The sequence below is a fragment of the Barbatula barbatula genome (genome assembly GCF_947034865.1).
Source record: "Barbatula barbatula genome assembly, chromosome: 5".
Classification (NCBI taxonomy): domain Eukaryota; kingdom Metazoa; phylum Chordata; class Actinopteri; order Cypriniformes; family Nemacheilidae; genus Barbatula; species Barbatula barbatula.
In genome coordinates, this window is record NC_136769.1 from 17,399,149 (window position 1) to 17,543,327 (window position 144,179).

A 144,179-nucleotide genomic window follows, 5' to 3' on the forward strand; every position below is an offset into this window, starting at 1 on the left:
TTAAAAAAAAATTAAAATACTGCAACAACTCGGTGTCATGATTCTGCCTGCTCTTGTCTTGATTTTCTGGTCTAGGGGCAGAATCATGACAGACCCACGTGTTTTATGTGGAGAGGATCATATTATGGTCAATCAGGACATAATATGCGTTCTCTCCTGTCTCGTCATTTGGCCCTGCCCCTCTCGTTTCTAGTATTGCTCTCCTCCTGTGTCGCATTACCCACACCTGCCTATCGTTATCCCCTTTGTTAGTCTCCCTATATAATACCCTCTTGTCTATTGTCTTGTGCTCGTTCGTTGTACATGTTTCATGCTTTTTGCCATGCCATGTCTTGGAGTCTTTGTCATTGATAGTCTAGTCTAGTCTAGTCTAGTCTAGTCTAGTCTAGTCTAGTCTAGTCTAGTCTAGTCTAGTCTAGTCTAGTCTAGTCTAGTCTAGTCTAGTCTAGTCTAGTCTAGTCTAGTCTAGTCTAGTCTAGTCTAGTCAGTGTGAGTGTTTTGTTTTGTTAGTCTAGGTGTTTTTGTAGTTGTAGTTCTTGTCAAGTGTTAGTCTTCAGTTTATTGTGTTCCCTGTTTACCCCCTCGTGGGTTTTTGTTTTGTTCCTGTTTATTATTTATTAAAATCCTGTTTAAACCCTGTTTTGCTGCCTGCACTTGGGTTCTCTTTCCGCGTTCCTGACACTCGGTGCCATTGGTCAATTGTCCAGGCGAAATAAATCTGTAAAAATGCAAGCTACAAACACGATGCACTGCTGGCATAAAAAGCATGAATGTACATGTAATTAAAGCTTTTTGGTAAAGTCTCTACTTTCTCTTCAGAGCGTGCTGACATGACATGCACGCACAAGCACTGCTGAAGCTGTGCTGCTCTGATTAGTCTCACACCCATTTGCATTTAGCAGTCAACATTTCACATTACGCCTTTTGAGAAAATGACAACATGCTGTTTTAAAGTTGGATTTAGATTTAAAATGAAAGGCTTGAGGCATGCTTTTAGTGAAGAAATAGGAGGCACTGTGCCTTTTATTGTGCCGCTAAGGTTGTCATGAGCAATGGGCTTAAATGCATTACCGGACTCTGCAATTACACTGATACACCAAAGAGGTATGAGATAAAAATGACAGTGGACTCAAAATTACAGTGGAACGTGTAACCTTTTGTGTAACCTGCCACATAGCAGCATGTCCTCTCAGAAAGCTCATCCATCTATGGCACATTCCATGAATACGGTACACTTCGTTGTCTTATTGCTTTTTAAATGCATTAAAGACACAGGAACTGTGATTTTGTCATGTTTTATAGATATAAGAATAAAAATGACCGTATAAAAAGTAGCTAGTTTAATGCACTGAGGTCTGTGGATGCATACACATAAAGCACAAAATATCCCCCCCAAATTAAAATGCTTTGAAATATAAAATGCAATATCTTTCATTTCTTGAATTAGAAAAGTTCTATAAAGTACACTGTGTATTCTTAAGAGTTGAAGCTGTCCCGTCTTTAGGACCATTCTCTTTGGATATCCTTGATCATATTGTAATATACAATGTGTTGTCAATACCTGTTTAATATCTGTTTGAATTTTTCTTGTGACTGGATACATCTACTTTCAACTGGCACAATTGCAAAATACCACTTGATGCAACGGACTGTTTCTTAAATTTACAAAGCTTTAACAAATCCTACTGAAACATTTAGACGGAAGCAATCACTGGAAAATTTTGAGTTGAGGTCTGACTTTTTTTTGCAGCGAGACAAGGTTGAATACAGTATGAATGCAATCATAAAAACCATTAAAAAAACATAAAAGCCGCTTCATGACTTGCATAGCATAAAGTACATAAATAATACATGTCACGCACACCACACACGTGTTGCACAGGACTAGCGAGAGTAGCCGCTTCATTTGTCAGACAGAACAAATAAGTAAGGATCATCAACACCTGTGACCGCGTACGCGTGGAAACATAAAAATGACCCTGAAAGAGCTGAGCATCATTATCACCTGCCGGTCCTCTCACAGTCTGTTATGAAATGAGCCATTTCCAGAAACATTAGATGATACTCTGTTTAAAATGACAGGCTTAAATATAGTATAGACAACAGTTAGATTACATATTACAACCAAAGGAGCTTAATACGTGTCTTTCAATATCTCTTCTCTTGCTGAAACCGCAACAACTAAAACGGGGAAACTGTAAATATTTTTTTGTCAACATGAAATAGTTTCTTCTATTTCAACTTTATATGCAGAGATGCAAGCTATAAATAAGCCATTTATAGGCTGTTTTCCTCAAAAAACTGTAAATGCTGTGGCTCTGTGCTGTTTATCATGTGATATTATATTGTGATGCTAGCGGTACAGAAATGACACTTTAATAGCCTGAATCAGAATCTTTTTATTAAGGTAGCAACACAATAAACACTAGGCATAATGTAATGTTTTTAGGCTTAGGTATACTTTCCTGTTACGTTTCACTCCGTCTCATGCACTTGCGCTGCATGCAAGCCTTTCAAAGTACACTCATTGGACAGCAAGCACAGATGGATGTGTTTTTAATGCATGTGCATTAGAACTGTGTTGCCAAAATCAAACATGTCTGTACTTCTTAAAGGTCCAGAGTATAAGATTTAGCAGCATCTAGCGGTGAGGGTCAATATGTAAGGTCTTTGTACACCTCTGAACACAGTTATGTATATTATATTTCATTTCTGTCAATAGATCCTCCAAAAAATTACACACAGCACCTTTACGACTGGAATTCTACATGTTTTTCCTGATCATTCTGCACAAACATTCATCAACATGGCTGTCCTTTGCTGGCTTTCGTCACTTGATTTGTATTTTCCATTCTTAGAATATAATCGCCTCATAACAATTGAAATGATAGCATTTCCTCAAAATGATTTAATGGGGAATATTTTTTGCTCAGTCACATCTGTTGCCCATATGTAGTGATGCCACTGTAGAATGCCTTCATATTCATTTTAAAGTCAAGTCCAAAAAAATGTCTGTTTATTTTGTATATCTGCTTTAAATTATTGTTTTCCCCATTGGATCTGGTAATAGAGTTGTTAAATGCAGAGCACAATGAGAGACTGTCTCTCATCTCAACTCCAAGCACAGAGGAGACGACAATAAATTAACTTTGACTTGACTTTTTCTAGAAGTGTTGAATTAAGGTCTTAAATTACTTAAACTACAACTGACTCAAACTAGATCAGAGAGCGAGTGTTGTAACACATTTTGTTTCAAGGGCTGTAGCTCCATGAGTGTATCTCAGACTATGATGTAATATTTGAACTTTTCAGACTATGATGTAATATTTAAACAAAATACAAAACACGCCATTATTACCACTGGTAACCGGTTGGCATCATGTTTTCAACATATGTTGTATGTCCTATGTTTTTGATATGCATAGTCATGAACGAGAAATTAGAACAGACTGCAGTATATGACCCATATTCAGGCTAAAAACAATTGGTCGGATGAGAACCTTCCTGTTATTCACCGCAGTGTGAAGAGACAAGTTAATATGTGCGTGATTCATTCATTTTATTCCTACGGGGAGGCCTGTCACCACCTGTCAACATATCCGTCACCTCTGTTATTCCTCATCCTCCCTTAATTTATTGGCTCACTTTGACTTATGTTGAGCTCGAGTTGGTGAGAGCTTCACTATTCATATCTTTAAATGAGTCACTAAAAACAAATGTCAAGCTGATGAAGCTTTCCTTGCAGCTCTCGTTGGTCTACATTCAAAATGGATGAATTCTTGACCAACAAAAGCTTCCACCGGGATTCCTACTGTTGGCTTTAAGATAAACCTCACCAAACACTGTGGCCTCTCTTGTAGAAGAGTTTACGGGGCTCCAGCCTTTGAGAGCTTCAGCAACACAGCTGCATTTATATTTCAGCAACAATTTATGAATAATGCACAAGAAAACTATATGAAGGAATTTATTGATGCTTTTTTGGTAGGGTCTGCCTCGAAACGCCCTTTCTTCCCACCCACTTGGTCTAGTTTACCTTGTGGAACGTGCTGATGTGAACAAATATTGACGTTGTCCTACTTATATGGGGTGAGGTGGTGGTCGATGTTTAGCACCATGTTTGACATATTGATCTGTCCTAACATCTCTCATATTTGATTTCTACTCAGTAATGAAATACATGAAAACTTGGGTATATCAAACTAATATCAAAGACTATTAGACTAAAGCTCTATTTGATCTAACTATCTACATAAAAAAGACCAATACAATATACTGTAAAGGGACAAGACTCTGGAACATGCTATACGATTTAGTGATAGTTATAAAATGGTTAGTTCCTCTCTCATTTGTCAACAGCATTTTGCTTTGATTTCTTTGTTGCATAAATTCCTGTATACACATACCAAACACACTTTTGGTCACATTTTTAGATTGGAGGACTAAATTCAATATGCTGGAATAATTGAAGGCAAGTTTGGCTCAATGGCATTTTGTGCCTAACATTATAACAAGTGAATTGACATTTCCAGGCAATATACGGGACCTTATGCACTTAAAATCAATGTTTGACTATAGGGTACAGTTTTTATTAGACACAACAAAGAGTGGAAGCCGATGCACATATTGTTTTCACATATTTAGTGATTTTCATGTTGGGATGTGGACTGTGAATGTTCGTTTAGTATATTTTCTGCCCAATAACGTTTAGAATAAAGCCCAAAATCAAGAGCTTGTTTTAATGTCCAATGCACAATGTGCCGTCTTTCGGTTGTAGAGCCTTTGCATTTTCTTGATACAGCAAACTAGCACCAAACAGTGTCTTTATAGAGCCTCTTATGTAGGATTTGGAACTGAATTGAGAAGGCCAGATAATTTCCCAGAATGCTCTAATGTACTCAGTATACTGAATAGTTAATAATATGAAACTTTAATGTAGATTTTTTTCTTTTAAAAGTAATGTAAAAGCAACTTGGTAAGACATTTAATGGTGCTGTATGGAAAAATGCAAGTCTGAATTGATGTTTTTGATGGCTTTAAAAGCATTAATTTCTTAAAAATCTGATCAAGGACCTCATGACTGCGAACAAATCATAATTGGGGAGAAACACCGATTTACTGAAACAATCTGCTGTTCTGCCTAGTGATTAATGATTTAACAGTATGATTCTCTGGTAAACACAAACAATGATCGAGAGAGCAAGAGCGAGAAAGCGAGTATGCGAGAGAGAGAGAGAGAGAGAGAGAGAGATTGTTATTATTGCTTATCTTCTTTTACTATATGGTCATGAAATTTTCATGCACCCTTAAGGTTTGCTCAAGGTTTTTCGAAACTTCAGAATCCAAGTACACATTTTGATGCGGCTGTGACTCTCATTTTCTATAGAAGAAGACATTGGAGTGAATGGATTGAAGGATTTTTAGGGATTTCTTCTTCTGCATGTCAAACTCACAATCTCTGGTGATTTCCTCGGCAGACTGTTTCCATTGCAATTAAGTGATAAGAGCCGTTCCAGACCATCCACATGCTACGCTGGAATTCTCTGAATTCATGAATTTAACATAGCGGTCTTGAAACACAGCAGACAACAGTATTCTTTTGCTAGACTCACTCTTTTCAAGTGAACGCATCTCATATTCTGTTTGAGAGACATCTGTTTGTTCAAAACAAACAGACATGGGCACATCCTGACAGCCGCTGCAAACTCTCACCCTGAGGCGGACGTGACTTAGAAACATTAGAGTAATTGAGAGAATAACAGTAATGTGCTGCTCTGAAAATACATAACTTCCACAAATACTAATGCGGCTCAAATTAACAGAATCTTCCGGAGATAATGGGTCAGGTTTTCTAGCTCAAGGCCCAATGGACTGCCTCACAAAACAAAAAATAGATACTTGAAATTAAATAAAATAAAACGACACAGATTTCCCTGTGTTTGCAATTGTCATTGGGTTAAATCGCGTTTATTTATTACAATGCTTTAAATGGATGGTAGAACCCGGCAAACCCATAACAATTTTGGTGCTTCGGTTTTTCTCTTTTCAGAGCTATTTGCACCATGGCAAATTGTTGCAAACGTCACCATAAAGATTCTATAATCGACACCCAGGAACTGAAGCAGCATTAAGATGTCGTCACGTTTTCACTTCTTTGTCGAAGAAGATAGCGTATTTATGAAACGTGTTCTGTAGAGCACAGGCTACTGAAACATGGTGAATTCCATACAGGGGACCTACTGTGTATGTAGATAGAAATAACTCATTCTAAGGTCATAAAAACATAACGCTTCATTATGTAAGGTCACCATCTCTGTCAACAGATCCTCCAATAAACTACATACAGCACCTTTAAGGAGAGATTCAAACACAAATGTTGAATTGATTAAAACACGTGCAGGTATCAGCTGTCATTTTTTTATAATCCTATATAAATGCATTCTTAACAAAAACTGTAGCATCTTTTCCTTACGATAAAACCAAATGATATATGTAGCTTTCTTTGGTTATGTCTCATCTCGCCTAGAGCAACAAGTGAACCAGAACTGCCACTGGTGCCCCTTCAAAACAAACAGGTGCACGACGCCTCGGGTAACAGGGCATGTTCTTACAGCTTGAATATAAAGAGAGAAGGTTGAAAAGTTGTTAAAATAGTTATGCTGAAATAAATCTGTGTCTTGGAACAACAAACTACACTGTGTAGCTAAGGTCCATAAGCTTTTTTATCATTTCACCCATACGTTCCTGCTTCATCACAGACACAATCAATATAGCACCTCATTAAATGTCTTTACAGAGACTCAAGACTCAAGGACATTCAAGATAAGATCTATAGGATAAAAAAGCATGAAGCTCTATAATGTCCATGGGAAAAATAGTTTTTGAAAAATGGTAAAAGAAAATGTAATTAAACCGTACACAAAACTGAAAGCATGTGTGGTGAAAACACAGAACAGGTTCATTCATTAAAATAAAGGTTTCCTCTCTCAGATGAATAACAGATCTGATGTTATACAAGAGCATGTAAACCTCTATTCAACAACTAATAAATATTCCTCCTTTGAGTGCATGTACACATACCAATCAGAGGTAGCGTCTATTTGTCTTGCATCATTTATGTGATTCCAGGGCAAGATACAACAGTGATACACAGCCTATTGGCAAGGACCTTTGCCGTGTTTTGAGTATTACTATGGATTTCTTGCCTATTTAATCAGGTTGGGAAAGTTTCAGCTCCAGAGGTGGAATATATTTGCATAAAGAAACTTCCAGCGTGACCGGACACTCCTGTAGCAGACTGTTCTGATGCTGGACCGCATCACCAATGCAATATACCCTTTGTTTCCTTAGTTCACATGCATTCTTGATTTACATTTTGGTTGTTCATGGAGGCATTAATGAAGACATAAATCACAATCCAGGAGCTTATTTAAATGTAAAAACTGCTTCATTAACTTGACAAAATCTTTTAGAATAATTTGAGGGATTTTTTTGAGTGGACATATACAAATTATGAAAAATCCAATAGTTAATTTCTCTAAAATGTACACATATTTCTTAATGAAAAGAAATGAGTATTTACTTAACAGATTATATTTCTAATACACACCTAATATTTTTGGTGAATTCTAATATAAATATTTGAGTCACTCTTAATGAAGTTTTTTACTAACACTTACTTAATTTAAACAGTATATTTAACTGATTACACAGCTTTAAAATGTACTAATTTGTAAATCATTTCACCAAAATAGTTTACTGTTAGTTTTAAAGTTTAACTTTTATTTAATCACAACTTTTCACAGGTCCAAAACTAGAAATATTATATTTAATTATAAATGTATGAGCATTCTGTTTCTGTTATTGTTACGCATTGCTCCGACGCGAAAAGGAGTAGATCTAAAGGCAGCTTTATTAATCCAAAAACAGAACAGGCTGAGGTCTTGGCAAGCAGAATACAATCATAAACGAGAGATCAGTAAGTGGTCAGGGCAAACAGCATGTACACGACATGAGAAACAACCCAGAATCCAGAAACCAGAGTCCAGAAACCAGAATATCCAACAAGACATGACTACTCTGCAATGCAGCGGTAACAATACATGTAAGACTTAGCAATGACAGAATGACTGAACCAGTCTTATATAGACAGAGGTAACGAGACATGTACACATAGGTGAGAATAATCAGTAGTAAATGAGTCCGAGCAATGGTTTCGGGGTATTATAGTGTATAATGAAATGAGATGATGAGAGTGCCCTCTAGCAGAGCACGGGGGCACTGCAGCTTACATACGTTATTACATGTCACGATTCTGTTTATTCATGTGTTAATTAGTTGTCATTATTTCAGCAGTTTCACCTGTGTTCCATTAGTTCATTTGTTTCCTTTGTTTGCCGTCTGTATTTTAACCCTGCGTTATCCCTGTCTCTCACAGCACAATCTTCTGGACAGTCAACAATCTGGCTTCAAGAGAGGAAAATCTATGGAGACCGACCGTTCTCCTGTCTGTCATCGAAAACCTACGACAGGCAAGGGCTAAATCCTTCCTGATCCTTCTTGATCCTACTTGATCTCTCTGCTGAATTTGACACTGTGAACCTCCAGATCCTGCTGTCCACTCTCTCCAAACTGGGCATCTCTGGAACTACATGCAACTGGTTTGAGTCTTATCAAACAGGCAGATCCTTTGAAGGTATCCTAGAGAGGCGAGACATCCAGATCTCACCAGCTGACGACTGGAGTTCCTCATGGATCACTTCTTGATCCTCTCTTTTTACCACCTCCCTGGGTCAATTTTTTAAGGCACATGGGTTTTCAAACCCTCTTTATGGAGATGATATGCAGCTTTATTTCTCTTTTTAGCCAGAAGACCCCACCATCTCTGCCTGTGTCCCTGCCTACATACTGGACATCTCTTCTTGGAAGAAAGGGCATCACCTATAACTCAACCTCTCCAAGATAGGACTCCTGGTTATACCGGCCCACCCATCAATTGAACACAACCTAACCTTTCAACTCGGATCCTCAACTAGAACTACCACAAAGTCTGCATGGAACCTGAGGGTGATGTTCGACCACCAGCATACATTCACCTCTCACAGGTATGTGCTCTTCAAGATCAGGAAATTCAGGCAGGTCCTGTCAAAGCATGCCTCTCAGCTTCTGGTCCAAGCTCTGGTTAAATCAAGACTGGACTACTGCAATTCTCTACCAGCCGGCCTTCCAACCGATGCAGTCAAGCCCTTGCAAATGATCCAGAAAGCAGCTGCAAAAGAACCCATGTTACACCCCTCCTGATTTCACTTCACTGGCTGCCAGTTGCCGCCCGTCAAGTTTTTCCCATTTACCTTTACTCCCTGCTCCAGGTCTACATCCCCTTCCGTCATCTTCGGTCTGAAAATGAGCAAGGAAATAACTTGCCTATGTGTACTTTACGGGTTTGGCGATGATATTCATACTGAAAATGTATGCATCAGCACTCATCACTCATCTTGCTCATAAATACATTCACTTTTTTCAGAATGCATATAAAGAAACTCCGGAATAATTAAAAAATAAAAGACCTCTTCCTCTCACTTTAAGGATGTAATCTTACATGTATGAATTCACTGGTGGGTGATATTTGACTTGTGGTGTGCTGATGATGAAATTAAATTTCACTAACAGTGAAAATGACTTACCTTTGTGAAACGCCCTGCTTGAGTTTGATATACTATACAAAAATTACCAATAAAGAGGTACGTAACAGCAAAAATATATCACATGCAAAAAACATTAGATTCAGTTTGGTCTATAATACCTAAACAGATGTAGTTAGGTCTATAATACTTACTCAAAGCCATAGCAAAGTAAATGCAAAACTACAAATAGTATAATAAATGAGTAATTTCTGAAGTCTCCAAAAGCACTTTGAGGACATTACACTGTGGCTGTAAACATAAAAATCAGGAAACGTAACTGGTCAAATATTAATGTCATGCTTTAGGCGATTTAGAGTGGAAGTTAACTGCATTTAACATTTCGGATATCTGTCTTTATTTCAAGTTACACATACAACAATCGCCGTGAATGCTATTTAATAATTGAGGCTTCTAAAATCATTTAAAAGGCATTATCCATGCTCATTTAGTTTCCTTTAGAGCTCACACGGGCTGACCTGAGGAAAACTGCACTATAGCAGGTGATGTTTCTAATGCATGAGGCGATAATGGATGTCATCTTTTTTTCTTGTTTCCATATTTAAAATGGAGAATAAATGGTTTGGATAAAATGTGTAATTTTTTATCTAGTTGCTATGGTGTTATTATAAAATATATTATATTTTTCATATTATATTTATAGCATATTGCATTTAATACCCGATAACAACAAAAAAGTGCAGTCAAGTAACCAAACGCTCTTTGTGGCGACTGACATTTAAAATAACCTGCTGAAGTTAATATTGTTCATTTACTTTATTTAGATTTAACACTTTATTGACTAGAAAAGGAGGAAGGCTGACAGCAAGGGAGTGATCAGGATGCAGGTCAGATCCGATCCTGTCTTGACTGCCTGAGCACCACAATTCAATGTGTTATGAGGACATGTGCCAGCTGCTAGGCCACGGCTAGCACTTTCAGCATTAATCTTTTATATAACATATTTTGGTCACATTCAATTCCAATTTTACTGCAGAATATGCACTTCTAAATAAAGGGAGACATAACGTTCCAAGGGTATTTCTGCTCTATTTCAGCATTCTGCTGCAAAATGAGAGTTTTCAACACTAGGAACTTGCAAATCTACAAGCATTTCAGCAGCTGCAGTGTGATATCCTCCCGAGTGTCATTTGGTATTCCAGCATCAGACTCTAATGGAACACACCTCTCACAAACATAATGAATGTTTACTGGCTAAAGGTTAATATCCACTCGGCGCAAAATGAATCAACACTCTATTAATGAGACTATTACCAATAATGATGGATGAAGGAACTAGACACCTCCAGAGCCTGGATCATTTTGGAGGTATTGATTTTAGGGATGAGGCATTTTTAAGACATCAATGTCTCGGTGGCCTGGGGGTTAAACCAAAGGTATTATATATATATAGCTTCAAAGAAACATTCTGTAACAACTGTGCTACTATAACTGTAGTTTTCAATTTTTCAACCATTCTTATGCTTAGAGAGGAGCCATGCATAAAAATGTATTAGGAAAGCTGAAGGTTTGGAAATAACCAAGATCCAGCAAACAGCGATTTTTTAAAACATGCAACGTGATTGTAGAAACTATACCAGTTGTACCATATCGCTAATATCCTTCTGGAACCTCTATATTTTGTGATTTACATTTGTTTTGCCATGAATGATTATTATTAGTCACTGTTCTTAACCAAAAAAGTTTTAAAAAGTGCTTGTCAACTTTGACAACACATTTCATTAATATTAAAAGAACAGCAAGTTTGGACATCCAAGGGTACGGAAGGATAGCAACAATATTATTTTATGTTCTAAACTCCTAGGTGTCTAAAAACAAGCTGCATATGCAGGTATTAAACTCACTGAAGGCCTAAAATGTATTTGCAGACTGGATTTGAATGATGCAGATGATTTAATTTGCAATAAAATAATGTACAATATATTTGCTTGCTGTATATGGTTAGTTGACAAATACACCGAACATGTGTCCTATGATGACATATAGCAATTTTTTTTAAATGTGTCTCTTATATTATGTTGTATTATTATATAATAATATAATATTAATTAGGGTTGTTCCGATACCAATACTAGTATCGGAAATGCCACTTATACCACATTAATTTCTGATATCGGTGATAACTTGAATCCATGTACCAATCCGATACCATATTCTTAAACAGGACCTAATTATGCCCGCTAGCTTTGCTTAACGCTGCAAATGGGAAATAAATTCTTCGCTGCTCAGAATGCATACACAGGAATTTGTGCTGTATCGTCACAAGAAAACACTGCTTAGAGCAATGAAGAAGAAATGAAAACATACTAGCAGTATGTCTGCTGTTTGGCAGTATTCCAGGGTGAACCAACCAGACAGTAAAACTGCGAATTAAGAAAATAAACCATATTTCTGTTAAACGTCTGTAAGATAATACAAATATTCTAGTTTACTGTATGTTTTTGTTCATGTTTTATTAGGGGATAAGTCTGAAGTTCACCATAAAATAACTTTATCAATTAATGCAGGGCTAGTACAGCTATTATATATTAATAATATGAATAAATACTAACAGTTTGTTTTCAATTTTTTTCTGGCACACCATATATCAGATTCTGTTTCTGCAAGTAAATGTAAATAAAGAGAGAATTGTTGTAACGAAACAAAAATGATAATTTTACCCATTTCATACTAATAAACAGTAAATTATCTTAATATTTGTACAGTAACTGTTTATAGTGTAATTTGTGTCTTTGTTTATTGACAATTGTTTATTTTTTATACATCTCTATATACATCATTTTATTTTATTTAGTGTCCGTCTGTGCTCTGTTATTTGTGTGATTGTTTATGAATCAGGCCTGTCGCCACGAGGGGAGGGGGGGAACGGGTATTGCACCCTCAGATCTGATGTGCCCCCTCAGTTTCATTTTAGTATTTATGGCAAAGACAAAGTATATGTTTTTTATATTTAACGCAGTTCCCTGCCATCCCATACAACTGCCTCTGCTCGTTTCTGCTCGCCGGACTCCACACCGCCACACAAGTGCAGTTGTCTGGGGAAGCTCCTCGAGTGAGCTTCGCCACATTTGTGGAGTGGGTGCTCGTTTCCTGTGGCTCAGTACGTCACCAACCCTCCTCCCGACCCAGAGTCCAGCCAGCAACAATCACCGTGCTACACGGAACCTTGGTGTCACCCTGGCTCTCCATCTGTACGGTTCCTCCTCAGGGGCCATTTCCTGTTTGATCTCCGGCCCTCCATCTGGTTTTTCCTGCTCCAGGCCCCTGCTTGGCTCCTCCCACTGTCCCCACGGACTGCCTCCTCTCCCCCTTGCTTGCCCCTTGTCCACCCTCTTGTTTTCCCTCTGTGCTGCCTTTGTGCATCCCCTGTCAGCAGTGAGTCCACGATTCTTGCTCCGTTCAGTTATTTGCAATTCTTTGTCATTAAAATGTGTTGTGCATATCCTATGCAACATGTGTGTCGAATATTATAAGAAAGCATTTGTAGAGAAACAAACATGTTTTTTTTAGCACAAGGGCTGTTTAATATGCTGAATATCGTCTAACAGTACTCGCTGTGTTTTCAAGATGACTTGAAGATAAGTTTTATTTTTGCACAACGCAGAAGGTATGATAGAGCGGTTACACACGTCTACCTTGCATTTTGGAATATGAACACAGGTCTATAATTTTAGCAGTTGAGATGTTCAGATGTGTTCACGTACAGTGGCTACTCCGACTGTGACAGCATCATCATGACACAGTGTGATGTAATTCAAAACGTAGGAAGCGCTTCAAAAATATGTCTACAAAAGTCCTACATGTCTATTATTGGTTTAAAGTCATGCCCCCTTAAGACTTGACCATGCTCCCTCAGTCATTGTGTCCTGCAGCAGGGCCTGGTATGGGCAATAAAGACCTTAGACCAGATTCATTGAGAAGAGCGGATCATTTGCAAAGGAAATGGCTCAAAAGCTTGATTCATTTATGAATCAGTCAGAACTACCTTTGAACTCAATCAGCCAACGGATGTAAAAACCACACAATTAGATTCTGAAACATTGTAAAGGAAAATAAGCTACTCCGCTATTAAATCACTTGGGCAACTGCCCAACACTGTCATGTGAAGAATGTGCCACATATATAAGACTAATGTCTTACTCTAAAATTTGGTTTCAATGTATTAGTTTTTTCAGCGTGAAATTAATCTCTGATGGAAACTTATTCACATTTGCCCACTGCAGCACATCCAGTTGATGAACCTCTCATCACAAAGTATTATTTCTGCAACAATACATACTGTCCTCTAAGGGTTTCAAGTCTTGTTGGCAGACTTGAGACGGCTGAGAGGTTTTTTAAACTCTTCTAAATGATAAACTAACTCAAGTTTCAAGCAGTATATTATAAGAATGAAATGTAAATGCCATCAACTAAACTTGACGGAATGTACGTTACCATTCAACAGTAAACACATTGATTTCTGAAGCTTGGGGGTTATGGCAGGCCAACTGCAGTGGCTCTCATAGAATGGAGGTGTCTAGAAGAGATCAGCCTGTCTGAGAACCACACACCATAAACCCCCCATAGGGAGAGCCAATTGGAGGACGGCTTTGCATGTCTTTCATCCAATTGATAACTGGTAGGGTATATCCAAGGATTATTTCTTTGAAAATAGGCTTTGCCTACCTAAAGGGGTTGAGCAGAAGAAACAGTTCAACTCAAAGGCTAAAATTAAGGTTGTAACGTGGGTTTTCTTAAGCAGGTACGGAGAAATTTTTGTGGAATTGTGGTGTTTGTTCTGTTGAACACAAAAAAAGATATGTTGAAGAATGTAGGAAAGCTAACAGTTCTGGGACACTTCTGACTACCATTGTCTTATTTCCTACTATTGTATTAATGTTGGCCAAGAACTGTTTGCATTAATCCAAATATCTTTCTCCGTGTTCATCAGATCAAAGAAATGTATACAGATTTGGATCAACTCATGGGTGAGTAAATTATCACAGATTTTTTATTTTGGGGTGAAATGTCTCTTTAAGTCACAGAGTAAGCTAAGACCATTTAATATGCGTCATTTTATTATTTAAATGAAGCTTTCGTATTCATAGTTTGGTTCATACATGTGAAAAAATATTTTGTCTGAAACGTAAGCCGAATGATTCATGCTACAAGATGTTTACCTGCTATGATTCACTTACCAGCATGAAGACAGAAATACAGTCCAAGATTTGTGAAACCACAATATTTACAGTAACTTTTTCACACATGGATCTCTGACTCAAGCATGCTGAAATTCTCCCTCATATGTCTGACTCTGTCAGAGAATGATTTAAATGCAAAACCTCAGGTTAAGCTCTGGAATAACAGTGTCAAAAGGTAGGATTTGTGTTATCCCCCATTTACGTGTGATTTCAGAGGACACTAAGAAGAATGTCGGAGTGCGAGAATGAGAGACTGAAACGTAATCGAAATATAATTCCTTTCAAGTTTTGTCAGTTTTTTTCCTGGATTCTCAAAGGTTCTGGTTTCTGTTCTCACTGCAGTTCTGAGCCCTCAGAGCTCTTGTTTCTCTCTCTTTACTCTCTGAGTCAGCAAAACCAGAACACAACAGCAGCTTCAAACACACACATACACACAGGAGGCTGAGATCTCACTGGCTCTCGTTCCACTTTTATTTTGTCTGTTTGAAAAAGAATTCTAGCTGCATATGTACATTATACACTTCTGATATTTACATCATAGCAGTGCCGTTTTTTCTAGATCAGATTTTCTTATCCGTGTGCAAATACATAGAATATTCACGAAGCTGTACATTCCAAAATATCCGCAAGAACCCGCTGCAGCGTCTTGAATATTCTCATTCACAGATCTTGTTTTTTTGTCGTCACAGTGTGTTGATTGTAGTCTCGTTGGATAATTATCCTTATAAAACTAAAGCAGAGGTTTACACTGCGTCTCAACCAGACCATGCATGATGCTACGAGATTATAGCGATGATGTAAAAAATGAAAAAAAAATCATCATTTACTCACCCTCATGTAATTTCAAACCTGCGCGATATTCTTTCTTTCGCAGAACACAAAAGAAGATATTTTGAAGAATGTTGTTGGTCTGACTTGCATTCGTTTTTTGTCCCCAAAAAAATTTAAATGGTGGCCAATGATATTCGATTACCGACATTCTTCAAAATATCTTCTTTTGTGTTCTGCGTAAGAAAGAAAGTCTTTGGAATGACAAGAGGGTGAGTAACTGATGACCGAATTAATATTTTTAGGTGAACTATCACTTTAAGTATATGTGGGGCTACCCTGCCCTTGACAAAACAATGGACAAGCATGTATCAGGTCTTTCATTCACCTTGTATTGTTGCATCTTGTCTGGTTAGGACGCTGTGTTATTAAAACAATAATTTAGCGCTATTAATGTTATGCTTAGTTTGTGCAAATGGTCAAATTAAAAAAGCCACACAAGGGGAAAAAGAAATCAATCAGCAGTTCCAGTTCCCACCTGTTTCACCTCCATAGATTCATCGGCGAAAAATGATGGTGTGTCGCATAGAACAGAGAAAGTTGAAATCAGAGAGCTTTACAGCGGTGCACCGGGGGGATTGCGACACAGCTGACGCTCAAAGCAGAAAGGGTGACCTGGGACCTTGTGGTTCAGGCTCTAGTGTTCAGTCAGGGGGATATAAAAGGGCAGCATAGCGATTACTCTGATTGAACCAATTGCACTGTGTAACTATCTCTCAGGTCTGCCATTCCCTCAGGCAAAAAACACACCAGCTCAGCACTGTGTACATACAACAAGCGCCGTGTGGCCGGAGAGGTGTGCATTGGGAGGGTGGGGGGATTGGTGGGGGATACACAACAGCATCCGTGGCTGTACGGGATGTGTAAAAAGAGCGTTTATTGATTTATTGACTGCATTGATTGTCAAAGTTATTAAATAGTTCAGAGACATGGCAGAGAAGCACAACAGACTCAGTGGAGAGGTATTCAAAGCCCTCTTGTTGTTTGAAAAGCATGTGAATGTATATGCTATGTAGAAAGAATATTGAGCTGGCTTGGGTTGTGTATCGTTTAGAGCCAGCTCATTTCCAGTTTAATTCCTGAATTTGAATTGAGGTAGGAAACAGAATGATCATTCAAACGTAAGAAAGAAGAAATGAAATGTAATGCAATGCAGAGAAATTCATATAACTGCTGTATGCGTATTGTTTAATGAGTCATGTCACGTCCAGTATGAATTCATCGATAAACATGTTATTATACACACAACATGGTTATTTTTTAGAAACAATTATGTTTAAATACTCCATTATATTTTATTTCATTTATATATAACCAGTTTAATATCTCAACTTTTATTGTGTGCAATATGGTTAGAAAATCTGAATTTTTTTAGAACTTACATCTAATGCTGTGTTCGCAGCAAACGCGAAGCATCGCATTCCTCGCTCTTTATTACTTGTGGTATAAGTTCATTATATTCGCGCGTGGGACGTGAAAAACATTTGTGGGTGTCAATGAGCTCTTCATTTGAAGATGAAATCTTTCAACTTGCAGGGAGGACGCGATTGACACCCAATGCTGTCGTTTACATGAGTTTGTGTCTATCCGTGTCTTTGCGTTTACTTTTTATGTAATTTACTTTTTGCAAATAGTTCAATTTGTGTTTGGTGTGAACACAGCCTACTGAAAGTCTTTCAACTAGAGTCAAACATGAAACAGGCTTAAAATGTATTGTTTAATAAACTCTTTATCCATTTCAATTAAAATGTCAACTTTCTTATCAAATAAGATAATTCAGATAGTAATAGTAAGATAATAAATTAAGATAATTTTGTAAAGTGCACAATTTGATATTATTTATAATCTCCACATGTGTATGTGTCCATATTTATTAAAGAACATTTGTTAAAAAAGAATTATGTTTAATCAAGATTTCTTATTTTCTCTTTAGAGAATACATTTTAAAGGAAATTGCAATGAGACCCTTCTTGTCTTATTTTATGGAGGCTTTGTGAAGGTTTACTTCAAATGTCATAGCACAAACGTAATTACTGTTTCCTTAAAATGATACAACGTATTGTTGTTGTTTTTTCACGGCTTGCAGTTCATGTAATGCTCTATTCAGCTGAGACTTGGAGTTATACAGTATAGTTTAAATTAGCAGATAACATAACACAGTTAAATTAACTCTCTTAACTTCCCAAATAAACAAGCGTGCCTTGTTATCTTACGAGCAGTTTAAGGTATGAAAATGTCGTGCAGTAGTGCTTTCGATAACATTTCACTGTATACCAACACCCTCTGAGATTTATGAATGGTTGGGATTTATGAAATTGCCAGATTTACACAGTATAACATTTGGCTTTCCGAATTACGTGATATGCAACAGATGCGGCTTTTTGGTAAAGAAAAAAGATCTAGCAACAAAATCAGTAACGCAGTAATGTCAACCGACCAGTCATTTTCACAAAGCAGCTCTTGAAAGTAATGTGTCCGTCAACTAAGTTGCAGGTCGGAAAACCTCCTGTTCTTTATGATTTTCACAGGCACCTCTTTAATGTCCCATTTGTGTGCAATGACGGAGGACTTTGTTATAGCAGATGTTTGGTAACTCCCTGCTGATCATTCCACCAGTATTGCTGCTAGACTCATTATCATGTTTCTCTATCACTACTGAAGCAGCTGCATTTGAAAACAATGTGGCGACTTTAACTCAGGAATCAAACATATGTGCAGTGTTTTGGAGACGAAGGCTTGGGTGTGATAATGACAGTTTTTGTTGGTGTGATCAACTCACATAAATTATGGGATTAATCTCGAGCAGAAAAAGCTGTTGATGACAAAAACATGGTTCACAAAGTGATTAATGATTCACAATGTTCCACAGTATCAAAACGTCTAAGAATACTAAAGCCTTTGATATTAAAGAACGTGATTTCTGCTTAAATACTCTCCTACGGTATCATTTCCAGTTTTACCAAGATATAATTTGAAACAAAACATGGTACTGAATCGTTACAAGTGTTGGGAAGCTGAACTGTATCGTAACGATAGCATGATAACTACATTTGAACATAATTTATATAAATTAAATGTGTCTTTTTTTATGTTGCACAGCAAGAAATAACTGTTTAAATAGAAATGTAGCTTAAAAATCCTATGAAATGCCTTGCTAGCTTGATCCCTTCGAAAGCAAAAGTTGGGCAGGGCGCTTTCTATGTGACAGTCCTGAATATTGATGTATAATTTACTAGTCCTTATAACTTAAGGTGATGTGAAGGTACACTGTTGTTCCTAGCAAAACAAAATATACCTTTAAAAATACACAACAGGTCTTTAGGGCACGGTTATGTAAGTTTACATAGTAAAAAACTGTATGCTACACTTGTGATGTCAATGGGGCTTTAAAGGAACAGTTCGCCCAAAAATGGAAATTCTGTCATGAATTACTCAACCAAGTTCCAAATCTGTATACATTTCTTTGTTAGTTGAACACAATGAAAGATATTAAGATGAATGTTAGCAGGGCCTAACCATTGACTACTATAGTAGAATATATATTGTATAACTTTTGTTCTGTTGAACACAAAAGAAGATATTTTGAAGAATTTAGATTCTGGGGAACCTTTCACAACCATTTAGATTTTTTCCTACTATGGAAGTCAAGGGTGCCCCAGAACTCTAAGTAATTTCTTTGTGTTCAAAAGAACATAGAAATGTACGCAGGTTCGGAACAAGTTGAGGATGAGTAAATGAAGACAGATTTTTTATTTTTGCTGAATTGTCCTTTTAACGGTTACAGCCTAAATTTTAGCTTGAAACATTAGAATCAACAGTTTCTCTTTCCCAACACTGATGATATTCACACTTCATAGTACATTAAAGAATACCACGGCATTACGTGATACGATGTCCAAAAATAAATGGAACTTAAACCCGGCTGAAGAAAAAAAGCATACAGTGCATGGAATAAAATTTCCTTTAGGTCATTTAAAATATATGATTTTGTCGCCATTAACTAAAGCTGTGCACATAAACCTGGGAAAGCTGAAACAACTGTATCAATAACTACTTGATAGAAGTTGTTTAGAAACTTCAGAGATGGCCTTGGTTATCTGAATCAATTGCACAGCACTCACTGCTGGTGTGCGAAAAAAGAGAGTAAAGATAAAGAAACGAAACCCTCAGGGTGACGGTGGGTAAGGACACTTAACTCGTCGCATGCATCATCTCAGAAGACATGATTGGTATGGCAACTCTTTCCGAAACAAAAACAATAAAATCCTCTTCTCTTCACAAATATAAATATATTTTATGATATTATGTACAATAAGGTTTGCCATCATAAACACCATTGGTATCGGGGGTTGACAGAGCAGATTATTACTCTTGCTATGGGTACACACACTTTTTGCAAAGACAGCCATGACTGATTGACGTGTTGAAGCATATTCTGAAGAAATGATTTCTGCTGCGAGAAGGCTGGTGGTGCGGGGAGTCTTTTAGTCCCGAGAGCCGGGCAAGGCGCCGTCCTCCTCCAGTTCCCATTGAAAGTTTTGCCCTGTCATTTGGTAAAACATCATATTAAAGGGCTTGTAGAATTTGTGCAGTCTGCGGATGACGTCCGGGTCTATTTTGGGGTGAGTTCTGCCCTTGGATTTTCCCAGACACCGCGGGGTGCTGCTGTCCTCCGGCTTCTTCAGGCAAGGGAATCCCTTGGTTTTATTAAAATAGAAATGTTTGTCGGTAACAATGCGCTTGAGTCCCAGGAAGTCCTGCACCTTTGCCATCTCGCCGGCTGGATCAACGATAAGCCTCTCGCCGCTGACGAAGTGCATCTGCGAGAGGGGAAAATACTGCATCCAGCTCTCTAGGTGAAGTGCGTAGATCCCTATTCTCAGCGCGCTCCACGACGCATCAATCAGCCCCAGCGTTCGATTCTTGAAGGCCAGGACTTCGAAAGTGGGAATCTCAGGCCTCTTGGACAGCGTCTGAGTATAGTCTGAAATGGCTCTGGTCACCGGATTGCGTACGACTATGATTAGCTTAATGTCCCTTGCCATCGTGTGGATTCGCTTTGGAGCGCTGTTTGTCACGAAGTAGCTGGGCGTCTTCTCCATCGTGATCTGTCCTTCCAGCGTGGAGGGCATGAGCTCTCTGCAAAGCAAGCGAGAGAAGCAAATTAGCTCGATTTAGTTATCACGGCACACCTTCTTCATTAACAAAAGGAACACGATAAGTGGGAAATCAAAACAACTATTTAGAGCTAACGAATTTGAAAAAACGCACATGAAAATATCGGTTATCATCGCTAGTAATGTTGCAGTAAGGAGCGTACAGCTTATTACACCCGCGTAGCAACATATAAAAGATAAAAGAGCGAAGATGAAACGATGGTTTACAAGCATGCTCATTGCTTAATTGACTCCATCTGTATTACTCCTGGCGCTATTTCCGTATTTTAATAATGAGTTCACTGCATATCATTAATACAGCTGGGCCTGAGGTATTGTGGTGTCACACATTTATGTTCCTTCACACATCTACAGTCTCTCTGGCAGGGACACATAGCCTGACCCGCTCATTCTTCTAATTAAATGTCCTATCTGGAGACCAAGTATATTCATTATGACATATCTATCATGACGAATGTTCGTGCTTTGAGCGATTTCTCTGAAGATAACAGGCAACGTTTGTCACCACATTAACTTTTTATGCACAAGATCAAACTGGTAGAAGAAACATTGTTAGGAAAGAGTCATTCTTATTTTTTTTGAGGAATTTAACTAAATGTCTTTCACTTTGAGATTATATTTCATGTGATTCATGCCTCGGGAGGGCAAAACAAATGAATATTTAGCATGTTGTCTGCTGCTCCATGATCTATTCATTTGATCTATTCAGTATGGTCCCTCATTAAACCTCACAAGAAGAATTTGACCTAAATGCATGACTAAATAATTGATTTGCCTTTAGTTCTGTGTAATTGACACAGAATATGAATCCTTTCGGTACGTTCCCAGAATGCACAAATCCATCACAGATGTCAAATTCAATGTAACGTTCCTTCAAACTAGCCAAAATGTCCATATACTGTATTACATTTCACTGAAAAAAATGAATATTTATTATTTTACATTTTAAAGCTGTTAATGCTTGTGACCTGTAGTATTACCTTTCTCTTTTGCAGCTGGTCTCAACACACCAAATCCAAATATATACTTTTGTTTAGCAATTTGGGTTAAATGTAATATTTAACGGCTTTATGGCTCTAGGGGACAATGTTTAAAGAGCAGGCTTTTAACTTCAGCAGAACCCTGTCAAAATGTTTCCACACTCGTTTACTGTAACGTGTCATTCTCTCACATGTTTGCTTTCTCTTTTTTGACCTTTTCCACTATTAGCTGAGCACTCACACACACGACGGAAACAATCACACCACTTGCATTCAACTAGCCTCAAACTATACAACAGCACAATGAATAATGTGTATCACACTTTTTAACCACCTGCTATTCCTTATTATCACCATAAACACACTTGGTGTAAGAGCTCAGGTTCTCAAAGCTAACCTGGCTAGCATCAAATTATCTCACATATTCACATGTGAGACCCTGAGGATTCTTTCTCTGTCAGACCTTCGTGCTGATCTGGATTCACTGCAATGACATTAGTTCTGTAAAGCAGTACTGAGAATATAGTCCCACAGCAGTTTTCTGCAATAAGGAGGTTTCAGAATTCATGTAAACAAATTCAGAAGTTCATCTGCACTTTTATGTTCATCTCATCCCCGCAATAAACGGTTTATCCATATCCTATATCCTTTGTTCTTGCTGCTATATCTAATGGAAATAAAATATTTGCTCATAACATACTTTGAATATATGCTGTAGTCCACCTGAAACAACTTTGAAGCAGGCATTGTAAATCCCCAAAAAAGAACAACATATTTTTAATTCAATGTTGTGGCTTTTTATTTGATCTTCAGCACACTAGGGGATGAATTGGGAAGCCTGTTTGACAAGCAATTCCACTATTGCAACTTTTTAGCGTCAGAGACACTTCGCTTTAAAGGGATAGTTCACCCAAAAGAAGAAAATTCGGTCATCAATTACTCACCATTGAGTTTTCAAATCTTTATACATTTCTTTGTTGTGATGAACACAAATCCCAAAAAGTGCCCCAGAACTGTTTGCTTTCCTACATTCTTACGAATATATCTCTCTGTGTTCATCAGAACAAAGAAATGTATAAAGTGTTGTAACAACTCGAGGGTGAGTGAATGATGACAGAACTGTTTCTTTGATATGGATGTACTATTGGAAAGTTTGTCAGAAATCACCCAACATCCTTTGCAACTTGAATAGCAGAACTAAATGAAATTGAACTCACATGACTCATCATGCTAAATGTAAATAACTATAACGCTAAAAGTTTTGCAAAGTAAATTACTATGCAATCTTCTAAACAAGCGAAGAAACTGCTGACTATTGAGACTTCGTCTGATGTGACAGCTGTCGCTGTCAAACAAAAATGGCGATGCACGAGACAATCAATCACCGCATGTTGGACACATTTTAAATGAGCACTTCCCGGGCTAGCTTCGAATTCTCCTTGTGGAACACATCAAATGGAGTACATATATCCTCCATGCCCCTCAGCACACACGTGCACGCACTCACTCACAAGTGCCTCTGTAATTTCATTTCGGTAACAGTATTGCACTTCTGATGGGTAATTTCCCAATGGATTATGCTTTCCTCAACACGCTGTAGAGCCGTGGCCTCTTCTAGACCAGTAATGGGATATAAAACACATCTGTAGATAGCACGGTGACTAGAAAGAGTATTAGTTTTCATTACATTCCATCAATGTTCTCCACTTCCTCAGTGCGGTAATTAATGGCTAAAGATTTTCCTCTCTCAAGGTCTTCGAGAGCCGGCTATATAAAGGGTTCCGAGCGCAGGTTTGTTTGCTCACGAGTTGAATTAAATAAATAAATGAATTTGAAAAAATAAACATGCTGAGAAGGGAACCAAACCTGAAACGTCCCATAATGAATCACCTTGGATTCACCTATGTAAATCAAATCCAAAGTAGAGGCGCAGTGAGCGGTTGGGCCTAGATGTTTAATAATAACATGTCATGCTTCTCGGGCCGAAACGTTCAGTCAACACGACAGATGACTGATGCTCAAGGTAACCTTCTTCATTTAAGACAAGCACACAACCGGCCATTGTCCTCATCAAGCTCCATGCAACTCATTATATGTGTAATTGCGAAAATATGGAGATTACGGAGGCGCAATACCTTCATTTGTGATTGAGGTCGAACTCATTTCGATTGCGAGCGAATCAGTCATGGTTGGTGTACATTTAAAATGTCAGAGGGAGAAAGAGGTGCAAAGGATAGAAGAATGCTGATAAACAAGCTAATTTTCCTACGCGGCGCCGACGACTCGCCTGGCCTCGCGCTCAGCCGGAACGGCGATACACAGAAACGAATGGTTAACAATTGTTTATGCCTGCATGAGGAGTACATCATGACATGGGTCATTCAGGTAGGCTGGTAAATACAGCGTGCGGGGCTAAAAAGGCATCCTTCACCATCTGCTGTTTACCTGCTCGCGCAAATCGCATAATATACCAGAGCTATTTGTCTATGGACCTTGTCGTGCTTGCATAACGCTTGGAGAAACATGGTAAGTAAGAGTCGGCCTAAACAAGATACATTTCCCAGGATCCCCATGGACCATGGATACTTTTTGTTCTATGTTAATACGCACAGATTAAAAAACATAAAAGGAACCAGAAGGCTACGTTGCGCAACTTGACAAGGTTTTTACATTCAACTGACATGCTGAGAACTGGCAGGTGGGCACAGTTAAGTAAAGGGAATAGCAGCCTAATGAATATCATTTTGGGGGAACGTTGCTTTCAAAGTGCAAAAATATATCGTCTCTTTGTGCTTTGAAGTTAAAAGCATTCTAATTGCCACTTACTGGGAAATAAAAGATGGGAGACGGATAATGTATGAAGAAGAGGTATTATTTGACACAAGTATTACTATGGTTTATCTCTAAATGCATCTTCTAAGCCACTCTTTGGCAGTAAGGCACTCATGAGAAATCTTGTAAACACTTGGTGAACTGTTCAGTCATTAAATGGGTCCAATGCTCTTTCAGTCCTAAACAACATCGATCACACAGATATTTCATTCTTGCGTATGGAATGTTTTTAACACTTAACACCCATACTCTACATTTTTTTACATCTTACAGTTCGTATTTAATCTTAGTCTTTTATTATATCTATTTCATTCACATTCTCTAGTGCTTGACCAAAACAGGCCTATATTATTAAACAGCAGTTCAATTCAATTCAATTCAATTTTATTTATATAGCGCTTTTCACAATGTGCATTGTTCCAAAGCAGCTTTACAGGGGAAAATAGGAAAAAAACACAAAAGAGGTAAACAAATTGCATGGTGTTAATATAACAAGTTAAATTATTCTAATAAATAATATCTAATGTCAGTAGTCTCCTGGTCGTTTATTTAGCATATTTGCAGTAGGGTTGATCTGGACCTGGTTAGAACTCTGGCAGCTGCGTTCTGAACTAACTGTAGTTTGTTTATTGATGATGCAAGACAACCACTAAGTAGTGCATTACAGTAGTCAAGTCTTGAGGTCATAAATGCATGAATAAGCTTCTCTGCGTCAGCAACACATCGAATATTTCGTAATTAGGCACAAATGTTTTTGTGACATTTGAGATGTGATTTCAAAATGACAGGTTGCTGTCTAATATAACGCCTAAATCTTTAACTGGATTTGTTGGAGTAACAGTACATCCTTCTACTTGCAGGTTATAATATATCGAAATATTGGGTTTACGTGTCTTTGATCCGATAAGTAATATTTCTGTTTTATTAGAATTTAAAAGAAGGAAATTACAGGTCATCCAATGTTTTATATCATCGATGCACTCTGCCAGTTTGGATAGTTCATGCTTCTACTGCATGTATGTAAAGAAAATCTCAAAGAAGGATTATAGACCAATATACTTTATAATATATAATGCAAATATTGTAACAATGACATCACATGCATGTTCTCTATTTAATTTGGAAAAAAGTTGGTGGTTGTTGTCTCACAGTGAGATAACACTACATTCTGTGTCACTTTCATGAATATAAATGCCTGCGCACAAGAGTATGGTATATAGAAAATAATGGTTCTTTAAACTAACTTAAAAAATACTTTCATTGGTTACATTAATTTGATAATTTTTTTCTCAAATTATGGTTTAACCATTTAATCTGTACTTAATATTAATAAAAAAATTTGTGTTTATAAATAAATAATGTTTCATTGCTAACATTTTGCTATTTAACACATTATGTGTCATTTTGTCAAGAGGGACAAAACTAGCTGTGTTCAAACAAACACAAAATATAATCTACCTAGCTAGACACATCTCATGATTTGTGTCTCATGTGTCTCATTAAGTGTTGACACAAACTTAAGTGATCCTTTAATTTCAGAATAACATAATAGGAGCCTTTTTACTATTAGATCCAAGTAGAGTTTTAGCTTTTGAACACATATCTAAATAAAGAAAACAAAAATGTTGTTACAGCCAAATGAATAACTTTATCAATCTCAAGGTTCTTTGCTTAAAAAAATCATCAAAGTTACAAACGATTTACTTCATTCAAAAACATGTTAAACAGAAGCAATAATTTTTTTCCGATCAAAGTTATTCCTAGATTGCCTGTTACATCTTGTTTATAAAAACTACTTCTGTAAGCACTCGTGTGTTATTTTGTAAACTGAATAAAAACATCCAAACAATACAGTTAATTATGTTTTATAAATCGCAGCAGTTTGTGGGCATGAAAGCTAGTGAACACCTGTTAAGTTTATTTATAGGGGAAATTACACACTTTCACCTTACAAATGAAAAAATGACACAAACACACTCCTCATCTAGACGTCTAGAAATATTTTTAGGATAAGGCAGTAGCAAACCACATCGCACAACAAATCTCCATGTACCTGAGTTGCATCAAAGGAAGAAAATGGATGTGAAAAAAATTCAAAGAAAAAAAATGAATGTGAAAAAGAGGCATGGCAGACTTTCAAGCGGCAGTCAATAAGAACAGAACAGAACAGCACAGAACTGTTCCTGAAAAACAAGCCAATGAACAACATGATGAAGTGCTTTAAACTAGAGTTAAGAATCAGCAGGGACCTGGCAGTACCACATTATATCGATATCTGGGTCACAAAACAGCAATATTGTGATTAATTACGTTTAGCGTGCAATAATTCAAGGCTGTGATGTACAGCAATTGCTCGCTGTAACAAAGGTGGAAACTGTGTGTCTCGTCTTCAGGGGTGAATAGAAAGAGTCTTGAGAGCATGAAACGCATACCACAGTTCCCAAGACAGTTTTTCCCCTGCATCCGTTTGGCTTTCACCCGCCTGACTGATGCTGCGCTAAGAGGGCTGTTGAACGGTGTGTTTACAGGCCGGAGAAAGGTGAAGAGTAATTAAAACCACAACGCATCCTCCCCGCCGCTGAACGCCTCTCGCAGAACCGCTTAGGAGAGAACTGACAGCTGGTCTTGATCAAAAACCTTTTCTCTTCTCTCCACCCGCGATCCCCAGAAGGCCGCTCTACGTCCAACAGCGAAACAGCGTAGCGCGACGCTATCTGCCCCGCCAGACTGCTGCACTTAGATCTGAAGCTATGTTTATGAGCCTCTTGGACATGCTGAGCATGATGAAATGAAGCAGAGGAGATGCTTTATGGATCCTTGGAATATCACCATAAAGCTGATAATTGCTTCATGAAACCACCCTGTATATCACCTTGTAAATTAGCTTGTTTTCCCTTGCAACATCATTTTAACGAGAAATTGCAGAGGAAGGCGCCACACCTCCGAGCGTCAGGCACTATTTATGAATTCAATCCTGAGGGGAGTGGGGGAGAAGCGAATAACGCCTTTCCGTTTTATCACTCGCACGAACTGGGTGGCTCTAGGAACCTGACATTTATCGGAAAAATATGTATGCGGCTACTTTTACCCAACCTGCATTTGTTTGGGTTGCTTTCGACGGGGCGGCAAGAGCGCTTCAGGCTAGGCGCATACAATTTTCTCACAATGGCCCTCGAAATGCCGTGATTGGTGTGGAAATTACGACAAGTAGGCGCCACATTTGGTTCCGTGCTACGGAGTGCATTTGAGTATATGATCAGTCACTCTTCGGCTTTTCAATGTCATTTAATATTTTATTGAAAATGTATGGTCGTCTGAAAAAAGCGGGGTAGAAGTGACACCTGGGTACAACAAAGGACTATAATTTCTGTCCAGAAAATCTCGCCGATATGGTTCAGTTAAGCAGAACTGATTAATATGACAGATTGGATGTGATAGATTTTATTGCCAAAGAGAAACAGCGATGAGCACTCATCCAGGTTCAGGGAGAGAGTGCGGCGCTGCCCGTGAATGATAAAACCACAGCTTCCCTGCTCTCTATGACTGACAGGAGTTACAGACATCCATTAGTGCTGAGATAACCGCAAAGACCTAGACATTAAAACCAGAGCTGCCCATATGGCTCACATCCACGCTAACAGACTGACATCAGAGAAGAAATGTACCGTGAATCCGTCATGTAGTTCATTCCACATGTTCACAATAATGCATAATGATGTATGACATACACTCTGGGATCGAAATTTAGACCTAGAAAGTTTTAGGATTTTATCATTTTTGTGTGTCTCTGGACAACTATTTTTTGAAGTGTTCCTTGAGACCAGAATCAAGAGGTTCAAGACCCCCAGCCAGTACATCATGTGTTTGCTCTAGCAAAGATTTGGAAGAAAATGGAAACATTGTCATGTATAATCGTCCCTTAGTTTCAATTGACCGTGACCATTTCTCCATTGAGATATATTTGCCCTTATAGAAGCATACAATGCTTTTTGGAATATACATTTTGAGACAAAATGCATTATTGGGTTATGCACCATGCAGTAGGGCTAATATGATGACATACTGTAAGTTTACATTCCTCTTACATCATTTCACTCCCCTCTGTTGTTTCTTGTCATGCCTCCGACGGCAGGAATAAACATAACAGAGCCATGATGCAACATCAAAACCTGCTTGCGAAAAATCTCTCAAGGTCACAGGTTTAAGTCCAACTTACATCTAACGCCCTGCTCGCTTTCCCTCTTCTCTGCACCTAATCATGTCCTGTTTCTCTATATTCTATTATTTAATAAAAGGAAAAAAGCCCATAAATAAAAAAATATAGTAGCAGTCTGCCTCAACAAACAAAAAACACCTAAGTACACTGTCTTATGTTGTTGTTTGTCTGGTTCGCTGAAGTCCTGTGAAGCACAGCAGTACTTTTAAAGTGACCAGTCAGCATCCACTCCACCGAGTCTAATATTTGCTTCAGTCCGCAGCACAGGACCCCATTTGTCCACGGCACGCACTTATAATAGCTTTGTGCAAACCAGCATTTGGGACCAGCAATAGCTCCACACATTTCATCAATGACAGTTTACCGGTCTAACATCACGTAGCCTACTACAGAACATTTCTCTCTCAGATAGTCAAACATGATGTGTTTTCTCCACTTTCTAACTCGGGCTCACTAGATTACTACCCTTGAGAGGCTTTAGGCCCAGTGGAATCAAATATTCACGACGGGTGGCCGATTCACGGTTGCAGTCATTAATGGAATAGTATCAAATATTCCCTCACGTTGGGTGTCTTCTGCTCTTTGCGTGTTATTTTGGAACAAGAAAATGAAGTCATGGCGGTATTTAAATCAAAATGTCTCCTCCACGCTTGCTTTTTTGAACCAGTTTTGCAAAATCCTGTATATGTGTCTAAGACTCAATTTATTTCTCTATCCGTGAGAAAGGCTCAGGCCGTCGCAGTCTTCAGAGTATAGCACACAGCCGCCTTCGCAAGTATCATACAGCATTTTGAGTTGCGGAAAACCTGGAACATTTTTTATTCAAGAGCAGATTCAGCGAAGAAATTGATTTTTATTCACGTGGATCTATAATCCATATCTTAAACACTGAGGCAGACTTCATTTCCGAGGTGACTTGAACTGGAATGTGCTAGAAACAGCGTGTTCCCCTGCCTGTTCGTAGATTACTCTTATGTAGAGTCAAAAAGAATTACCCACAATGCATTTCACTTCCACAAACGTATCCATCACCGGTGTGCAACCGGCACATTTTTTCCGAGAATTCATTTTTTACAAGGAAGTGCACAATAACTGTCTAAGACAAATGGTACCGTTTGAAACTGTTAAAGTTCCTACGAAGCAGCTGTGAGAGACACTTTGCGCAAGAAATATCAACATAGCACCACTTGTCCAATTAAATCCAAAGAGCGTAAATGTTGCATAACTTAATGTATCCATTATATATAAACACATTTTACATTCTCTCTCATTTCCATAATGAACTCAACAGATTCATGAACAGGTCTCAATTTGCTTTCCATGCTTTCTAAAGGTATATTTTTCATGTATCACTTCAAGTTGTTCAAGTTCAAAGTACTTGGGTTTTTAAATTCAGATTTAGAGACCCCAAAAGGCCAAAGCACGTTTTCCTATGTTCATTGCAAAATGAAGTCATAATTCACTTGAAGACAGTTGTACTCTCTATCCGGATCACAGAAGTGAAGTGGAGTGTTAGTATAATCCTTACATGAAGCGATACAAAGGAGAACAGAACTAAGATGGAAAACTGTTCTCAGACTTCACTAATCCATCAAAGCACAGTGTACGTTCCCAGGCTCTAGTGCCAGTGCATTGACCTTTGATATGCTTTAAGGGCAAAAATATGAAAGTGTTGAGAATGCTTGGAGCTAATCTGCATGCTGTTGGCATTCAACTCTTAAATGTCACTGTTTCTTTATCTCCCGTGTAACGCAACTTCAAGACATCATCTCTGCTGTGTGGTTTTACCAAGACCATTGTGAGCACAAATCACAGAAGTATTTCCTTCTATTAACTTACAGCTTTTTACAGCAAAGAGTCCACCTTCCTTCATAGAAAAAAGCTTTGCACAACAGGGGGACATAAGCAGGAATATGATGAGCCAAGCAAGAAAAATGCATTCTAGTTTAATTCCTTACACGGATGCTACATATCTGAAGCAGAGCGGGTCTAGAAGAACGTTTCCTAATTAGAGAGCACATCGCCGGTGTAAACATCTTTGTTTTAAGACCAAAATAATGTGGGTCATCAAAAGGCAGGCTTGAAAAGCATTAGCTTTCATGGAGACATGATCGCACAGCGGTGTTTATTCGTGAACATCTGGCCTCGTGGAAAGAGCCTGATGACAACGCTCTAATCACGTACTACAGGACTAAGCTGCTCCATTAAAAGCTAAGCTTCACTGTTACTGGGATATTTGATCATCTGAATTGAGCTTTTTCTGGCGCCAAAAAAGCCGTGGAAAAAAATGGCATAAAAAACAGTGAACATGAAATATTCAGGTCGGCTTTTACTTGACGATGACAATATGTTCGAGATGAAAACTCATAGTAGGCTGGTGGTGTGTATTCTTACCAAGAGCTGCAGGTGCAATAGTAATACTTTTCCGGATAATTGAAAACTTAGCTGCTGTATTGCACATGAGACACTTACATAAGTCTAAAACATACTCCACAATAGTAAGACAACACATCCGTCAATGGCCTGCAGCAGCATATGGAGGAGAACGTCTGTTTACTTCCTGTTGACCAAATGCTCATTTCTTTCCATCTGCATGGAAAAGGGTTATAGCAGTAATCGCTGCTCTGAAAGATGTACCGAAGCATCTACCAAGTATTAAACATTTTAAAAGAAATAAAAATTGTCCCACTTGTATGCATGTTTGAATATATTAAACTAAACTATAAGCTATATTATTTTTTAAACGTGTCTCTGTGTTACATTCATTTCCATTATTTTGCAATGTTTTAATACGTGAAAACCAATAAAACGTGACCCTGGACCACAAAACCAGCCCGAGTATATTTGTAGTAATAGCCAACAAAATATTGTATCGGTTAAAATGATCGTTTTTTCTTTTATCTTTTCCAAAAAATGATTCGTTTATAAAGGAAAGATCATGTTCCATAAGGACATTTTGTACATTTGTATGTATCGAGACTTTCTGAGTGGATGTAGCAAAATCGCTGCTGCCCGCTCTATGAGAATTACCCTAAGTGTGTGTCTATGGAAAGCGTAGAATTTCAGCTTTCAGGTTCTTCTACTCTCCACAACGTCAACACAGCTGAAAGCCAATAGAGAGCCTTAAAAGAAACCCGTTCCTTCTTAGCAACTGCCTGCTACAGTGTCTCTGATGGACAACTTTTAAGGTGAATTTCCCAATATTGAGATTTTTCAGATTCCAGATTTTCAAATTGTTATTGTCACCCAGATATTGTCCTTAACCATATATCATAGGAAACCTTATTTATTCTGCTTTCAAATTATGTACACGTCTCAATTTCAGAAAGATGACCTTTATGATGGGTCACAAGGACTTTTTCAGGGTAGATTATATTCTTTGAAAGTCAATTTCTGTATATTCACCACATTAATGAAAACAGACACAAGTTATTGGAAACAGCAACAAGTTTTTGAACAATTCCACTAATATTGTAAATGTTACAATAACTAAAATGTACAAATGTACAGCGTTTATGCCACGTGATAACTTGACCCAATCGTACACAGTTCAAATTTGGGTGAAAATCTACCTTTATTTTACATTTGACCATTTTTGGATATAAATTGATTTGTTTACTTTGCTTACCCAAGAGTTAGGGTAAAACTATAATGATTTTGGAAAAATCTGAATCACAAAAATTCTGCTGAATGAACACACAAAACCCTGGAAAAAAGCATGTTTGTTTCACAACTTCCTCGTATGACAAGTAGCTTCCCGTTATATCTACCTACCCAGGATGCATGAGTTTACAAATAAAAAAATACTGGCAATAATATTAAATATTAAAATGCTAAAAACACAATATAAGCGTAATATTACAATGATCCAAACCAGTTTTAACCATCAACGACCAGCTTCCTTTTCCGTACTCATTCTACACAAAGTATCATTTTATAATGCTTTGGATCAAAGCAATCAACTCAAACAATTCAAGCGTCACATGCACGTCCTGTCTGTCCAATATTGCGCTGCCGTTGTGTGCCAGTTTCCAACAGCGACTCCCTCGTCAAATTCTTGCATAATATCATCTAAGCAAGCTGTGTCAGCCCAATAAACGGGAAAACTCACTTTTTATCTTCGGAGGGAGCGACACAAGACATGCCAACTGTGAAATGACTGTCCCAAGTCATTGAACAGTTCACTGGCTTGTGATTCGAGAGATGGGTCTAGATATACTGTTTGTGTGTAATCCTGGGATGGATCTCAACACAGTTCTCAGAAAGCCTTGGGCCAAGGAACAGCTTGTTTAAGCACTTCCAATAAACCTCTGCACATGTCTGTAATCTCCTCATCAGAGGTAGTTTCCCATTATGTCAGAACGCCAGTGCAAATGTGGGATAATGTTTTACGAGATATAAAGATTAATTTGTGTAATCTGCACTGCCAAGACGAAGATTTTAACCGGGATGTGTCAATGTTTATGCATTATGTAAACCTGAATATTAAAGCCTTGTTTAAAGGGTTTCTGTTCTGGTGATAATCTCAAAAGATTATTATCTGTTATGAGTGTCTTTTTGAGCACATCTACCGTATCTCACTGTGAATCGCATGCATTGTTCTCAAGTAAATAAATAAATGTTGTTGTACTTATGAAAAATGGCTGTGAAGGTTAAGACACTGCTAAGTATAAATGTTGCTTATGTGGCGACAGAAAGTAACCCATTTTTAAATTAGGAAGAAAAGGCAACACCCGCCAGCTGGCGGCTACAGTGAAAATGAATCTTGTTTGATAAATCATTTTAAATACAAGCAATGGAAACCAGTCACATTTTAATTTCAAATTCATAAGGGCACTTTCCAATCACTGAAGTCTCAAGATTAAACAATGTGATCCGCCCCGGTGATGTGGAATGGCGGTGGGGGTAAAACCACAGCCCAGGGGGTCTGAGCGAGGCAGGGCTCCAATAGCACTGAATATCTAAGTGGAAATAAGATACTCCAGGCGTAGATCTCGAGTCTCTGATGGAAGATCCTGTCCTTCGATCCCCAGCTGCACATCCAACCTTGAAAAAGCTTAATTTAGGCAGCAGGCAGAGGAGGATGAAAAATTATACTTTCAAGCAACTCTGCCATTATCACCTCACACATGTAAACAGAGAGAGAGAGAGAGAGAGAGAGAGAGAGAGAGAGAGAGAGAGAGAGAGAGAGAGAGAGCAGAAAGCAGACAGAGATTCAACAAAGCCACCAATATCCTTGAAAACTATAACATTGTTCCAGTGTCGTAATGATATATAGAAGCTTTGGCTTATTATTTCTGAGTCTCTGCATGACAATATCTATCACTCTAAAGAGTGCTAATCTATAGCCTTTACAACACGTGTGACAACTTGCTCCGGTCAGATATGTATACAGTATAAAGCGAATACCCTTGTCCTAACAACACAGCTTGACGTTTTGGTGAAAAATTACTTTCATTATACAGTTCACAATTTTGGAAAATAGCTTGATTTATGTTTACCATGTTTAAATGCTGTGTGACAAGTAGCTTTTATGAAAAATATTTTTGTGAAAATATATATTACTCTATATGATAAATTACAATATTATAAAATGTAAGTGAAAAAAACAGAATCAAACTTTAAAGCAAAACAACAAGTGAACAGAAACATTACCGACAAAGGTTACCATGACATTTATTCTTCCAATATTACAAGAGCGCAATTTTGTAACATTTGTGTTCAGCTACCTTCAGTTTTATTCATGAAAGAGTTCTCATGTGTGCATTTGCTGTCAAATATTTGAAAGAAGAAATTAGAACAAACCGTTGCTGGAAGCCAAGCGTAATCTCACTGAGATGATCAAAATATGCCTTTGGCTTTGTTTTATTTGGGACTGAATATTCCGCTCTTTGAAAACGCATATTTCAGTGTTGAGAATTTTTAACAATGTGACTTTGGAGTTAAGTAAATCTTGTTTTTACATCCGACCCCCAAATAACTTCATCCTGCCCCAGTTAGGTTAGGTAACTTGAACCGTATCAAGTATGCTTGCTTTATTTGCGAGTTTCTAAATCTGCAAATTAACCTCAGTATATGGGAATCAATGGATGCAATTTCTATTCAACTCGAGAGACCCACATGATTATTGTGGCGAGTTGCTTGTCGAGATCTTATTTAAAAACGAATTGTTTTTCAAACTTTACTAATGGTTTCGCTGATTTCTTGGTTTTCCTCTATTCTGCTCATTTTTGCAAGGTCAACTGCAGTCCTATACTGTACAAGCCAAACATGTTGTATTCCGTGGCTGCGGGTTACAGATAAACAATGTCATCAGCCACTTTGAAGTTATGGGATTAAGGTTGGGTCAACAGTACTTCTTACACCCTATGTGAGACGTGCAAATAGTCTGTATCATCAACCCACGAGGGGTTTCTCTCCAGGCTGCTATAATCACTGCTATAAAGAGAGTTACAGGACACCCACTGCAACTTCTGAATGCATATGGACAACTCACACAAATCTCTAAACATGCCTTATTTGAGGGTAGCTTTTATGACTCTGTTGAGCACCAAACGTTACACACACTGTTTTTTATTTCATTTTTATTGCAACCCAGATACAAATACTCTGTAAGAGACCGACAAACCCGGCAGACACTCACATGCTCAGAGCTGTAAAATGTAATCCGGTGCTAGACGTGGTGAAATCTGACCTTTTAATGCACTCCTGACTGATAAAGTCCTTTATTAGTTTCAGTTTGAGATTCATTAGAATATTCATGCTGGCCCAGGCTGGTTTATCCATATTTTGAGTAAGCACAAATAGATGAATAGCATCACTGATGTCTTTCTGAAACCTTGTAGATCCATATTTTGTGATTTTTCACAAAATCATAAGTCACCCTTTATGTTTCTCAATAGGTTTTGCAAATATGTAGCCAATTAAAAGTGCTTGTCAACATCGACAACATATCCATCCATTTTCTTCCGCTTATCCGGGGCCGGGTCGCGGGGGCAGCAGTCTAAGCAGAGATGCCCAGACATCCCTCTCCCTAGACACTTCCTCCAGCTCTTCCGGGGGGACACCGAGGCGTTCCCAGGCCAGCCGGGAGACAAAGTTCCACCAGCGTGTCCTAGGTCTTCCCAGGGGTCTCCTCCCGGTCGGACAGGCCTGGAACACCTTCCGAGGAAGGCGTCCAGTAGGCATCCGTAACAGATGCCCAAGCCACCTCAGCTAACCCCTCTCAATGTGGAGGAGCAGCGGCTCTACTCCGAGCTCCTCGCGGGTGACCGAGCTTCTCACCCTATCTCTAAGGGATCGCCCAGCCACCCTGCGGAGGAAGCTCATTTCAGCCGCCTGTATCCGGGATCTTGTCCTTTCGGTCATGACCCAAAGCTCATGACCATAGGTGAGAGTAGGAACGTAGATTGACCGGTAAATTGAGAGCTTCGCCTTGCGGCTCAGCTCTTTCTTCACCACGACGGACCGGTACATCGACCGCATTACTGCAGAAGCTGCACCGATCCGTCTGTCAATCTCCCGTTCCCTCCTCCCCTCACTCGTGAACAAGACCCCGAGATACTTAAACTCCTCCACTTGAGGAAGGAACTCTCCACCAACCTGAAGTGGGCAAGCCACCCTTTTCCGACTGAGGACCATGGCCTCGGATTTGGAGGTACTGATTTTCATTCCAGCCGCTTCACACTCTGCTGTAAACCGTCCCAGTGCATGCTGAAGGTCATGAAGGGGCCAACACGACGACATCATCCGCAAATAGCAGAGACGAGATCGTGTGGTCCCCAAACCCGACACCCTCCGGCCCCCGGCTGCGCCTAGAAATTCTGTCCATAAAAATTACGAACAGAACCGGTGACAAAGGGCAGCCCTGCCGGAGTCCGACATGCACTGGGAACAGGTCCGACTTACTGCCGGCAATGCGAACCAAGCTCCTGCTTCGGTCGTACAGGGACCTGACAGCCCTTAGCAAAGTGGGTTTGACAACATATTTAATCATTAAAAAAGTTTTTTGGCTGAACCGTCCCTTTAAATGCACCACGAGTGTCTTTGGATAAAAGTGTTTGTGATTTGTATTTGTATTAGATTTTGGACTTGTAGAGATTACATTGCTTACAATTTTAAATACTATAAAATAGTTATCGTTTACTGGCTGCCATTTTGTTAACAGTCAATTAAACCTTGTGATTTGACACAAATTGCTGCAATGCAGCCTTTTCTGTCTCTCGTACTGTAAGGAATCCTAAACAGATGTTATATCAAAGGCAAGCTGAATTTGCAAACTGTAAAGACATCACACATCATTTGACGTGCAAAATCGCCTTAGATGTTGGTCGAAATGACTCATATTTTTACTCCTGTTTAGTGCAGGAGACATGCCGATCATTTATTGAACCCCAAAGTGATTGAAACAGGTAGTGTATCAATGCCAGCTTTTTTAAGAAATGGAAGCTTTTTTAATAAGAAATTCTAAGAAGCACAATACGCTTCACAATGCCTTAACACTACCTGTTCTTAAAGACCGTTTTCTTGAAGGAGAAATAAACCTTAGAATCAAGTTTAGAAGAAATCTTTTTTCCATGTAACACCGTACTACAGCTCTCTCTCGGTACATATTCTACACAAATATGTGTTTATGATGACTACCGTATGAAAACAAGTTTGAAATAAAACGGTTTTATCAAATAACCTTGGTCAATAATGCTATCCCAAGATTAATGTAATGACAAATTTCCCCTGAATGAATGAACAAATTACTTTCAATTTTGCATATGTATATATAGACACGATTTCAGAAAGTTCATTGGCTCCTTTTTTAATGTGATTCATTTTCAGTCTATTAAAATGTGTCGGAACTAAGCTGAATGTGTTTGAAATGACAAGTCTAAATCTGACAAATGGTGAAACTGCCAGGCTGATTAATAGCTATTTAAATGCAATGATACAATTGTGTACGAATCACAAATACGTTTCAATAGCACCATACGTTTCATGGTAAGCTGCGCTGGTGTTGAAGTTTTAATGGTTATTCTATAAGATAATTGTCAAAAAACCCAAAGCACACGAAAGAGCGCAGGCCATTGTCATAAATCTGTATATTAGGATTCTACATAAAAATTACACATTTTTACCAGAATAGACTCAAATGTTATGAAAGGAAAATCTCTGCGAGTTGTCAGTTATATTAAGGAAGGTTGTTACAAGTTTTATATGTTAGAAATTTGCATAATTTATTCAGTAGAAATGCTTTCCAAAACAATAGCTTGATATTTCACTATGTTCACTTTTACATTTTTTTAGATGTCGCTTTAAAATCTATAGTATGCTGTTTACTAGCAATTCCTTTTGCGACAACTTACCCCATGCGTATTTTTCAATATATCAAAAACTATCAAATCTTTTTCTCCAAATCCATTATTAAATGCTTATTTTATTATAGTTGTGGCCAAAACGTTTAAGATATGTGTCTTTACAAAAGTAAACTTTAAAAATTAAACCTACACTTGAGAAATATCCACTGGATAAAAATGCATCTCTCCCTAAAAAACCACAGCGTGGTCTGTCTTTTCTGATTCCCACGAGTTAAGCTGACAGAGAAATGTGGCATCTTTGTTTGTTTATTTACGTGCTGTTTGTTTACATGCAGAGTAAGGTGAAACATATGAGCCGTGCAGAGCCTTGGATGCTTGCTGAGCGCGCGCCGAATGTGGTGAGAGGACGCCTCTCGACTGCGAATGAAGAAAAAGGCCGGCCGATGACGTGCACATTATTAATGAATTTTCTGTTGGCATGGAGCTAATCTGCTATGATTACTGCCCCCTAAAAGCTTCATTATTTTTCGGAGCGATTGATGCAGGCACCTCGTACGATTCCCACAGCGATTCTGCTTTGCCTCGCTGTCCTCACAGCTGCGTTTAATACAAGATAAACTAAGCTCACCACGCTCATTATAAAAACCATACGTTTTACAAGCAGATGCGATGCATTTCTATCTTTAACCACGTGATTTATCACCTCAAAACCTAACTTATCTGGTCATCTAAGGTCTCAGCTGACAACAGAATGTATGGCTTTTACCGAGTGTGCCCGTCTTAAAATAACGGAGACACACAAGCCACGGTCGCTCGGGCTGTTGTTCTTGAAGGCATTATGAGGCCAGTGAGACATAGCCGCAGTGGGGGGCCCGAATGTGTCTTTCATTATTAATAAAGATGTGACTACAGTGTCTGCCTGACAGCCCTCAAGTCCCACACTGCCTTAATGTGCAGCTGGTGACAAGCTGAGAGCAGAAGCGCCCACACACACACTCGAGGCCAGGCTGTTGTCACACCATCCCACCATAACATGTAATTATTCATGCAGCCTAAGTGCTTCCAACCAGATATTGGGATCATTTGTTAGGTGAGTACAGTGTCAGAGACAGAGAGAGAGAGAGAGAGAGAGAGAGAGAGAGAGAGAGAGAGAGAGAGAGAGAGAGAGAGAGAGAGAGAAAAGAAAGTAAAAGGGTGTGTGTGTGTGAAAGGGTATAATCCAAGCTACTGCAGTGAACGTGCCCTCTCTCTCTCTTTCTCTCTCTCTTCCCTCCTCTAGTTCTTGATTGATTTGAAATTACTACTTGAGATGTGAACCAAAAGGCAAATGGACTGAAACACTAATTCAGAACATCTCATCTCGGGTCATTTTAAAAATCTTAATGTTTACTTAAGCATGCCACTCAATAGAGACTGGCAGCGGTTGAGGCTCTTGTCAGTGCCCAGGCCTCTCAGGAAGCTCAATGTTCTGCTTTTTCTTGTTCATCAGACAAATGTAGTCGCTCAGACGGGTTATAAAAACTAGCCAACTTGCAAGTCGGTTAAGACACAGACAGACGTGCGTTTTCCATAACAAATGCTTGACGGCGATGGCGTTGTAAATATTCAAGCACCACGGCGGAGGGCGATCACAGCGTGTGTTTTCGACAGGAGTGTCATGCCCATTCAAATGTGCCTCTCACTTGCACTCGCACATTTTGTAAATCATTATATGGTGTTTGCTATATACAGCGTATGTTGTTTCATGTGACAGGACCTTTTTTGCATCATTTTTCTCTATTCGTCAATGACAAGACTGGATCGCACCATGTGCAATATTTAATTTCACTTCGGAGATATCGTGGAGTGAAAATAAAGTGATTTGATATGAACAAGATACTTTATACATTTTTTCGAAAATGATGTTTATCACTTCAGTTCCAACTTCTTTCTCTTACAGCTTTACAGTAAATGCATTTTATTTGAGTCAGCAGTGACATTAGGAAAACAAGAAATTATGAACTTGAATGTGTTCAACACATTATTTGGTATCTTTGCAATACCAACTGTGTAGGCCATTCATATATTTATAGTGATAATGCTACTGGGTAGTGTAAATAAACAACATGTGTGTCTTTGGTGTGACATAGCAAAAATAATAAATATTATTAAATGTTGTTTTAAATGGTTTTTGCTGTCACACCAGAGGACACATGGTATGGTTTATTTGCCAACTACCGTACTGTACATTTACATTTATGCATTTGGCAGACGCTTTTATCTAAGCATTACAATATACATTGCATCTAAGTATGTGCAATACCCTGGAATTGAACCCATGACCTTGGCGTTGCTACCCATGCGCTAACCATTGTGCAACAGGAAAGCCTGTGTATTGTACAGTATATTACCGATACTTCAATAGGCCTACCTGTAAAATTATTGTCTTTAGGATTGTCAATGGTCTCTGAATTAAAAAAAAAGGCCAAATTAATGACAAAACACAGAATTGAAAGCATTTTAGGAAATAGGTGTGTCAGAAATATCCAAAGGGCATTTCTCTTAAAGACATATTTTGTTCACCCTGCAAAACAGATGGGGTTATTATTAAAATGTCAAAAACACACTTTTCCATGTACATGTTTATATATTAATATTGATCAATATTACATTTATTAATTAATATTAATTCCAAATAAATGTATATGAATGAATCACCCATCAAATAAAATGAAGACATTCCCACTGGACTGATATGTGGTACACCCGAAGTGTCTTTCGTTCTTGTTGTCGTTCCATATTTCTCGCCTAAGGCAGCAAATGAGTCAGATCTGCCACTGGTGCCCCCACAATGCCCTCTCAGACAAAAATGTTTTTTATTTCAGTCCAAACAAACAGGCAGGTATCATCCGCGCGCTTGGAAAAATTCCTAAACAGATCACGGTTGAATCCCCAGTGTGAAATAACAGATTTTAAGGTGGGTTCATGTGTGTGTCGGTGTGATGGTTTCTCTCTGTGAGCTGAGTCAGAGAAAATCAGCTCCTGTCAGACTGTCAGACTCACTGATGATGACAGAGAGGCAGGACTGTGGCTCGCCCTCATTTTCCCTCCACACACAAACTACTGCTGTGTGTTTTAAAGGGGAGGGAAGTGTGTGTGTGTGTGTGTGTGTGTGTGTAAGGGGGAAAGAGGCAGACATGTATCCATTTCAGCAGTCAACAGTGTGACACTTCCCTGCACATGGGATGAGCCATGTCTAAACGCCCTGAGACTTCCCCACGGCTGTGTCGAATGGATAACGCCACCGCAAAACTGTCGGACCAGGGTCCCAGAGAGCGGGCGTACGATTTAGAGCGGAGTTTAAATGAAGACACTTAAAACACACATTACAAACACATTAGGAGGCTGAAACCAAGAGTAGTGACTAAAGGAGATGATCATGAAACTAAACAGTCAGTGTTGTGATAGTTCATTGACCGAGATTAAGTGTCATTCCATTCCTTGTTAGCCGGATGATTGGTTATAGCACGACTACAGACTGATGTGAGCAATAGGGAGAGTTCACCTAAGAGTCAAAAGAACATTGACAACACTGACAAGCTGCAACTCATAACTTTTGCCTGTACACCGCCATCTCTATTTGAAACATGACGTGAAATTATATCAGACTCAACTGCTGAATATACAAAATGAATATATACTGCATTACTATATGGGTTATATTCTATTCAATTTTTTATCTACAATATTTATCAATATGTGACCCTGCATAAAAAAAATGGGTCGAAATATTGAGAAAATCGCCTCTGGAGTTGTCCAAATTAAGTCCTTAGCATAGCATATTACTCACAAAAAAAAGTTGATATAGGACATTTACAAAATATCTTTACTTAATATCCAAATGATTTTGGGCAAACAAATCCATTATATTTTAGCTATTACTAAAAATGTTCCCTTGCTACTTAAGACCAGGGGTCCAGGGTCACATATAGGTTTAGAAATATATATAGATACACGGTACAGGTTCCAGTCAAAAGTTTCGAACAATCTTAAATTACCTTTAAGATTGAATGATTTTAGACTCAATGTGTAACTTAGATGTTTAAATTACATTTTTGTAGACAATTTATTTTAAAGCAAAAAAAAAACGACTTGGACCAAATAATAAAAGAAAAGCATTAATAATAATAATTTATTATTCAAAATAATTTATTATTAATACATTTATTAATAATAGTAATTCATTATTATTGTTAACCATTTAATCAATTATTGTAAACCATATAAACAACCCAGTTTCTTGATGTACATGCTCAATATCTGATAATTGTTTATTCCCCCCCTAAAAAGTAACATTGCAGCATTAACATGTCACTAATACCCACTTTCGTTGCATTAAGCAGTGTTCTCCTAAAAAGACATAGGATTGAGAAAAGCATTGCAACAGTAATGTGGTGTAGTAAACAAGACGCCGGGTTTTGCATGCAAAAGTGGCACAGCTGATCATTGAAAGCACAGTTTCAATCCAGATAGACGGCATTAAGCACCACAGCAGACCGATATAAGCTATAATCACTCAACTATTGCCGCTTGTAACACAGCGGCACACCGACACAGAGACTACCAGTGTGTGTGGCCTGACGTCTAAAGCCATGATTGAAGGACTGCAGAGGCAGAATATATTATGAATACGGCGAGCACTACCAATTGACAGAAGGAAGAAGGGTGCAGCGACTCGGCTGACAAAATCAGCCCAATGAGAGGAGCATGGCGTAAATGAGCTTTTTCATACCAAACCATGAGAAAAAACCCCAGGGAAAGAAGGTAATTAACAACCGTGCTGACAAAAATACGGATACTTTTCAGAAGCACTTGCTGTTTTCATTATCCGACTCAAAACATGTTTCGCTGTTTGATAATTCCCCGGAATAAAGACAATAACAGGCCTCTGAGGTCCTCGAGTCACGGAACAGGCCGAATGTCATTACCAACTGTTATTCCGTCAAATGTTACGCAAAGGTCAGACGTACAGAGGGCAATTACGCCGGCCGCGGACGATCTGCGTCTATCAGCGGTAATTATGGAAGGACGTTAAACGGTCTTCTACAGCGGAAGAGAAGACGACGTGTAAAACGCACGCAATTCTTTTCTTTTGTCACACAGATTCCGCTTCATCATGACACATGACACAAGCGCAGATGCCACGGCCCAGACTGCAGATGACTTTCCACTATGAAAGGATCTTGCATTGGTTCGCTTTTATCATTCACTACCATGTTATCTTCGCCTAATGTCTGTTGAAAAGGACTGTCATTCAATCAAAATCACGAGAGTTTCAAAAGGTTGTGCAGAACTTGGGACTTGGAAGACGGCTATTTCACACATAGGCAGACGAGCTCTGATGGGCATGCTGATATGAGGAACTAGTTGAAATTTGTGCGCTAGAAAGTGAATAAAATGCCAGTCAAGACAGCAAATGTCATGTGGAAAAATGGGATAGATCAGCATTATAAATCCTTTGCAAGACCAATTAAAGATAAATACGACAGATTGATACTGGAAGTGTCCGGGTTATCGGAGCACTTTCACTTTTGGAGCAATTAGCGGACGGGCTGATGAGGCGGGTGGAGGAACCCGGCACAAGGATGTAAAAGACCCAGAGGAACAAGAAGCATGACATAATTTTGCTGAAATCAATGCATGTGACCTTTGAGGCCTGAAAAATATCAGAAGTTTCAGTGGGCGCTTGATAGAATTACAGTGAACATAAGTCAAGGGCGGAGGGGTGGACCAATGACCTTCCATGCCAGATTCTCCCCATGACCCGCTGTGCTCTCGGCCCTGTGACACGTGGCCTTTCTAGTTTTGCAGGAATAACTCAATGCCATGGGTGACCTTTCTGAACCCTCGCAGAGACGCTGGAAAAAATTGACCCGTAGACACGCTTGATCTATTTTCCATACTATCGCGTCCATGAAATTTCAGCGAGATTGCTTTGAAACGTAGCGAACATTCTGGGCGGATAAACTGTGCATCCAGAGGGAGGTGCAGTTGGCGGGTAGATGCGAAATTTGCACACATGAAAAGAATCTCACAGATTGCCCCATGAAAAATGCACTTAACATTGGAAGTGATGCCAGTTGAGCGCTGGATGAGCGAGGATGGTACTCGGGAGAACAAAAGATGAGACAAACAAACAATATCATCAAATATGGATGATTGTCTTTCTCCTCAAAACGACGTTTAATGGTACCCTTTTATCGCGATCCGTTGAGACTTGCAGAATGTGCGGTTAAAAACAATGCAATAAAGAGTCAAATATAGCCCACAAAGGCCCAAAGCCGTCGTCAAATTTAATATTAGTGTATGACGCACTGATTTGTCATACTGAAGCTAAGAATACTTTTAAAAGTACACTATTAGCCAACACTATTACCATTGAAATATAAAGTATATAGAGCTAAATAACAGTACAAATGCAATAATATACATTAGTGCTGTCAATCATATAATCATGATTAATCACATCCGGAAAAAAGTTTGTGTTTGCTTAATACATCTGTCTACTGTGCATATAAATTTTCTATTCATAATCACAAAAAACAAATATATATATATAAGGAAATATTTAGATGTATTTATTCAGATTAACCAATAATTGAAATTAGATACAAAGGTAAATAGATATACGCATGCATGTGTATGTGTTTATATATACAAAATGAATATGCACAGTACACAGACAAAATATTATGCAAACAAAGTTTTATTTGGGATATGACTAATCACGATTAATCGTTTGACAGTCCCAATATACATTTAAAACACTTGACATATGATATACATGATATTTGGTAAAGTGCCTTCCCTGGAAATCCTTAGAGCTGAGACCTGTACTCTATAAAAACATAAACTTAGAGCATATACAGCATAAAGTTATAAGATGGCAAGATCCGATCTAAATAAACACTGGTGGGCTCACCCAGAATTTCCTTCAGCCGAACACAATACATACATCTCTCACATTAGCTTGGTTATTTGAAAGCTACGGAGGCCCAAATTCAATTTTCCCGCTTTGAGCAAAAAAACGCATGAACGATTAATCATTTACAGCTGATTCACTTTGCATAATGCTGTGGCATTCTCCTCAAGCAAACAGCCCTCCCTTTGCCAAGCCTTCCATTTCAGTCCTGTAATAGAGTGTTTATAGAAAACACGATGCAGCCTAAACTTGGTCAGGACCTATTATAGCATCTAAAGATAATATCGTCTCAATTCCCAGCTCTTTTAATTCAAAAGTATCTCATGGTTAAACCTGATGACCAGAGGTCAGAAGTTTTATCTTTGTGAATTTCCAAAATGTTGTGAAATTAAGGATCTTTTATCGTGTATGAATGAGACAAAACACAGAAATTGTTTTTAAACATCCATCAATAGAATGGAAAAATCTCAAGAATCAGTCTCACATCTGCAAGATCATGATGTCATTTTAGATGTCTTACACCCTGTTTACACCAGACGCGGTGTAAATCTATTGATGAATATCACTCGCATTGACTCACACGTGTTTGAATCAAAATCCTTTCATAAAAAATCCTTCACATAAGCCTACTGGAGTGGGCGTAGCTTCAGCGCCAATAGTGGACAAGCCCCCAGCGTTTGAGAGCAGGGAGTCCTGCTTACTTTTCCAAGATTTTGACAACTTCTTTAATTTACTTGGATGTTTTTTCTCCTTTCAAAATTGGCTGGGTGGTTTATAAAACACGTATCTGTTGCGTGACAAATGCAGAACACATATTTTAATGTCACTTAACCCGGACTTTACCATCAAATGAATCTTTAGCATAATGACAAATAAAAATGAGACTATTTGAGAAATGTGATTTATCCTTTGGCTAAGATTTTCAGCTAATCTCCCAAGCAACGTGGCATATTTTCATATGACCTCACTTTCACGAAATAGTTCCCAGGGATCCAATCCTCCTCCTTTCATCTCCGGAGGAGCCACAACTGCAATCAAGGTTCAGACGCCGTCTGAAGTACACCAAGATGTGCCGCTTATTTCTCTCACCCATGATCTTGACGTCAAAACCACTTTAAAAACGTTATCATTTAATCTACCGGAAGAGGAATAAGAAGGTATGGTAAAATGAAAAATGTGCTTCATAATGACAGTGGCACGGTACGAGATGAAACACGACAAAGCACGATGACACTGTCATTGACAGGTGCAGCCAGGCATCAAAAAATATATGAGAAGCAAATATCTGAAAAGAACAATGCTGGCATGTTGTTTTTTTTTATTCCGGGTCTCATTTTGAGCAGAAAAGACGAACCTGTGCAAGGAGACATGTTTGCAGCGAACTTTCATCGCCTCGGAGTGGTTTCCACGGTAACGCTGAGGGAGGCAGATAACACAGAATCCTTGGGATTGGCAGAATTCATGGCTGGTATATTGGAGAAATGTAATAAACAGGAGTCACATATAGCCAGGAAAGCCATGTGAAAACACAATGAGGTCTTTATACAATCAATAGTTACAATTTTCGTCAAGCACACCAAGTGTCAATCCGCAGACTTAGTTTCTACATTGGTACCCACAGTAGAACTGATTACAGTCAAATTGTTCTGTTATTTAACTGCTTCAATTTGGAAGCTGTAGTAATGAAGGCCGACAAAAGCTACTCTTTACAGTCCTTTGATGCAGACTGGAAACACAGGAAGTGGATTCTCTAACCAAATCACAAAACCCAAAACAAGTAAATCAAAAAGCCCAGGACCAAAATACAATAGGGCGACATCTCTAAATAACAAACAGTGATATTGAGAGCATTCATACACTGTATACAAAAGACACATTTCAGATTTATCTAACCGTAGCTAAAGGGATAGTACCAAAAATAATAAAGACTGTCATTATTTATTCACCACCATGTCTCCTTTAGTTTTCTGAGGAACTCAAAAGAAGATGTTTTGAGCATTGTGTTAGTGGTTTTGTGTCCATGCAATGGAAGTCAATGGGTTCAATGTTGTTTGGTTACCAACTCTCTTCAAAATGTCTTCTGTTGTCTCCCGCAGGAGATAGAAAGAAAGTCATGCAGGTGCGAAATGACAAGACGACGAGATGAAGGGATTTTAAATGTTTCCCCCTTAAATCTCATCAATTTCATTCTGACATACTACGACATGAACTACGGGCACATTGTTGTTGTTCCGAATGTGGTTCCTGAGCCTTGCATATTAATGGGACTTTCTATGTGAATTTTTACTTGCTAATTGTTGCGGTCTCATAAATAGAGCATCTGGCTGTTTATGCTTTAAGGAGAGCTACAAATGTAAATGAGATTACTTATCTCCTCTTCCTCGTTTGGATGTTTTATCTGGGCTAAACAAACCAAATGACTAATGTGTCATAAAGCAAACCGCTTACAGGAATTGAGGAGCATTTTTTTGGACGAGCACTTCCCTGTTTTCACACATGGCTGATAGCGGGATTGGAGCAGAGGGCGCGTTGAAGACACTGTCCCCGTCGGCTCTGTTCCGATTGGCCACACGAGTTGGCGGCAGGGGAGTGTAATGTCTGTTTGAGCTTTGTTAATAAATAACGCAAGTCGGGGCCTAATTAGCCCAGCATGTAATATGGGTTTGCTTGGCTTATTTTGCCAAGCTGATTCTGGCTGCGAGATAACTGATTATTTGTGATTCCCTGTTTTCTCATTGTGCTGCATATACAGAAATAAAGATCAGGAAGGAGATATCAAAAGCCTTTGGACTGTTCTGTGAAGAAAAGTTTGTTTAGCGTTGAATTTAAGGTTTACCTAACTATTAGTAAATGTTATAGTAGCACTATAATAGTTATAATAACACTTTCGCACATTGTATGGTTTCATAAAAACAGGACATTTCTGTTGCACAATGGGTGCTTGGTGGCAAACTATTCTTCAGAATAAACTGGTAAAAGAGAAATCTTTTTGAGAAACGTTTGACCGAAAATGTAATTGTTTTTGTTCATATTTCGTATCATCTATAATTTGTATTTTAGACATGTATCTGTGCGGATTATGATCAAAAACTTTCACCCACTGCTACACTGCTGTGAGTCATTTATGTGACGCTAAAATGATTTGATTTCATGTTTTATTTTAGTTGAACCAGACATGTTTCTTCTTTGGCATTGCTGCAAAGTACCTTTTCATCATCTTTCTTTTTAGAATCTAGTATGTGTACATTACAAATGCACGCAGATATCAAGTTGAAATAAAACCTGGCAAGACTATAACACCTATTTATATTTTACAATTATACATTTTCTTAGATGTCAAATAATCTGTGTAATGTTTTCCACGTGAAGCACAGGAAAAAAATTTGTCATCAAATGAACATTCGTCACATAAACAGTTTTTTTATGCGCTACACACAGAGCCCAGCATCTGGTACATGAAACACAACAAACAATCAATGAAACACTCACTTTATGTACTCATGCAGACATCACAGGACAACAACTTACGAAACACAAAGTCAACAACAAGTGTAAATAAACTTGTCATATGATCAAACAATGCAATGCATACATCTTTATGCCTCAGTGAATACTGGGAAGAGAGCGAATCAAAATAAATCACAATATTTTTTTGTGCAGGTCTGTTTATTGTATAAACGCATTACTCCAACTCACTTGCTATTCTGGTTGAACTCAAACATAAAAACAAACAAACAGAAGATGCTTTAGTGAGATGCGCTATTTGTGTTCTTGAAAGCTGTATAATAGTAGAGCTTCAGAATAATAATTTCATAAATTTTGTAGCAAGTTAATCTCTGGTTACTGGAAAAAATTAAGTGCTTGATCTAGAAAAAATTGTTTTACAGTGCTCTGGGATCCTGGAATGACTTGGCCATGATCTTCCTTTCTTACGATTGTCCAAAAAAAAGAAGCGAGTAGTGAATTATAAGAAAGCAATTCTCTGGAAATAGACAAGTGCGTTTGGTTTGTATGGGTCACATGGCCCATACTTTTTTCATCTTTCATCTTTATTTCTTTCTTTCTTCGATTTTGCAAGGATTACTTAAGGGTAATCTTTTATCAGCAGTGTGCTGGAGGATTAAAGCAAGTTCAACATTCAGCAGAGCTGGTTACTGCTCTTATTTCTGCCTCCGTATCCAACAGTAAAGACTGTAATCCGCTTTTAAAAAACGTGTTTGCGAACTGTAAATCGCAGATCTATGTTCCTTTGGCAGCCATATTAAATAATAGAACGCCCTCCTGTCATGAAAATCGCAGTCTGGTCTGGATTTTTCTCAGCCGGATTTGAAAATCCCCCTCTCATTGGCTTGCTGTCAGGTCTACGCTGACTGCTGCTGTTTCACTGAATTCAGCTCCCATTCGGCGTTGTTGTGCGTCGCAACTGCTTGCGTAGCGCTTTCCATAAACATACAACACTTTGCTCTAATTGCAAAGTGAAAAAACAAAAGATCCTTCAAGGGGACTCATGTAACTTTGGCGGTTATGTCAATGAGAGAGAAACGATAGCCGTCAAATAGCATTCGCTCGCCGTGATGGATCTTCCTCACAGATAAAGGCGAAATTAAAAATAAAAACCTCCCACCAACAAAAAGGCAGTAAACATCAATCATAGCAACAGCAACATCTGGAGTTGGCAGGGCTCTGCAGAGTTCTACATGTCCCATTAATCCCTTCAAATTCCCCCAAATTCAGGGCATTTGGAAGAATAATGGAGTTTCACGAGCACTTTATATTTTGAGTGTATTTGCAGCGAGTTACAGCCAGCAGAGGATAGAATCTGTACGAAGCACGAAGCAAACAGTATTCACCTACTGTACAAACATGTGTATGTGTGTTGTCTATAATTATTTGATTCGAGCATAAAACCCTATAATTATTATTAAAAGGGATGACAAGCAAAACACAGAGTATCTAATTGAGCGTGATGAGTTTCCTCAGACTAAATGAGGTATGACTAAATGTCTCCTTGGATATATAAAAGCGGTATTTGTCGTGGCTCACAGGCGGTAAAAACCATGACATTGCGCGCTACGTTTGGGAGAATACAGATTCTGGCTGCGCCGTGCCTGTTATATAAACACAGTCATCAGCAAGAGGAGGATGTCGAAGAAAATCTATGATGCTTTGACATGCTGTGACTAAAATGGAAATCCTAGATGAGGTGAGTGTTTCACTAGCTCATCCTCTTCATCAGTCCAAATAACGGCTGATGTCTGATTTCAGCAAACCAATATTGAATCAGCTGGGATCGATCAGGAACAACCAGCAAATGACAAGCCATTCACAAGTTATTCAAAGCTCTGAGATTGAAGATACAGTGCTTGAACTTCTCACAATGGATTTTCGCCTTGTTTTGCAGTACAAAATCGACAAATTCTCAAATCGAGATATATTTATTTATATAGTTTAATTAAGTTCTTGAGTTAAAGGCGCGGTGTCCAATTTCCGAATTTCAACCAACGGCTCACTACACCCCTCCCTTTCAAAGCACTACGGTGTCTCTCACAGGACAAAGATGTCGTCACATTTTCGCTTTAGTGACAAAGGCTACATAGATGACATATTTACGAAATGCGCTCTGTGACATTGTCTGTTTAAGGCCACTGTTGAAACAACATGGTAAATTCCATGTAAGGGGACCCGCAGTGTATGTTTAATAGCTCATTCTATAATAACATAGTTTTCATAGTAAAAAGGTATTTATACCTCTGAAGACAGAGTTGTGTATATTATATTGCACTTCTGTCAATAGACCCTCCAAAAAAATGACACATGGGACCTTTAATAGAGGTAAAACTTTTCAAAAAACTAAAAATAATACTTTCTTATTGTAAGATTTTTTAACTACTATACAAAAATACAAAGAAGTCTTGAGCCCATGTGCCATTTTTTTATGCCATCAAATGAAATCAAAACATCAACTGCAACATCTGTAACCGGCAATGGGAGATTGACAGTAAGTTTAAGACTGTCAGAGCAAAAAGAGCAGAAAAAACGGAGAATGAGCGCATTCTGTACAACATGTCTCGTGTATGTACTGTAGATGCTCAGCATCACCTGGGGTCACTGACACACAAGCCACATGGGCTTCACAGCAGGTTCTATCAATGTTTAAAATCCGACTGGTTCATACGCAGCACAACAGGAGAAAGACAGACAGGTAGATGGTGATAATTTGACATTGCAGAAACGAGAGATACCAGGATTCAGACGGAGAAGGTGATCAGATGGACTCCACCCGTTTGCTCGCTGAGCTTTAAAGTAGGTCACACATTTCTCCACACTTTGTGCTTGGGAAATCATGCAACATCTTCTCTCCTGATAAAAGCGAGTATGACGTCGACTTTAAATATTAATGGAAATACGATGTTCTCTGAATGCCAATTGAATCTCTGGGGGCCTGTCCTCAGAGAGTCTCAAAACAATGATATGCGCAAAATGATTTTAGATAAAACAGATTTTCACCACATCCAAAGTCTTCAAGTGGTTGTATTAGCAACCTAAAGCTCCACTGCCAAGATGTCTGGCAAAAACCAATATTGAAAGGGTCATATCACACATTCTTTAATTTACTCTCCCCCTGAGGTCCACTTACTGTATGTTAGTAAGGTTTTTCATAATTTACTTTTATGAACCATTTATGAACCATTTTCACAGTGATTTTCTTTGCAGCGAGTAATTTACGGTCTTTCTGGATAGAGGAAGACATTTTATGTTCAGAAAATACATACAGAAAATATAGTAACTCTCAAACAACCAAGGAATTTTTAAAGTTTAAAGTGCAGTGTCTCGCCGCTTCTCATTTTGGACACAGCAGCTTTGCTTGTTTATTTTCATTCACGTTCTGACACGTCTAGTCCATACTAGTGTGACATAGGAGTTCATCGATGTGCCATCCTCACAGAGAGCTGTAATTGAGAGCCAGAGTCCTGTTGTGTTTGTCATGCCAATCACAGCCATCTGCTGAGAGCTGGCTGGGAGGGACACCCATTACTGCAGACACTTGTGCAAATCACAAAGTGCTCTGCAATCCAGCTGAGCGCCACCGGAGAATGAACGGAGCATGGCACCCGTTTAGCCTGGTAAATCAAAATCACAATACTGCACACGTTTCATCGTACATGTTCCCAGACACCTTTATTGGCAAGTTCCGAAACCGCCCCGCTCTCTCGAAAACCTTTTCTAAACTGACTGGAAAAACATTACACAAGAATAATCGTTTTAAAGGTCCAGTGTTGACATTTGGCGGCACCTAGCGGTGAGGTTGCGAACTGCAACCAATGGCTCCCCCCTCCATTTCAAAGCACTATGGTGGCTGACACAGGGCTAAGATGTTGTCAGATATGGTGTGCTCTATTGATCAGTTTGTCCGCTTAAAGCTATTGTTGTAACAGCATGGTGAATTCCATGCAAAGGCCAAACAACTGCCATTGAGATAGATCTGAACGCTAACCAATAGCACTCTCCAGGTATTAAAGCCCCCTTGGCGTGTACAGTCTGCTAGACGCTGCTATCGTTTCGGCAAAGTCTCATGAAGCCTCGTCTCATGACGCCTGGCATCATTAGTTGGTCGTTCACACCGTAACAATGAGCCTTATGTCATCTGATCGAAGACAGGCGCCTCTCTCTGTTTAATGACAAATCTGCATCACAAAACTCTCATGCCCTTTCTGCTAAACCTCGACAATGCAGGTCGGCTGAACACCCACGTCGACACTTGTCCTCCCGATCGAAGCACCACCGCTGTGCCGTAAACGAGATGTGACGAGTCCTGGTGAGAGAGGTGTCTGTACAATCTGTCTTACCATATTGTTTTGCTCACCTTGTACTGACGAAGTTTTGACGGAGCACAAACTCCCCCACACGCGCTGCCTGGAAATGCAACTCCAGCGAAACTCATCAAATTATGGACACAGGTGAAGAGTTTTAGAGGTGAGGAGTAATTCTATTTTCATCTCAGAGAAGCTGATAATGAAATCCTACAGATGTCAAGGGTTTCCTCTACATCACGCCATAATTACTTGCGAAAACTGCAAGGCACACAGTATTCTCAGGATGTTTCTTTTTTCCAGTTTTTCTCGCTTGCCTTTATTTGAACACATTAGGGGGGCTTTTCTAGGCCTCCATCATGCTCCTGCACCCCTTTTTTCTAGAAGAGGGCATTAGATTGAGGGCATTGACTATTCTTGTACATATCTATGTTATTAAATAAAAGAAAAATGACAGATTTTTACTAAATGTCAATTATTTATCTTGGACCGAGTAGTTTCATGTGTGTTTACTAGGGCTTCAGAAGAGATCAAATTGGGCTTAAGATACAAATATGGACATTTCAATAAAAACTCAGGTTTAATATCTAAGCTATGCCTTTGTTTCCATATTGATTCATAGTTTTATGCTCATAAATGTAAACAATCATAATCCGCTATTAGAAAGAGGGTTTCATTTTTTTAATAGGATAATCCCCTTGGAGAAAGTTTTTTGCTAAAAGCTCGTGACTTTAGAGGCAGCGTCGTCTTCACATTTTATTAACATCTTTCATTGGATGAAAGACCATCACCTGCAGCTGAACCCGGAAAAAGACATAACTCCTCGTGTTTCCGGCACACCCCACGGTCCAACACGATCTCACCATCCAGCTTGACAAATCCACTATCACTCCCTCCGAATCAGCCAGGAACCTCGGATTGATATTTGATGAACAGCTGATCCTTCAATGATCACATTGCAAAGACAACGCGATAATGATGATATGCCTTATTTAACATTCGCAAGGTTAGACCCTCTCACTGAGCATGCGGCACAACTCCTTGTCCAGGCCCTGGTAATCTCAAGGTTGGACTACTGCAGTGCTCTAGTTGCTGGTCTTCCTGCAAAGGCTATCAAACCACTCCAGCTGGCTCAAAACGCAGCAGCACGCCTCGTCTTCCAACAGCCCAAAAGGGCTCATGTGACACCCCTTTTCATCTCTCTCCACTGCCTACCGGTTGAAGCCCGGATCAGATTCAACTCACTGATGTTTGCATACATGACTATCACTGGATCTGCGCCGGCATACTTTCACACCCTACTACACTCCTACACCCCATCAAGAACCCTGCGTTCAGCATACAAGCAGCGCCTTGTAATGCTTTCTCATAAGGGCACTAAATCCCTTAACCGCTCATTCTCCTTCAAAACTCCTTCCTGGTGGAACATTCTTCCATCCGGTCAACCACATCTCTAACAACCTTCAAAAAACTACTTAAAACACACCTCTTCGCCGAATACTTGACAGACAAATGAAAAAAATAAAATAAAATAAAAAAACGTACAACCCTCTCTCTTCTCTCAACAGGTAGTGGTCTAGCTTTTGTTGAAACTAGTAACTTTGTATAAGCACCTATTGTACTATTGCTCTTTGTATGACAAATCGCTTATTGCTCCCCGAACTCTTTGTAAGTTTCTTTGGATAAAAGCGTCTGCTAAATGACTAAATGTAAATGTAAATGTAAACATACCCATGGGCTACAGATTTCGTTACTTCTGTTTTTCATCTGAATCACTGTAACATATCACATATTTGATGAGGTAACCTTCACTTTCTCATTGACCTTGCAAATGAGAGAAAAAATACATAACTGCCACAAAAATATTACTGCATTCTTTCATAGCATATTTAAAAGGCTTCCACTTTAAACATTCAGAGAAAACAAATAAATAAGAAATAAGACTGAACTAATACGTTCTCCTCACCATACAGACTTCTCTGTAATATGGTCAACAGCTGAATGGCACTGGGCTTGGGTTGTACAAAAGATTCCAGCTACGTCCTCGGGCAGTTACGCGGGTCTCACCCTTTTCTAAATGGATATGAATTTAAATCAAATCCATGAGGAAAAAGCAAATGTGCTGGACAAAGAGGGCCGAGATCTTAACAAGCCATTACAGCGAGGGGTTTCAGAAAACATTTCTCTCCAAGACAAGATATGAATGTCCCACTCGCTAGACCTCTCCCAGCGAGACGTACTTCCACTTATACATTTAGAGCAAAGGTAAACCATGCATGGAGCTTTTTACTTATTCATTAAGTTGTTTGAGCTGTTAAAGCACATGGGCCATTTTCACAGAGGTCACCCTAACATAACTGAACACATCTGTGAATGAACCAGACTCGAGTCTTTATGGAGACATTGTGTTCTACCATGTAAGTAATAAGCCCAGGGGGAAAAGGTGCTAAAAGCGGAGCATCCTCAATGCTGATGTCTAATTCAAGAAGAGATGCATTGGAATGGAAATATGAGGGGTTTTAGAGTGTTTGTGAAGTACCATATTTAAATGTACATTTATACTGTACATGTGTCGTTGGAGTGTTTATTGTATGCAGAAGTGAAAACATCCATTTCATTATTTCTCAGAATAAAAACATATATTTAAGATATAGAACATCAATTTCATTATTCATATCGTTTCCAATATATATACATATATATAAATACATACACACAAAACATACATTTATAAAATAAAACATTATCTTTATTTCTTTGTGTTTCTCAGTAAAAACATACACAGTATATTTACAATAAAAAACACAAATTTCCTTATATCTTAGTGTTGTTTGGAATAAAAAAACTATATTTAGATTTAGATTTACTTTTACAATATAAAACATATTTTCCAGACTGTATTCTCCAGGTATTCTCCAATCCTTTCAGCCATTTACAGCTTGTTTATGGAAACAGCATCTGTGACATATTGTTTACATTCATTTTCACTCATTCCTTCGTGTGTATAAATAAACATATTTAAAACGCGTTTACAGTAATAAATATGGAATCGAAACCTAACAACAAGCAGACAGCATCAGGAATAAACATGAAAAATGCTCCATATTTTAACTACACATAAATAACACGTCAACCTAGTGTCCCATATTAAGTTAAATGATAAAGATATGTATGCTGTTCAAAATGAAGACACATCCTGTCCGCTACCATAAAGATTTCCTTAACGTGGACTGTGTACTTAAACAAGCCGATGATGAATAGCTCATTCACAGAGTCCACATTGTCTCCTTGATCAATGTTATCTTCTGTTTTTCCAAGATGTTCATTGCGCACCCAACACTCGTCCACACTCATTGTGTCTCACTCGAGATAATGTCACCGGAAGGGCGTTAGGAGCACTTTTATCCCTTTCCGCTCTTGAGCCCCACTCGGCTTTTCATCAAGCGTGGAAGGAGACATGGAGAAGCATGTTGAAAGGTTATCGCTGGCCTTCAAAGATCAGTATCAAAGACGACACCTTAAGCACACAACTGGCCTAGAACAAAAAAAAACATGACACGGAAGACAAAAAGGCAAGGGGAGAAAAAGTCAAGCTCGTCTGCGGTGAGAAAAAGCGATAAACTTAAAGAAGGAGGGTTTGGTATCATAAGATATCAGAAGTGTTTCTGAAGACTGTTGTGAAGGCAGTAAACAATGCCCTCAAACCCCGACTAAACTGTGCGATTCCTCTGAACCTTGAAACAAATGTCTCTCATGAGATGCGCGGAAGAAAGAAAACAGTGCTCATTTGATTCAGAGCACAGTGGTGCCGAGCAGAGACATGAAAGATGCACGTTTAGCGGCATGAGGCAGGGCTTCCCCCGGCACGCTGTAAATAATCTGACGTTGACAGGAGAGCAGAGCAACAAACCTCTTTAGAGGCCAAAAGGACAATGCTGAGACACCAGAATATATGAGACAACCTGAACTTTGAAATCAGACAGTGGAATTTCATTTGTGAATGCTTGCTTCACTGAATGTGTTATCAGATTTGGCCTTATTTGATTTTCTCTTTCTTTAAAACAATGAAAACTGCATTCTCACACAAATGTTTTCAAATATCAATAGTGGAGTTAAATAAACGTGTCAAATATAGTCATGCTGAAGCTATAGTAGGCCGAGATGCAATCTGCACTCTACTTTCTGCATTTTTTGTGTGTAATGCCGTGGCAAATGCATTTGGCAGATGCTTTCATCCCAAGCCTCTTATTCAGGCTTTACATTTACAAGCATTCCATGGGAATTTAACCCATGACCTTACCGGCCGAGCCAGTTCTACCGGTTGAGCTAGAAATCCTTAATGTTAAAATGTGTTAAATGTAGACGAGTGAGATATGTTTTAATTAGCAGCTAAATGGATCAAACGAGACACAATGTTTAATGAACAAACTCGCAAGAGGTGGGAAATGTGCAGAATGTTAAATTCTGCAGAAATCAGCTTGAGCTTTCTGAAGATTCTGTGTGGGCCTGAACAAATCAAAAACACTGTAAACTAATGAATTATATCAAATGCGGAGTCTTAAGAAGGAAAATAGGCAAAGATACATAATAAAGTGCACAGTATTTCATACGTATGTCAATATTATCATTGTAAGGACTAAAATCCATAACGTTTCCCGCTATATCGCCATCTATCTAACACAAAAGTTTACTTTATGTACATGTCTGTACATGGAGTGGAAGTCAAATAACGTCAAACTGACATATCCCACTAAAAAATTTGACCTGTTTTCTGCAAATATACCGTTTTTTTGTTTTATCATTTTCAATGTAGTCACATTTCGCATTTCACAATTCGCTAATCCCTATTTGATAATGGGGTAATAATGTAGCCAGATTTCCACCCTGGTTTTATGCAAAAAAAAATTGTTTTGTATCAGAAATGAGTGATGACCACAGAAGAGCCTGACCTACAGGCTATATGAAGAGACAACCAGGCCAGTACCCGTGATTTTATAAATACCAATCTATATGTATATCTAGATACCAATCTGTATATCCCTTGATCTATATGTGCATTTTAAGATTTTGAGAGTGCAAATTAGATAATAATAGGTAACGTACAACCATCTCTGTCTTTTCATGATTATCAGCATCAGTAAAAAGGTAAACTCGTTGTCAGTATTTTTTTTATATTATATAATCTATGTGTCATGAAAGAGCATTTGGGTATGACATAAAGGTAAACGAGTGATAACAGAATACAGTTTTGAGTGAACTATCCCTTTAACTTTTTGCGTAATGACGTAGATATCAAATTGCAAAAGTTGCATAAACTTGTTTTTTTTATTTAAAACAGGTATCATTTATAGAAAATACAAACAGAATAAACCAAAGAGCATTCATTTAGAAGTTATGAATTTGAAATATTTGCAAACATTACAGCTCTTTTAACCACAACCTAAATACACCAGAGTAAGCCATGCGCTGGAAAAAAACTGGTCATGTTTTTGCCTCGTCATGCTGACATTACCTGAAACGTGTAAATGCATTCTGCGGTTTGTAGTTTAAATGACTGGATTTTACATTCGGTTTTTTACCATGTTGACGCGGGTCAAGCGTGCCCACCAAGGGCGCGCAAACTCCGGAGAGCTGTGGACAGAGGAAGAAAGCGACGCAGCCAATGTGTTTTTAGACGCCTGATATTTCTATTATAACACATTTGGCTACTTACATTGCGCTCTTTCACATTTAAACTGACCTCGAGCTGGCCTTCTGTCAAAAGCAACTCCCGCCTTCTTTCATTTGATTGGCCATCTCCATTAGATTGATGATCGCTTGTAGAGCGCCGAGGTAGATTAGATCTGAGATCAGTCATAGGCGTTTTCTACAATATTGGCAGCAGTTCTTTCAGTTTGTCCTGTTATTCAAAACTTTTATGACACACCATGGAAAATTTATCAAGGCTATACGCCTTATACCCGTGCATACCCTGCACTACACTAGTGGGTATACGCAATGCCGACTGATATAGAAGTGGGTATACACCGCATACCTGTGTATACCCTCTACTACACTTCTGCTCTATGCTCTTACAGTATACTGTATATTAAACTTGTGTACAAAACCTTCAATAAAACTCAAATAAATATTTTACTGATTGTACAAATGTGGAAATTTACAGAGCCAAATGGACAACTCATATACTGTGACTTTGACTAATGTGATGTCTGTTACGACGACCCTCTGAACATGGATCAAAGGTCAGCTGTATGACAGCATTATTATAACCATCAAAACTGTTATAATATGTCTTGACTACTGACAACATCTGTCACAGCAGCATAAAACATGACATATTTCATGACAAATGAAGGGTTTGAGTATGTGTCATGTAAAAGCCAAACCACTCACAGCTATAATTTACTGATTAATCCCTGTTTTAATTCCTTACAAGGAATTTTAAACACTCAAAATATTTAACCCCAGGTAATTCCAAACCCCAGGTAAACAGAATGATGGGTTATATGTTTCACGTTTCGCAGTGCTTATAATTGACCAGGGGTTAAGAGATAACCCTTATTATTCATAACCAGATTTTTTTACACTGTACATCACTAAACCCTGGGTTTACAATCTTATTTGCGGTGTCAAAAGACATGATTGGATAAATACTGCAGTGTCAAACTGACTGAATAAAAATACTGCTAGGTCACTTTAAATCAACGAATACCTTGTTGTTCCGCATCCGGGAAAAACTTTCTCCTCGCAAATCCTTTGGGCTTTTCACACTGCACATAACCCCGGGGTATCTTCCTTATAAACACTGCTTTTAACCAGGGGGAAACGAACGTTTCATACTTGTAATTTTAAAGCAGGGTTATCCCCGCATTTTACCCAGGGTTATGAAACCCTGCATTTTGGTGCCAAAAGAGTGCGCTGTGTTAACAATCCTTAAAGTGTTTTTATTTATTTGAGTTAGTACATATTACGAGAGGCGTAATTTTTTCCCAGATGCAGAACACGGAGGCACTATTTTTATTCAGTCAGTTTGACGCTTCAATATTTATTCGATCTTGATTGTTGACACCACAAATATAGAAATAAGAATGTTAACCCATGGTTTAGTGATGTACAGTTGGAAACATCAGGTTATGAATACCCAGGGATGTTTCTTAACCCCTGGTAAATTATAAGCAGTGTGAAACCGATAACCCAGGATTCTGTTTAGAATAACCCGGGATAGTGTGAAAAGACATTTTGGCTGTATTAAGCCTCCTAAACTTTGATTTCTCAAATAAATAAAAAACTCAAATGATTGATTACACAGCACACAGAGTTTCTGTGACTGTGTACCGCTTGTGAAATGAGGTAAGCGCTGTTCGGTTTTTGATTGGTATGTCCGTTGCCAAGCGTCTGGTCTTATCATTCTACACCCGCTTCGTTTCACACTGCACACGTTTGGCACGGCAATGCAGGGTTAACCGTGCAAAAGCAGCGCTAACCCTGCTTCTGAACGGGGTTTCATAACCTTGGTTGAAAGGTGGGGATAATCCTGCTTCAAGTGTGAAACGTTCGGTTACCCCGGGTTAAAAGCGCGGTTTAGAATCAAGATAACCCGGGGTTAATCGCAGTGTAAAAAAAGCCCTACAGATGGTTAGTGCCCGAAAATATTTTGTAATATCTGAGCTGCCTTATGTTTACTTTTAAATGCCCTAGCACATCTTCAGCTTTCTCAAAATTGATCAAGCGTTATATTAAATGTTTCCGGTGGCCCAATCCAATAGCCTACCTGTTCTTGTAAGAGCGAGAATCAATTTTACTGCCCTGACTGCAAGCTGTCATGGATAAAATAAAAGACTAAAGTCAGCTCAAGGTAACATGCCATAAATCTCTGACAGCTATAATAGAAACACAAACTGTTGTGAAAACATAGACTGTACATTGTAAGGGAGGAAAAAAGAAACCTTTGCTGCAATAAAATTAAGTTTGCCCTTCTGGTTCCTGACATGCTCAGACATGCTCCGGGTTCTCGCATTTAACGGTTTACACGCACTGTGGGTTCCAATATGTTCGCTAAAGTAAAAGGGAGGAGGATAGAGGCAGCCAAGCATTTTATAAGCTGAGCAAATGGCTTTGCTACATTTAGTGCACTGGAGGAGTTAGTAGACGCACATGAGGAGGGCAACAGTACTTAAACATACCAAAATACCTTTTTTTATTTCAGTTGAGTCACTGGGTAAATCGATTTAGCCTGACAGGTGATGTACTTGCGCCAAACCTTTTAAGAATGGTCTCCGGATACTCTGTGAATAATAGAGGTGCTGGGATTTTTGGAGTCCAGCAAATAAGACCTCAGAGTGATTCCTCTCACCTCGCACAAGCTGATTTTGAGAACTTATGGCCTGTGTGGTGAAGTTAAAGGAATAGTTCACTTTCAAAAAGAAAATACTGTCATCATTTACTCACCCTATTGTCATTTCAAACCTGTATGACTTTCTTTCTTCCGCAGAACAGTAAAGAAAATATTTTGAAGAACGTTACTTTACATGAGAGGTCCTAATGCCGGTGTAAATGCGAAAGGGAAAATGGCCTCAAGGCCAACAAACGACACCCCTCTTTACTCATTGCGGAACTTTGCTCCTGAAATTATCCGGTGGGAAAGCGACGAACTTTCTAACTGTCTGTGTCTCAAACCATGAACCATTTCATCCAACTGTACTGTAAAATAAGCCGTAACAGCATGCACTTGCTGTTCTTTGGTTTTATGGTCAGAACCAATTGACAGAAAGTGTTTTTATTAAACGGTAACATTTCTGGTTTGCGGTATTTGACTCTAAATGATCATCCAGGCATTCATTCAGTAACAAACATCTGCTCTTTGCATGTGAGGTAAACACATAAAGTGACTGAGAGAGCCAGAGAAAATATTTACACATGCAGCCTCAGTGGAAGCGCTGCGACATAATTACAGAAATTACAGAATCTCACATGAAAAGACATTTTTACAGGCTAAATGTAAAGGTACTGAGAGCGTTTCTAATTTCTGCTTCAGCCGTGATTTATGTCTCGCATTATTCAATGACTGTCACGTGCATACTATTACTGTAATTGGTAACATCTTCTGACAGGATTTCGAGTGTATTAACATTCATTATACATATTCAGTGGATGCAATTGCCAGAAAAGCAAAATTACTGTTACTTACATGTTGTGAAGTGAAACATGCATAAAACAAATAGCCAGGTGGATGAGCAAGGAAATGGCAAAAGAAAACGTCTCGGTTACGTCGTTGTGAGAGACTGACTGGGGGTTTGATCTTGAGAACCTACCTTCTCCGAGATAATTAATTATAAAACGCCAATGGGCTTGGCGAATGGCACGCGCACACCAGTCTCCGCCCCGTACATACGGGTATAAAGGAAGATTTGCGGCGGTCATTCACTCACCCTTTGTACTGAGGAACCTGAGAGGGCACTCCCGGTCACTGCAGTGATTCAGCAGCGTTGTGGCATGAAGTCAGGGAACAGAGGTTACAGACGTAACCGAGACATTCCCCTTCAGTCGGTCTCTCGACGTTGTGAGAGACTGACTGGGGATCTATCTTAAATGCCACAGCGCTTGCACCGATATCACGGCCTCTAGCGGAGCGACCCTGGCTAGGCTAGCGAGTCACAAGAGTGCTACCGCGAGATGTAATCTTCCAGTCACATAGTATTGGTCATACTGAGAAGCCTGTACTGACGGTACTACGCCTCTAGTAGCGAGGAGCTGTCCGGAGCCGAACACTGGGGAAACACTGCTCTCCTCTTAGAAGAGTGTGTTACGGAGGCCACATCCTACCCGGAGGGGAAGTACATGTGGAGACACTAACATGGTCTCACCGGCGTGGAGAACAACATGTGCAAAAAAGGTGTCAGCCCGAGTAGGGGGACAAATCCAGGTGGGATTACCACCGGCGGGGAGGTCACAGATTCACCAATCAGGATATCATGAGTGAGGAATTCAACACACGGGACGACCCAGAGGGGAGTCACTTCGTATGGGGCACTAGTCCTAGTACAGGGGTCTACCTGAGCAGGGATGACTCTACCTATACCGGACCTGGTTCCAACAGACGGCTCCGCTCTGTCTGTTATTGTTACCAAAATGCCAATGCTTAGTTGCTTAGTGATGGATGGAATGCCTATACTTCGCCACGAGATGGGAAAGCAGGGAGGCTAAAATAGCGCACTAGTCTCACCTGGTGAGGGGAGAAGGCGCTTTCGCAGGCGTACACCGGGGGCGTTAAGGACATGGGCTGCAACTGTTTCCACACGGAGATTGTAAAATCTTGGATGGGAGTGGTGGGAACCTTGGGCACGTAACCGGAACGGGGTCTCAAGACAACGTGAGAATCGCCGGGCCCGAACTCTAGGCACCCTTGGGACACGGAGAATGCCTGTAGGTCCCCCACCCTTTTGATGGAGGCGAGCGCCGTCAGGAGTGCAGCTTTCATCGACAGATGAGGAAGACTAGCAACTCCGAGGGGCTCAAACGGGGCCGTACCAAGGCACTGCAGGACCACGTTAAGGTCCCAAGAGGGTACGGAACGCGGTCGAGGTGGATTCACCCTTCTCGCGCACCTGAGGAACCTCGTGACCAGGTTGTGCTGACCGAGAGACTTACCTTCCACAAGATCGTGATGCGCGGCAATAGCAGCAACATACACTCTCAACGTGGAAGGGGAGAGATTACTCTCAAGTCTCTGTTGTAAAAAAGCCAGCACTGACCCGATCGGGCAACTCCGCGGGTTTTCCTCCCGGGGAGAACACCAGGACGAAAAAAGAGGCGCCACTTACAGGCGTACAGTCGCCTAGTGGCAGGGGCTCTAGCCTGCAGGACGGTCTCACGGACCGATACCGACAAGCCCCTTAGGGTCTCTTCGTCCAGTCCAGGGGCCAGGCATGGAGGTTCCAGAGGCCCGGGTTGGGGTGCCAAACCGTGCCCTTCCCCTGCGACAACAGGTCCTTCGTCCAGGTCCTACCAGATCCGAGAGCCAGGTCTGGTTGGGCCAGTATGGCGCCACTACCAGAACCTGATGCCCCTCTTCCCTGACCTTGCACAGGACCGAGGTGAACAGAATGCCCCCAAACTTGGGGGGGCGCCTGGCGAATTGGATCGAGTAACCGAGACGGACTGTCCTCTCTATCCAGTGTGACGGGCTGGTGCGCTGCCAAGCACCCAAGAACCACGACAGCGGGACCAGAGGGACAATCTGCTTCACTGTGCCGGGGAGGCTGGTTCGGTGGCTTACAGTGCTGTCACTGTACACAAAATGTATAATATAATGCAATGTAAGTGGCTTTGAATAGAAAAGTCTGCCAAATGCATAAATCTAAAATCTAAATCATTTAGGACACACCCACATCACTAAAGAAAAATTCAGTTTACCATGTGATTGGCCATCTGTCACCAGTTTCACTTAACACATTTTCCATCCAAACCAAGATTGAGAAAATGTGAGATCCAAACTTTTTGTCTCACATTTAACACAAATGCTGTTTTCATCTGAGCTGTTCCCTCAATAACAAGTCTGACCAATTGTTCAGATGTCATCTATTATAAGAATTATATTGCTGTCATTCAGGTCTCTCTCTCAGCTAATGGCTGGAATACCCTACAATCCGAACAGATTTATTTCATACTAGACATCATACAATTGCAGATTTTTTGAAAGATTCAGATAGAAAGCCAGTAACTGATCAAATCTGCAGACTGGCACAGACTTTCTGCAACATGTCCAGTCTGAAAATCTGGGCAAAATCTGAGCAAAAGTCTTGTAGTGTATTTATTCTTAAAACAATGGTTTTCTTTATATAAATCTGTGTTATATAATGCCAGATAATGGATAAGAAAAATGAAGTGTCATTACAAGTCGTTTTTTAGTGACCTCTGCCGCAGAAGTTACAGCTAGTGCCACGGCAGGCTCAGGATTTAAGCATGAATGCTGGCGCATTGGGCGAGTATAAGGATTTTATAAGGAAACTCCAGAAAGAAAGAGAGTCAAGTTTTGTGAATCTTGATGCTATGTGGAAACATAAGAAACGGCCGTATTGTCAGAGACTTAATTAATTGTCTTAGAACTCTGACACGTCTGGTGTCCGCACAGGAACTCAGAACAAAAGACAAAAAGATGAAAGACGGAGTCGGTTGCATCGAATACAGAATATTATGTGTGACGCCTCAGGAATTTCTAAGGAACTCCATCCAATTTAATTTTAATGGTTATTGGAGCGCTCTGAGCCCTCCATCGCTTTTGTGTGATTATCGATTGTCCGAAGAAAGGTATCGTAAACAGCGGGTAATTAGTATTCTCCGGCGCTCTAAACCGCGGTTTTATTAGACCGACTGAACGGAGAGGAATTCTTCACCTCGCCCGCTGAATAAAGAACGGTCTCGTGTCTCTGAGCAGACGGCTTTCATATTTCTCATACTCTGAATGATTACGGTAAATGGAGACGGGCACGGACGGAGATTGGATAACTCTGACCTTTCAGCGGCTCGGCAAGAAACTGACAGAATATTTTAAGCCAGTCATCTATTAGGGCAGAAAAACCGCAGTGTCGGTTAACACACCTGTAACAGAATTCTCGAAGGAGAATGGGAGAGGCTTGTGTCCCCAGCGCTGTCTGCTCCGTGTCGTCAATGAAACGGAATCGAGGTGACGGGAATGACACGCAGAGACGGCGCTATTGAGTGGAACGGGTTCGGATGAGCTCGTGTGAATAGGCTGCCATCAGCCCCCCTTGTGGCAATGGCGGCGGGCCGAGCGCAGTGGGGATCAGTACAGCTTGCTCACTGTTTACTCAAGCTAATAACTGCCTTCTACATACTCACAAACACTGATTACTGCAGTCGCAGCGGACGGCCCGCAGAGCGCGCACTTTTGTGAAGCGCCACATTAATTCGCTATTATGACACGAATGCAGCACTGGCGCATTAGTGATGTCATTCCAAGCTTTGTCTAGAGAGAGGTAATAGTAATTGGTTTGGCGGAAAGTAGAGGGTTGTGTTTGGCACAGTGGTGGCGCTTCTTTTAAATTTGGATTCTCTGGTTTCGCTGTTAGATTCTGATTGGAAAATGCGAATACACGGACATATTCTACATTATTGTGCCAGGCTGCTACACTGCTTGGCAGCATTAAACCGTTTATAGATACACTAATCAAATATGTTACTTGGAGGAAGAAATGTTTATTGTGACATAAAGGCAAAATTATCATGGTCACACATACAGTACAATAAAATAATGCCATTATGAATTAAACTACATTATAATGGAATAAAAACACTCTAATATGCATACATGTTAACAAAAATAAGAAGATAAAAAACTGTTTAAATTAAATATTTCCAATTTGAAATCAGAAGGGAGAGAAAAGTATATTTCAAAACCTTTGCATTTAATAACATAACGTTTGCATTCACTTGAGAACGTTTTGCGTTCCTCCGAGAATGTACACAAGGATGCGAGAAAATGCAAACTATTCTCAGGCAATGCAAACATTTTGCAAGAGAACACAAACAATGTTTGTGTTCACTTTGAAATATTTATAATATTTTTCTCTCCTTTCTCATACATTTTCCACTCCCATGACTCTCCGGGGTATAGTAGGAATATAAGTGTGTGTGTGTAAATATAGATTATTTAAATTTTACCAATATTTTAATGTTAAAGTATACATCACATTGAATATACTGTATATCTCCTTTATTACTTATAATAATAAGTAATAATTATTAATAAGGTGTATACTTTACAGTAAAAAAAGTGCATGTTAAGGTACGCCAACTACACGTTTTCATCATACAGTATATGATACCATTATATTGGGACTGTATTTTACATTATTTTAACAGTTAAAATGCCACTTTTACAGTGGAGCTGCGTCGACAGAGCAACTGTCATTTAGACGTATGTGTATGCTAACGGCTAGCTTTCCTCAGGTACCTCCTTGACTATAACGCACAGCTTGTCGCGGCTCATTGCTTTATTGAACATCTGCTGAGGAGCTTGTTTCAAAACAACGAATTCCCACCGAGATGATGATTCTTGTTCCACATGACAGGGGAATGAAGGCCGTAGGGTCGGGGGGATGAAAAGCGCCTCCGGTGAAAGTGTGAGGTTGTGACGGTCAGTTGCAGTAAAGGTGAAGCAGTAAGAGACCACGACTGACTCATATTAAAGTAGATCTACCGCTTGTAATAGCACTGTGCTGCTGTTAGGGAATGCTTACTACAAATGTCACCTCAGTGCATTGCCCGGCACTCTGCCCTCTGTCCGGCACCCTTACAGAGGGGCGTCTAGCTGTGTCATGCTTCACGCTGAAACCGCGCTTCCACGAATGATTTCTGGAGAAAGGCGTGACTCAGTTATCTGTACTTGCACCAGCAGTGGCCCTACATGGAGAGTCAGCGCAGGTTGACTAATACCAGGCCTCATTTTAAAGCTCACCTACTGCAAACTATCTTTTACTTCACGCTCTGCTTATCTCCCGACACATACTGAGACTATCTCCAGCTGCTTCTGGCCCAGATGAATCCTGCTTTCTTAAACTCGGCGGGTAGAAGAACAAGCTGTCGACTGAGTAACATCTCTCACGCAAACATCCACTGCGAGAAATTAATGTTCCAAGAAATCTGAACGATGTGTTGGCAGAACGGAGCGTACGCAAATAATTGTAATTGTAAAATAGGAAATGTGCTGGGTTTTAATAATCAATACAAAAGAGCTGGAGAGCTATCTGCTGGCATCTCTAGTCATAAAATGTTTTGTCCGTTCAAAGAGAGCAAATGTGAACTGAGGCTGCTATAATAAGTTATTATTTCATCTACATAAAAAAGAAAGTTGTATGGATTTGGAGCAACATTTTCTTTTAATTAATAATTGATTCGATTTACTGTGCAAAGTACATTTGCCAAACAACAGTGGACATAGCGAATCAAAAGAGCATATGCAGAAGAAAATATATATATCAAGCCAAATGAATGGTTAGAAGAGTACACAAGTACACAAAGTTCTGTCACCAAAACTCAATAAGAAAATGAGTTCAGTTTCTTATTTAGCTATATTTATGTAGTTTTGTTTCAAAGAAGCTTTACACAAAACAAATAAAAGTACAATGTTTTATGTACTTGTAGCGAAAAGCGACAGTGACACGAAGCGAAATGTTTTAATAAATAAAACAACAAAAAAAAAATGTATGTAACAAAGTAAGGTATGGAAAACACAGGTCACACGCCCTTTTTTCAGTTGGAAATACATCAATTTAACTTGGCGATCGCAACTTCCGGTTCACAGGGACTTTAATATTTGAAATACGCCAGCTATGTGTACCAAATCCTTGGTTAGACTGTAACTGTTTTACATCGGGCAGACGCTGCATTATTAAAGTGTCTGCTAATGGCACTTAGGGAGGGAGAAGAATTGAATAAACTTCAGAGGAGGAACAACTAATTAAAACAACCTTTTTATTTATGCACATCCTCTGCAGTGTGCGCCATGCGGTATGATTCAGGTGGACCCGAGGCCCACTGCGGCTCTGATGGATGGCCCGCCTCTGGGCCTCGGCTGTCTCCCACTGATGCGGGATGGTCGTATTGATTACACCTGCTGCCAGTCTTCCTGAGAGCTGCCAATACTGCTATCAGGCTTCTGACAAAGAGGGCCTTGCCAAAATAAAGGCATCAAGAGCGTATCTTGAATTAGGAAGATGCAACTCTTCCCGTTCCCACCCAAGAGATGCAGACAGATGGAATTGTTGTTGTCTGCCTGGCGGATAACAAACCCCAGTTGCCTGAAACCCATACGGCGGGCTCCTGCCGTTCGCTTAAATATGCACTTAATTTCTGCTAGAGATTAAAATCATCGGCTCTGTGGTGCTTTACGTGAGCTAAAAGATAAGAGTCGAGATTGACCGTGTGATAAAACGTTACATGTTAAACTAAGTCTTGTGCTAATTACTCGCTATTTAGTCTCCCGCTGCATTTTATGTCACCTGAGTCATCACAGTCGAGACTGAAGACACCGTACATCACAAAACAACAGTCAGAGGTCACAAGCTAAGGTCTTGCATGCAAAGGAATCATCCTTTTACATACCTCAAAGACAAACGTGACCGCATCCTTTTGTGGTGCCAAGAAGAGAAAGATATTCCAGACAGCAAAAATGTATTCTGCCATATTATTCCTACCATAGAAATTCAGACTACAGAGTGCAAACGGCGGTGTAATTACACGATAAAAGTTAGACAATTACAGCTATGCTTTCTCCCTCTACAAAACCAATGGCATAATCATATGCAAATTACCCAGGAGCCTATAATCGGGAACCTATTTGAATGGCATTGTGAAATCATCTGGGAGCAATATCTGTCGAGCGTCACTTATTCCGCCGTCAGAAATTGCAAAAGATTAGGCAGAAACTGGAAAGAGAGAGAAAAATCATTATTGCACCAAACATCATGTACGACGAATTAAATCTCTTCAACAAGCAATAAAAGTTGGAGCCTAGTCTAAGCCTAGACGGCAGTAAATCCCTTCTCGTTTCTCTGTCCTGCAGTTAGTGCTTATCGGTAGGCAAATCAGATTAGTCATTGCCCCCCTTGCTCTCCGGCTCTCATTAGACCCGACTGTGGCATTGATGGAACGGGTCTCTCCAGCATTCAAAGCCGACATGGCAAACGCACAGGTCAGCGCCGGTGGGTGGGGAGATTAGGGAAAGGCAGAGAGCTCTCACATGTTTTCAGCCCGAGGCGAGCTATGCTGGGACACCGAGTGGGGGAGAGTCACCCCCCCGGTCAATTTTCCGCTTATTTTTGTCCTCTCTATACTTGTTAGAGGCATGGTGACATAGATGGAGAAAAAGGCATCTGAAAAGCCTTGCTTGACATGTGGCTCGTTCGAGCACCCAAGGCATTATGGGTCCTGTGTGCTGAGTGCACTAAAATGACAGAGGATCAACCGCAGCTTTCAGCTGCCAGAGCTGCCAGGGAAACAGAAAGCAGTCCAGCTGCAGGAGATGACAGCGTGTTTGTGTCTTGTGTTAGCTGTCACACTAGTAATGCTGATGGACTCATTGGCATAAAAGAAAAGGCCTATTTAAAGAAGGACATAGAGCAGATCGCACCTGTCCTACACCTACTTTATGATAATAATCTATCACAGCATCTAAACTGACAAAAGGTAACCTATTTACACTTTTAAAAAACAATATTATTTTGTTATTGAATAATAAAAAAATGAACATGATACAGATCATTTTGTGTTGATTTTGTGTTAAATATATAAAAGGCACAACACAATGTTGAGTTAAAAGTACCACAAAATGTTTTGTCCTACAATTATTTAAGAACGAGATGTGTTGTTTTTAACATAACCTTTTTTTAAAGTGGACATATCTGTATTTGTATGTATTTAATTTGAAACTTCGTTATATTTACCTGAAGTTTTTCTCACTAAAAACTTAGCATTAAAGTAAAAAACTGCGATAAATAAAAACCATTGTAAAACTATATCTATATATTGTGACAAAGATCCATAAAAGGGAAGGAAGGAGGCGGGTACCGGCGAACATTAAACAAACTTTAATCAACTCAAATAAACAATAATACGGAATTGAAGGACCGGCAGCCACCTCACGGTAGACTGCCAGCCACAAAACACAAACTTAACACATGTACAGGCCCGGTCCTCTCTCGTCAACAGTCCTGCCGCTCGTCCTCTTAAGCTCCCTATGTCAAAAGTACACATTCAGCACCCATTTAAAAATGAAGTGCAACAATGCTTACAAAACCTCTATTCACCTCCCTAAATTCACATTTAGAGAGCCCAATTACAGTAAATCTTATTCACTTCAAAGTCCTAAATATCTGCGAACATGGATGTCCGTAAATAACATGTCAATCTGCTATAAATAACACGTCAAATCGAGTTTTTCTGTTGGTTGATGGTGCCCAGTTGTTGATGTACCTGGATGTCTTTAAATCCATACAATTTATAAACCTTTTAGGCAAAAGCAGTAATGAGTGACCCATTTCATCCATTATACTATGTTAATTTCCTGCATATTTCAAAATCATTCATTTGGGATTCGATCACATAATGTTTTGTACTTGCTCCTGATTGAAGGCAGATTCCGTCCCCTGTCAAGTGCTATAGTCTCTCTGCAAGCTAAGAAAGGACAACTTTTAATATGATACATTTTAATTTTAATAATATTAATCCGAGAAATGTGGCTTTCAAGATGATCACATGCTAAAACCTTTAAAGCATATTTGCAGGTTCCCCATCTGAGAAACTGACAGCAAAACCCCAAAAGTCCTCATGATCTTGACAGTATGAATAGTGCACGTAGTGCCTGTGTGCATACATTACAACAGTTACAGCAAAGTAACACAACGTGCTTTTAAAAGTTGAAAACAAAAGAACAGACCACCTGAATCTTTCACATTCATTTGCAACAAACCTTTTCCTACTCTTTCACATATTCATATTGATATTATCAGAGTCTGAGGTGTACAGTGAAACCTGCCTGTTTGGAATGGAATACACGGAGGGCATGGAATGACATCTCGTTATGTAACATAACGATTTGTCCAGATAGAGTTTTCAAAAATATCATCTGTATCGGCTTCCCCTTCACCGGTGAAGAGCAATAAGGGTGTCTGGTGTATACACACACAATAATGCACTATATATTACTGTTAAAGTATTGTGGCACTGTCTGGGTAAACCAACCAGCCATGTCTTGAGGAATATAGAATTGCCTATTTTTTGGATCACATTGATATTGCAAAATATGCCTATATCTAAGCCTTAGTTTCTTGACAACGGTTTCATTTTGCAGCTCAAAACAACTTTTGGCTCAAAACAGTTTTTTCCCCCAATGCTAAATTCAGAAGCATTCTGAATAACTCAATCCCAAACTTTAATGATTCGCAAAGTAAACAGAAACTCTTGTAAATAAAAATGTAAATGACAAAACAAATTAGCATTTTCAGAACAAACATCAGACATCGTTTCACTGAGACCCCCGATGATGCACAATCTGAGAAACATCTTCGTTTTCTCAGAGAAGCTTTATTTTTACACGTTTGGATCCTTCCATCTCAGAAGCGATCCGCAGGGAGACTAAAAATCACACAACAGATACTCACCGCCGAAACCGACACAAAAACGCTCTTCCCCCAACGCACTCAGCGCGGAGAACGTGTGTTAACCGGACTAAAAATAATCATGTGTGATGTTATCACCAAAGCCTGGCACTTTGGATTTGATCGCCTTTTGTAATGTAGCAAAGATACAGTAGAAACACAAGGAGTTTAGTAGCATGTGATAACAACGTGAATATGTGGGACGTGTGGCTAACTTCATCTCTCTATTCATGGGCGGGTGTGAACGCTGAGCCTCACCTACAGACTCAGCTGTGAGAGAAAAGGATTGAGCCGGTCTGACAGGGACTGTAGACTCCCCAGGCCTTTTCTCCTGCAAGGTGGAAGAAAATGTGAAGTTTCGCCTCCACTGTTATTATTAAACCAGCACGTCCAACAATGGAAGGGAAAAGTAGAAGGAAAAGTGACAGAATTCTGGGGTGTAATGGTGAATGGGAGGAACGCTTTCAGGGAAGGTGAATAAGAGAAAAGCTAATTCCCCTTATCTAAACCTCCAACGGGGACTTTAATTGGCCATTCAAATATTCAATTACTGGGGATTTGAATAGCACTTATTTCTAATATTTGACCTTCCATTATAATGGCAGGTGTGAAAGCCATTAACAGAAACCAATCTTGTTATTCCATACTAAGATGTACGGAGGAGCGCTGCCGAGCAACACTTCGGAAGAACTTAAAAAGCTGTGAAATCTAACAGAAAGTTTATCTGTGTGTGTGTGAGAGAGGGAGGGAGAGAGAGAGAGAGAGAGAGAGAGAGAGAGAGAGAGAGAGAGAGAGAGAGAGAGAGAGAGAGAGAGAGAGAGAGAGAGAGAGAGAGAGAAAGAGAGTGCTGAAACTGCCACCCATTGAGTCTTTTAGTATTTGCACAAGACTCATAAATAAAAGCAAACAAGGGCCAACATTTTAAAAGCTCCTATTGTTTTCTAAGAACTAAGTAAATAATGACTCCTGACAAAATCACTTTGTAATAAAGAAGTAAACAACGATTAACAATTTAAGCACAGTGTAACATTGAGTACCAAAGAAAATTGCTTGTTTGGTATCTCAGGATCTGAGGAGCAAGAGTTATGAACATAATCTATAGAAAAAGTAAGAAAGCAAAGTGCAAATCCTTAACTTATGAGTGGAATAACTGTATAAATAATAAATCATAATAAACAATAAACAATTTCACGAAGTGTGTGTCAGTGTTTTTTTTGTGCAGAATAAAAAAATGACAAACATTAACTATATATAAATGTTTTCAATTATCAAATAAATCATATACATGTGAAAATAGAAGTAGATATATAAGTATATGTTAGATAAATTCAATTCAATTTAATACACAAATAATGCCATTTACCAATACCTATATCATGCCAACAACTGTCTTAATGTCTCACAGTCTCACATTATATGCATCATTATGACATATTTTCCATTCACAAAGTGCTGATATAAGTATGAACCTTTGGAGTAAATTACGTCAATCTGGTGCCCATCAATTTCTCGTAGGGGTTTAAATAGCATTTATTTATCATCAGTTTAGTCATCATTAGACATCTACATAGAAAGTGATTATTATCTTACAACCATTTTTACAGTTACTATTACTAATGCGCATCCTATGAAAAAACGGACACTACAGCGCTTCCTTAAGCACTATTGGTGAAACGGTCCGATTTAAAACTTCAGCTATGTTTTATCGATGCACATCCCTTTGAGAAAGCCGCAAAACAATATGCGATGTGCGCGTGGCTCTTCTGGCGTCAAGTAGCATCTGGGACTGACACATGAGACAGTGTTAAACATTGAAGTCACAGATAGGACTGTCATAGTTGAGAAGAGGCCTGCACGGTTGAGGGCACGGCTGGAGATTGCGTCGTACGGAGCAGGTGCGATTCAGATGTGCGAAAAGGTCCAAGGGTGAGATCGAGGGGGACGGACTCCCTATACAATCCCACTAAAGCAGCTATTCTACCAAAGCTCCTTGTAACGGCACAAAAGACATACAGCTGCCAGCACTAAAAAAACATTAGCATTCCAACTCTGAAACCCGAATACGTACGACGACAAATACGAGAAGCAACTCTACGCTTGACAAAATAAGGCTGTTCATTTTGCCGGTGCAAAGAGGTCATGGTGAGCGAGTAGTTTTGCGAGATGAGATCTTTACATTATCATAATGGAGTAACCATATAAATGTCTACAGGCCGCGAAGCATTTCATCAGCAAACCGAACAAATTTAGCAGATGCAGAGCAGTTGGCCCCATTATCAGTCAATTTCCTTGTTAAGCGCAACATGGGGGAATATTAATTAATGATTTTGCTTTCTGTGCCTGTTCGGTCGGGTCTCCAACATCCAATTAGTCACAATCACCATGCGGGTTAGTCAGGTCAAATAAGTTTCTAAACCGCGGCACTTTATATTGTGACCTTATCTGCGCCTCAGCTCCGACTGGAGAATGCGGAGACACGCTTTGACTGAAACTGCAGACAGTGTTTGGCAAACAGGTTATCTGAATGTATTCAATTACGCTGATACACGGGCTTTGAATTAAAACTCTAGCTCAGACAAATTACTTGCCAAAGGTTCCTAATTAACAGTATATGCTTTGCACCGAAAACATGCGAAAAAACAAAAGCTCCTCTCTGTCAGAAAGTTGCTTTCTAAGAGAAAAAATGGCTAACAGAGTCACAGAATGATAAATGTACCAGCTTACCCTAAAGTGTGTTTGCAGGAAATCACACGTCTCAAATCTTTACACCTTCTAAAGCTCTCTGTGGGAAATCTATGAAGAGGATCTGCTATATTTGGTACAATACAGGTCAGCTGGCTGTGGGCAAAGGTCACACACCAGAGCGTATTCTGTGACCAATTCTGAAACAAATCAGATGGCAGTGGCCGACCCAGAGGAATAGATTTGTGTGTTTAATGTAATGTGAAAAAAGCACATGAGGGCCTGAATGAAAAACAATACGACCCAAATAGAAAGAAAAAATGTATTTCACAATTAAAGAATCATACTAGTCTTCAGTTAAAAATAAATGACGGAGAAATGGATCTCATTTATAACGTATTTGTAACTAGTCATGCTCAGTGTAATACGTTTGATTTAGATATATATTGGCACAAAACTGATGTATGGGCAGCTTTTCATATTATTTAAATGTTCAAGAAAACATCTGGAATAGGTTCACAGAATATTCAATTCAAATAATTATTTATACTTTATAAATGCAAGGTTAACACAATAAAAAGTTTTGTTAAGTTTTGTTTACAGTCAGTATTATGAGGTTAACTAAAGTTCTACTGGAAGTTAAATTTGGGCCACGGAACTTTTGTTTATTTTGTTGCCGCTGAAACGTCTATAAGGAAGCCCAGATGCACTTTAAATATTCATTAGGCAACTTAAATAAGTAGTTTATTTGACCAAAAAAGTGATTTTATATAATAGAGTTTAGAGTAAAAATTGTATAAGATAAAAGTGTAATCTTAAAATGAAGTCACGAAAGAAGCTTTCGGATTAATAACATTTGTGGGTCGGTGTGGATGGGCGAGTAGGCGGATGGATAAATAGACAGACGGACAAACACACCAGTTACAAACTACCATAGAGCATTGTGTGCTCTCATATATATGTAAATTTAAAAACACGGATGGCACAATCCAACTTCCAACTACAAAATGGCATTCACAGCAGTGAAAAGTGTTTAAGACGCAGCGAGAAGCTGGAAGAGACCGTAATGTCTTAGCGTCTGTCCTTGCTTCTCTGTTTAGAAAGCGTTTCACAGTTAGCAGGTCTGACTCAGGCTGACCGCCCTGGAGATCATGCAGGGGAGTGAAAATATGAAGAGCTTATTCACAACACCTTCTCATTAGCATGTTAAAGGTGGGAGCTGCCATATGCAACTCAACAGCTACAAGGTGCCAATGAACCATAAACTCTGTCGCCAGCGCGCTCGTGCGGCTGTTAAACAACTCATTTAATACCACACACAATCGCTCAATAAAGCTTTCCAAAATGGCCAAAAGCGATGAGTAAGCCTGCTGTTTTTAGAATCAATAACTCTGATGTTTGATACATGCCGGCTATTACGCGAGCGCAAGGGTCCTTTGGCGAGTACACAGAGCTCTCAGATGCTTTCCTCCCTTGCTGGACATGTTGCCATGACAGCCTGTCAGCTTGAGCAATGGCTCGTCATTGTCATGCCGCTGAACGGCCTCAATTGAGTCGCGCAGCTGGAGTTATGTTAAGTGTAAAGCAAAGTGACAGAAATGCTAATCAAGTATCAAAACTGACACGTATTGCCGTCGATGCACATCGGACCGTCACTGATTTATTAGTCAGAGTAAAAGCATGTGTCACCGTCCGCGGGTCTCGTGGGTAAACATGCCATTGGCTCAAGGTCCAGCACTTACAGATGCTTTTCCCCCCAATACGTGTCAAAGACATCATTCTCGAACCTGGGATGCAAAGTTAATAAGCTGGGAGATATTATCCCCACCTTCCCTTTTTGTTTTTTATGTGGAACAGGCGTATATAAGCTACAAAAATCGGCCACATTGTAACTTATATATAAAACTTTGCAATCAACAGACCTTTATGAACTTTCCTTTATTGTGTGCTTGTGCGGCGGTGGTTATGTAAACCATACACAATTCATAATCTTCAAACTAATAATTATGGGTCTAAATTACATGCGAGTGTATCCTTTCACAATCACTTACATGATATGATGTGGATGCCAGTGGATGCTTAAGTTATTTCTGTGATTTCATTAACTTCATTAATGCGGTGAACATTTCTGTTTACTTAATTGTCCAGATTTATTGCGTTAATTTATCACTTATTCACCTTCATGTCATTTCGAACCTGTATGAGTTCTTTCATCAGCAGAAACAAAAGAAGATATTTTCAATGACCGTATTCATTGTATGGATACAACCCCTGAGACATTGTTCGAAATATCTACATTTATGTTCAACAGAAAAAACACATGAATAAATTATGGCAGAATGTATTTATAATGTGATTTTGTTATATTTTATGTTTGTATATATTTATTTTATTGCAATATTTTTTTTTAACTAATAATACTAGACATATCCAAACTACCTAACAATGCCGTTATGAGTTCTCACAGCTGCACTGGTTTCCTTGCATACTTACAAGCATATATCTATGTGCTCTTAAAGGTGCTTAGATATGCTGAGTAAGCCTTTTAGCTTCTCTTGTCCCCTTGATCTTAATGTACAGCGAGAGAGAGAGAGAGAGAGAGAGAGAGAGAGAGAGAGAGAGAGAGAGAGAGAGGGGCTCCAACAGGCCCCAATTATCTCACCGTCATTCTGAATTCCTCATTCAACTCCCCTAGCGCCACCCACCACTACTTTCATTTCTGTGAGGAGATTCCAGCCTGAGCCTTGGGGATCTGGGGGTGGAGAGGTTAAACACTGCACAGCTCAACTGAATATGGCATTAGAATCGTAGCAATGAAAGTTGAAAGAAAGCTGGCTTGGTCAATCCCGCACGCTTTGCTTTTTTTCTGGGCTAAGAGGAGAAGGCTGTCTGTTTGCTCGATCTCCACTTTTGTGTTGCCAATTAAGGCAAAGCCTCTTTTAGAGCAGAATTCTGGAAAGCGTCCTAGTTTGATGCAACAACAATTTGCAACCGCATAATTTAGTCGAGGCATGGAAGATACAAAACAACAGCACAAAATGAGGCTGCAAAATCCTGTCGCATAACAAATGACGGATTTAAGCAGTTGTGCTAGTAGAGCGGTACAACTTTGCTGTCTGAGTTTATGATTTAGTATACAGAAGACAAAACATTTCCAGATATTTAGGGTGTAAAGATGGGATGACGTTGTGATAAAAAGATGTAAGATATGAAATGTAGAGATATGATTTTTGTATAAAGATATGATGTCTGTTTAATTTTAATGGTTGAGCTGTAATAGACCTGTGTCAACATATAACAGTTTTTTGTGCTTTTATTACTTTTAAGAGTTCTCACTAAGGATTAGCTTTAATGAAAAATGCAGTTTTATTTGTAGTTACAGACCTATTTAGTTTGATAAACATAAAAAGGTTGAATTAAAGCTCAAATGTTATTAAATGTTATAACACATTGCATCTTCACATTTATTTTTAATATTTATTTCAAATAAATTTATAATCTTTTGGAGATACACATGTTGTTTGCATTTATTTTGTTTAAAATATTGTAACACTTAGTATTAAATTGTGCGAGCTTAATGTAACATTGGGTATGCATATTTAAAATGACTATACTTGGTTTTGAAAAGTTGATGTCTAAAACTATATATAATTTGAATTATTTCAAACTTAATACACATGTGGCCTTTTGACATCACATTAACAAATATGCAAACAAGTTAAAAGACATGGTAACTAAAATGCACTATGAACTAACATGAACAGATAGAATTGACATTAACTAATATCAATAAAGATGAATAATAGCATAGAGACAATATTGTTCATTGTTCGTTCATGCTGTGAATATTAAACAATGTTAAATGCAACATTATTGTAAAGGGTTACCGATATAATACCATCAATGTTCTCATATCTATTAAAAATATTTATACATGCTGATAAATATTAGAACAGCTGATTCCTGCATAATTTATAATTGTTAACATCTGAGAGAATGTCTGCCTCCACCAAGCCATTTCATTGGTCTCTGAAATCAATGTAGACCCCCGCTGCAGAGCTGTGCTTCTTGCATGGTCTGTTCATTTTTAATATTGGGGGGAATAGAATTTCTGATGGTGTCGATGGTGTTATTCAGCAGGGTAGACCAACATGTAGCGTTTTTCCAAACTATAACTCTTTCGACACGAACAGATTGAGCTGAATATTTCCTGCCAATTCTAGAGCATGCAGACACAAAAGAAGCAGAGAACATGCAGCACACACACACTCTCAATCGAGTATTCTCTAAGGATCCGTCTTGAGTCCTCCATTAGCTTTGATGTTGATAGCCATTAAAAAGATTTCTTGCTTGATGTGTGTAATTAATGTTCTCTCTTTGTTCTCTCTTCAGTTTTAAAGAGGAAGCACATCCATTATTCTAAACTCCGGGCGAATATTCATACATCACAATCTGATCTTTTTCTCTTGTCGTTTTACAGAAATTAGCTAAATCATTTTAACTTTCACAACATTTTTGGAAAGCAGAATGATGGCGGCGGCGGCCAGTGGCGTAAGTGAATGTTTTTTCAGGCTGTCTAGTCTGCGGACAGCGTGATGCATTGTTTGTTGCATGAGAGCAGCCTGAGGCATTTTATGCTTTCATAGGTGAAGTGCAGGGAAGAGGCGCTGTGAGATTAATGGTGTATAAACAATATGGAGACCAGGAAGAGCAAAAGACCGGAGTCGTTTGTGTGTCGTCGACGATGCTGTAAATTTCACACGCTTTCAATGTCTGCTCGGTGGATTGAGTGGATTGAGTGGAATACGCTTCCTGTAAGATTCCTTTGATTCAGCATTATCTGTCCGCTTCCCCTAAAAGTCAGATGGTGTAATATATAGGTGTAGAGTTTATTTACGATAAAAGTCACGCCTGGGTGAATCTGAATCTAATTTGAGAGATCAGGGATAAGCTTCAGATGTGACAGCCGAGTGCCAAGTCCACCAGGGATACACGCCGCTAAATTCACCTTTACGTGTCCTGTACGTGGCGAGACAATGTGCGATGGATTCTGAATTTTCCATTTCAGAACCTGGCGAGACGCAGCGGTTAAAAACATCACACAGCAGGCGCTCCAGCGGCGAAGACCCCAAGGTGGGTCGCTGTAAACCTTGATTTTGCCGAATTCTGAGGCAGGATAATGTGCTTTATGGAGATGGAAATCCCAGCATGCATAATGCATGCGTGATGTTTGTAAAGAAAGACATATTTTTTTTATTCTATACCGAAAGGCAACGACAAAAAAAGTCAAGTTGAAACATGCAGTTCACCTAATGTGCGGGATTGTTAGGATGCTCTCTTAAAAGGCAGCTGCCTTAATAGGCAACAAGGCAGCTCACTAGGATTTGCAACAGAGCTGAGAGTCTTGAGATAAATGAGTTCATTTGTTCATTATTAGACTGACAGAAATGTTGCATCAGAAATCCACAAACATTCAGCCACATGAATAGAATCATATTCATTACAGACTATTTTCCATTAAGCAGTCTTGTAGTCATAGAAACACCTTAAGAATATAATCTCTAATGCTAGAGATCATATCTAATGAACTTCTTGTAATATATAAAGCATATGTTTATACAGTATATAATATGTAATAAATAAAGCATTGAAAATCAAAACATAAACCTATTGTTTAGCACAAGACTAAGGCAGAGAAATAGGCAAAATCTTAAAACAATTTAATCGCTTTTACTGGTAAAATATATTTTGTTATCACTGAAATCTTAGTTATTTTGTGTAATGTTTATTAAGGTTTATTCCAGAAATAATTTTAAAATTATTTAAATATACTAAAAAATTCTCTGTTGCTACTATCAGGAAGATTAAATACGTTCTGCATTAATGAGACTATTTCCTAAACAGAAAAGGGCTTTGCAAATGTCTGCAGGTATTATATGAGTTTCAGAAAAAAGTTGTAGATGAGAACAGTCGTTCCCCCAGCAGTTTTTTTAGGAGATGTCACACTACCTGCTGTCAGTCTGTGACACTGTGAGCAGGTAATGCTGAAACGCCGAAACTCTGCAGATGCTAAAATGTTCTTCACCCATCAAATTCCTTCAAATCCTAAGAGCTCATTAACACTGTCAGTAACAGGTTATCATGAGTTAAAAACAAACAAACTGTTTTAAATAGGTTTTAAACTTGCTCTATTTCTCTTCTACATTTTGCATCAACATCTTGTGTAGCCTACGCATATTTTTATATACTTATTGTGTACAACTATTAGGAGAAATTGCTTGTGATGTTCCTGATTTTTTAAGTCACTTTGGAAAATGCATCTGCTAAATCTTTGCATCTAAAGCTATGTCTTTGTCTTTAGAAATTCTTTTTTTTCTGTTTCCTGCTGTTTCTATCAAAACATGGGTAGTTGACAAATAAACACATGTCCTTTGATGTGACAAAAACTAACGCATTTCATTTTATCCATTTAAATATTAATAATATTAAATAATGCATTATTAACAATTGGTTTTCTAAATGTTTGTTGTCACATCATTGTATATATGGTACGATATATTTCGTCACATACCACAAACTGGATTTCAACACATTAGCTCAATGTATCAGGCCACACCTACATATACGATATTATTTTTCAAAGAACTCCAGAAAAAAACATTACTTATATAACTTAAAAAAAGGTTTACCAAATGTACTGTTGTCCTTGTTATCATTCAAAATGAAAGATTTATTTTATTTGAATGATTCCCACATTGATGGATGGAAAATGGCTGGTGCGCATGGGCAAAGGAAACAGAATATTATATGACTCGAGAATGACTTGCATCTGGACTCGCTCTGGGCAACAGGGAATACACTCTGCAATTGCGTCTAAAAGACACCACATAGAAATGACATGCGAGAAAGAGAGAGGGGTAGGGAGAGGGATGAAGTGATACACACACACTCCAGCCCTTTCTCTTGAGCTTTGTAAGAGTAATGTTCTCCTCTCATAATAAACATGTCCACATCTCACATCCAACTTGCTCTAATATGCCAGAGAGGAAATTTATGGCGCATCCCTGATTTGTTTGCTGTTATTAATGGGGCTGGGAGGAAAGAAGTGTTCTGTGGCTGGCAGCGCAATATCTGACCTCCGAGAGTGCATTAAATCAAGGCATTAGGGCTTGTGTTAATAAAAAGGATAGCAGAGGCGGAGCACTTCGGCCAAAACAAACACACCCCAGACACAACAAGCGAACGGCCTGGCCTTTCGCGGGCACAGGGAGGAGAATTAATATCGGCCTTTAATCTGCTATATTAGGGCAGTGACCTTCTGCAAATGACTGAGATGCGAAGATGATCTCGGCAGATGCTCGTGCTTTCGTGTGTCATGATCTTTTTTTAAAGAGCGTGTCGATCAAACTGAGACTCGGGTTAATACCCTGAGCACAGATCACAGACTTCAGCGCTTAACCGCGGCATGTCCATCACATAAAGGCATCAATTAAAACCCATACAGGTTTACAACACGACACCATTGGGGAAGCTTTTACAGTTCTCTGTTTCTTTATAAAAGGACAGCTCAGGGGGCTTTGCTTTTTCCTCTGCGAAGGAAATAGTTAACATTGACTCATTCGTCATGTGGTTGCTCACTTTTTCTTCACCGGAACACAGAAGGAGCTTTTCGTTATACAACAAATGCAAACAGTTACCGGGGACTATCAACCCTCAAAATGACAAAATAGCACCATAAATGCACAGCAAAAGCAGTCCACAAAACCCCGGCACTATAATTCTTCCAAAGCCAAATAAAAGTCTGGCCCACAAAAGTGTGAAGAACAGACCTAGGTTGTTACTTTCTGTAGCTCTCGAATGTAATCTGTACACCCGCGCATTAATTCTGTTGCATTTGATCATGTGACACGTGAGATCACAAACTTGATATGTTAGAATACATGCATGTACATAGAAATGCACAAAAATGTGAGTAAATAAGCAAACTGTTCATTTTCATTTTGGGTTGAACTATCCCAGATCATGCCGATCTCAGGAAATGTCAAGAACAATTTTAATATCTGATATCACTAACTCAAGAACCATGTACAAATATTCATCAAAAGATGAGAGACCTCAGCCGATGCCTCTATTGAAAATCCACGGAAAAATATTTTTTCCAAAGAGTAAAATTGATCCTTATTATAGTACAAATTACAGCAAATGACTTCAGCGGCGAAGCCTCACATTTAAGAAAATGTAAAACAGATGTCTGTTTTCTGAATCGCAGACATTAAGCGAGAGCCTTACGTGGGCAGAAATCATAAAAGCATGCTGTCTGTCTGAACGCTGCTGGGAATCGGAGTATAACTAAGACAGGAATCAATGTCTGAAATGAAGTGGCTTTGTCCAATACGTATACATAAGCACCGTGAGTCTAAACCGTGGTCACATTTAGTGTAACTTACAATACTTAGCTGCACATGGACTGACTGCATTTTCTGTTATTGTGCTTGTGCCACGGGAGGTTTGATTGCATTCATTATCACAACAGGACTGCTTCACTGAGTTTTCATAATTGACAGAACATGTGGTGGACTTTGTTGTGTCTTTCATGTGAGAATAATGTGAGAGGCAAAAAGGAAAGTGCACAGTGTCAAAGAGAGGATGAAATAAGAGCTAAAAAGCAATAGAGACATATAAAGCACTGTAGGGCTTCTTTTTCCGTTATGTAGGAGGCCTGTCATTTTTTCCCCATGTCAGAGCTCCGGTGTTCACCTTAATTAACATAAATGTTATGCTGTCCAAACTTCAGAGCTGACTGAAGTAAAACTTTAATAACCCTATATTTATACAGTATATAATACTAACTCATTTTAAACGTTACACACGCTTATTTTACATTTCACATATGTTACAATTTTATTCATTATGGAGTATGTAGAAACTACCTTGTCCCAATTCTGAATAAATGTCATTGAAATTTGGAAGAATGCTTAACACCAGACAGATTTTGCCCCCCCAAATTGATAGAAAAAAATACAATGGTAATGAAAAGTGCCCCAGAACTGTTTGCTCTCCTTCATTCTTCAAAATGTTTTATTATGTGTTGAAATGCAATAAAGAAAAATATTTTTCTCTGTGTTCATCAGAATAAAGAAATGTATACAGATTTGGAACAACTCGAAGGTGAGTAAATAAAGACAGATTTTTCATTTTTTGGGTGAAGTATCCCTTTAAGAAATGACATTAGGCTATAGCAGGGGTGTTCAATTAAAGTTCCAAGAGAACTACTTCTATCCCTAAATAATTTCCCACTTAGATGTCAAAACGTGAACCTGCTTGTCAAAACCCAGCAAAAGTGATTTCAACATAAAATCCCCCTACAGAATATTCTATGAAAATATAACAACAATACCTTCAATATTGACTGAATTATGCCATTTTAAAGATTGAAATGTTAGTGAAATGAATGCTTGAAATTAATCTTTGATGCTTGTTATCTTATAATTAATTAGATTGAGACTTTAGCCTGGGTTTTCACAGAGTCACAAATGTGTACATGCTGATCAATAATGCTAATGCTAAATGTAGATGAAAACGTTATGGTTCGAAAATATCACAAATCTGGTAGAAAGGTTGGAGACACATAGTAAACAGTAAACAGACCGATACAAATACTTAAATATTGCTGCATTTTGTTTACTGTTGTGTGTCCATTTACTTTATCTGCATGTCTGCACTAATTTGGTTAAAACTGAGAGATGCAGCTGGTGTGGAGCGGAAGGTGTTCAAACGAAGCGCGTTTGACGGTAGATAAAGATATTATACGATATAGAGGCAAATGTTCAAATATGAATGTTCGTAAGAGCGCTTGTGATGATGCTCAGTTGTGTAGACGTGCGGCTTAATTTAAACAAACCAAAGTGGTCAAATGTTTTAAATGGTTTATTATTCGGACATATGTTATAGCATTAGCAGCGCGAGTGCCTGCGTAGCAGAAGCAGGGATAATTCCGGTGCAGAGTCTGCACTCAATTAGAGCAGCGCATACTTTACAGACAAAATCCACATGGATTGACAGGAAAAAGTAACGCATTTACCTTTAAAGCATGTAAGTGGTGTCTAATGTGTTTTGAACAGTCGCTGTGACTTTCAAAAACACTTTTGCTATGAGTTTTTTGGCCAAAACCACAACAGCACATTTAAAGGATTTATAATACGAGTATATAGTAATCGTTATGCTTCTATTGCATATGAAGGAGTGGTAAATGATCGCATTATGCTGTCAGCATTCTGTCTGAATCCCACTGTCATCATTACCTTCTGAAAACATTTATAAAACTACATAGACATCATGGTTTATGCTTATATTGCGTATGTGTGAGAGAAAAGCGACCGGATCACAAGTCAGTCACTCTCTCCATATAGTGAGTTAACCCTTTAGTGACTTTTTATCCTTCAAAGCACGATGGCTTCGGATGCGACCCGCGGCCCGCCAATTGTGGATGACTGGGATATAGGATTCATATAATCTGAGTTCAATTTAAAAGGGGAGTTCACCCAAACATTTTAAATCTGTTATCATTTACTCAGCCTCAAGTTGTTCCAAATCTGTTTCAACTTCTTTTTTCTGATGAAAACAGAGAAAGATATTTGGTATCTTTGAAAGATATATTCAAGTATCTTCTTATGTGTTCAACAGAATAACTAAATGTATAAAGCATTTTTTCCTACCATGGCAGTCAATGCTGGCCAAGAACTGTTTTGCTAACAAACATTCTTTCAAATATGTTTATCTGTGATCATCAGAAAAAATTATTGATACAGATCTGGAACTTTTTCTTTTTGTATTTAAAAGAAAGTTTGGATTTTTCATTTCGGGTGAACTGTCCTTTTAAGATTTTCCATCCGCATTTTCACTAACACATTGGTTGCGCAATGCCGTAACAATCTCACATGCTTCCCTCACTGTCAGAGGCTGTTTTATCATCATGCAATTGAACATTTCTTCCAAAACTGCAAAAGAACCTTGAACATCCAATCCACAGTTGTGATTCAAACCTAAACGCATGTTGCCTCCATGTGACACAGTCGTATGAAACACCCCATCCTTAGCGTTCGAAGTACTCCTATGGTACTTCCTACAAAATAATCCCGTCAAACGTCACCATCCCTAGCTCAGGAGGTAGCGTGAAAACGTGTGATGATAGTCAAATCCCAGAATCCCCGCGTGCATCCACCCTGCATGATAATCTTTAGCATGACATACTCAGCCAAAGGCAAATTCTAAGAGAACTAAGCAAACAGAAATTCTCTGCCTCAATGTGCCTGAGCCCAAGGCATCTATCAGCGTTCGGAATGTTTTACAACACTTTGACACCTCAAACCAAAAAACGTTACGAAGAGAACATCAAATATGTTTGCGAGGAGGAACAGAACAGAAGGAACTGTCAGAGTGAAACAGAAAGCGCCAATGTGGCATGAAGCAATGGGACATTACAAGCGTTGCAAATTAAACTATCTGTTATTAAACACAAGGTATAACATTCCCTCCTCTGGCAACGCTCTGTTGGTTAACTAATTATCATGCCACATTCATTTTCTGTGCCCTCAAGCGTTTGTTGAATTTACCCAAGGTGTACGGCACACGTGTTTGGCCCTTTATAAAGCAGGTTTATTCCTACGCAGATCTTGCGCGTGAATAATTCCTCAGGAACCGTGCCGTTGCAAACCCGAGGGCTGCTGGGATTGCTTCATTTACATTCCACAGATTGCATCAGGAAATCTGAGACATTCGACTTTTTCTCGCCTGTTAATTGGGGACAGCGTGCGCAGAAACAGATATGCGCTGACACGTAAGCACAATAGCAGCATCGCACAGGAGTCCCTCATTAGAGCGCATTAATGACTGCAAGACATGCTTGACCATGGCCGTGATTTTCTATCAATCAGCAAACGCCGGCATTTTCCTTCCCCTGACTGCAACGGCGCACCCTCGCATTTTAGGGTTGCGGCAAACATTCCTTTCCATCCATCTGAGGACGCATGTTTACAAAGCTTTGGTTTCTGAACGATTCTCAACCCAGCGAGCACAGCCGCTGCGTGACGTTGATTAGAAGGCTTGTCAGAAATAAGCTGGAGAGCCCCGTTTCTCCACAAACCTGTATTCATTTAGTTCTGCCAAGTTATGCGGCGCTATATCTCTGCAGGAAAATCCACCATGACATGAGAGTGAATTTTGCCCTTTTAAACGGGGGGTTAATCTTTCTTTCTTTCCCACAGCAACCACAATCTCGCTCTGGCCAGCACGCCTCTTGTGATCGTGGGCCGCCGCAGTAAATTAAATTAAATAAACCCATTAGTTACAGCATTGCTACCTTCTCACCTCTGCCCAGTTGCGCTTTCATGGTTTGTTGGCCTTTTAAAGTAACTAGAGGACCGAGTGTAGGAGCTGAGATTGGAACGTGACCTTGAAACAAAAGAACCTAGGCTTATCTTCACTGTTGTTTTTTCGGGATGATCAATTAAACATTAAAACGTGATATTTTCAAACCAGCACAGTGATCCTGAGATTCAAGTTGAAATAAAAACATAGGCTACTCCAAAAATGAGTTTCTCTTGAATTCATATAGATGGACAACTAAGAAAAACAACAAAAAATTGTGTTGAGTGTAACTGAGTGTTGATCACCATTACAGCAACACGCAGACACACGGAGATGCACGTATGCATGAGAGCGTCTTATTTGATTAGTCCTTTCCCTTTAATTCCGTCTGTTGCTGTAAATCATGAAAACGTGTTTTAACCTTTTGAGATAAAAGAAGAAAGAGACTAAAGCATGAGCAGAATTTAAATGAGCATCAGGGGAAGACGTTTACAGACGAATGTAAAATACTCTGAACTAGTGAGAATTATATGCAAAACATTATTAGGCTAGTGGGTCGTAATTTACAGAACAATGTTTGTTTTTTGGCAGAATTATTGACAGAAATGAAATATATTAAACATTAACTATGTGTTCAGAGGTGTATGAAGACCTAACACAATTAAGCATTATGTATTTGTATTACCTTAGAATGAGCTATCTCTATCTACATACACCGCAGGTCCCTTTACATGGAGACTGCTCTACGGATCGCATTTAAGCTATATCATTCGCCAAACAAATGAAAAAATGATGACATCTTAGTTCTGGGTCACCCGCCGTAGTGCTTCGAAAGGGAGGGGTGTAGTGAGTCACAACCTCACTGCTACAGCAGATGTTGCTAAATTTCATAAACTGGACCTTTCAAACAAATATAAAAATTCTTATTTCTTTTTTATTTCTTTATATTTTAATTGTTTATTTTTGATAGAAAAGGTTGATGATGTTCGTGGTTGAATAGTGAGTATCAGATCATGTGAAAGCACCAAACCATTTAGCAACATTTTGATGTAAATAAAAGTCCCCCCCAAATCTCAAATGCCAATTCCAAATTACTAAAACAAAACAATCACCTTCTGATACACCAATTAGCAATTAGCATAAGCCTTTAAAGCATCTTTTTTCATTTCATCGGCTTAGTTCGGGTCTCAAAGGATGTCTGGCACACGTGGCAGCCGCTGTATAAAGCCATTGTGAGCTGTTGCGAGATGGCAGCCAGGTCTCATGCGCTGTTTGATTAATGGTGTGTGCATATAACCGATGGCAGGCAACACGAAACCTCAACAGAGTACGCTACAGGGAAAAGTTCCAAAAAAAATGTCTTCAAAGTCACCGAGGAAGTGTGTTTGTTTAAACAATACGATCACTAGAACTTCAGCCCGTTTTGTCACAGTCGGGATAACGTTTCCGATATTCCATCCCTCAGTTGTTTTGCACTGTGCTAAATGTAATCTGTCTGAATACCTCATGCTGATTCTACACAGGAAAGAGAACATGAATAAGTAAACAGAAACTTCAAAGGCAATGGAACAATCATGGCAAACGAGATCCTGGAAGCCAATGAATGTGTTTGTCTTTGTTTGTGACAGTGACTCAGGGGTGTTAACAGGGGAATTAGCTCACACCTACGGAGTGTAAGCACATCTCAAGGCCATAATTGAATTAAGCCTGTCACCGTCTTCTATCTGAGCTGCGTGTTGCAGGAACGGCTGGTGCGAGATCATGTCACAGATCATTCGCTCCCCTTCTGGTTTATTTGTACACATCTGCTGGTTGTTGAAACAGTGGGAGAACCATTGTCTCCAATCCATCATTCCACCGCTCAACAGTTACTCCACAATCCTCTATCTGTCACAGCCATATGGCGTATTACGATTCCTGCGTACCGTGTCAGAAGTCACAGGTAGATGCGGGTGAAGCCATGTGTCACTTTTCTACCGACAAGTCGAAAATATTTTATCCTCACACATGTTCTGAGAACCTGAGGTTAGGTTAAGGTTAACTTCCGTTCGGAGGGGCTACTGTCTAACATGTTGGTAGCACGTTTGCCCTCATCCAGTAACCCGGACGTGTCAAAGTTCTCATGTGAACTGCACAGGCTTGTTTTTTTGTCCTGAGAGTGTATCACTCGCGGGGAAAACGCAGGGAGAAAATTGGAATCTTGACAAGTATGATTGACACGCCTATTTTTCCCAGAATCTCGCGTTCAGAGATATTTTAAGATGGCTGTAAACTAGTGTTCCTTCTGACTGGAAAGGAAAATTCGCTAGAAAGTGAATAATCCCTGGATGAATTATTTTAGGCTCAAAATTATTTATTTTTATACTTTATTTTTGGTACAGAATAAATAATAGAACAGTTGATGCTAAGACTCTAATTTTCTAACATTGTGGGGCAAAAAAAACGTGGGGCATTTTTGCTGTGCAAAGAGGAGGTCACAAAGCCGGGCAGACACAAAGCCGGGGCAGAAGCTGTGCATTTACGACAGATTGTGTACCGATGCCAATTTTTAATGTCCGCAAATTAAATTGACAAATTAGATTCATAGCGTAAGCGAATTAAACTTGAAATTGGATGCTGATCATCACTTTATATACTTGGATGCAGGATTCAGCCCAGCAGGCAGAGAGGGCGGCTGTCAGTGAGAGAAATGAGAAAGAAAAGACCAAGTCTAGGACACGCTTGGATTTTTCTTTCTCAGCCATCAAAGATGAAATGGTGTGATTTGCCGTATAACTCTGGTGCCACAAAAAGCAATGGGCTGGAGGACCCCAGAAGGCCGACCCCTGAGTAAATTCTGCAATATGAGCTCACTTTTCACCTTGATTCTTTAGGCAACACAGAACCTTTCCCATAGTCGGCGGCACTGTGGGAACACTCACACCTTAATGCTCTTTGACTTTAAATCCCAGATGTAATTGAACTGTCAAGATTGCTGTCTAGGATTGTTTCCGGAGGGCCAGACAATATGCGCATGTGTATGCGTGCACCGAAAAGCCGAATACAGATTTCAGAAGATGTCTACATATCATCGATACGTCAAAACAAAGTAATAGCAAGAGTCTATTTGTGGTTTTCTACCATAGCGCATCAGTCAGCAGTGCACATAGGCATCATTTATGTTGGCGAGCACTTTTTACATCAGCCGAGATTGTTTCCACTACTTTATCAAATGGTTGACGGCAGGGGTGTATGTGATACAGAGGAAACATTACCACTTGTTAGAGTTTTCATTTCCTCAGTGTGTTACAGTGAGAGATCTCATTTTTAATGTTATAATGTAAATGTCACGAGTGGTGGAAAACGGCAATGTTTGCACACTGTCAGATGCACGCTCACTGTTTGTGTAGCTGCTAGTCAGGTCAGCTATTCGTTCCCATGATATCACAAAACAAAATACAAACATACCGCCCTCCTGTATGCGTGCAGTGACACGCAGCTGCCACTTTGCTTTGTTAAATATAAGCCATATCAGGATGATATTAAACATTTCCACCAAGATGTATAATTCATAATATCCATATGATGTATATTGCATTTATACACTGACTCTGAAATCCTACGCAGATAAATCAAGTTATGGAAAGTCACAATTTGAGCCGTTTATGGCAAATATCGGCATTAATACGCCGTTTAGACTTTTACCTAAATCACATACAGTACTTGTGGAAATGAACAAATGCCTCAGAATAATATGCAGTAGTTGGCTAGAGAGATTTCTATCTGTGGAAAGCTGACATCATTGCTTATTTTTCAAATATTTTATTAAAAATGAATGTACATCTACAAAAATACTTCTACAAGAGAGGATCCACGGATATAGGAAGAAGACATTTTTGTTTGTTTGCATTTTTGTGTAATAAAGTAAAACCATATTCCCTGATACACTGTGGTTTGTCTTTTTGCCAAATAATCTGGTCCGATAAAGGTTTTGTCCCTTTTGTACCATACACCTCATACTTCACTAACTTAATTTCACCTGATGGGTGAATTTGCATAAAATGCCCCCTCGGACATCAATTTATGGGCATTACTTTTGATGTTGTCTTTTATCCAAAACAGTAAAACATCTATATTTTCTTACCATATTATCTTTGATAACTAATTTCAGACGTTACTCTTCCCACCACTTTCCAAAACACAGTGAAGCACATGTTCACAGAAACAAAGCAGCTATATCCTAGCACAGGCACCACAGGATAATGGAGTCGGTGCAGAGGCAGAATGTTTGCACCCAGTCAAAAGATGACAGGCGGGATGATAAACATGTGAAGTGGCAGGGTAGACGCTGCTGTAGTCACCGGCCTCTCTTGTGTTGGTGCATTTAATTAAGTGGAAATAGAGGGAAGAGACAGACCTGACTAGAGCGGTCCACTCTCTCGACAGGCACAGGGGCATGCTGCTAATTAAAAAGTTTAATTCCACCACTGTTGCTTTGGCATTTGAGTACGCAGAGGTGCGTCCTTGCATGTCTTGGCAGAAGCTTATCAGGAGCAGGCAGATTGGGGCATCCCAGGGAGGTGAGTGGACGTGGACTGCGCTGGAAGACGGCATCCGGCTCCAGCTGGGAAGCAGCCCACCTCCCCTCTCACAGTTTCAAGCCAGTAGTCGGGAGGAGAGAGTCAGGGTTGAACTGCAGAGCGCCGTGCTGAGGCAGGGTAAACAAGGGATAAACGCTGGATTTGGGCTCTGTCCTGCTTCGCTCAGCAGTGGATCAGCGTCTGCCACTCTCTCCTCCTGTCAGGGGCTCTTGCCTCAGCTTCTGATGGAGAGAATCATCTCTGCATGCTGTTCACACTATTCACAAACCCACAGATGGGTCGCTGTTTAATGTAGCGGAAGTTTCAGGTTAAATACGGAAAAACGTTAGACGTCTCCGTTTATTTGAACGTTCACACATCCTCCATACCTGTGTGATGTTCTTGTTTCTTTAGATCACAAAGGGGAATTTCCCCATACAGTTTAATGAAAGTGAACGGGGACTCTGGGTGTCAAGCCAGAACGACTCTTATATAACTTGTACGAAGTGCATGGGCCATCTTTATGATGCCCATTATATTTTATTATGCTTTTTTGTCATCTTCGAGCTTGACAACCCTGTTCACTTTCAACTTTCATTATATGGAAGAGTGGACAGTATATTAAAATTATATTTAGCATTCAACTGAAAAAAGAACATCATACAGAAAAACATGAAGAGCAGCAAATTAACATTTTCATTTTGGTGAACTGACCCTTTAATGGAATGGTCCACCCAAAAATGTAAATTCTGTCGTCATTTACTCATCAAGTTATTCCACACCTGTATTAATGTCTTTGTTCTGCTGAACACAAAGGAATATATCTGAAAGAATGTCAGTAACCAAACAAATCTCATCTCCCATTTATTTCTATACACATAAAAAAGGTGCTTAAATGGTTCTTCACAGCGATTCCATATAAGAACCATTATCAGTTCCACAAATAACCATTCTGTCAAAGGTTCTTTAAAGAACGATCTCTTTCTTACCTTTTTATAATCAAAAGAACCCCTTTTCACCACAAATAACCTTTTGTGAAACAGAAAAGTTCTTCGGATATTAAAGGTTCTTTATGAAAGCAAAGCTTCTTCCACGGCATCTTTTGAACCTTTTGAAGCACCTTTTTTTAAGAGCGTAGTGGGGAAAATAAATACTATGGGAGTCAATGGGGCACAAGACCAGTATGGTTACTGACCTTCTTCCAAATATTTTCCTTTTGTGTTTAGCATAAAAAATAAATGTATACAGTACATGTTCGGAACAATCTGAGGGTGAGTAAATGATCATATGGTTGAAATTTTGGGGGAACCATCCCTTTAAGCTCTATTGACATCTACTCTAGCATGCTGTTGATTACCCCCCAAAAAGGTTTTTATTCTCACACTGTAAACACAAACACATTGATAGTTATGCGTCTGTAATGGAAGTCTATTGCGAAAACGCACAGATGCCACATTCAGTACATATCTCTTTAGTGAGAAACAAGGGGTCAAAGGAAATCAAAAGGTGGAATTAGAGCATTTCATTGTGTAGCCTTGTATAGGGCAAGAGCAATGCGTGGGCTTCAGCACTGTACAGCTCTCATTGAATGTATCAGAATGTATTTTATTTCCAACAAAAAAGATGAGACCTTGGTGTTGGCAATGCTGAATCTTTGCAATCTCTTGAAAGGCCACCTCTTTTACATGCTTATGACTAGACAAAAAGATTGAAAAACAGATGAAGGATCTTCAGCTTTGAATACTGTGTCTCTTCGGAAAAGCACTCAATAGAGCAAAACGTGTCAGACTACATTTTAAAACGTGCATTGTCTTATTAGACAAAATTAATTGTATTATCAATATTTAGATTTAAATGTTGACTTTTAATTATAATTTACAACAATGAAGAAATATTTCTTGACTGTGGTTTGATTGAATTGCTAATTTATAAAATAACAACGTGAATACCTTTTTACGGAATTTTTTTTTTTGGTTTTGGTTACACTCTTAAGCTGAGAGTAGACCCCATCAGGGCTATGAGACATTTAAGGATGCCAAGCTATTATTACTTGACAGAAGGGCCGAAAGGGAGGCTTCTTTTAAAAGCAGGGTCGAGTTTAAAAGAGTGTCCGGTTCTCCTGACAAGCATTTTATGTCAGGTCATTAAATGAGATGTGCCGTCATATTTCACGACTCAAAAACTGCTTGTGATAGACGTACTGTATATACGTACATTGAATGAAGCCCAAAAACCTATTTATAATGCAGATTTTAAATGTAGCCCAGGCTTGTTTGCACATCTCTGTATAGCCTATTTGTTAACCGCGCTGCCTGGGTTTAAGTGTAATTATTCACCAGCGTCTTAAATCATTAATGTGCAAATTCTTTACATTTACTACACGTGTCACGTTTAAGCTTTACAGCGGAGTATTAAATGAGCCACTGCTGCAAGTCAGTTTGGAGAATTTGCTGTGATTATAAGCTCAAACCCCCAACACAAACACGAGGGACTGCTTATGCATATGCATTTGTGAAGTGTGTTTTAGTCTACTATTACGTTTAATGTCAGAATAAAGGTATATTAGAATGCCCAGCTTCTGATATTGTTTCTATTTGTAAGCCACAGCACAACCGAGATTCAAGCTGTAAGTCACAAGCTGAATGCAAAAACAAATTCAAGGCTGCCTATGGGATTTTCCAGGCTCTTGGACACTAAAACACACAAGCACTCTTAGGTGTTATTTATGTAAGCCCTGCATCCACCTAATGAGCACCATACAACGACTGTAATGAAACGGCTCACATTAACACCCGGGCAAATGAACGGTTATGAGTTTGGGTGAATTATGGCAGATGTTGCCATGCCCAAAAGCTCTGAGTCACAGTCCAAGGCTCGCGGATCCGACTCGGTGCCAAACGTGCGGCACAGCGGAGCTTAATGCTTCTTCAGTCTCTGCCCCTCGGACGCACTCTACACGAGCGTCTCCTGACCAAAGGCAGCTGTTTGACTGAATGATGTTAAGCCTAGGTAAAATTGCACTCCGAAGAAAAATTGCATGCCTGTAATAACCTAAGCATCTGCACAGATCGCAAATAACACAATAAAATGGGGACTAGGAAGTATCTCTAGGTTTGCTCTAGCTGACGCAGGCAGCAGTTCAGGAGGGGTATGTGGGGGCACACACACCTGAGTAAGCGCCTCATGATTTAAGCACACCTGGGAGCCTGGAGCCCAGGCATGCTGAAAGTGCTCAACAGAGCATTCAGTGCACCTGGCTCTACTGAGCAGGGATTGTGAAAATGTAGCCGGCATGAAATGGAACAGACATGGACGCCGTTTTTATGTCACAGTCGCTGCAGCTTAGTCACATCTTAATCATCACATATGTATTAGTCCATTGACTAATTGACTAAAAAGTGTTTTCAAGGAAAACAAAAGCAGAAGACATCCAAGGCTATACTAAGAGTGGTCATTCTTGAACGCAATATGTACTGAATTAGACAATGGATTAAAAGGTAAACCAGATTGTTGACATGCCAAATGTATGGCCACTAAGTACATTTGATCGCAGTCAGGACCGATTAGAGGATTGTTTGGAACCTATGCCCCTCCATGATTTATGATGTTTATTTCATTTTTTGTTATATTATTATAAAATTTCTTTGTTTAAGCAGTTTAGGAAAACAATTCAACTTTACCAAATTTACCATGTTCAATGTTTTCCTACATCTAAAAAGCTACTTTATTTTTATGAATTTAAAAAGCATAAATAACATAATATCATTCAATTCACATAGCAATTACAATAGGAAACCCGTGTGACATATCTATGCCACATCTAAAAGCACTTTTCATAGCAAACAAAATGCAAATGTGTATAAAAGACAAACAAAACAGGAATGCGCGCACCTGTACCAATCCAGACCCTTCTCGTAGTTCCTATCAAAAAAGTGAGGCTCGTTCCCAACGGCTCGAACGTCGGGATGTACCCTCAAAGCTTCGAGCAGAGCCCTTGTACCCCCTTTCTTCACTCCGATTATAATGGCTTGGGGCAATTTTTTCACTCCGTAATCCGAGGTGCAGTTCAGAGCTCTCCTGAGGTCGCTGTCCGTGGTGCTGAACTCCGGGTGCTCGCGTTCACCAGCGGCAGCAGCGGCGGCGCCCGAAACGCTGCTCGCCGTGGCCGCCTGAGGTCGAACCCATCCCGCCGTCCTCTCCTCGAACCCCACGCTATTTATAACGCTAGATACGGCGATAGTTTGCTCCGTCGCCGTCCTTTCTATTAATTCCTCGTCCAAGTAGACCTGGGGAGAGGTCGAGTAAAGTTTTTCCCTCAGCGTTACAAAAGTTGTCTCTTCGGTCACCAGTCTTCCCTGGTAGACGTAGTTCTCCTGGAACTGGAAGGAGTTGTAACAGCTCATCAAGCTATAAAACAAATAGGTGACAGAAAGGGAAAGGGTGAACATGAATAAGATCTTCCGGGGCACTTTAGAAGTAAAAACCGAAGTGCTGGACCAAAATGCCATCTCTGATAGCAGCGATCCCCTCAGAGAAGTGGCCAGACATGTTTCCACCCCAAGTCTCGCATGGACACTCAACAACAATAATCTGTCACCATCAACGCTGCGAACATCTGAAACTGCGAGGAGCTAGCGCGCTCCACGCCAGCTTCACTTGAGGAAAAGAGATCGTTGAAATTCCAGAAGAACGCCACGGGTATCGATTTCTTATTGCGACGCTGACAGCCTTTGTCACAATTTATCGGATTGAATTTGCAGATTAGAAAGGCTGCGGTCGGGCGTCCTTCCAAACGAGCAGCCCGGTGTGATGCGGGCTGAGGGTGATGCTGATGATGGACCAAGTCTTGGCATCTTAGAAGAAAACGGGGAAAGACATAGCAAAGTCCGTGAAGTGACGCGCAAGGCACGTCCTCAGCCAAAACGAGATTTTGGAGTGCAGTTTTTGACACCACCGTCCTTCACACCGCTGATTTGAAGTGGCAATTGGCGCAAACGATGGATCTTAATCCAGACGAGGAGGTGATGCTCAGTCGCGGAGACATCCTCCCACTGGTGATCCACTAACTTTGAGCGCTGGAGAGTGAGCAGCCGCGGCATTAATATTCATTGACTGCTCTCAGTGGCTGAGAGTGCGGCTCGCAGTCGTAACGCCTCGTGTTGATTGGTAGACGTGATGTGTGCATCAGCCGTAGGCTCATCAAAAAACTGCAATAATACTACAGAACGATCACACTGGTACACCCACTGGTTTTTACAACTCATGGACTCGTTTTTCTTTCTTTACGACGGGAGAGAATCGTGTCATTTTACGTAGACACACCAGAGTTTAAAAATGATAGCATAGGCTACATGCATTTAAATACACATAAAATAAAAACACACATTGATAGCATTATTTTTATTTAAAAAAAGTATGACCCTAATGATAAGATATTAATTCATTCAATAATTAGATATAAACAAAAATATGTTGACAATAAATTTGTATGGACATTTTGATCCATTTTTTTCAAAGAGTACAGTCATCACATTACTCATATTCTATTATCACGTCACATTCTTTATAACTCTTATTTACTATTCATGTACAAACTGTTAATATTAATTTAGTGACAGCTTTATTCATCATTATTTTATTGTGGGGGGTTTTGTCATACAGAACACTGCATGTAACGTTGGTGGAAGCAACAGTGGAGACGGCAGTAGTAAGAGGAATAATATTATCACTGCATCTGGTTGTAATTCTCTGATTCACAATTACATTACTGTTGTGATTTTTGTCTTTTATTGAAGCACTAACTTAGAAGCTCATGTCTGCTCTCTACTGGCCTGAGAGATGCAGGACTCATTCACAGAAGTAAAGGGTGTTGCTCCTTGAGATGGACAGGTTACTTAATGCACATTACAGCACATTAATGCACAGGTTGCAGGCGTGACTGTGTACATGAGGGATGATTGAGTGGGTGGGTGAAGGTATCTCTGGAATTCAGCCTTATCATTTTGCTGTCTACACTGAATTATGCAACAATGGACATTTCTTTATCTGTTTTCCAAAGTGGAAACACACCAAATGCCTCTAAAAGAGACATTTAAACAACTCTCAAAAATGGTAACATACTATAGAACACTTCGCAAGATGTAAACATTGATCCAGAGGCACTTCCGGTTTCATTTTTATTTCTGTTATTTTAAATCTTACATGCATAACTAAATCTTAAATATATTTGTTTAACATATGGTAATAAATTATCTTTTGTTCAAACATTAACTGAAACAGGAAGTTCCTCTGTACCAGCATTGTTTTTTACATCATCTGAAGATATAATGACACTATATCAATATCTTTCATTGTAAACTAGGTTGATTCAATCATTTTAAATATTATATAACAAGATAAATATTAAATAATATAGTTGTAATATTATATGCATATTGTTTTATTACACAAAAGTATTTATCTTATCTAACAATTTCAGGTATATAGATACTGGTCTGGTCCATTTGGAAGCACATGTGATAGACCTTGTTATTTACTGAATATGTTGGATTAGACATGTATCCTTTAGGGAAATAAACAGGTGACTTCAGACTGAGCGATGCGTCCTCTACCCTCAGAACATTCCATGCATCATATCCCTGAGGATCTACACTGGGAATAGATGTTTAGCTTCCAGCTTTGAGCATCCGTTAAAATCTAACCATTTCATTTTCCTGATAAATTGGATTTCCTGCAGTAAGCATCTTGTTATATGTTGTTTGTTGGGGGTTGTGAGCGGATCCAGTGAAGACCTGCAAATATTTTAAATAGGAACTGTATGCTATCTAATAGGGTTTAAACGTAAGGCATGTTTTTTTTCTTCAAGGGTAATATGGCAGTTAAGAACCCGAACACCTGGCATCCTTGCTGTACATTGTGGAGAATGTCTGATCAAGGTTGAGCTGTAGCGTTTCAAGACTGTACTCAGAGTGTTCACACTATAAGTGACAGATGCGAACAATGGAGTTATTCAGAGATTTCCAGCTTCAGAATCATTACGCCATCTTCATTCCATTGGAAGAATATAACATGCCGCCTTTTGAAACAGCTGGTTGACTTCATTGTGTTGTATTCCCACACATAACGCATACGACTATCTAGATGCAGGAACAGCCGCATGCTCTCCTCACCCTGATGTTGGAATGACCTCCTGAAAATTCACCACCACAACCTGCGGACGTTTTTTCCCATTCTTTGATCACACGATTTGATGCTTAATTTTGAAGTAGCTTTTTTTTAGATAGAATCTGCCTGGAAGCTAAAAATAAATGTAATGCGAAGCTCACGGTAAAGAAAAAAGTAGTTTTTAAATATCCGTGGAATTTTAAGAGGCAGGCAGGCAGTAGGAGCCGGACTGAAAGCTTTTGGCATCTATTCCGAAGGGGAATCCTGTGAAATATGCCCAAAATGCTTGAAAAAGACTTATAATTGTCTGAGCTCTGTGTGGCTTATAAAGAAAATGGTTGTCTTGGTCTTCAAACATAATATTCAAGACTGGTTTGAACTGCCATCAGAGCTAACACATACAAATAACACATATGCATAACAGAAACACAAATAAAGGCAGCTTTTAGCAAAAATGAAACTTTATAATATTATTAATATACAATTTATATTAGTCATACTGCACATTCTAGCCATGTTATATATTGTGGAGATTCAAGTGGCCCTGAAAATCTAATTCTAAAGACAAATATTCCTCCTAATGCAAACAAAATGTTCTGACCTGACCCAAAAGCAAACCTTCTCAATCTTTTTGACTCTAAGGCCCCCAGGTCTACATCCCATCTGTCATCTTTGGTCTGAAAATGAACGACTGCCAAATGAATAAATGTAAATGTACATTTCAATGCTCATTCTGTCTCATTTAAAAATTTTAGTCATCTTGAGCCCCCCTTGGAATTTAGTTGGGCCCCCCGTTGAGAACCACTGCCCTAAGGCAACCCATGAATACATAACAAATAACAAGTTAACATGCTATTTGTATGAAATAAATAGCATAATTACTTGCGTATACCATTGTGGTCAGTGTGGTTTGCCTTTAACAACTTGGCAAAGTTCTTTAGCTAGTGGAGCAGATTAATAAGGCTATTGCAGTGGAGTTAACACCGACCTCCTCCAGGGCTGCCTAGGTTTACAGACATCCCTTTAGGAAAAATTCAGTCTGGTACTGTCTGTAGTCAGGAAAGGATTATAGGAGTAAATTCATTTTAATTACACTCTTCATTAAGCATAATGTAATATTTGCTCTGGTAATTTATATTTATCTTTTTAATGCCTATCACACTGAATACAGGTATGAATTCATTCTCATTAAAAGTTGATTTAAAATGTTTGATTTCAAGAGGCCATAACCTCACTCTGCATATTGATTTAAAGCTTAAAATGCTTACTGAGGCATTTATAACTTTTTAGACACCACACGTATCATATCTTATCACTAAATCTAAAACACTGAAGTCTATTTTGGCTGGATAATAAATCGAACATACAGTACGGCTAAATATAAATATGCGAACAGATTGCACTAACAATAAGACATTAGTGGACACATCCCAAAAATGAACATATGGTTAATCTATTTAAATAATTTCACAACAAGCAAAAGTTGTCTGCCTTTTCAATGCACCTATTATTCCCTACCTGCAGTTCTGTTTAGGCTGAGACATTCAAACCGCTTGGTCATACTTGAACATGTCCTTCCCCTCCGATGAAAACCAAACAAAACAGAAAAAATGACATGCTTACCAAGCTGCGAGCTCAAGGCGAAGCACAGATGCTAGCAGTGTTTGAGTGAGATAGAAAACAGTAACCTCTGACAGCCTCCAAGGCACAAACATCCACATTCCTAATATGAATATGTGCAGAGTGGGCTGCACAACCCTGAAGATCTATAAGTCTAGTGGCATAAACAGATGACCAACTGATAGTGCCTGCGTCAAATCATTTAATCTCTCATTTTATTCTGGGTCCTGAGATGACAGCAGATGTAAATTATGATAATAATACTGTATAGGGTGCCGTTTAAGGAAAAACTTATCCTGTCTAAAGTCAGCCTTGAGGCTTTGCCAAACCATCACACACTATCATTCAGATACATCCCTTTTATTTAGCAGTGTCAGTATCAGTATCAAAACGCCCTTGTATGAATATACCAGATTACAGGGTATAAAACCCTACTATTTGGTTGCTTTTGCTTGTTTAAGATGCATGGCTGTGTGTCAAGATGACAGAAAAATTATACGGCACCAGGTGTCTTACACAGGAAATTCATAGAGACGATAACAATTTTTCAAGACAATAGTGCGAGGACAACTGCTTTGCTGACACTGTACAGACATTTCAGAAATGGCCGGCCAATTGTCTGTCAATGAACAAATGATATGATAGATACCAAGCCTTTATCGAATCAATAGATCCATTCCACTCAATGTTGAACAACCTGCCACGGTGCAGACTAATTAGATGATAAAAAGTGATGGATGTGGATTAAATTCACCAGGCCCTTAAAAGTATTCCTTGGGGCTTTGTACCATTTTCTGCTGACCTTTCGGATCCTAACATTATTGTGTGTGAATGCAATTATATCAATTTGTTCTATATCTGTAATGCAACAGCGCTGAGTTTAGGAACACAGAGGGATTTGGTGACGGGAAAAAACAAGAGATTGAAATTCTAACGTTGTCAGCATCATCTGTTCATCAAGGGGAAAAAATGCTCTCAAGAACCCCAGTTGCATTCCACGAAACATAAAATACATTATGAGTGATTTCCTCAAAAGGGCATGGTAAAAAACGGGAAGAGTAAATGCCCATTGATCCTAATGTCATTAGTCAGAAAGATAATGAGATATGACAAATATGTGCCGCAATAAAAAGTCACAGAGGACAGGCTGCTGAGAAGGAGATTCTAAATGACTTGTGAAGGGGTTACAAGCTCACAGCAAGAGCACGGCAAACCGCAGAGAACAGGCAGGATAACTATCAAGGGCCATGGGGAATCTCGCATCTCACTACCAGAAGCTAGAGGTCAAACTAGTTCCCTGTGGACGTCTGATAGGCCATGGTTTGCCCTTGATACAACAGATCTCTGACGAAAGCTTTTCCTCTAATTAAGGTTCTTCTACGGATTCTGGTAGCAGAACAGAGTGGCAATGAAATGCTTGGGAGGTTTCAGTTCGTAAGTCTATTGTTCAGCTGGAGAACTTCAAGCATGAGTGTCTTAAGATAATATTTCTGGCTGCGCTTGTGATAATAAGGGTCATAGATATTCTCCAAAGAAAAATATTTTGTTTTCACTTTCAGGCTGGCAACTAAATTTGAGACTAATCTGTTCAAGCCAGGTTAAGAACCTCCAAGAACGAGTGTCTGAAGAAAATATTTCTGGCTGCACTATATCTTGTAATAAAGAGTGTAACAAGAGTGACAGAAAAACATTTATTTAACTAAATGTGAAGACAAGAATCTACGCCAGGGGAAAAGACGTCTTCACATCAGCTTCTTCTGAGAACATCAGTATATATTGTATATTTTTCCAGAACTTCAGCTGACGCACCACTTTCCTGCAGAGCAGTCAATCTTCAAACATAACTCAAAGCAACAGAGAGGAGCAATTTGATGCCTGTGGAACGACAAAAACACCCCAGAAAGCAATACTCTGCTGAAAGATCTCTCAAAGAGTTTAAAAAGTATCAGAACAGCTTCTAATAGATCTAAGGCCTCTAATGACCTCTTCTTGGGACGTCCCTCGGATTGATGTCTTGCGCAGGCTTTTGCCCAGGTGGCTCATGGGAGGAATGTGTGTAATATATCATTTTTATATCTGGCTTTTATCTCCAGGAAATGTGACGTCATCTCTCCCAGGAGTTTTCACCAGTGCAATGTTTAAAGTCACCTGTAGAGCGGCGACATATCCCTTAGTCTGCAAGACTCTCAGAGCACCTCCCAGGTGTACCACCCTCAGCATAATTAGGATGAAACCTGCTAGGACTTCCAGTCTAGGATCATTCATCACCCGGATCACCCACAAGATTAATGTGGCCCCACAGTAGCAATGAAATGGATTGCTGCCACTTGCTGAGATCATTAGCGTTGGCTTACCCTGGCTTCGCTCAGTGAAAAGTGAGATCTGCAGCATTGCATACTAAATGAATGGTCCATCATCGTCTAATTACGAGATTATTGGAGACACTTGTGTCCAGTCCCCTGGACAGTAAACCATAACTGAAGGGCAAAAGAGATAGATTAGCTCCACCTGCTTCATGGCAAACTATAATTTTGTGAAAGTCCTGATAAAAACTGGAAGGTTCCAACACACGTCCATGAGGAATGCCATTTAATATACCCTACAAAAGATTATAAACGCCCCTGAGTTTAATGTATAGGATTGCCTCAGCTAATTATTGAAATACTAACAAAGCTTTGGCTCAGCCAATCAAACTTGCAGTCATAAAGAGTGCCTATAGTTGCATCATCTCTGCTGTTGAGAAAATATTAATGCACTATCGACGTAAGAGGGTTAATTAACATGCATGAACTGACTAGGATTTCCCTAGGAAAATTAAGATTTGCTTCATTTGAACATTTATAAAAAAAACAAAAATGCCTGCAATTTAAAAACCCACAGTCATCCCACTTGTTGTGCGGGAAAACCGTGAGAGTGGGAGTAGAGAGAGTGGTTGCATTGGTTGAAAGCCTCCCTCTGTATAAGACTTGTTTTTCATCGGCTGTGTCAGGAATCAAGATAGCTAATTCCTATGAGACTTCAGATGAAAGATTCAAAAGAAATAATGAAAGGCACACTGCCTCGGGGTGCATATCGGGGTGAACATATAGTGAGCCAGGGAGAGTTGAAGCAGCAGCGCACGACAGGCATGCAGCGGAGAAGAACACAGTAATCTTTCTTACCGCATCTACAGCCTCTAGTCCAGTAAAAAATATATAATAAAGATGAAAAAGCCACAGTATTCCCGGAGACATTACCAAAAATGAGGGAACCAACCAAAATAAAAACAGCGTAACATAATCACGTTTTAATTTCTATCTGCCAACTGTAGAGATTTAACACATTTAGAATTAAATGAATGCTTCAAAATCATGATTAAGAACAATAATAATATTTTTTTAACATTTAAATAATGTTTACTGTTCAATTGCAAAATTACGGAACATTTAAAACTATGCAAATAATTTATATACTTAATAAATATGGACATTTTTTAGGGCAGGTGCTTAAAATCTGAGATGCAATGCTGAGATCTGTTAACTATGTATAGCATATGTTCTTAAAGCTCCAGTGTATGAAATTTAGCTGCATCTAGCTGTGAGGTTGTGAATTGCAACCAATGAATTGCAGATTTCGTCACTTTTTCTCTTCTTTACCGAAGTAGGTGACGTATTAACAAAAAGCTCTCTGTAGAGCAGTTTGTCCGTTTAGGGCTACTGTAGAAACAACATGGTGAATTCCATGTAAGCGGACGCTTACATGTAGATATGTAGATGTATGTAGATAGAAATGGCTCATTCTAAGGTAATACAAACGTAACGCTTCATTATGTAAGATCTTTATACACATCTAAAGACATAGTTATTACATTGCATTTCTGTCAATAGATCCTACAAAAAATTACACACAGCACCTTTAATAGATATTCACCATATTCAGCTACCATGGGCTCCGGCTCTGAATTCAGTCTTTTCCACAATTCCCTCAGCAGTATTTCATGAAAGGACTTAAAAATCCACCACGTGGTCCATAGCCTTTTTGACTTTTATCTGCTTTGAAGTCCCACACTTCATCAGGAAGAGCCGCTATGACATATCAGTTTCTCTGCTCACATTGCGAGAGGACCCTTATCCCCCCTTTGTGTTGTCAGTGGACAAGGAGATGTCCAGTATAAAGGCAGGTCCTTCAGGAAGAAATACGTCTGAGCTTTGAAGGTACAGTATGTGATGATTCATTCGGTACTAAAGGTCACAATGGACTCTTTGACTGATGAAAAATAAGACAGTCCAACTAGATTCATTTGTAATGCATTGGAAGCCTGCACTGACACTGAATGAAGGTATTTTGCTCAACAGCACAGCCTCTCTTTGCTGTAAACTCAGTTGTGAGAGAGAAATTCGCAACACAAAACAATATATTTAATCGAAGAGTTAGCTTGATGCCAAACTACCAAACTGTGTTGTGAATAGCGCTACGAGCTTAAAGATCAATCACACACTACTAGGTCTTGCTCAGGTGCTGACCAAAATGCAAAGCAAACATGTGTCTCATACTTACAACTGCAATCTTCTCTTCTACATTCTTGGACATTTCAATTCGTGCTAATATTAAAAAACTGGGTCACTGCTTGATATCGGGTGCCGTAGCAAAATCAATTGTGAACTACCAATGTGCACTGTAGGGCTAGAAATTTTTCCGGAAAAATGGATCATTCTACGTTAAATGGCTTTAGACATGCGGCGTTGGAGACAAAACGAGTAAAGCTGGCGAAAACTTCCTACTCCTAGAGCCCTGTTAAGTGCTAATCATTCTGTTTGATATAAAGTGCTGTGGCAACCCTGAGTTGCTCTGCTAAATCAACCACATTCCCCTCACTGTGTTTAACAAAGAGCACAGTGTCACAGCTCAGGGCTTTAGTCTCTCAGTTCACTGCATTTGCTCTGCACTGCAGCTCACACAATAAAAGCAGTGATTCCTCACACCTACCCAATGCATCCGTGGTCAATAGACACGATGTGAAACAACACAGGCCGGTGGGTCCCCTCTGCGATTCATCTGGTGGGATTTAGTTTTGCTGTTTATGTCAATGGTGTAAGAACGACTTAAAGGGATAATTCAGCCAAAATGAAAATTCTTTCATTATTTTCTCACCTTCTTGTCATTTCCTGTATGACTTTCTTTCTTCTGCAGAACACAAAAGAAGATATTTTGAAGTATGTTGGTAACCAAACCAACTGCTATTGTATGGACACAAAATCAATGCAAGTGAAGGGGTCCCGCCGTTCTTCGGTTACCAACATTCTTCAAAACAATGTGCACAATGTATGTGCATTGGTCTAAATGTTCCTTCCTAGAAGTAAAAACCAGTTCTGTATAAAATACAGTTATTGCTAAAGCAAAGGAGTCTCACCATCTCTTCAACATTAAATTCAACAGGCACATTCAGAGTGAGTAGGAACAAAGCCTTTCACGGCCATTCAGTGTTCACTGATCTATTGTTGAGAGCCCCTCTGAAGGGCTGAATTGATAATTGGATGCGAGTTATAATACAAATGTTTCTATGAGCTGAGAGGTTCTGCTCACACGTCATAATGCAGTGCATTTCGAATCCCTTTTAAAACTCTTAAGAGGGTGCACAGCGAATAAAATGCAACTACGCCCAAGGTCACTCTGCACATTCAGGTAACCCAAAGGGACATATTGCATTGTAGTTATTCGAGCCACGTAGTAAAACAACAGAACTGCACGCTGTATCATCCATTCATGGGTATTCCAACTGTTCAATTAGTCTTATCTCCTCTTCGCAAGAACAAAACAGTGTCATTTAAAACAAAATATGCAATAGAAAAGAGGAAATCCAAGCGTCCCGTGAGTACCACACGGAATGCGTTGCCTGTTTAATTTTCCTAATTATCTAATGATTTCAATATGGTGCCTGTGTCCTGCTTTTGAGCCATAATAGATAGCTCTTAGAGTGATAAATTGAGATTTCAATTAAAGATGGCATTTATTAATAAAAATGGTCCCCGTCGTGTCACGGTGATTCAATTCAAAACAGCTCAGAGGTGTGTCTCGAAGTCACCCCGATTGAGCTGCACAGAGGGATTAAATAACTTTTCTTTCAAATCCGCTCATGGACGAAACGATCGCTAGAATATTACTATGCAAAGCGAGTCCACCTTGAAGATCGCCTAAGAAATATTAGGGCCGAAACTCTGCCTCTGATGTAAGAGACATCCCTCTGGACAGTTTTTTAAAAGAAAGATTTCACGCACAAGGGCATATAAAAGATCATATGTTGTAGGGTAAAGACACCGATCTCTCTTGGGTGAGTGCACAGGCCTGACCGCAGAGTGTAAATAATACTGCAGTGTAAGTCTCAATGATGCTGCCTACTGACCAGGAACTATTGTTCACTTGGGAATGTAGGAATACTTTTGGGAAATTGCATATGATGGTTGTGCCACTTTCCTGTAGTCTTAAAAATTGAAAGAATAACAGAATTAATAGCAGGCTGATTTCTCTTCTATATTCGATTATATTGTGGTACTATGGTGACTAAAGTATACAATTCAATTTATGTATTGATCACATTCACACATAAAAACAAAGCTTGTAGTGAAATGTAGGTCTGGTCAGCTTTTCTTAGACTGCGCAAGTATTACATTAAAATGTAATCGAAAAGAAGTAATAACATAAAAATGAATAACATATAATAAAATATGGAGGCTACAAATTATAAATAACAATAGGAACTTTAATAAAAATTGGAATCTAGAAATATGTATAGAGATAAAAATCTTAACGAAGAGAGGAATGTCAATAAATATTGTATTTAAAAGCACCGGCATACTTTCACTCACTCCTACATCCGATTAAGAACCCTGCGTTCTTCTCCAAAGGACAGTAAACCGCTTTCCCGCTTCCTGGTGGAACATTCTTCCTAACTCAGTCCGGTCAACCACATCTCTCCCAACCTTCAAAAAACTACTTAAAACCCATCTCTTCTGTGAATACTTGACAGACAAATTAAAAAAACGTTCTTTCTCTCAACAGTTATTGGTCTGGGTTTTGTTGAAACTAGTAACTTTGTATTAGCACCTATTGTATTATTGCTCCTGTATGACATATCGCTTATTGCTCCCTGAACTCTCTGTAAGTCGCTTTGGAGAAAAATCGTCTGTTAAATGACTAAATGTAAAATAAAGTATAAAGCTGCACACTGACATGACAATAGTTCTTTATACAGCCATATAAATAATTTAGAGACCATTTCAAAATTTCAAGATGTTCAGATTCATAGATTCTAGATGTATTGTGGTTATTCCAATCCAGTGTCTGTTTAATTTCAACATAAACAAACCCCAGGAGGGACATAAAGTCACCCAACAGCAATGTGAAAGACTCGGCATGACAAAACAAATGAAAACTGTAATAAACAAATTTGTCCTAAATACATAAAAGGGTATTATTGTATCTTAGTTATTTACAGATTTTCACGTACAAGTTAAAAAATACAATTTTACAAAAGTTTATTGTAAAAATGTTAAATTACAGAAAAAGACTGCAAATTTACAAGAAAAGCATTTCATTTTACGTGAAAAATGCTGTAATTCTACAGAATTATTCTGGCTGCCGGAATTAAATTTTACATTGCTTAAAATACATAGAATATTTTTTGTTATTTTGACCTGTTTCTCCAGCTTCAATTTTCTGCAAATAAACGCAAATAATCTAGAAGTAATATTTTTTATTTGAGATTTTGGAAAAATATTATTAGCAGTTCACAGAATAAAACTAAAAATATAATTTTACCCACACACGTACCTATAAATAGTAAATTCAGAAACACTGAAAAATTTTTATTTCTTTTTTTTGACAGCGGCTATATGTTCACTATCCAACAGTGGTCTTCAATGTATTTATTTCTAATTAAATATAACATAAATTAGCAGTCAGTTCCACCTTCAGGACTGCCAACCGCTTTTCACTGCTATGTATTTGTGACCGTTTGGATCATTGAGCACATTATGTCTCTGTGTCTAAAAGCCTTAATGTCTTAACCAAATGAACTTTCAGCTAAATAATAAAATAACTGAGCAACCACAATCTTAGTAAAAATTCAGCTCCATAACAGCGCAGATTGCTGATTGCTTGTTAAGAGCCACAAACACTCCGAGCCCTCTGATGGCATTCATTATTTCATGTGTTTCCTCTAGTACTAACCATTTGATTTCAAGTACATACTTTAATAACTTTTCTATAAAAATAAATGAGATGGGGATTGTGTTAGCACTAGTCCTCGTTTCCGCAGGGCATTAGGGACAAAATGCTTGTGATTAATAATTCATATTTTCTACTTGATGCCTATCATCACAGAAATATTTTCGTCTAGATTTATCGCCCCCAGTTCCTAAAATGATGGCCCTCAAAGCCCAGAGCACCGCTGCTGTCCTGTGAATTAATAATGTTGCTCTTGCGCTCTCGCTGGGTCACGTCACATGCACGTCTCGAACGCTCACTCGGATATGCGTGAGCAGAAATAAAAAATAACGTGGAATACAAAATGTGAATTAGATATTGGTAGGTGCCTTTCCCTTCTGGCATACTTAAAGGTGCATTCTAAAGTATCTCGACACGCAGTCTATGTGAAATGAGAGGTGATGGGAGAAGGTTTCTGCCCTCTCCCTGAAGCTCTCCTGGGAGTACGTTCTCTCTCATACGCTCACGTGGAAGCCATGATCTAGAACCCCAGAGGTTAGCCGACACAGAATTTAGAATGAAAAGTGAAGTTTCATTATAAGACAAGTGTGGATCACATTACAATCTTATGCGTCTGCCTACTGCTAAATGGTGATATTTAGCAGCATCCGGTGAACCTCTGTGCGGAGATTAGGAAGGCAGCTAGCACTTCTTAAGACCACTTTCAAGGGGAGTAAATCAAAAGTAATGTTCTCTCCGACAGATTGATAAACCGACATGTTCGGTTCACATTGCCTTTGTGAATACACAACTACTAAGAATATTAAATATTCATGTAAATGTTGTGTAAACCTGGGTTATTTCTTTGCGCAATACCTTTTGAACTTTGTCACTTTAAAAAGGGAATATTTTTATGTTGGATTTGTTACAGTTTGGTATTACAGACTTTCAGAAATATGCAGGGCAGGGCATGGGCGCCGTATGGGGGGGGAAAAGTTAGGACAATTCCAAGGGCCCCTGACTGACAGGGGCCCCAACAAATAGGTGAAAACTAATTAATTTTTAATTCGGGTCGGTTGGAGCGTTGGGCTTGTGATCAGAAGGTTGCAGGTTCAAATCCCAGTGCCAGCAGGTCATGATTGAAGTGCCCTTGAGCAAGGCACCTTACCCCGATTGCTCTGCAGTAATGTGTCACTGTAAAAAACTACTTGTAAGTCGCTTTGGATAAAAGCGTCTGCCAAATGAATAAATGTAAAATGTAAATGTATTTAACGTATTTCGGCAATAAAAATTAAATATCCCCAATGGACCAAAAAGTAAACATCCATATTGACCGAGCACCCCCCTGTGTCTGCATGAAATGGCTTGTTCCTGCCTCAGCGCACTCATCATCAGTGACGTGTTTAGTTGCAGAAAGTCGTGTCGCGTCAGAAACAGAGATACTATGTTGCGTAGTAAAAAATCTGGTTTTCAAAAAAGGAACAGAAACAAAATTGAGAGTGCTAAGACAAATGAAAGGATGTCAATCTGAACCCAGTTTTTCACCAAGAAAGGTGTGTAGCATTCAGTCTGTGAGTGGTATTAACCTGTTGTCCATAGTGAAATAAGCTAGCTAGCTGCAGGCTAGTGTCAGCCTACATTTCATAAACATTTAATCAGTGCAGGGAAACGTTTAGCAAGATATTCATATGAAAGAATTGCCCCTGGCCCTTTTAGCAGACATAACAACAGATGAGTCAGCAGCACCCCAGTCTCCCCATAACTACACCCAGTGAAGAAGGTGAGCAACAGTTGTGCTAATGACTTAACCATAACAAAAAAGAAAGTGGAATATTTATTAATGACAAAAATCAAACAAAATAGTTTTTCTCACAAAATGACCATTATGACATAAAAAAGAACCTCTTGTCTGTATTAGATGCATTTAGAAACAATGAGTAGCTCACCTCAACCTGCATGTAGGTTACATACAATATTAAAATAATCCAGTTTGAAGCGTTCATTTAGAGTGAATTTTGGCCGTTGAATGACATCTATAGATACAGACCTTATTATTCCCACCATGAAGGGCAATTTATTTGAGAAGCTTGCACACACACAAATCTATCATATCTAATGTATGTAATCAAGTAATGATAATACAGAACTATAGGTAATCTGGGTCAATGTTCTGTAGTGTTAGTGTCATTTCTTGGTATATATTTCCATTGTTCTTATTTGTACCATGTTAACTTACCTTGTAATTTGATGTCACTGGTACTGTTAGTTTTGTTATGACCATATTCCAAAACCTATTGATTTAGTGATCACTTGATCTTTTTTGTAGCACTATAATAACCCTGATGTGGAAATTCCGTTTTACATGTGAACTTTATTTTGTTGTTGGCATATATGTGCAGTTAAGTAAAAAAAGCTGTTTTCCTTGTTTTGAGATGATGATGTTAATTTATTTTGATTAAAAAGTTAATATATATTTAGGTATTTTCTTTTTTTAAATCTGTCAATATTTTTACAATAAAAATACATTAAGAATGGACATTTTTATGGTGGCTTTTAATCTTGCATCAAATAGTGAACTGCATACTGTATGTAGACTTGCATTTACAGATCACCAGGAGTAAATATTTTGCTAGTACTAGTATTGAACTACAAGAAGCAAGACAGTTGCGAGCCTTTGATTGGAGTTATTTAAAGCTTTTGATTGGACAGTAAGGGCCTAGAGATGTGGTGCCAACAGCTGCACAGAGGGGGCGCAATTAGATTTTTTTTCATGGGGCCCAAAATTCCTGGCGGCGCCCCTGTGGCAGGGACGCCCAAGTGGGGGGCCCAAGATGTCAGCACATGATTTCAACTCAGTTAGTTACTTTGCATAATTTGGGTTTGCACTAAAAAGCCATTGGAGGATTCTTATTTGAAATCACGGATAAACAACAACGTCTAGTTTGCCAATCAGCCACCAAAACTTCATACCTTCTGGAAAATATGTTTTATTTAAACATAAATCAGTAAATTTACCTCAGGCAACTCATACAGTACATTGTCTTGCAGTCTTGCAATGTTAATTCGCTATTTGACTCTGTCCACCGTGACACTGTGTTTGTTAAGTGCAAAAGAATAACTAAACTAATCGGCCACATCTGGGAAAAGTCGAAAGGCTTAGGATACTAACATTGTTTGGTTTTGGAAAAAACGAATCGTTTTTTGTCTCTTCATTGCCTTAATGTAGTAGCTATGCAGTCAATTTTTTCCAGTCCAGAAAAATCACCAGCTCAGTCATAGACGATGGCATTTGATCACAAGGTTACCACTACTACAGGCACAATTGAGGCAGCTAACAGCTCCTCATAGGACCCCGGGGGCGGGGTCAGGAGTCGTGGCAGGCTAACAGCAGCACAAAGAGAGCACAAACAACGTTAACCCTGATCTGAAGCAGCGAGGCAAAATGATTCATGAGCGGCGGGCCTGTCCGCCACTACTTAGGCTAATGTACAAAGCGAGAACCCTTATTAATCCTCAGTTTAACTGATGTTTGTTTATATATTTATACATTTCTGTAGTATCATAATACCGATTTGAATGTAGATACTATACACTAGGACAATAAATCCCACCAAAATTAATTAGCCTACTAATGCTTTCTACTGGTGTTTGTGCTGTTTAAGAACCGTAAATTTCTAAAGATTTATAATATATTTTTTATTATGTGAAATGTATGTATATTTAATTTGATCATATATTCTAACATTATTTATATGTGCATTATTTCCGTGCATACCACTCAACTCACATTTCAACACACCAGCACTTTTACTTTTTTTCACCGCGTTTGCTTCATTTCACAGATTTAGAAATAATGGGTCTGGACTGACAGTGATAAATTCACAAGCAAAGACTAGCGACAATGGATGAGTTTTTCATTGTCTCAGTCCTCAAATCCATAAACTGGCCAATATGAGAGTTGGCTGGTGCTCAATAGCCATCTACTCCTTGCTTAAGTCAGATGCATTTGAGGTTTCCACAATGAGTGTTATACATGTTTCGCATGTCAATTCTCTTCTGAGGTGTGTTAGGCAAAGAGTAATCATGGGCTTCAGATATAACGTTCTTTGTTCGAGTTTTCACAGCGTTTGATGTCAAACGCTTTGAGTACTGTATTATTATACTGGATTAGAAAGCCATGTGAAATATCATACAGCTCTATTTCTCACACAAAAGTTGATAATTTTATAAGAATCATTATTAGTGAAAGAGGAAAATAGATGGTTTGCTTCTCATGTTATCAAAAGATTAAAGATTTAAAGTGGTAAAACAGACACATCGCATACATGCACAAGTCTTTACCTTCAATTAGTTGTTAGAGAGATTCTGATGAATCAAAGCATTTACGAACATTGAATAAAAATCCATAATCCAAAACCTAAACTTCTCATTTCTGCAAAATAATAGAAATAAATGATTGCATCATTAAACATCTGAATCAATAAATGCTTCATTAAAAAGTGCAGCATCATGAACCTGACACAAACACGCATAAATTGCCGCCATTAATAATCATTAATTCCAGATGAGGCTGGCAGACTTTCAAGTCAACCCAGTGCCGCACCTTATGTCAAAAATCTTCCACCGGCCCTGCGTTACTTTCTGACTTTCAGCGCTAAAGCGCCAGTGAACGAACATCTGAGCGCTAGTGTGGAGAGAAAAAGAACATGAAAAGCTTCTTTTCAGCACTGTTGGACTTTTTAAGATAAGAGTGTTACACTGTTTGATGAAGCTGGATAGATACTCTATCTCTCCAATTTCAGATGATCAAAGGTGTGAAATGTATTACATATTCCTATTAGGTATGGATTCAGATGGGAAAGGTTTTTTGTATTCCGATTGCGCGGACAGAGCAGGAAATGAAGCCCGGTGAGAAACTGGGGGGAAAGGTAATGATCTCTTCAAACAAAATACTGTATTGCGCCCGCGGTGGTGAAAATGACTTGCTCCGGCGCGTTGTTTAAATGCCAAGCACGTGGAGGGCGCGTTCAGTGTCTTGGCTAGTGAATCAGAATGAAAAATATGATGTGATACGAGGAGACTCAGTTCACCTAGGGAGATGTACGTGATAGAGACGTTTGCTGGTGGAATGGTGAGCAGAACCGGCGGCGACAACATCTACAGCTAAACAACATTCGTCTGCTTGATATAGTTGAGGGAATCATCGGTAGTGCATAAGAATATAGTAATAATATTGTGACTCTGATCAAAACATTCTCATAATAATTTATTTCATATCACACAACTTATAAAGCATAGAGGAGTTGAAGCTCTCACTCTCAAGAATATAACTGTATATTTCACGGGTCGAACACTTTAGTGGAACAACTTGGAATTATTGTCAAATTGTTTTCAGTTTACTCCAATATGAGTATGGGTCTTTTAATCTAGATAGAATACTTGAAATATGCACCAGAGCTAAAGACGTTAAAGAAACTGTTCACCTAAAAATGAAAACCCTAGCCATTTTTCTATTACAGATTTGTGCTAAACATATGCAATATTTTCCTAATGCTAATTGGGATCATTGTGAAATTATGACATTTCCGTTAAACAATGTTATGCGACTGAAATGTCACTAGAGACATTGGCTATTTCTCAATATGCATTCTTACGCGGCGTTGTGTCATTTTGTTCTCGCTCTATACATCATCAATAACCGTCAAAGTCCGGTTCCAATACTCAAGAACACAAGAACACAGATGTGTTATTGATATCAAGGATGCATTGAATGTAACCTTGCACGTACCTAACCCGCATGAAGTCCCATAAGTCATTGCGGCTCGTCCATCCGAGTTCACTTTTCCGAGGCTGCCTTGCCTTGGCTCTCACTAAATCCTTGGTGTTTTGAGTCAGATCCATGGCGTGGCTTGTTGGTTTTGATTAAATCCTTGGTGTTTCATGTCTTAAGAAACCTTTTCCCTAACCTAACTCTAACCATATAAACTACCGATGATTGTTAAACTTTGAAAAAAACACGGTTGCGTGATGATGTCAGACTCGAAACACCAGACTTTGGGTTTAAAGAGGTTTGTAAACCAACTTTGGCTGTGCATACCACCAACTATTGTGATGAAGCGTGAATAATAATCTAAAAAAGATAATAATCTTAAAAGAATGGTCATGCAACTTTTTTGTATACCACATGACCTGTTAAATCAGTAAAAATGCTAAATTTGTTTCTATTGCAAATTATTCTGTTATTGAAAACCCCCTCATGTGACTATGACTATGTGAGTATTGCTAGAATACTGTGTTTCCAATCCGTTTCAATTTCAATTTCACTTTTCTCAGTTCGACAGGCTATGGAAATACAGCTATTCTTATCATTTATACCTCAATTCTTTTTTAAGACTTTTGTGAAATGCCTTTGGCTTTCTTTGTATATACAGTAATATCCCTAAGTAAATGGGCACCATAAAAGAACTGTGTAGCATAGAGCTTCAGCCAATGGCCAAGTTTATCTGTAAAACTTCAAACAAAACTAGTCATGTCTATAGTAATTACAGACAAAAATAACCATGTTCTATCTTTCATGAAAAGTAAGTAACAGAAGTGTATAGCTGTCTGTTAAACAGTGTGCTCCTTGTTGTGTGCGGATGGCGGCTTGCGTGTCATTTCTGCAAGAAATAAATGGCTAAATGTGACTCAATAGTGAGACAACCCACACATTGTTCTTCAAAAGAGTCTATAAATAGACCCGTGAAAGAGATGATTTGGGACTTTTAGATGTTGCCGCTTTAACTAACAAGCAAGAAGGACACAGGATTCAGGCTGTTAATCTGAATGCAGTGAGCACATACTGTACTGGTATTAATGACATGAGAGATATTGAGAAATTGGGCTTTCACTCCTTCACACAGGATTAATGCGAGATTCCCCTGAGCGCGGGCGAGCTGACGGTGGATTTGCCACACAATGAGGTCGGCACTATATAATTGGCCTCCACAATGAGGAAAAACCCTGTTATAAGTGCAAAAATTAATACAGACGGATTTTTCCTCACATTCGGGAATGTTAGCCATCTGGAGGGAAAAGTGCATGAAGCAGAAAAAAAACACAGTGAAAAAGTCAAACCGGTGTATTTTTTCTGTACTGTGTATGAAGTTGGCCACAGGTGGACTCGAGCAGCGTAGATTTTTGCACAAGCCTTGAACTCCAGTGTGGGTTTCTGCAGGCAGTGGATGCAGTTAAGCAGCAGAGAGGAGCTGACATGCACCTTTATCACACAACTTAGCCGGACTGAGGCTGGATATAGACAGGGCCGGTGATGGATGGCAGGCGGACCTTGCCTCTCTTTTCCTCTTGACACGGAGCTGCTGTAATCTGTTAAAGCAGAGCCTCTATTAACTCCTTGCATATAATGCCACTGCATTACAGTCTACAGTCTCAGGCCTCCAAGCACTGGTCCACACGTCCGCTTACAAGACACGGAACACAACAGCATTCTACTCAGGGTTCAAGTGCCTACACTGGAGGATGCAAACCTTTATTCGGGCCCACAGGATCTGACATCACAGCACTAATTTACAAATTTGGTGGTTACAAATTGCAACCAATGGCTCACTCCACCCTACCTTTTTCGGAGCACTACGGTGGCTGACACAGAACTAAGATGTCGTCACGTTTTCGCTTCTTTGCCAAAGGAGATAACATATTTAAAAAAGTGCTCTGTAGAGCAGTTTGTCCGTTTAGGACTAACATGGTGAATTTTGGTATCTGCGGTGTATGTAGATAGAAATAGCCCATTCCACATAATGTACCATAACTCTTCTTGTGTAATGTCTTTATACACCACTGAAGAAACAGTTATTAGTTATGTATATTATATTACATTTCTGTCAATAGATCCTACAAAAAATTACTCAATGCACTTGGTACGGCACAACTATAAAGGTGCAATTTCTTAATTGAACACAAGTGTAAATAGATGGATTGACATAGTAATGATAGACATTGCGGTCTGTACAACTTTCATTGTGTGACTTGCACGATTCATACAGTGGTTTTGTACTACTTTATCTGTTCTATTGTTCTTTTGTTAGAACTAAACTATTCCTTTAACAGTTATCACAGCGATAGTGTTAATAGGAGCTGCCTCACACCACATTGTTTGTCTTTATTTACTCAAAATCCCTTGGCTCTCTAGAACGTATTTATCTGATCAATCCTTTTCAGCAGAGATGCGATTCTACTTCGAGACCAAGGATTGATAGCCAATCGTTTATATATGCAAACCAAGACGATTTACTTCCACCCCGGGTCAACTTAATCCCCAAAGCCTATAATTGAAGTCAATCATGGGCATTGGTGGAAACAGGCCAGGGCTGCTGGGGCCAGCACACGAATTGAGCTATAGACACAAACTAAATTAGCCCAAATATGAGAGTCGGTTCTTCGGGACGCTATTTGCTCTCTGCATTCTGTCACATGCACGGATGCGCTTGTCTCTTTGAGAAACCTCTTATTTCTTAATTTAAAGCTCAAAGCAGAGGAACACAAAGGTTATTTTCATTAAATTCCTGAAAATCTGGGATGAAGGTATTTGTGTCTTCAATCTAGCAATGACCTTTTCGTAATGTCATGTTAAGCACATCTGAATGAAAGTTTAAGCAAATATGAAAAGGTCATTTTTAGTGCCTCAACAGTGCCAGATTTTATTTTCTTAATCACTGCGTGCAATATTGTAATACGCTGCACGGGGAAACGAACTTGATTGGCATGAAGTATTTATTAATCTATGGCTGCTCGCTGATATATTTCCTGGTGATTTTCATACATCCGTTTTCTCTTGCTTGCATTTTATGTTGATAATGAGGCTGAAGTTGAGAAAGTCAATTAGACTATTGGTCGGCGCTTAAAAAACGGGCTCGCGGCTCTCGAGTGATAATGACAGTGATGCTCTATGACATTTGGGTGTCTGGCATCTATCCCAAACTGCAGTAGTTTCAGATTAGCAAAAAATGTGTGAATGATGGTGACAGATGAGCCATTTTATACTCCTGCCTACAGTATCAGCAAACCCGTGAGCCCAGGGTCAATTTTAAACACATTCATACAGTACATATACAGTATATAAACAATATCATCAGTCCATATTCATACTATAATGTTGCACATTCACAAATGGTTTTAATGGTTACAATGGTTCCATGCAAATACTGTTTTATGAAACAATTTGGATTCGTCTAGGATTGCTACATCTAACAAAATATTGACGTACCAAGTCCCTTTCCGTTATTCTTGCATTTACTTTCATTAAACTGCAAAGCATTCACACACAGACTTCACTGTAAGCACATTACTTCACAATTTTTTGTTTTGTTTTCTGTTGTGACTGACAGCCTAAGAGAGATGTTGTCAACAGTGCAAACATTCCTTTAAAATCCTAAAGGCTGAACTTTATAATATATTTCCTTTATATTTGCACAAAGGTGAGAATGCATCTGTCCTCATGGAATGTGTCGAGCACGATATGAGGACAAATGGAGGGGCGGTGAGGGGATGGATTTTGGCAGAGTGCCGAGTCCTGGTGACATGAGCTCCTCGGGGTCCCAGTGCTAAGATCAGTTTCAATGTGGGCAAGACACAGATGCAGAAGGGTAAATATCTGCTTTAGACGACATCAAAGCGAACTGAACCGATCAGTTTATTGTTGACAATCTATATGAAAATTACTTCTTATCATCCAGGTTATTGGAATGAAACGCAACGGATTTATTAGAGGATTACAGCTATGAAACCAGCACGAAGGATGATAATGTTTCGCATCATCCTCTTAAAGGGGATGTGTGTCATTTCTGCATCACTTGAAGAGCCAGAATAGCAAAAATAACAAGATGTTTACATTTTTGAGAAAATTGCAAGTGGTGCTTGCTCATGCAAAACTGGTTGTGGAGGGTGGTTGTCACGGTGTTGCTTAAGCATTTTGAATTTTTACTGCAATGCCATGGTGGTTGCTAGGGTATTTTGTGTTGTTAGGAGTTCGTGGCCATGCATTTGTCTTCTCTTGTATTATTGCTAGGGGGTTGCTTATTGGTTTACCTAAAAATACAAATTCTGTCATAATTTGCTCACCCTCAAATATGTTTGCAATTCTTTGTTCTGAGGAACACAAAATAAGCAATTTTGAAGGATGTAGGAAAGCATATGCTATGGTAGTCAATAGTGGCCAACATAAGTTTGGTTATAAGCATTCTTCCAAACAACTTTCTCTGTGTTCATCAGAAAAAAAGCAATTCGTACAGATTTTGGAACAACTTGAGTGTGAGAAAATGAAGACATAATTTTTATTTTGGGGCGAACTGTCATTTCTAAGTCTGGGAAACTGGACTAAAACAATGTATTGTAACACCGAAAAATTCCACACCTCACGTGTAGTCACATAAAAACTTCAAAATACAAGCTTCATTCTCCTTTATTATGAATAAATACGCACAGGATCTCCATAATCAACACAATATTTCACCTTATAAGTGGAACAGATTATCTGCCAGAGTGCAGCCAATGCACACAGTGGCTCCCGCTGTGTACAACTTCACAGCAAGTTTCCCACAGCTACATCCTAAAACATTCACATTTCTCAACCGAGAAGACAATTCAGGCTCTCCCCACAAAGGAAAATCCAAACGTAAACAATTTAAGAAGACAACACAGATCCACCATGAAATTAGGAAGCATTTCATATGCACGGAGAGCGAGGGTAATAACACCCTTAAAAAACACCCTTGTGCGATTGTTTTCCCATTGAAGTTTATATTTCAAGCGGTGAGAAAGCATTGGGTACGACCTCATTATGCCAAATCACTCACTGTAGTGAGACAGCAGCTTAAGCGTCTGTTTTCTTTGTAAACAGCACTGTCCTTATCTTCAGTGATCTGTGACTCAATTAGTACAGACAGCAATCGACTGTAATAAATTAGGAACCCGCTGACCCAGGTGAGTTGGATATCAATCTGTCTCCCGATAGCGGGCACGAGTCACAGTTCGCCTGTCAATGTTGTCCGGCGCTCATGCTATCGGATCGGTTATCAGTAATAACAAATCAATGGCGTCCTTATGTGGGTCGCACTTTGGGCTTCGGGTCCTAAGATGCGAGCGAATGGTTTTGTTTATCAAATAGGGTTGAAGGACAGATGAAGAATATAGTGGCAATAAATAGAGTATATTATTGACGAATACAGGGCTTAAATGGACGATAAGCAAAGCCGAATCTGTTTTGACCTTTCTTTTATATTTCAATATGAATACATCTGATAATGCATTTCACTCAGTTCGGGAAATATGAAGAAGTGTGAGGGTCGCTTTGCAGAAGACTGTGCCACAGTGCCTCCAACCGGCCAGTTTGTTACAGGTTTTTTTTACACCCAGAAAGAAGAGACAGTTTTGAAGCTTGTAATGGCAGGGATAAGGGCTTATCAGCTTGTCAGGCGATTAACAGGGTGCCTTTCTTTACATTGAAAAGATTCACTATCAGCGCTATTAGTCACACAGACATGGCCTGGAAAAAAATATATATAATATATACAGTGATAATTTGGTAAAATGATCATAACATGTCTCTTTATGAGTTATGTTTTAACAGCCACAGAAAAATTAAGAGACCATTTTATTACCAAAATTATTTCCAGTTTTTCTGAATTTACTATAAGTATGTGTTTAAATAAAATGGTAATTTTACCATTTTACTACTTACAATATTTCTCCCACATTTGAAATGAAAATAATGTTTCTATTTGCATTTATTTGCAGAAAAAGAAAACTGGAGAAACAAGTCAAACGAAAAGAATGCTCTGTATTTGTTCAGACCTCAAATACTGCAATATAACAAGTTCATATTCACTTTTAAGTAGTACAATATGTATTTAGGAAAAGTAAAACTTTTTTACGTGATAACCTTGATTTTAGTTGTCATGTTTTGTCATGCTGTCAGTCTTTTATATTGCTGTTGGATGACATTGGCACTCCTGAGGTTTTGTTAAAATTTAACAGACACTGGACAGGAATTCAAAATGGTCTCTTAATTTTTTCCACGGCTGTATATATACTTTAAAGTTCAATTGACATTATTAAGATGTCTTTTGAACGTATCCACATCTATATTATCAGCATAACAATTTGAAAGTAAAATAAACGGTTGAAATGAACACAAATGTCCTTCTGACTTCAGAAAATGTTTAGATTAGTTGTAAAATATATATCTCAGATTTTGAAATAAATAAATAAATAAATACATAAATTGATAGTTTGTCATACTGGCCTGGTTTCACAGACTGGGTATAGCTTTCTGAACAAATACTGGTGTGCATCAGAACAATTCGGCACTTGTATATTTTAAGATTATGTGTGCGAAAGTTGTTGTCTGTGAAGAAAGCTCAAACATGCATTTTAATCTGGGTTTAAAGGGACAATTCACAGGAGTGTAAAGTTCTGTCATGGATTACTCCCTCGCAAGTTGTTCCACAACCATAAGACCTTCGTTCATCTTTAGAACCCAAATGAAGGTATTTTGTTGAAGTCCAAGAGATTTCTAACCCCTGTATAGACAGCAACTACCCCCTTCAGATTTAAAGAAAGTTAGTAAAGACATCCATGAAATAGTCCATGTGACAACTGTGGTTCAACCATCATTTTAAAGAAACGACGAGAATACTTTTTGCGCGTAAAGAAACAAACATATGAATTAACAATTTTCTCTCTTCCGTGCCAGTCTCCAACCCACATCCAGGAGATGTATGATACAGCAGTAAAGGAACGTCATGAGGGGAATTATTAATGAAAAATGTTATTCTTTGACGAACTATCCATTTAGGCCTAGTCTATAAAACCTGGCCTTAACGCATGCATTTAACAAAATCCTGAAGTAGATTTCAAAGTAGTGTCACACATTTGGACCTCACTTAAGCATTAAATAATGCTTCAAATCTGTTCAGAAAAATGTACATGTGCAGACATGCATCCGTTGACCAGCGATAAAGAAATTGCAGCTACACATCCTGGGACTCTTGAGATTCTGTGCTCCTCTGGAGCTGTGGTAGATGTTTTCTCTCTTGTCAGAAGAAGGCAGCAGAGTTTTATGGAAATGAGCGCACCTGCCACAGGGGGGGTCGCTGGTGCATGAAGCTCTGGATACAGTCAATCTATATTTGTGATTCATCGCCTTTCCCCCCTCTTTTCTGTTTTAAGTTCCAATTTCAGATTTCTTCAGACCTGCCTTTCATCCCTCTCAGAGATAAACTAATTTACACTTCGTCTTCGGATTCATTCCTGCCTGACGTAGCCGTCGGTTATCTGTTCACCTCACATCGAGTTCCACCTCTTCTAAAAGGTTGAGCTATGACTCACAAGAGCCCTCACTTTGACGAGATCAAGGCAATGTGCTATTTTTTTTCACCAGCCTCCAAAACACCCCACCAATTCAGTGTCCCCAGACACATTTGATTTGGTTGAAAACAAGAAGCAAAGGGCCTTATTCACCCCGCTGACATCATAAATCGGAGCTTCTTGAAAACAGTGACGGCCATGTTTCAGCAACCTCATTTCTCACCTCTGCCACGGGGCGAGAAGGCTTTTCTAGCCAGTGAGTTAGACGGAAAGTGATAGCAGTTATTTCTGTTGTGCTACTGCCCTCTGGTGCACCATGAGCATTCAAACACTGCCAGTACTTCTGCTGCAGAAAAAAAGAAGAGAGAACTCCAGTTTTGCCTTGAAGGCGGGTTGTCCGATTTCCGAATTACGCGTGTTTAGACAATGTCGGGCCGAGTACCAAAACAACCTTGCAGCCAATCAGCACTAAGCTGCACGGTGCACGGACTTTAGTCGAGCCGAGCGCTGACGAAAGTAAATGATGGAGTTGAGGTGTGCTTGTTTTGGGGATTTGAACATCAACGACGGCTAAGAAAAATCGGACACCGCGCCTTTAAAGGGACAGTTCGCCCAAATATGTAAATGACTCTTCATTTACTCACCCTCAGATTTGTCCAAACCTGTACACAGTAAATGTCTTTGTTCTGCTGAACACAAGAATATATATGAAAATATGCATTGAAGTTGTGAACGAAATCAGGCTTTCCATCTTTAAATTCATTTTGAACTGATCCTAAAATACAAGTAAAACATTAGTAGAGAGTTGTTTAAACATGAATATGAACTATATGAAACAATATTATCATTTGGAGTTTGAAAGTTGTTGTAACTACGTTACAGAATGAAAGCACATACCTCGAAATAAATGTAAATTAAAGAAACTCAAAATCGGAGTGGTCTGTTCATTTGTTCCAGGGCTTTAAGCGCCGTTCATCAGAAACACACATATGAGTTTGTTACAGAATATAGGCAAGTAGATGATTTTTTAAAAGAACAATCTCTTTAAACTGCACAGGTTTTGGTTACACAAGAGACTATATCACAATCACAAAATATTCAATTGCAAGTAATAAATTCGATTTACAGGTACTATCAAAACAACGCAACAACAGCAAGAGAACAGAGCAAACAGAATAACCTCTCTTGGTCTCATTTACTGTGTCAGACCTCAATTTAGCTTTACCACCTTCTGAAAGCAGGAACATGTTTATAATGGACTATATAAGAGAACGCTGATAGTTTGTATCTGCTGTGGTTTACCACAATAACACGTTTAGGCAGCAAACTGCATCTTATCTCCTCGACTGTGCCGGACGTATCGGGGATACTGTTAGATTGAATTCAAGAGCTCACTTCGCAAATAATATTCATTTGTACGTTCAGAAGTCATGAACGGCTTTTCTGGTGTCTGAAGTGGAAGACAATTTTCAATTTATATTCCGTCTGTCAGCAAAACTAATAGCAAAGAAACAGAAGTCTGAATGCAGGAGAAACACTGTGAATTGCATCAGATGATTCTTTCCCAGGGTATGTTTTTTTAATGGAGAGTAGCATTTAGTTCTCCTCTCATTGACGTGCCGAATGTTTTTAAATGAAACATCTGAAAGAAAAAGCTCAGTTCAATATTTACCTCTTCACGTTCAAGAAAAATATTCAGAAATCTTTTATCACCTGAAAATTGCCAAGCATATTATTGAATCTTACTTATAGACAGAAGATATGTTTTAAATGTTGAGAATCACTTCTAATCGAACTAATTCCAGCCTAATATCAGTATTAGGATGTAAATGTCCCTCTCAATATCTTTGGTGCTGACGGCCCTGGAAATAACTATATGATCAGTGCTTTATGTATGATACTAACTGTTCGTGACAAATAATCTCATTGGTAGTTTAACCTTTCATCAGGGTTCAGCGGGACTCTGATGACCTTTAACCCCCTCTTAGCCTGTCAGTGGTCAATCTGAGGATGACTTTGACCTTGCTTTGACCTCATTATACATGTGTTGACCTGCTGTTTCATTCAGTCATTAAGATAATGTCATGATTATCACGGGTGCAGGAAAATGTCTTCATTTTCAGTCTTTCGATATTAAACTGCATTCTCACCGTCAGGTTTCTTACCTCCTGCTTGCATAACTGACTCAATTTATCTTCTGCTTTTGTAATTATATTAAGTCAGACGTCACGCCCACAGCATCTGATGTACTGGAAACACTTCGATTCAGAGGTCATCCTCTGATTGGTTCAATTCTACTGGATTTCTGGGAGACGTGCATACCGGAAGTTTTCTGATTTGAGCTTTTCAGATCAGAAAGTGCTTGTGTACAATATACTGTACATCCAATGGTCAAAGAACAGACTACACTGACACAATTTTGTTGACAAGTGAAACACACCCCTCAGATGGTTTAAATTAAATTAAGCCTCATGCGCAAGCCACCACATGCTGGAACCATCCCATGCTGCATCAATCCAGATTGGTGGGGTGTGAACGAAACTAGATATCTGTGGACGAATAAATCTGTTTATGCTGTGCCAATGTAATGGCTTCCCTTAGCACAGAACACTGGAGTCTGACTAACAATCTCTCAATAAAAGATTATTCATATACATTAGAATCTCCCACAAAAACAAACTTGTAAACATGACTTATTTTCATTCGGCTGGCCACACGGACAGTCCCTTCTGCCGTCTGCAGTCTCAATCGGCCAGAAAGAGACAGAGAAGTCGTTTTTTAAACTCCAAATCAATTGTAGTGAGAAAGCGCAGTTTCTTTTTTAACCGACCAACCCCTCATGGTAACCATGTCGAAGAATCAATCCTGAACCGGAACAAATGCAGTAGGTTCATGGTGGGAAATGGTTCCCATTTCTATCCCAGCTGGTCAATACGCATTTAAAGCCCAGCCGAGAGCGCTTTAATGAATGTGTGCGGGCTTGTTTACCCTAGCAGACGCAGACATCATTTCTGACTCTGTGTTTCTGGCCTTCGCTTTGCCAGTGCATCATGCCACGATTACTTTGAAGCCAATATTCAAGAAAAATATTCCAGGATAATTTCCACAGCTGTCGAGTATCTGTTCGCTGGCAGGGACGGGACGAAATCTCATGCCAGCTTTTTCAGCAGACATGCACGAAAGGTCAGAATTATTTTATTTTGATTGAGAAGTGAAGGAATTGACATCCTCACATTTAAATTATGGCAGATACAGCTGGAACAACTTTTTAAAGGGACATTTCACCCAAAAATGAAAAGTCTGCAATCTTTTAGTCACCCTCCAATCGTTTCAAATCTGTATAAATGTCTTTGTTCTGTTGAACACAGAAAAATATATTTAGAAGAATGCTTATAACCAAAAATTCTTGACCAAAATTGAATATAACATACATTCTTTGTTATATCAACACAAAATAAGATATTTTGAGGAGTGTAGAAAAGTAAACAGTTCTGGGGCACTTTAGACAACAATTGTCATTTTTCCTTCTATGGTCGTCAATGTTGGCCAAGAACGGTTTGGTTATAAGCATTCTTCCAAATGTCTCTATCTGTGTCCATGAGATCTATGAAATTAATACAGATTTGGCACAACTCGAGGGTGAGTAGATGATGACAAATTTCATCAAAACTTCGGTTACATGGCAGGATTTATAGATTGTATCTTCTCATCGTGTTTGAATAGCGATGGGACATCTTTATCTACAAAAGCAACTTCTATGTAAAAATAATAGGATCAATTTATTTAAGGAGTGGCCTGTATATTTGAGGTTTTAACTGAACCTTTTATTCGAACATCAGTGGCTGAGGAAACAGCTTGAATTTTGCCCATCACTCATGTTGACTGCTGTTGCCTCCTCTCATCGATTAATAGACATTTGACAGAACAGCAGGGCAGAAGGGCTTTCAGATGTCGCCATCTAAAATCTTTATAAACTATCAACATTCTCCGTCAACCAAGACTGTAACCGTGCAGAAATCCAATTACGGCCCAATGAAACGCAGTGACTATTAAACGAATGATTTACACACCGAACAAGAAGAATGTGAAGCTGTAGTCTTACTGTACTGTTAATTCCTAAGAAATGGTTGTAGAGCACGCTGATTGATATTATCGATTTAGACCGAGGACCGGTCATCAGGGACCAGCATGTGTAGGCGTCAATAAGCGTTCGTTTAAAGCGAGAATGTGCCGCGAACAATGAAGAAATTCAATTTTCCATCACTCGTCTCAAAGAGCGTTGTTGTGTGGTCTCCTTGACACGTCCCATCAAACATAAGCACCGCTGTGCAGCCGAGAGACTAGAGACTGGCAGAGCACTTAATGTACACTGTTATCCATTCCCCATGAGCTTGCTGCTAACAGAGAACCAGCACCTGAGTCTTCAAATGCTCCCAGTGTGAAAAATATAAAGTATAGCGTGGGTTGAGCATTCTTCTGGAGAAACTGGCTGAATTCTTGCAGAAGTGTGTCATTTTCAGTATGTGTTTGGAGCATGTCATAGACTGTCATTCAGAAAACATGCAAATCACAGCCTGGTTTTAGATGTTTATGTAGAATGGCCTACAGTGTGTATAATATAGTGATGCACCAACATGTAAATAAAAAATAAATAAAAATTAAATAAAATCAATTAAAAAGATCATCAAATGTATTTTAATTTAACCGGAAGCAATAATACCCAACAAATGAAGAAGTGATGCCTCTTCACGTAACATAAAATAGTTATTATATTTAAATGCTCATATGCCCATTTATGTGAAATACAACCCGAATTCCGGAAAAGTTGGGACGTTTTTTAAATTTGAATAAAATGAAAACTAAAGGAATTTCAAATCACACGAACTATACAGGTCTCAAAGAAGTTGGGACGGGGCCATATTTAACATGGTGTAGCATCTCCTTTTCTTTTCAAAACAGTTTGAAGACTTCTGGGTATTGAGGCTATGAGTTGCTGGAGTTTTGGTGTTGGAATTTGGTCCCATTGTTGCCTTATATAGGTTTCCAGCTGCTGGAGAGTTTGAGGTCGTTTTTGACGTATTTTTCGTTTAATGATGCGCCAAATGTTCTCTATAGGTGAAAGATCTAGACTACAGGCAGGCCAATTCAGTTCCCGGACTCTTCTACAACTAAGCCATTCTGTTGCAATAGCTGCAGCATGTGGTTTTGCATTGTCCTGCTGAAGTATACAAGGCCTTCCCTGAAATAGTCGTTTGGAGGGAAGCATATGTTGCTCTTAAACCTTTAAATACCTTTCAGCATTCACAGAGCCTTCCAAAACATGCAAGCTGCCCATACCGTATGCCCTTATGCACCCCCATGCCATCAGATATGCTGGCTTTTGAACTGAACGCTGATAACACGCTGGAAGGTCTCCCTCCTCTTTAGCCCGGAGGACACGGCGTCCGTGATTTCCAAGAAGAATTTCAAATTTGGACTCGTCTGACCATAGAACACTATTCCACTTAGAAATAGTCAATTTTATAAGAGCCTTGGCCCACAGGACACGACTGCGCTTCTGGACCATATTCACACATGGCTTCATTTTTGCATGATAGAGCTTTAGTTGGCAAGAAGTATTCCTGGGCCCATTTAGTAATGTCATTGACACCATCATGCCGATGAGTGATGCAGTGTCGTCTGAGGCCCGAAGACCACGGGCATCTAATAAAGGTCTCCGGCCTTGTCCCTCACGCACAGAGATTTCTCCAGTATCTCTGAATCTTTTGATGATGTTATGCACTGTAGATGATGAGATTTTCAAAGCCTTTGCAATTTGACGTTGATGAACATCGAGTATTCCACAATCTTTTTGAGCAGCCTATCAGAGATTGGAGAGCCTCTGTCCATCTTTACTTCTGAGAGGCTCTGTTTCTCTAAGACATCTCTTATATAGCTCATCATGTTACAGAACTGATATCAATTAACTTAAATAGTCACTAGATGTTCTCCCAGCTGAATCTTTTCAAAACTGCTTGCTGTTTAGCCATTTGTTGCCCCCGTCCCAACTGTTTTGAGACCTGTAGCAGGATTTACACTTGAAATGAGCCAATTTAGTGGATAAAAGTGTAAACTTTCTCAGATTAAACATTTGCTATGTTATCTATGTTCTATTGTGAATGAAACATTGGCTCATGTGATTTGAAGTTCCTTTAGTTTTCATTTTATTCACATTTAAAAAACGTCCCAACTTTTCCAGAATTCGGGTTGTATAGGCTCTTCTGCTTTGGTGTTGATCCATTTGAAAGCTATGCTATGTAAAGCATTTTTCATATTAAGTGTTTTGCAATGCCCCATTTTAAATGTCTAAATTGTCCAAATACCCTCTGGTGCCCCTGTTGTTGTCCCTAGACCTAATGTATACCAGTGTAAAATGTCATTTTTAGTACATTTGGTGTATTCCTATAATAGAATCCGCTTACTCACAGATGTGTTTTTCCCAAAAAATGAAATACATATCTAAGAACTAGAAAAGAATGTGAAAAAAAGTGTGAGCTGTCAACAGTAGATAAAGTTAGTTTCCCCACCGGAGAGCACAGCCAGTGCCTGTTCAGCACCCTGTTCCATGAGAGCTGCTGCTTCGGTGTAATTTATGAAGTGTGAGGCTTCTAACAGCATCATCAACAACATCCTCTCATGCTCTGCCCTCCCCCTCTGTGTCTGTATCTCCCCTCTCTCCTCTCCTGCTCTCCCACTATCTGCTCTTTTCAAGCATCGAACGGCCCCACAGTGCATTTCTCCTCTGCGCTCTTTAACGCTCCATTCATCACTGGCAGCGGAGCTTCTCTCTATCTCCTCTCCTCACCGCTGACCAAGAGGACGTGCTTCCACATAAAAGAGCTATTCCTCACCCTGTGTCTTACAGGATAAGAGAGCTCAGCATGTCCTGAGAAATAAAGAGCGCTTCAACTATTTTTCTAGATTTAATCTTAGCGGTTTTCTGTTGAGAAGGAGGGAATATCGATTGGACAGCGAGTTTCAGAATGAATTAATATGGCAGAGGCTCCCAACACATTAAAAACTCAATACTAGTTGAAAGAATGCGAGATCTGTTTGAATTGGAAAATGATTTTTAAAGTACAGAACAATCAGTCGAATGTACAAATACAGCATACAGCACAGGAATAAGAAATATATAACAGGATATAATGTATATTTCTCTCTAAAACATAAACTTCAAAGTTAAAACCTATTAGCTCGCGGTCGCCCTTTAGTATATTATAAATTGTCCAGACCATCTTGTTACTAACAGATACTGAATATGCTCAATAGAACAAGCTGAGCAGTTCTGTAACAACACTGTTTGATAAATTGGCAAACATCATTGACATTACACAAGTGCTTTTGGTTATCTGCAACTACATTTACATTTAGTCATTGAGCAGACGCTTTTATCCAAAGCAACTTACAGAGAGTTCAGGGAGCAATAAAGCGATATGTAGGTGCTAATACAAAGTTACTAGTTTCAACAAACGCCAGACCAATGCCTGTTGAGAGAAAGAGAGAGTTTCTTTTCTCATTTGTCTTACAAGTATTCACAGAAAAGATGGGTTTTAAGTAGTTTTTTAATGTTGTGAGAGATGTGGTTGACCGGACCGAGTTAGTAAGAATGTTCCACCAGGAGAATGAGAGCGGGAAAGCGATTTACTGTCCTTATGAGAAGGCATCCCAAGACGCTGCTTGTTTGCTGAACGCAGGGTTCTGGATGGGGTGTAGGAGGGTGTGAAAGTATGCCGGTGCAGATCCAGTGATAGTCCTGTAGGCGAGCATCAGTGACTTGACAAGTAATCTCGACTAAAGGTCTGAATCTGCCCTAACAAGATTTAAGAATGAAGATTGTAGATGGCACAATGCCCAGACATAGGTTCACATGAGGTGCCAGAAATGTTGGTGTAATTTTCAGATAATTTTAAGACTCTTTTAGGTAATGATAATGTGTATTTCCACTTGTCACCCTGTTTTTGGCAAACAGTTTGTGTTGGTACAAAAGCGGATTCCGTTTAAAGGGTTATTTCATCCAAGAATTCTGTTATCAGTTGCTCACCCTCATGTAATTTCATAGCTGTATAAATTAGCCAAATAAGCAATTGTCAGTTCAGGGACATCATTGAATACTCTAGTAGTCAAAGGTGTCCCAGAACTGTTTGTTTTCCTAAATTCGTGAAAGTCACCATGAAAAGGAAGTTGTGATTTACTACTTTTTCATCTACTTTAACGTTACCTGTATCTGATAGAAACGGCTTCTGAAATTAGAAAAAAATGTTGGGTGGGCCTTTATTTTGCCCTTCCTTTTTTGATAGCTTTGTTGTAAGTTGGGCCTGGAGGGGAGGTCTAAAGTAGAGGTCTTCTCGGGTCCAAAGATCTTTACCCGACCCGAAATGACCCGAATCACTTTTACCCGAACCCGACATGCCAATTTTTTTTTTTAAAGCCCCGAACCCGAGACAGGCTATATAGCATACGCAAAACAGCATAAAGACACAGCTTAATCCAGTTTCCTAATATATCCCCTGCACCGATCTGTTTTTTTCGCAAGAGGAGAGTTGGTAACTACACACACAAGCGACGCGCTGTTATTGTACAGGATAGTTCGGGTCTTCCTCGGGTCAATTCAGCAAAAAACATTTTTACTTTACATTTCCCGAGACCCGAAGAACCAAATAATATACCCGACCCGTGTCCGAAGCTCCCGTGAATCTTTTAGACCCGAACCCGCTCGGGTCTCGGGCCGGACCTCGGGTTTTCAGATCTAAGTGGACCTGTGAAGACTTCTAGTCTAAAGTCAGTATAGTCCTACCTCTTTATTGAGTTGCTGTTGAGAGGGGGAGAGGAGCTTAATGTTTTTGATTAAAGATTACAAGAGCGAATCAATAAAAAAATAATGGTGTAAATAATTTAATAATCACTGCAACACTGTGTAAAACACGTATAATTTTCCTGTTTGATTTCATGGTGACGTTAAAATATCAAAATTTGTGTTTAACAGAACAAAAACAAATAATGTTTTCCGACTATAGTGGATAATGCCCCAGAACTATAAATTGCTAACATTCCTTCAAATATCCTTCTCTGTGTTCATCGGAACAAAGAAATGTATGCAGGTTTGAAACAACTAGGTAAGGAAATGATGACAGAATTTTCTTTTTGGGTGAACTGTCCCTTTAAGGGCCATTGCGAGGGTTAAATGCCTCAGAAAACAAGTGTCAAACCAGCATTATTTCTATCATTATGTGTACTTGTGTGTATAGTTTATTAGAACATTATTTCACATGTGACAATAAATTTGGTTGCTCTTCACTTTCTCCTTTAATCTTTTTCCAAAGAAATGTTCAGTGCTGCCACCTATCAACCTGGAGTATTGTTTATTTTTCCTGGGGTAGCTAATCAATTCCTATCCAATTTTACAATACTTTATTTACAGATAACTTTTGCGTAGGCCTTAAAAACCTTTATCAGCTGAGAAATTATGACTTTGTTACAGGCAACACATGGGGACATTATGTTTGTGTGTACTGTATGTGGTGTTTTTTATCATTTAAAAATGTGTGTATATACGTGTATATACTGTTACCGATGCTTTTATTACATTACAAGCTAATTTCATTATATGCTGGTTACGGTATGTGCTGTACCTTCGCCACTGAGTGTCTCCCTTTTCAACTGTTTCACCAATGTGCTCTCTCTCTCTCTCTCTCTCTCTCTCTCTCTCCCTCTCTCGCTCTAAACATCACTCTGTGCTGCTGTACTCTTGGTGCAACCATTTGAAGAACCTCACAAGTGAAGTTGCAACTAAATTAATTTATAAAGCGATGCGAAACTTCGGCTAAATTAATAATTCCATTCTTACCATCACATTGTTCGGCTTGAAAAATAAGTAAGATTTCTCAATGATATAATTATGACGATCGAAATAATGTGTAGTGAGTTTACTTTAGACTATTTACTCTGCACGCTGGTTCATCTATTTATTTGTCCAATATTTAAACAGCGCAGGGAACCCTTTATATGACAGTCTCATATTGAGTCTATTAGGGTGTTTGCTGCTATTCTCTTTAAAACCTGATGAGATCAGTACACACACGCCTCAGTGTGAGATCCATACTACTTTATGTCACATCTTTATTCTGTGTGGCATAAAAACACTGTTTGTTTTGTTTAGAATCTAAGACCAAATACTATTAGACATATATATCTTGTGGCATTTCAAATGATGAAAACTTCATTTGAGTTTGATTCAGCGCTCACTCTGTCTAGATTCTGTTGGTTGTCATGAGCACATCACAAATGTTCTTGTTTCTCCAGAAACAAGAACATCAGCATCTGCCCTCCTCCCAGGGTAAGAATTCACTCTTCTCTTTAAAGAGACAGCTCGCCCAAATCCATAGTCTAAGAAAAGACACAGTAAAAGTGAATGGCGGCCAGGGTCTAATAAAACTGTAGCAGTACCATAACAGTAGTCTGTATGACTTTATAAATCTTAAGAAACCGTATGACAGCTTTGTGTGGGAAACATTGTAGTGTTGTAGCGTCATGTTAAATTTATAATGTCAAGCGCTTTCATTATTGATTACCATGGATGTGGTGTACAGAGGTTAACTAGAGCATTATGGATACAAATGGGCAGCATCAACTCAAAACCACTTTTCATCTTTCAATTTCATAGCAGGGTCAAAAAGTGACATACTCCCCCATATCAATGTACACAACTACTTTCCATTGAGGTCAGCAAATGTCACCAAGCCAATTCACATTTGTCAGAGAGGGCACATATACACATGCATAACACATTTTCCTTGGGTCAGATCAAAAAGCGAGAAAAGACAAAACTGTTGTTTTTAAATTGGATCCCCGTTTACAGCTGACCTTTCTTGATTGAATGTAATAGCAAACGGAGATAATGCAGAAAGGTCAACGATACAGACAGCTTTAATCATATAATTGCTAGTTTTCCCCCTGTCGAGACCGCTCTGTTGTGGTGGGTGCACATTCCACCCCCTCTTCAGAAAACAAATGCACTGAGCAGAGTAATGACATGTTTCGTGTCTCATCCGAGTGATACTTGTTAAATCATGGAGTGAGACTGTCCCAGTTTACACTGGCTTTAGAAGCGTGTGTGCTAATAGTTATTACAAATTCTGTGTGAACATATACTGTTTAAATATGTCAGTCAGTAAAACTTATATGAACATTTTTTATTCACAGAGAAAACCTACATACAGTTTGTTATAATATATAATACTAAATAAACAGTGGTTGCAAATAATGGTTAAATACATTTTTTATTACATTACAAATGTTTTTATAATCATGGCATTTTTCACAACAATTTGCAAATGTACACTGTGGTGAGGAAGGCGGGACGAGAGCCGTGACGCGGGGCCGGTGGCGTGAGTGATCAGTGCAAGCAGCTGCGCGCACCGGTCCCGCATCTTATCACGGAGGAGATTGGGAGCTTAAAAGGACGATCGGCAGGACTGTTGACGAGAGAGGACCGGGCCCGGACATATGTTTAGTTAATGTATGTTTTATGTCCGGCAGTCTACCGTGAGGTGGCTGCCGGTTACTTCAGTGTTTATTGTTTATTTAATTAAAGTTTTATTGTTGGAATGTTCGCCAGTTCCCGCCTCCTTCCTTCCCTTATAACGAACTTTATTACATACACATATAATGCAAATAAAATGTGTTAACCAAAACCTATTTGAAGAATTTACGTTTGGTGGGCTGGCCCACTGTATGGATATTAAGAAATAATAATAATATTTTATTTTGCTCACTTGTTATAGTTGTGATTTCTGTGCCCTAGCCACAGCAGTGACGATGCTCTTCAATGTCAAAAGGTTGGCCAATCAAACAGGGTTTAGAGAATTCTAGCCAATCAAATTACAGCGTCCAAAAGACCGAAGCTTGGTAGTTGGGCGCTAACAGAAACCAAGGGCGAATTGAGTTGGATGACTTAGAAAGTAATGATATAAGGCAACTCAAACATAACAAATCCAACTGTATAACAATAAAAAATGATAAACAGTAAGATTTTAGAAATACAAACCAATTAACATTTGTGAATTCTGCAGAACTATTATCACAGGTAGTGAAATTAAAATTTTTGGTCAAATTTTTATTTAATGCACAGTTTTATAATGCTTATTGAAGATACAAAGTTTTTTATATACCTCGGTTTATAAACTGTATATAATTCTAAATGCTCACTTTTGTTTAGAATTGTATTGTATTGCATTGTTGATTTTGGACTTTATATTTGATGTAATACAACTAAAGTTTTTAGCAAAGTCTAGTACCTTTTTGGCTGAATTTAAGTTAATTCTGTCTAATTATTCGGAAGAAGGAAGTCATCACCCTTTGACTTAAAACAGGGTAAAACTTAAATTACATGTCATGGTCAGTAAAGTGTCATTAACATACAGTTCAAATCCATTACCCTACACTACACTGTCATGTTTAGGCAGGCTTTTATGTCTGTTTTGTCATGATCACAGGGGTGAGACACAGACATAGGACCCAGGTGCAGACAGCGGTTAAGGGGTTTAAACAAAGACTTTAATAATAAATACAAAACAAACACCCACGAGGGGGTAACATAACAAAACACAGGAAAATAATTACATGACAAGACAGGTCTAAGACTAACTACACTTAAACAAGACTACAATAAACTTTAAACATGAACTACAGAACGAATAGACTAGCACCACAAAGGAACTCACCCAGAAACCACAATGAACCAGCGCAAGGCAGAAGACACAAAGGCATTAAAGTGACCAAATCAAGAGGGGAACCGGTGTAGGGCATGAAACGAGAGGATGGGAACAGAGGCGAGACCGGAGAGAGCATGTGGCAAGCCAAATAAACAATAGTCACCTCTCTCCACATTAAACATGAGGTTCTGTCATGATCCTGCCACAAGACCAAGCGAAACATGACACAATGCGGCAGAATCATGACATGTTTGTTGCTTAGACTGCACTGGCCTTTACTGTTTAATGTTTGTTGTTTTATTGGCTTTGCAGTGTTTCTTTAAAAGGTCCTTAGAAACATTTGTTGATAGAATGATTTGTGCATCAATAAGATGGTGTATTATGTTGACAGCCTGGTGTTGTGGGCTAGTCCTGGTGAAGAAGTCCAGGGCAGTTGAATTTGAAACAGTAAGCTTGTAATATAACATTTTAATTAAAGTTGTTTAATTGTAAAAAAATATTAAATTAAAATATAATCTTATAATTTCAGGAGCCGGGTACAATTTTGTGCTAAAAATTTGAAAATGGGGAAATCCGTGTCCATGAACACGGATTAAAAGATTTAAAATGTTATGCCTATGCCACAAACTGCCTTGAGACTGGGTTGGAACACAACAGCACACTTATCCAAGTGTAAGGGTACAGGTGACAGCCTCCACTCTTTGATATATAACTAAACAAATGTAAATAACAAAATTCATATTACTGGTGGTGACAAGGCCAGTGATTCGGTGGATGTTACCATAGACAATATTAGAATATGTTTGCTGATGAATGCTTTCCTCATGCATACACACTGTGTGTACACATGAAACACCCTTTGGCTTCTGTGCATCCAAAAGGCTAGGAGAGATTAGATTGAAAAAAGAACCCAGCAGCTGTAAAAATGTATTTTCCATCAGCATATCAAAGTGTATGTGTCATATCCTGACACCGGTTTGAATATGTATTACAGCAAAACATGATTCAAAAGATCAATCCCTGCAAAACAAAACACCACATGAGTGCCATTTGTGGCAAATAATTATTCCCACACAAAGTGAATCATTAAGCAGAGTTGAAATCAGGAAACTGAGAAAAAAAACATTAGGAGAACATAATGTGAAACGGTTAATAAATAAACAATAAATAAACAGTTCATTTTAAATACATGCTAATTTGCAGCAGACTGATACTGTATATATAAATACGCTACAGTCCCGTCTGAACAAGCCGTGTGTTGCGCCACAGTCACACTTTACTTGTCGTTGCATTTACTTCCTTTCATATCCATGCAAATGCATCAGACCGGAAATGCTAACCCACATTTTGAACGAAAACACAGCAAAAGTGAACAACCCGTCATATCTGGATCACGTGGATGTGTTTCCACAACAGAAAAAGAGCTATTACTGAAGGCACGATGCAAAATATGAATCTGGTCCTACACATAGCTATACAGTATCAGACAGGAGCTCATTACTTACGGCAGCCTCATCATTTCAGCAACTTAAAAACTAGGAAGCCAATGAGGAAAGAAACCTAACTATAACGGGATTTCTAGTTGGTTCAGTCTGGTAATAGTGTTGTTATCCCGCCCATTTCAGCTTCACTAGGTAGAGACGCGCACAGTGCATCTCTCTCTCAATAATTCTCAAATACATGCTATAATTCATGAAAATAAATGCAATCCCATCGCTGTACTTTATATCGTGCAGTGGCGGTGCTAGAGTTTTATATATGGGGTAGCCAAGGCTGGCCAAGACCATGACAGAAAAATTGTGTATAACCCTGACCTGGCATCCAATAGATAAATAAATATTGCAGATTAGAGGTACAAGTGATTATTTACTTCCCAGAGTTTGTCACAAATGTATACAAAACAATTGCACAGCGTAATCAGATTAATGTAATTCTAAATTAAATAAATTATAAAATATAAAAATGTTGAAAACAACAATTCTGGTAACCCGTTTCATTTACACAGAAACAAAGCAGCACCAGAGGTGTCTTTATTTCCGATATGGATAGAGCAGCATATCAGATGTAATAATTATAAAACATACTCATTCCATTGGACTGCAAGATTAAAACAAAATCATTGATGCTTATTATTGCCCTTGATGTTGTCAACTTGATTATTACTTTCAGGTATTAGAGTACATGAACACGTTTTGCAAGCTGAGAAGTGTTTATGAATTATGTAATTACTGTTTTGTTTCTCTAAACATCTCGGAACACAAAAATCAGTTATTCACAATGGAAATAAAACGATCAAAGACCATTCAACATCACTAAAACACTCAATAGCTTCGGGTTATACATTAGTCTGTCTACTCTACATATTTAATATCCTTCTTACATTGTATCTGTATGAAGTTGTTAAAGTCCCAGTGAAATAAAAAATGACAATACCAATTTTTGAATGAAATATTGCAGCGTTTATTGTAAATAGTTTATCAATGTGAGTCATTCTGTGCCTTCATAATCTTTAATTACAATCTGGAAATGCACTTCCTTCCTGAAATGACTAAATACAGTCTGCAAAGAGTGACTAATTGTGTGTTCATTTGATGGTAAAAACACTTTTTCCTTCTTCATTTGAATATGTAGGTGATAGTTAAACCATACACTGGTTCAATTTCCCATAAACTGTAAACACTGTGGAACTTTTAACATCACTTTGTCTGTTTGAGAAGCAAGAATCTTTATTTGGTAGCATAAGATTAAATTCAGGATAAAATCTCTTGACAAAGCTTCAATTACACACCTAATGTAGAACTGTTGTTTTCTGTTTGGTTGCAGTAGAATTTAAAAGCTTCCTTTGTCAATGTATTACATTGAGAGAAAGAAATAATGAATTAAAGCACCAATTAGGGTGACAGCAAAAAACACCCCTAATTGAACTAATATAAGAGAATAAATTTACACTAAAAACTTTGAGGTAGGGAGAGATTACGCCAAACCAAGATGAACTTCACATGCCCATCCCTAACTAGAGATTATGCCAGCTACTTCTGAAAATCTTGTGCCATCCTCCTGCGAGAGCCTGCGGACTGACTGACCATCCCAGCTCAAGCATTTTACTTCACCACTCAAGAGCAAAGTGACCAACCTACTATCCCAGCTGAGGCAACTCCATCCTCAACCAAGAGCAAAGACAGACCATTAATGCTTAATTTACAATACTAAACGTACATCACATGACAGCAGTTGAAGCTATAGCTGCACTCAGTTACATTATGCCATTAATATTTTCCCTGCTTATAATATTCCTCTGTTGTCTGATATCGATCACAAAATTAGACAAAATTAACCTAAACAGTTTCAAGAAATGACATTTCCTAAATAACAACTAATAAGCTCTTTTTGATAAACATTTACTCAGTAACTTTGATTCAAAAAAGTCACTTTGTGCCGCTGTGACATGGCAGAGGGGGTCTGGCCCTCCCGGCAGAGACTGGTTTCTCCCGAGGTTTTTTTCTCCATTTATTTATCACTGGAGTTTGGGTTCCTCGCCACAGGGCCATGTTGGCTTGCTCACCGGTAGACTGAATTTATTAGATATTATTTACTAGAATGATCCTGCTTGTTCTATAAACAACATGCACTGCACTGTGCTGTGTTATAGCTTTTCTGTGTTTTTCTGTTTTTCTTCTTTTCTCCTGTAAAGCTGCTTTGGAACAATGCACATTGTGAAAAGCACTTTATAAATAAGATTGAATCGACAAAATAAAATTGAATTCAATACAACACTAATGACACCAGAAACAAATGAAACCACCGAACCACAAACAGCTATAAACAGCTGGTTTTGAAATTAACTAAGCTACTGTCACATTACTGATAAAACGCTGTCAGTAGTGTCTTTACTTTTAATGAGCTCTTCTCCATCACTGGAAATGTTTAAAATATTCCTCTAATCAGTTTCAGGAAACTTCATGCCGCAAAGTCTACAGATTAAACAAAGACCTCACCTCCAGCATAAGGACAGGCGCAGTTTATCAACGACTCGGGTCGGCCTCGATCTCTCCATCTCATGACGCCCTGGGGCCTCGCTTTATCAGAACAACTAGACACTTGGTACATAGCCGTACCCTCAGAAAATAAGGCATGCCATCTATTGACTGATAAGAGAAGAGTCTAACCTGCTAAAATAAAATTACAGACTTCTCATATATTTCATTATTATTTCCTATAGCGCCAGCAGTTTGAAGCAGCCTGAGAGAAGCCCTGGGCAATTCACTTTTTATGAGACCCAGCTGAGGTTTTCTCTTATCGGCTTTATTTTACCGGGATGATTTCAAGTTGGATGGAAGCAATTGAAAATGTAATAATGATAATAAGTTTATCGTAGAAGCTCATGAGAATGAGATTCACTATGAATTAACACACTAAAGAGTGATTCTCAAACGGATATCAACAGATTACTGATGTTGATTATGTCGAAAATGGTTCCTTTTCATCTAGAAGCAGAGATGTGTATATGGCAGATCAAAGTCATTCGTGTTCACACTTGATGCTGTCAATCTTCTCTCCAAAAGCAATATCTGTTAGTCATTGTCTAGGGATGCAGATGCTGTCAGTGGGATGTGCCATAAAATATGTCACTGTTTCTTTGGTTTAAAGCTGTGCTAGTTACATTCGTAAAGGCTAGCAATAACAAGCTTAAGAGCACATTTCACATCTTCATTTACCCCATATGCCCTTTTAGCCGTGCCACAATATGACAGTACAAAAACATAAAAAGACAGTAATAATGAATGTGAAGTTATTACATTATTAAAAATGATTGTTAGAACTTTCTGTTTGGTAAGCTGTAGTTTATGTGTGAGCAGAGAGTTGTATGCAAATACATCGGTTGACAGGCAGGTGGGACATCCTATTTGGACCGAAGCAATGATTGGATCAACATTTTATGGTCCTGAGACTTCCAAGAAACAAGAAACATTTTTAGTACTTATCGATTGCCATCAGGATGTGAGGAGAATTTCAACCATCACAAGATTTTTTTTTTAATGAAATAAATAAATGCACTTAAAATCAACCTACTGTATGGAAGAAACGTTAATGTTGTTAAATAAGTCTCATTCATTCAATTCATTTTTTAAAGAAACTATTCAGCCGTACAGAAACAGAAAGAAACTTTACACTACACAATACATGCTGTGATAGAATACGCATTCCTATCCAATCATTCAATTAAATAAAAATTGATACATCTTCCCCTATCTCAGCAAAAGAGTTGCGTTTTGAAAATATGTTATCTCCTTCGGCAAAGAAACGAAAAAGTGATGAAATCTTAGTTCTGTGTCAGCCACTGTAGAGCTACGAAAGGGAGGGGTGAGCAGTGAAGTGAGCTGTTGGTTGCAATTCGAAACCTCACAACTACTGTAGATGCCACCAAATGTCCTACACTGGACCTTTAAAGAAATGTAATGTAACTATCCATGATGCACTGTGCTCACAGAAATTACATCATTAACTGGATCATTTAGACTCTCATCGCTTCAAATAAACTAAATCGCACAATTTGTTTGTGTATTTTACAGAGCAGCAAGGCTTGTATTTTCGCTAAACCATCCACTTTCCCCACACAACTACTGTAAGTGCATTACCATAAACATGCTATTGTGTTAAAAAGATCTTCGGTGGTCATTGTCAGCATGTCAATAGAGTTAAAATTCCATTGAACCCATATTGTTTGCAGGATGGCAATGATATCTTATATCCAATATCAAGAAAGAGAGAGCAAATACACTACGCCACATGCTTTTACGCAACCCGTCCCAATGAAAGATTGATGACACAATGTCTGTCCACCAAGGCGCAACCACTTAGATCACAGACAACGCTGCAATCAAAAATTAAGAGAGCTTCTTTCCATTGTCAATCAGCACACAGGTGATTTATTAAATATTTACCATGAATCCATGCTGCACTCAGCTCCAAGTCAGACCGACCGAAGTCACTCCGCGTCTAGCCGCCTTATTTTGCTCCTCTGGTATTGGCAAGATAAATACATGTCAGCGTGATCCGGGCTGCCCCCTGTGCTGCCGTGATTATAGCGTTTAATAACTCGCCGTCAGTAATACATTGACATTGTCCGGCCAGGATTCTTGCCAGGAAGGCATGATTTACCAAACCCCTTGAAGGGGGGAAAAAATCTCATTCAGCAGATGGATTGCTGAAAAGGCTCTCCAGCAGGCCTATAAATCATTCTTTAATCAGAGCTTTCAGTGTGAGCGCAGAGCCACCGCTGGCCTACTGGAGGACCCCGTGAGTCAATACTGTCTGCTACTGCCCTCCACATCCTGTCCCCCTTCAACCAATCTTTCCTTTTTATGGAAGTGATGTCACTTAAAAATGCTAAAACGATATTCTTTACTGTAGATATGATTAGTCTCCACCTCAAATGAAGACCTCAAAAGGTGCTTCAAAAGGTTCTTCGATGCCATAGAAGAACCTTTTGATTCCACAAAGAACCTTTAACATCTGAAAAGTTCTCCAAATTATAAAAAAGAAACCACCTTTTTTTTAACACCGTGTCTACAATGAAATGAATGGATTAAAACTGTAAAAGATCCCTTCCGGCATGTAACTTTGTATACGAAATGCTGAAGGTGACAGAAGGGATTAGTGTCGGCCCCCGGTGATTCCATTAGTTAGGTTTCACCCTGTCTGTGGTCTGACTGAAAAATTGTGAATGCCCACACTGTCAGGGGAAACAAATGTAGCAAGCATGGAGAGACATTTATCAAAATAACTTTCCCTGCTAGTTCATACAGTCCTTTGGACTTTGAGGACATGTCTCTGAAGCATTCATACAGCGGGATATCATCAATTCAAGACAGCCACACTCCCAGTTTGAAGATGTTAGAGCGACTGGGTGGACGGTAATGTTAGCAACCTGAACTTGTTAGCATTTAGCCTCGTGTCATGGTGTAGTGTCAGACATCTGATGTTCATAGCTCACCGCTTGCACAAAAAGAAAAAACACATCCTGGACACCACACTTTTCTATACCAGAAGATCAAAAATCATAGTGTGAGCAGGTATCACTGAGTGTTTTCTGCAGTGGACAGTAACATGATCTGTTTGCAGTCAATCATCATCAGCGTCCTTCCCGCAAAACAAGTTCCATTAGAGTCTCATTTTTAACCATTTATTGTACATCTACCAACTTCTGTCAGGACAAGTATGTCAATTCTCTGCAGAGGCCAGAAATTGTTGTTTTTATTGAGCGTAAAGACGTGTAAGTGTTCACAATGCATGTTAATGGGGACAATGTCTCAAACTTTCATCTCTATGTTGTGCTGGTAATCTTGGCATGGATTCTGCAGGCTGCAGCCATTTTGATTCATTCAATTAGCCGAGCTGTCAAATATGTCACTGCTCAGCAGACCTTATTTGCACAGGGGCAGCTACAACAAAAACCTATTCAACAATCTGAATATTACACTTTTATTTAATCATATAAAGACACATCAAATAAATTATAGTTGAATATCACTTCATTTAAATAATGTTTTTTTTAAACAGACATGACTTTTGAATGAATGAAAATTAAAAATATTTAATTATTGTTAGCACTTTACTATGCATGCTGGTCAAATATCACCAACCATCTAATCACCCAATGTTACACAATACAATATTTACTTTTTTACATTAGTTCATATACTATTGACATTTGATGGTACTAACGATCTTTTTTTGAGACAAGAGTATCAGTAAAGTATTAATACACTTTATACTTTATTTTAAAGATCCGAACAATGTTGTAGGCAAGACCACGGAGAACATGTCAACAGCAGAGTTTGTCAAGACAAGCCAAGACCAAGATCCATTGCTGAAAGGAATTCTTCGCGTAGAAATTGTTTTTTATTTTCTATGAGCAAACAAATAATTACATTTAATTACAAGCTTTTGCTCTTAAATGTAAAAGTCAATTAATATGAACTTCTTGTTTATTGACTGTTTGTATAAAATCAATATCATGCTCATATTCATGAAAACAGCACTATGGAAGCAGAAAAGAGACATAATGTTTTGAAATTTAATAGCCAATGAATACTTGAGTTTGAATTATTTTACTTTGGAAACCTTGTATCTGAATTTATTTGTTTCGAATTTACCTCTATGAAATTTAAATATGAAAATTCTTGATTTCCATTTTAAAAACTTGAATTTAATGCTCACAAATTCAGATACAAAACAAAATCAACTTACAGAATTTCAGATAAAATACATTCAGGTTGATCAAATTCGATTGCTCTTATTCAGATCTAAAATTTCAAGTTAATATTTTTCAAAGAAAACATATGTCTAATTCGACTGCTCAAATTCAGATCGAAAAATTCAAGTTAAATATTCACATGGTAACATCCGGGCTACCCAGGATAGGAAAAACAGTTGAGCCCAGAGCCCGTCTGCAATTGAACCGAACCATTGAACCGAACCGACGTCGGGCGGCCTATCAGAGCACGTCAACCTGACTGTCTGTCATGATCCAAGTAGAGGCAAAGTCACGTATATTAAACCTGTAAAGAAGATGACTTCTAGGGAAAACGAAGGCGCTCCGGTAGTTTGCTGTTTATGTACAATCAGACTCGACAGAACAAAAGTATGTTGTTGCTGATTATTTTTTGGAACACATAACTGTTAGCTATGGTTTGTTTTGTGACTCGTCTCTCTATGTAGGTAAGTCAGCTAGGCAACGCGTTATAGCCAGCAGGAAAACTTCTCCGGTTACTTTCGTAACCTCGGTTCCCTGAGAAGCGAGAACGAGACATCTGTATAGGTGTCTGTGGCCTAGTGGTTAGAGCGTTGGACTTGTGATCAGAAATTTGCCGATTCGGATCTCAGTGCCAGCAGGTCATGATTGAAGTGCCATATATGCAACATTCTTGTCCATCACGTGCTTATTTGTACTTTTTTACGTTTTGGTATATAATTCAAATGTTTTTCACTCATGTCTATTCAAAAAATATATAAAAAATAAATTACAACAAAACGAGCAGTTTGCTGATCTTTGTCTTTATTGAATATTACACATTGTTTGGTCTGCTTTGTAACATGACTGCAATTAAAATCTCAGCGCTATGCATACATGACTGCCTCCATATATTATTTAATAATCCCTAAAGTACTTCATTCAGTTCTTTTCTCTCCTTGACAAGTTACAAACGCTGTCTACTGTTGTTAGCCGTTAGCACTAGGTATAAGGAGGGGCTCTGGCATAGATAAGAAACCCTTATTTTAGTTAGATCGAAGGGTCTTTAAGACATCCAACTGGAGAAAGCGTAA

At 38.9% G+C, this 144,179-nt stretch overlaps 1 protein-coding gene across 1 annotated transcript; it reads right to left on the reverse strand.

Annotated features, from left to right (window-relative positions):
- Nucleotides 1-19,977: 19,977 nt before the first annotated feature.
- Nucleotides 19,978-96,847, reverse strand: hs3st4 (heparan sulfate (glucosamine) 3-O-sulfotransferase 4). Its single transcript, XM_079457247.1, has 2 exons — nucleotides 95,665-96,847; nucleotides 19,978-20,845 (listed from the first exon to the last, which is right to left on the reverse strand). The coding sequence occupies exons 1-2, from the start codon at nucleotides 96,279-96,281 to the stop codon at nucleotides 20,191-20,193; spliced, it is 1,272 nt and encodes a 423-aa protein (XP_079313373.1). The 5' UTR covers nucleotides 96,282-96,847; the 3' UTR covers nucleotides 19,978-20,190.
- Nucleotides 96,848-144,179: the final 47,332 nt, after the last annotated feature.

What these genes read in the sequence shown, in the direction of transcription:
- hs3st4 (XM_079457247.1), bottom strand. Translation starts at nt 96,281, where the DNA reads ATGGCATTTTGGTCCAGCACTTCGGTTTTTACTTCTAAAGTGCCCCGG. An exon ending in AAGGGTCTGGATTGGTACAG is followed by an intron (nt 20,846 to 95,664) that starts GTGCGCGCATTC and finishes CTTGCTTTGCAG; the next exon opens with AGAGCTCATGCCCTCCACGC.